Source organism: Phoca vitulina, unplaced genomic scaffold (assembly GCF_004348235.1).
Source record: "Phoca vitulina isolate PV1807 unplaced genomic scaffold, GSC_HSeal_1.0 scaffold72, whole genome shotgun sequence".
In the NCBI taxonomy this organism is placed as follows: domain Eukaryota; kingdom Metazoa; phylum Chordata; class Mammalia; order Carnivora; family Phocidae; genus Phoca; species Phoca vitulina.
This window is the reverse complement of record NW_022589775.1, coordinates 4,169,053-4,313,231: the sequence shown is the minus strand read 5'-3', so window position 1 is coordinate 4,313,231 and position 144,179 is coordinate 4,169,053. Positions and strand designations below refer to the sequence as shown.

The following is a 144,179-nucleotide window of genomic DNA, read 5'->3' as shown; positions in this document are numbered from 1 at the left end:
GCCCTAGAGAATCATAATCATAAGCCTCGAAGCCACGAAAGTTCACAAAAAGAGAATTCATAATCCATAATGCACAAGAAAGTGGCCTGAGAAATTCTGTCATTCTTACAATTCTGAAAATAACAGATTAGCCTCTAGAGAGTCCCGATTTTGTGAAAACCTAAATACAAATAGGCAACGGATCTCAACAAGAAGGTATTTAGGAACCGTGCATTCAAAGTAGTCTTCCTCTCCAACTTGTGCTTTCCAGTCCCAACTAAACCATGCTGATGAGCCATTCACTAGGTCTAGTGTGAGCCACTTAACAGCTTCCTAAGTATTTTCCTGACTTCGACTTCTTTCTTCACAAACGTATTTTTTCAGTTTAATAGTATCTAAAACGAATTTCTGTTCATATACTCAATTCAAAAATTATGAATTGCTTTCAAACTTCTAATTAACAAACCTGATACCATCTGAGCTCACCCTACTTTCCAGGGTTAGCTTTCATATTGTCCTATATCAAATCCCACTCAGTCTTCAAGGTCTAGCTCAAAGGCCACCTCCTCTCAGAAGCCTATGCTTATCCTTCCAGATGAGAAAACATTGTATTCTCGCTGTAAACAAACTCCTACAAAACATGGTGTAAAAAAAAAAAAAAGAACATGGTGTAAATTCCTGGTGGCACTCCTTATTTTCTACTTCATATTAAAGTTGTTAATGTTTATATCCTTCCTCCCCTGGATTATAAATCCTGAAGATACAAAAACAGAACTAATCTTCTATTACCAAAAAAAAATGTAGCAAATGGAAGGAGGTCAATAAGCATTAATTGAACAAGCAAATGGGAGATTTTCACCTACAAGATGTATGTATAGACTTATTCATAAAAGAACATGGCCAGATTTTCTGTCTTTCGCTGGTTAAATCACTGCTATGAAATATATCTTCATTGTGTATCCATCTGAAATCAGGCCACCCACTCCCTTGGATTGCACTACAGAAGAGGTCCTGTTTCTCTAAAGCTAAAAATACACCTCGAAGGGGAACTGTTTACCAATGGCTTCTAATCTTTTAATTATGATATCAACACTACTGATTTAATTTATCCCACTCAACATTCAATTATAAAATAAATGAGTATTAATTTTGAAATAACACCATTTGAGATCATTTGAAACGTAAGAAGAATGAGATGACCTGTCTTAAGACAGCAGTTGAGAATCACTTTCTAACAGTGCAAAAGGTAACTATAGTAGGACAAAAGTTAACAATTAATAGTGATATTGTCTTACCCTTAGGAACTAAATAGGTAGCAAAATAAAATTTATAATAGGAAATGTATTCTGGAAAATTTCAAGTAACAAAATATATTCATTCTCACCATATATATTTAAGAGCTTCAGTGAAAACCTTTCAAATACAAATAATAAATATGTTCTTTGCAGTCATTCAATTTTTTTTTTTTTTAAGTAGGCTCCATGCCCAGCGTGGAGCCCAATGTGGGGCTTGAACTCATGACCCTGAGATTAAGACCTGAGCTGAGATCAAGAGTTGGATGCTTAGCCAACTGAGCCCCAACATTCAAATACTTTTAAACTGTCTGACTGCAATGAGATAGCACTATTCCCCTATCAGAATGGTTAAAATAATAAACGGTGACAATACTAAATGCTAGCAAGAATGCAGAGAAAGCCGATCACTCATACACTGCAGGTAGGAATATAAAACATTATGGACACTCTGGAAAACAGTTTGGCAGTTTCTTTTTTTTTTTTTTTTTTAAGATTTTATTTATTTATTTGACAGAGACGTAGCGAGAGAGGGAACACAAGCAGGGGGAGTGGGAGAGGGAGAAGCAGGCTTCCCATGGAGAAAGGAGCCCGATGCAGGGCTCGATCCCAGGACCCTGGGATCATGACCTGAGCCAAAGGCAGACACCTAATGACTGAGCCACCCAGGCACCCCCAGTTTGGCAGTTTCTTAAAAACTAAACATTCAACTAATATATGATGTAGTAATTGCACTCTTGGACATTTTTCCAGAAAAATGAAATCATAAAAACTTGTATATAAATGTTCATAGCAGCTTTATTTGTAATCACCAAATTTGGAATGGGACAGCCCAGATGTCCTTCAACAGAAGAATAAACAAACTGTGGTACATCTACAGCATGGAATACTACTCAGTAATAAAAAAGAGCTATTGATATACACAATTTAGATGACTCTTCAGGCAATTATGCTAAGTGAAAAAAGCCAATCCAAAAATGTTGCATACTGTATGATTCCATTTATATAAAATTTTTGAAATGACAAAATTTTAGAAATAGGGAACAGATTAGTGGTTGCCAGGGGCTAGGGGGAGAGATGGCAGTAGGGATATGGGTATAATTAAAAAAGGGCAACACGTGGGGCACCTGCGTGGCTCAGCTGGTTGACCATCCGACTCTTCATCTCAGCTCAGGTCTTGGTCTCAGGGTCGTGGGTTCAAGCCTCGCATTAGCCTACTTAAAAAAAGTGGGCAGGGGGATGGACAACACTAGAGATCTGTGTAATTTAAAAGTACTCAGTATCTTGACTGTGGTAGTGGATACATGAATCTAGACAGGTGACAAAACTACACAGAACTTAATATACACAATCGCACATGCACAACATAACATACAAATGAAGAGAAGTAAAACTAGGAAGAACTGATTAAAATTGATGGATTGGGGGCGCCTGGGTGGCTCAGTTGGTGAAGCGTCTGCCTTCGGCTCAGGTCATGATCTCAGGGTCCTGGGATCAAGCCCCGCATCGGGCTCCCTGCTTGGCGGGAAGACTGCTTCTCCCTCTCCCACTCCCCCTGCTTGTGTTCCCTCTCTCACTGTGTCTCTCTCTGTCAAATAAATAAAGTCTTTTTAAATAAATAAATAAATAAATAAAATTGATGGATTGTATCAATATTAATATCCTGGTTGTGATATCATACTATAGTTTCGTAAAATGTTCCACTGGGGTGGGGCACCTGGGTGGCTCAGTTGGTTAAGCATCTGCCTCCGGCTCAGGGCATGATCCCAAGGTCCTGGGATTCAGCCCCCCCATCGGGCTCCCTGCAGAGTCTGTTTCTCCCTCTCCCACTGCTCCTCCCCACCCCCATCAGCTTGTGCTCTTTCTCTCTCACTTGCTCTCTCTCAAATAAATAAAATCTTCAAAAAAAAAAAAAAAGCTCCACTGGGGGAAATGGGGCAGTGTATATAGGGATATCTCTGTATTATTTCTTATACTGCATATGAATCTATAATTATCTCAATAAAAATTTCAATTAAAAAAAAAAAAAGTCCTCTGCCTCATCTTGAAGCTTCATGACAGGAATGCCTAGCAGCCCAGTTGCCTAACATATAAACTTGACTTGCCACCAATAACAGAGAAAGAGACCCTGACCGTTATTATCATGACAATACCTGTGAGCTGTTCTGCCCCCAGATACCATCCATGCCCCTAAACCCAGGTACTCATTCCCACAGCTGCCACGAATGTGGCCTACTGACAGCTCACAGCTCAGTCTATCCATCCCCAGGAATTATCCTCAGATTGTAATGGAGCTGCCTTGCCCAAGGTTAGTCCCCCTCCCCAGCAGCATCCCACATCCAATCTTAGTCTATGCACAAGAACAAAGGCCTGGCCCCTTGTCTCAGTTCAGGACATCTCTGAAGGCCAGAATTCATTGTGGGATCAGCTGAGGCCCCATAGCACTGCCTCTTACTTCAGCTTCTCCCTCTGCTTAATCTTGCCTCTCTAACTCTCTTCCTGGTTGTGGTACCTGAAAGCACTCCCCAGTAAACCACCTATACACAAACCTCAGTCCCCAAATCTGTTCCCCAGGGAATAGAGCCTATGCCCCCTGGCAGCCTACTCACCCAAACTGTGGTTTTATGTAATACCTTCTAAAATAAATTCAAAGAGTTTTACAAAATCCCATATTGATCAAAACCTAAGCATACCTGATGGCCACATTTAAGACATAGCCAAACTGAAGGGTTTTCTTCCGTTTCTTCTTCGGATTTATCTTTTACTTTATTGTCCGTCTTACAATCTTGGCAAATATTCCATTCCACATTCAATAAAGCCCTTTTCAAATTACCTTGTTCCAATCCTTTTCTAATGTGTCTGCACATAGGTTCTATTAAAACAAATAATAAAGGAGTATGTGAGGTAAAAATGGCTTTCTGCAGTTAAACTCAAAACTTACCCTTCATTTGAACTTCAAAAATGAATTTATAAACAAATTGTTAGATAATCTGAAAGCTTAAATTTCTGTTTCACATTTGAATATTATGATGATGGAAGAGATTTTATACAGATTTGAAATTTTGGCTTTTTGAAGTCCTAGGTATAAACATCACCATCCCAAATTCACTTCAATTTATTTATCTATTTCCTTTAAATTAAGGCCTTTATCATATTAATTATTCTCTTTATCCTAACAGGTTCATGAAGAAGGTCCTTCGTTAAGTCAACATTAGAACTATCGCAGGCCCAGCACTATGGTAGGGGCCAGGGAACCTAAAAAAGACCAAGCCACAGCTCTTCTCTTTGAGTAGTATTCTGGCAGAAGCAGATAAATAAATAAATGTATAAGAATCTCCAAAATGTTAAAACAAACAAAAAAATTATCTCCAAAATGTGCTGCAGCAGTACACAGAGGGCTAAAATCAATGAAGGTTACCTAGGGTAGGTAACATCTGCACAGTCTTATTAACAGTAAGAAGGTTTTCTGGTATTAAGCACTTACTATGAGCCTCACACTGTGCTAAATGTTTTGGCATACACGCTCTCATCAGAAAGACACTACTAGGGCGCCTGGGTGGCTCAGTCGGTTAAGCGACTGCCTTCAGCTCAGGTCATGATCCTGGAGTCCCGGGATCGAGTCCCGCATCGGGCTCCCTGCTCAGCGGGGAGTCTGCTTCTCCCTCTGATCCTCCTCCCTCTCACGCTCTCTGTCTCTCATTCTCTCTCTCGCAAATAAATAAATAAAATCTTAAAAAAAAAAAAAAAAAAAAGAAAAGAAAGACACTACTATCCCCAGTGACAGATGAGGAAACTAAGATTTAGTGCCCAAGATGACATAACTACAGAGTGGCTATGCCAGAATTTGGACTCAGGTCTTCCTGACCTCAAAGCTCACACTTTAAACTATGAACTCAGGGACTACAGAACAACTGAAAAGGCCATATCCCACGAACAAACGTATGTAGGTATAAAATGTCAAAGTTCATACTATCTCCTCAAACTGTTTCCTCACACGTGTAAAAACGAGCAGCTGGACCTGAAACTGAAAACCCTGTTGGGACCAGATCAGTAAAGGGTTTTGCAAGTCACTCTAAATCGCTTCAGTTGTTTCAGGGACCCAAGAGGTTCAGAAACCAGTCAAGTGGCACATTTAGCTTATGTACAATGAACTTGCACCCAGAGAAAATAAATACAAATGAGATCATACAAAAAACTACTAAATCCCAGTAGGTGGTCAAAGAAACACAAACTAAAAAAAGAAAATACTCTTTTTCAACTAGACAATCAGCAGATGTTTATAAATGATACTAGCAAGTATTGATATCATTAAGGGGAATGGGCACTTTATTTCACTGCTAGGGGGCCTTTAAGTTAGTAAAAAATTTTTGAAGGGCATTTAGCTATGGAACCAAGAGAGTCTTGAAAATATTTATGCCATTTAATTCAGCACTTCTACTTCTAAAATCTGTACTAAAAAGATAGCTGGATGTGCAAAGAGATTTAGCTACAAAAATGTTTACTATCACTCCATTCAATATCACTGAAAAGTTAAAAATTACCTAAATTTGTAACAGTGGGGAATTACCTAAGTAAATTATGAAATATGCACCCATGGTCCTTTACATCAATGGAGTATCATGCCATTAAGAATATTAAGACTATTAAATGACATGGAGATAAAAACATTAAGTTAAAATGCAAATTACAGAACAATAATGTACACTTTGATCCCATTTGTACATATTAAAATATATGTCCATTTAGGGATATAAACATAACTTTAAAGATTCAATTGGTGAAATATACCTAAAGATTCAGAAGAATCATCAATTGGAACAGTTTTTCCCTTTGTCCGTTTCTTTCCCATGTTGGCACTTTATGGATTACTTACTGACACAAAATAACAATCTAGAAAACAAGATAAAGTTAGCTTGACAAAAAAAAAAAAAAGAGTATGTTTTATATTTCTCTAGGCAATAGTAACTAAGCCACATATTTTACATGTCTATCACACTTTATAATTTACAGAGACCATTCACATGTATCATCCAGTTTTCAGTAAGAACTCTGAAGTAGATAGGATAGTATTACCCCTGTTTTTCATAGCTTAGAAAACTGATTCTTAGTAAGATTAAGAGTTTTGCAATGAGGGGCGCCTGGGTGGCTCAGTCATTGGGTGTCTGCCTTCGGCTCAGGTCATGATCCCAGTGTCCTGGGATCGAGCCCCGCATCAGGCTCCCTGCTCCGTGGGAGGCCTGCTTCTCCCTCTCCCACTCCCCCTGCTTGCATTCCCCCTCTCGCTGTGTCTCTCTCTGTCAAATAAATAAAATCTTTAAAAAAAAAAAAAAAAAAAAGAGTTTTGCAATGAATGTAAGAGTCAGGAAAGAACCTGTGTCTTCTTACACAGATCCTAAAAAGTCTCAGCACTTTACACTATCAGGAATTTAACTTCTCACTAAATAAATGTGGAGTGGTGGTGGCATTTTGAAACAGAATAATGTCCCTTCCTTCTAAGCTATCTTTCTTAGCTCTGCAGTCTATGCAAATGAAACTGATAATTTCTCCAAGAAAAATCTGAAATAATTCTGAAGATAATCTACTAAAGGGAGTTAGAAAATTTATAAACTTCAAAGCCAAATATAAAAAGTGATCCACTGTTCCACATTTTCCATACCAGGATTCCCTCTGGGTATTAGCTAACTGAGAATTTATTACAACTGCATTCTCAACTGTTTACGTTATTATATTACTGCCAAAATCAGCTTGGAAGACTATGACAAATCTAGCTGCACATCAAATCTTCACCTCCTTAGTCAACAATTCAAAATTAGAATACATGAAAAGTGCTGCAAGTACATATAGATCTACCTAACTTTAAATAATAATGATTTTGAAAACTTGTATTTCACATCGAATAACTTAGTGTCAAAATCACCTAAATGACTATAATAATTATTTTACCTGGGATTCTTATTAAAATTTTGATTACATAAGTGGAAAGTAGGACCTGGGAGACAGGTTTTGAAAACACTTCCCAATTAATTCTGATACTAGCTGTCATCCTGTCCTAACTAAAGTCTTAGAAGTATTCCTCTTTCAGCTCTTACTTGGTTAGTGTAAATAAAGTTAATTCAAAAAGGTTTATATGAAGTGCCACATCAAGTAATTGTTAAACTTTCCAAGGATCATCTAAAATGTAACAAGGCTCCATGTTTACAAAATAAATGAATTAACAACAAACAAAAGAATAAAAGTATACGGGTATATACAAAACTAGGGTACTTTTTATGTATTTTGTCACCCTAAAGTAACATATTACATAATTTATCTCTTCTATAATTATAGATTTTAAGGGGAAAAAAAATAGTACCCAAGTTCTTGCCTCCAATCCAACTACCTCTAATCTGTGCTGCATTCCAGTACCAGATAGATCTTCTTCTAATACCATTTTCATCATATCCATGCTCCTGAGCTGTGCACTCACGGTCCCTTATAAATTGGCCTCAATGCTCTGGTGGTAATCCTGATTCTCATTACTTCTCAGCAAAGAACCACTAAACTTTAATTATACAGTCCGTTTGATCTTCAAAGCCATTTCATAAACATCTTATTTGATTTTCACAACAACCCTTTAAATGGAGCATTTTGCTAAAGGAAGAAACTCAGAAACAAAATGATGGAAGATCATAGGGTGGCAGAGATGGAATTAAAACACAGATCTTTCAGTTCCAAGACCACCACTCTTTGCATTCCAATCAAGCCAGTCTCTCCAAAACACTGTGGCCCCACCTCTATGACTTTGATCTCTAGCTGGGATGTTCTCTCCATCTATCCAAATCTTACCAGTCCTCCAAGATGTCCATTTCAATGAAGTCTTAGGCAACCATTCTACTCTAAATAAACCTCTCAAATGAACTTCCCTAACCTTAATAACGTGCACTGTTCGTTTTGTCCCCTAATCCAATGGGTTGCTTCGTAAATCTTTGACCTGGACACGTGTTATTTGTCTATATGGAATCTAAAGTTCTAGGAGAAAGAAATGGTTTTGGGCATCACCTCTGAATTGCCTAAAGCATCTAATACAGTGTTAGTACATATAGAAATACTTCTCAAGAAATAGTGCTTGCTTTGAAACAGAAAAAGAACATAGTACCTGAGACATAAAAGATGATATGAGGTACAAAGGTACACCTAAGAATGAAGCAAAAAGGTTCCGGTGAAAAACAAAAAGGTAAAGAATGAAGAAGTCTCCTGTAGTGTAGACAGCACTAGCAAATGTGGTTTGAGGACTGCAGCAGCCCGGACTCCAAAGAAAAACTTGAAAGACTAATTGTAACTACTTCAGGGAGAGGACAGTAGGGTTCACTTCAAAGCTGTGGAAAGGGCTGCAATAAATCTTTAGCAGCTATAAAGGGCATCAAATAAGTCTAGAGAAAAGAGTGGCGAGTACCCTCGCTATAAAACATCAATAAATCTATTAAGCTTTTCAGGTGAGTCTTCAGATGAGAGTCAGCTTCTCAGCCAAATTACTCTTTGCAGGACTCCACACAAAATTTAAATCAAGGCTGGGTGTTGCCGGTTCGCATACTAATCCAGTTCCCTTTCCTTCCCAGTCTTCCCATGCCTGCTCGATTCCATTAAAAATGGAAGCGTTTGGAAAACTTTGTCAGCAGATCCTAAATATGGCTTTCAAGTTCGGCGTAGATCTGACCTACCCTAGGTTCACTGAATCGGTGAGATGACAGATCCTGCTTTTCCTACTAACCACCACATGGACGCGGCAGCAAACCCAACCCCAACCTGTAGGGTGCTCCCGGCCGCGCGGCACCCGCCACACCTCCCCTTCCCTTCCAACTGCTCCGAACCCAAGGGGGAACCTTCGGGTCCGGGGTCGATCAGGGCGCCAGCACCGACAACTCATTGGCCAGCTCCTGGTACTGACAGGACATGAAGCCAATGAGAACGCGGTACCGGGCCGAGGCCGGGTAACGTGCTTAAGGAAGAGGAGCCTTCGGGAAGAGACCTGCCTTCCAGGTCAAGGCAGGAAATTCGGGCTCTCGAAACGCAGGAAGTCATGCGAGCGGTGCCTGCGAGTCAGTGGGAACAGAACTCACCCACGGCGACAGCGCCCATAACTGCATCCCCTAATGAGCCTGTGGGCTGGGCAGCCAGCTCCGTCTTCCTCCCGGTGACGGATAGAGAGCGACAGAGCCGAAGCCAAACTGACCCCTAGAAAGCAACAACTTCCGGTACGCGGCATTATGGGAGGTGGCTTAGCCCCAGGGGCCTGCGGCGCTGACGCTATTGCATTGGGGCTTTTGCGTGGTTCCCTCCGGAAGTTCAGATACAGCCGCCTGGAAGAGCCTGGCTGTCAGTTTTCCCCACTCTGGTGTAATTATGGGGTTGTTTAAATGTTTCGGAAGCATGAGTACCTGGTGGTGGTCAGGGTATTGGAATCTCTTGGATGGGTTACCTTATTCACATTACATCTAAATTCTGGCTAGGAGGGTAAAATTTACATTTCACGCAGTTCCCCTAATTGTGCCCAATCGCCTTCTAAATGTTGAGTACGTAAATTGTCTTGAACTAACCTTGCCCACGGAAGGTAAAATTTTCAAACATTTACTGTGTGTCCGTTAAAAATATGTAAGGGCCGAGTCCCCTGTGAAGTGAATTAAATGAACATAGGCTCGCTACCCTAGGGTTTAGTCTTCTACAGAAGACACAATAATAGCTTGGGAAAAAAAAAGAAAAAGAAAAAGGATGCAAGCGCCAGTAGAAACATAGGCAAGGGATATGAACAGGTAATTCACAATAAAAAGACAATTGGTCATAAGAAATAGGAAGAAATGTTCCTCCCTTATTAGTAATCAGATAAAGGTAGATTAAGTGGCATCCTAACCCTTCAAACTGGCCAGAGTAACAAGGGTTACATTTAACTCTTTTGCTCTTTACTGCTGATAGAATTTTTTAAGCTTTCTTCACTCAGCACACAGGCATTTTTTTTTTTTTCTATTCTAAAACGCAGCCTTAGGGACATTGTACCACTTGCTTCCTCTGCCTAGAATGCTGCTCCCCATGATCTTCTGTGGTTGCTATTTTATTGTAATTCTGTTCACACCTTAAAAGTTACCCTCTCACAGAGAAATTGGCTGGGCAATCTAGCTTATATAGCCACCTGATCATTCACGTCACTTTATTTTTTGTCACTACCCAGCAATTATCACTATCTAATATTTTTCCTTCATATTTACCTATATATTTCTTCCCCCCCTCCAGCCCCCATACATACACAGAAACATGCAAATGTAAGCTCTTTGAGAGATGGGACATCTTTGTCTTGGTCGTGGCTATCTCTAGTACCCAGAAGTGTCTGGAACATAGTAAATGCTCAATACTTATTGAAGGATAGTCATTAGAAATGAAAAATTTTGCAAGAATGTTCATAGTAGCCTTACTCATTTTAGCCAGAAACTAGAAACAATCCACATTTTGAACAAAAGAATAGGAAAACTGTGGTTTAGTCATAAAATGGGATTCTAAGCAATAAAAAGAAACTGTAAGGCACAAGAACATGGATGAATCTTTAAAATATTATAATGAAAGAAGACATACAAAAGTACCTACTATGTAATTCTATGCATATGAACAGGCAAAACTAATTATGGCAGGAAAAAATCAGAACAGTGGTTGCCTCTTGGGGGTTCAGGTGGGGACTAACTGGAAAGGAGCATGAAGGAACTTTCTAAGATGCTAGTAATGTTCTATATCTTTTTTTTTTTTTAAAGGTTTTTTATTTATTTTTTTTTTTTTTAAGATTTTTTATTTATTTATTTGAGAGAGAGAGAATGAGAGAGAGCAAGCACATGAGAGGGGGAGGGTCAGAGGGAGAAGCAGACTCCCCGCCGAGCAGGGAGCCCGATGCGGGACTCGATCCAGGGACTCCAGGATCATGACCTGAGCCGAAGGCAGTCGCTTAACCAACTGAGCCACCCAGGCGCCCTTATTTATTTTTTTGAGAGAGGGAATGAGAGAGAGAGAGAGCACATGAGAGGGGGGAGGGTCAGAGGGAAAGCAGACTCCCTGCTGAGCAGAGAGCCCGATGTGGGACTCGATCCTGGGACTCCAGGATCATGACCTGAGCCAAAGGCAGTCGCTCAACCAACTGAGCCACCCAGGCGCCTGTATATCTTAATAGGATTTGAGCCTCACAGGTGTATACATTTGTCAAAACTCAGCAAATGTACATTTAAGATGTGCATTTCATTTTTACCTCAAAATAAAAAATCAAACATTTAATCTTAATGCTATGCATGCTGAAGTACTTAGGGAGAAGTATGCTAAGGTCTGCAATTGCTTTGAAATGCATCAAAACAGATGGATTGATGAATGGATTAGATATATGACAAAGTTGGTAGAATAAAATGTTACGATAGTGTCTAGAATCATGATAGCACCAGTTTCTTAACCTCAGCACTATGGACAGTTTAAACCAGCAAATTCTTTGTTGTAGATGGATGTCTTCAGCATTGTAGAAAGTTGAGCAGCATCCCTAGACCCTATCCATTAGATGCCAGAAGCACCCTTCCAGTTGTGATAACTCAAAATGTCTTCAGATATTACCAAATGTCCCCTGAGGAGCAAAATCACCCCCTTCTTTTTTTCTTCCCTGAGGGTCACTCCACTACTTCACTGTAAAATTTTCTCAACTTTACTGCATGCTTGAAATCTCTCATAAAAATTGGAAAAAAGGGGCACCTGGGTGGCTCAGTTGGTTAAGTGTCTGCCTTTGGCTAGGGTCATGATCCCAGGGTCCTGGGCTCCAGCCCCACATCGGGCTCCCTGCTCAGCGGGGAGCCTGCTTCTCCCTCTGCCTGCCGCTCCCCCAGCTTGTGCTCTCTTTCTCTCTCAAATAAATAAATAAAATCTTAAAAAAAAGTTGGAGAAAAAATAGATTAAAAACATTGAAAAATGCCCACAAAGCACCAAATCAAAGATGCAGCTATGAAAACGTATGTACTAATCTTATTTTCATTTAAAAAAAAGTTTCAAGTTATTGATACATTATACCAATGAATATGTTCACAAAAAAATCTTGAGATTTCTAAAATGAATATGTAACATAAAGAAAAAAAGGCATACCTATATTTAGATTGTGAAGAAAAAATCTAAATTACTCTCATGGTGGAGTCGCCTTCAAACTGTCCTTTTATTATCAGTGACAAATTTCTATGCAATAACACAGTATTTCCTAAAGTCGCCACGACCACCATCCAGGCTCACCTCTCCCTAATGCCTTGCTATTTAGGGGCCAGAAGCATCCCTCTTGTGTGGGAAGATAACAGAAACCCAGAATAGGGAACCCTACTCTGACCTATTGAATCCCAAGCTACACATAACCGAACGATTCCTACGCATGTTTGAATCTGAGGAGCGTTACTTTAATGGACCATTCCTTGGCCCAGGAAACAGTGCCGTCTAATGCTTCTCCGTGACCGTGGCAGCAGCTGGGAAATGCCAATAGGGTGGAATTTGTACTTTGCGACTGAGAAGCCCATAGCATTGCCAAGAATTCCAGCCGCTGAGCACCTGCCAGGACCAAACAGCCAGGACCAATGGGCTTCCGGGGCCTATGGCCCCGCGCGCGCGCATGCGCCAAACGGAGAGGGCGTTGTCTCACTTCCCCTAGGCCGCCTCGCTGGAGTGGTTTGTAGGCTTCGGATTGCCTAGCACTGGAACTCAGAGGCTCCCTCTGGATGAGACTTGAGCTGTCCGTGCAGCCAGAAAATCCAGGGTTTCAGCACCGAGGGGGTCCGTGGCTCCAGGTGAGTCTTCAGTCTACCGCCGCCCAAGCGAAACGGGAATTTCCCGTGTGGCAGAGGCCCGTTTCCGACTCCGGGAACTTGGCGACGTCGTGGCCCCGCCTTCCCGCGCGCTACACACTGCTCATTGGTTGGAGCCGGCTGTTCTGACCCCGCCCGCAGTCGGGACCCTCCCTTCCCACGTTCACCACCGTCCCCAGGCCCAGGCAGTTGTTAGGGGCGACGGCGCCTGCGCACAAGGTTTCGGTAGTGGCCTTCTGCAACTTGCCGGGTGTCAGGGCTTGTGCCGCCTGGACCCGCTCTCCTCTGTAAAATAAAAATCTGCAAGGAAAAAAGAATGGTTCCACTTAGGAAACTCAGTTTTCATTCTACGTTCGTACAGAATTCACTGAAATCTTGAGTCCAAAAATTCTTTTCAAGGGTTTGGGTTTTTTTGCATTGAAATCTTATCTACGAAAATAATTGGACAAGTAAATAATATACCTGTAACATCACTCCCATAGTTGTTCGCACACGGGTCGCTTGGCCCCAAACTTCTTTGCTGGCTCTATTTCATCTTCCAGACCTCCGAACTCAGTAGGACTTTCTCCCAACTTCACTCACTCAGTAAGTGACAAAACAAACATGCCTTTAAATATATGTTGGTTACTCCCAAAATTACATCTCCAGCCGGATACCTCATAAACTGCATAATTGTACATCCAGCTGTCTCCTGAACATCTCTATTGAGTAGGTGTCTTAATAGGCACTTCATTACATAGTATTTCTAAAACCAGGCTTCGAGTGTCCACCATCTTCCCTACCTAAATGCCAAATCCATCCTTCCTGTCTCTTAATGCCTTGGATTCATTCTTACATATCACATATAATTTGTCAGTAAATCCTGTTGGTTCTACTCTTTCTATATGTCCAGAACTCGAAAGTTGCTCACCACCTGGACTACACATCCTAGTCCAAGCCACTGTCATCTCTCCCCAAGTCATTGTAGTACCTCCCTGGTCTTTCACCTTTCATCCTCATTCCCCTGCACATTTCACAGCATCAGAATTTGGCCTCTCCATAAGTAAGTCAAACCCCTGCAATGGCCTTCCATATCAGACAGAATAAAATCCGAAGTCCTGGCCATGCCCTCTGAGTCCTAACGTAAACTGCCCCACATTTCCTCTCTAATCTTGTCTCCTAAAATCTTGCTCCAGGCTTAGGCAGCTCCAATACCTGGTCTAGCACTTCCCTTCCACAAGACCTTTGAATTTGCTGTTCTTCTTGCCTAGAAAACGCATTTTTTGTTGTGATTTTTGAGATTTTTTTGGTGATTTTTTTCATTGTTATAGTCTTAGTGCCAAGGACAATGCTTGACACACAATAGGTGCTCAAGACACATTTGTGGATGAATGACAAATAACAACAGCAACCACTTTTATAGTACTTACTCTGTTGCCAGCCACTGTTTGAAGCACCTTCCACACATCATTTAATCCTCACAGCAACCCTATCGTTCCCATTTTGGAGATGGGGAGACTGAGGCACAGAGAAAGTAAGCCACCTGCCTAAGGTCACACAGTTTTTAAGTGCATGTTGGCAGTCTAAGTAGCAGAGCACATATTTAAACCACTATGATAAAAATACAAAATAAATTCACTTCCTCTAATAACCATCTAATAATATCTAATAACCTCAACTTTAAAAAAAAGACTAGAAAAGATATTCATGGAATTCCAATGAGTTCAGGGATTTTGAATACTTACATGAATATGTTGTTTAATAACAGTAAATGCGTAAGTTAGGATGTCAAATGAAAATAGGATATAAAATTATATGAAGTGACTGGTTAGTAAAGAAAACATAGATATACACTCAACTTTGAAATTCTGAAGAGACTGCTTAATGAAGGGACTGTTTACAGAGGTGTGGCCAGGCATTACTGCCTCTAGGCCTAGGACGATTTCCTGGAGCTGAGGAAGAAGGGCTGCGCACAAAAGCTGTGGTCTTAGGGGGTCATGGCCATTGTCAGAATCCCACCAAAAACAGGAAGCCAGTGGTGAAGAAACACCCTGGCTTCTTTCTGCTCCCATTCTCCCCCTTCCTGCCAGAGCATTAGCTGAAACTAACCACAAGAAAGAAGAGTGGGGTGGTATAGGCTGCGGAGGTCAGTTTTTCAGTCTAGAGCAGGGAAAAGAAGGACCAAGAATGTGTTTAGGGGACAAAGAAGAAGTAACTAGCAGAAAATGGTCTAAATAATGAGCCCCTGAATTAGGCCTTTGTAGTCAAGGTTGTGAGGAAGGGACAGGTTCAGGTCTATACTGTTTTTCTTGTGCTTTCCTGCCTTACAGACCTTTCTTCTCTCCCCACTATGCTTCCTTCTCCACTTTTCTAAGTCTCAGCCTATCTTTAAGGCTCAAGTCAGGGTCACCTGGATGGCTCAGTCGGAAAAGCGTGCAACTCTTGATCTCAGGGTCGTGAGTTCGAGCCCCACATTGGGTGTAGAGATTACTTAAATAAATAAAACTTAAAAAAAAAAAATTGGAGAAAAGGTTTGACTCAGATCCTGTCTCCTTCCTTAAATCTTTCCTGATAGCCCATCTCATTGATCATGTACTCCTCTTAAACCCCACAATAATGCCTATACTAGTCATTTAACACTTAGCCTTTTTTATCTGCATTGTTCTATATCTTACTAGATAATATGTACTGATCCTCAAACTAAATAGAAAGCTCCGGAAAGGAATGAAGGATGAAGCTCTAAATATAGTATTTACTCAATAAACATTTACCCAAAGATGAGAAGGAATTCCATGAAGACGCCATTAACCAAGATAATGGTGTTTGATTTCACAGAGTAAATTCTCTTTGAGAAGGTAAGCCATATTTCCTTTGGAGCAATGGGACTGAGTTCTGTTTTTCTTTTCAGATGTGTAACTCCTTTTTTCTGAATTCAGAAGCACTATATACTAATCCTAAAACTTCAAACAATATAGAAGCATACAAATTAGTCCTTCCCTTCTTCCTTCTACCCACATTTAACAAACTAATTTGGTGAATTCTCTTTCTGACTTTTTTCATGTATGTATAATGATATAACAATGAATAATATGATCATACCTATTTATATTCTTCTACAGTCTACTTTTTTAGGTAACTGTTGTATTATGAATATCAGTGTTAATATATATATTTTGATCTTATAATATTCTGTTTAGATATATATTTATTTAACTAATCTATTGTTGAACATTTAGGTCATGTCTGATTTTTTTATTATAGATAATAAGCAGTGAACATCCTTATAAACACCTTTTTTATATACTGTCTGATTTTTTCCTTAGATCAGCTTCATAGAATTAGATCAGCTTTCCTTATACCAACTTTTTCTTCTATAACAATTACCAGATGTTAACCATCTTGTGTGTGTGTGTGTGTGTGTGTGTGTGTGTGTGTGTGTTTGCACATGCATACTAATTCAGTAAGTTAAAAATATTGTGTAGGGGGGACTTCCACTTTTGGAACAACAGAGTAGATGTGTTTTTCCTAATTTGTCCAGCTAAGTACAACTAAGGATCCTGGACACTATTTATAAAACAAACACAAAAGACTCTGAAAAGTGAAAGGGAATGCAGACCAACTAGGGACCTTGGGACCCAAGAAAGGACACAGTGGTGACTTCCTTGGTTATTCTTTTTTGCCTCAAATATCTGAGACTTGATTAAAGAAGCAGCAACCCAGAAATACCAAAGGTACAGACCAAACGAGTTGTAAAGCCTCAAAAAACCCTGCTCTCTAGCTAAAGTACCAAGAAATGTGCAGCTGAGCAAGATGGAAAACACTTAGATAATAAATGCTCTACACCAGGCAAATACTAAAGAAAACACTGTGGCCTCTCCCCAACCACACCAGCAAAGGGAGCCTAGATTCCAACTTTACTGAGCTGTAACAAGCACTTCAAGGCCCACACCTTGTCAGGATGTATCAAAAAATCTGATTAGGGATCTAGGACTTTCCTCTCTGCCTGGTGATAATGACCTTACCAGAGTTTAGTGTCAGACCCATGTCAGATCCATGTCAGATCACATGGGGAGCCTCTACTTCCACTCTGATGCAGCAATAACAAGGCATCCCTCCTTCACACTGCTGGAATGGTGTCCAAGAAGTCTAGTGGGGAGTCCAACTTTCACCAACACCTAGCATTAGCAAAGTGGCCCGTCAACATGGTGTTAGTGGAGGCCACATGGGTAACAATAAGGAGGCTTTCCCACCCTTCCTGGGCATAAGCCCCCCTTTTTTTCTCCCTTCTGAAGCAGGAAGTCAGAAAAAGTATGCTAAAATGGAAGATTTGAGTAATATTCAGAGTCTCAGAATACTTAAAATGTCCAGATTTCAATAAAAAAATCACTCATCATACCAAAAACAAGGAAAATCTCAAACTACATGAAAAAGATGATAAAATAGATGCTGATGCCAGGATGACAGAGATGGTAGAGTTATCTGACAAAGATTTTATTTTTTTAATTTTATTTTTAAGTAATCACTACACCCAGTGTGGGCCTTGAACTCATGACCCTGAGATCAGGAGTTGCATGCTTCCTACTGAGCCAGCCAGGTGCTTGATCTCAGGGTCATGGGTTCAAGCCCCACATTGGGTGTAGAGATTACTTAAATAAATAAAACTTAAAAAAAAAACCTATCTTAAAAAATTTTCAGTGAGCAATTATAAACACACTTCAAACAAATTTAAAAAAAGGGTCCCAGTAAAGAAATAGAAGATGTAACGAAGAATCAAATGGAAATGATAGAACTGAAAAATGCAATAACCAAAATTAAAAACACAGAAGATGGACTCAACAACAGAAGAAAGGGGACAGAGGAAAGGAGCAGTTAACTGGAAGATATAATAGAAATTATCCAGTCTGAACAGTGGAGAGAAATAGAGCAAAAATAAATGAACAGAGTTTTAAGAACATATGGGACTGTAACAAAAGATCTAACATGTCATTCCAGAAGGAGAAAGAGGGCGGAGGGCAGAGCTGAAAAAAGTACTTGAAGAAATGATGGTTGAAATTTTCCCAAATTTGTCAAAAGGCATAAACAGATTCAAGAAATTAAATGAATGTCAAGCACAAAAAAACTCAAAGAAATTCACATAGAGACACATCATAGTCAACCCTATGAAAACTACAGAGAAAGAAAAGATCTTGAAGGCAAGCAAGAAATGAACCTTTGCTATAAGGTTCAAATAAGAGAGTATTTCTCATCAGAAACTATGGGGGCCAAAATGAAGAGGAATGATATTTTTCAAGTGCTGAAAATAAAGAATTAACAACCTAGAATGTCATATCCAGTGAAAATATCCTCAGGAATGAAGGGGAAATCAAGACTTTCTAAAACTTTTTTTTTTTTAATTTTATTTATTTTTGAGAGAGAGAGAGCAAGCACAAGCAGGGAGGGGCAGAGGGAAAAGCGGACTCCCCACTGAGCAGAAGCCCAATGCAGTACTCAATCTAGGACCTTGGGATCATGACCTTATCCAAAGGCAGACGCTTAACTGACTGAGACACCCAGGTGCCCCAAGAAATTCTAACATGAAGGAAGATTAAGATAATTTGTCACCAGCAGACCTACCCTAAAAAAAATAGCTCAAGGAAGTTCTCTAAATGGAAAATTTAATAAAGAAATAATAATAAGAAATAATAATTAGGAAAATAATAAATTATTATGGAAGAAATACAGAAAAAGCAAAAGTATGGGCAAATAAAATGGACTTCTCTTCTGTCTTCTTAATTATATTTGATGGCTGAAGCAAAAATTATAACACTCTTGTGGTTCTAAATATATATAGAAGAAAATTTTAAGATCACTATTTTACAAATGCAGGAAGGTAAAGGTACATAAAGTTTCTATATGTCACTCAAGCTGTTTAAATAAGACACTGGTAGACTGTGATGTTTTATATACGTGTGTGTAGAGTAACCACTAAAAGAGCTATAAAAAGAAATACATGCAGAAACGTTCCAGATTAACCAAAATGGAATTCCAAAATATTTTCTACCTGCAAAAGGCAGGGAAAGGAAAACAAAGAAATGGAAAACATAGAAAAAAACAGAAAATGAAATAGGTACTTAAGTCCAAACATATCAATAATCGCATTAAATGTAAGTTGTCTAAATACAGTAATTAAAAGACAGAGTTTGCCCCCCTACATACACACACAGAATTATCTGTTCTGAAATATCAATAGTGCCAAGATTGAGAAATCCTAAACTGGAGTCTAGTTAAGTCTAGACTCTAGACTTTCAACAAATTCGTGTTTTCTACTGCACATTACACTGCTGCTTTCTAGGGAACCTGGTGCTGGTTCCTGAGCCTTCCTGAAGTTCTGCAGCTCCCCAGCCACCTGACCAAGCAGTTAATAGAGGGAAGGAAGCTGAAATATAAGTTAGTTATAATTCATTTACCCCTTTTCACCTTCCAAACTTTTGTTGATAGCTTTTGTTATTTCCTTTCCCTTTGTCTTTGAGAATTTATCCTTTTATTCTCATTTTAATGGGGTCACAGAGAAAGGGAAATATTTATACAAGTGCTCAGCCTCCATGTTTTATCAGAAGTCCCTACACTTTTTCTTGCAAATGAAATTAATTTATCTAAAAAAAAAAAATCCTATTTGATTGTCATCTTGGTGAACTTTATAACCCTGGAATGGTGAAGATTTTCTAACAAAGATTCAAAGTCCAGAAGCTATGAAAGCAGAAGTTGATGAATATGCCTACTTAAAAACTCATGAATGGTACACACAGACAAAAAACACCATAAAAAGACTCTGTATTAAGAATTTTTTTAAAGAGTTTGCAGGGGGTGGGGAACCTGGGTGGCTCAGTCCATTGGGTATCTGCCTTCAGCTCAGGTCATGGTCTCAGGGTCCTGGGATCAAGCTCCGAGTTGGGCTCCCTGCTCAGTGGGGAGTCTGCTTCTCCCTCTCCCTCTCCCCGCCCCCACCCAACTCATGTGCCCTCCCTCTCTCTCAAATAAATAAATAAATATATAAATAAAATCTTTTTAAAAATTAATAAAAATAAAAGGTGAGGGGACTATGTAAAAACTTACATTTCAATATGGCAACTTTTGGAAGGCAACCTGGCAATATCTACCAAAATCTAAAATGTTATACTTATTGACCCAACAAGCCACCTCTACAAACTTATCCTTGAGAATACAGTATTAACAGTTTGCCAAACTGTATATATAAAAAGAACTTCTATTAAAGAAATGTTCATAATAGCAAAAGTGTGGAAACAACCCAAGTGCCCATCAATAGGCAAAGAATGCAATAAATTATGACTTATCAACATGATTCAGTATGACAGTCAACCACAGAAAGAATGAGATAAATCACTATGTACTGACAGTGAATATATCTTTGACATATATTTGGAGGGGAAGAAGTGGGGGAAAAAGATATGTTTATATGATCCCTATAGATACATTTGATTATGTATCTCTTTACATATACTTAAACATTATACCACCATATATTTTCCATTTATGTATGTCTATATAATTCCTAAAATATTTTCTGTTTCTGTAACACCAAAACTCTTCACCTTGGATGGGAGACTTAGGCAGGTAGGGGAAGAGATCACCAGCTGAAGCCATATCTTCATTTTTTAACCTTCTACCACTTGAATTTTATAACCTAGTACTTTTTTTTTTAATGTTAACAGAGGGTACTTGAGCTGTGGGATTGTTAGCATATTTTCTCTTCTTCACATTCTTCTGCTTTTTAAAAACTAATAAACACTAATATTAAGAGAAAAATATTAACCATCCACAAAACTAACTCTGTTACTTATTCTGTTTATTCTAGGTTTCCAAAGTAACCAGTCATATAGCCTCTCTCCTGGCTATATCATTGATAAGGCTTTTGACTACATAATTAGTTTACTTAAGTGAAATTGTTCACTGTGGCAGCTCAAGATTCCAGGTCAACTATCCAGACACAGAGGAATTTGATGCCTGGTTATTATTAGAGTTTTATGGCTTTTACTGGATCAGCCCATAGTTTGGATCCTTAGTATATTACATCTGTTTAAATTTCCCATTTTATGAAGAAATCAAACACACTTTCATAAGGACCTATATTGATCTATTGAGTTCTCCCAAGATTGCATTTGTAAATTATCTATCTTATCTTATCCTTACCTCCTTAGAAATTTACGGATATCCAAAAATGATTGAGATTGAACAGGCAGAGGCCCAGCTCTCTGAGTTAGACCTGCTAGCCAGTATGTTCCCTGGTGAGAACGAGTTCATTGTGAATGACCAGCTGGCTTTAGCAGAACTGAAAGATTGTATTGAAAAGAGGACGATGGAGGGACGATCTTCTAAAGTTTACTTTACTATCAATGTGAACCTGGATGTATCTGAGGAAGCAATGGTAATTCAGTTTGCTTTTTGAAGAACTGAAAGCCTGTCAAGAATTAAAACACCACTTAGGGCATTTTCTTCTTCTTTTTTTTTAATCAGGTGATGTTTTCTCTGGCTTGTATTCTTCCCTTTAAATACCCTGACGTTCTGCCTGAAATTACTGTCAGGTATGTTACAGAAATTGGCCAACATCAAAGGTTAAAATTAACCTGAGAATAAAAGCAATGCTTAAGTTTGTTTTCTGTTCCAAAAAAATTGATTTAATTTTTATACTCCATAACTTTTTCATCAGATCAGTATCACTAAGTAGATCCCAGCAGACTCAGCTAAACACAGATCTGACCGGATACCTGCAAAAGAATTGTCTCGGAGATGTCTGTATATTGAATGCCACAGAGTGGGTTAGAGAACATGCTTCTGGCTATATCAGCAGAGACACCACACCTTCCCCTGCTCCAGGAAGTACATTCCAGCCAGTTGATCTCATTCTCACAAGACTGTGGATCTATAGCCATCACATCTACAACAAGTGTAAAAGAAAGAATATTCTAGAGTGGGCAAAGGAGCTTTCCCTATCTGGATTTAGCATGCCGGGGAAACCTGGTGTTGTTTGTGTGGAAGGCCCACAAAGTGCCTGTGAAGAATTCTGGTCAAGGTTTGCTTTCACAAATGTTGTATACTGTGTCAATAATTTTAGTAGTAAAGAAGATACTAGAGATGTGGAAATTAGTATGTCCCTGGGGTTGTACCTTATAGGGATTCAGTCTCGAGTCAGTGGATAAAACAGAACTCACATATGATCAGCATCACCCCCTTCCCTGACATGGTGCACATAGATGTTCTGTGTATAGCTGTTTAATTGAGCCCCTGTCCAAGATACTATGATCCCCTCCATTTCCATGGATCGGATTCTTAGTGATGTGATAAGCTGTGCATATCCTGTGAAACAAACAGGTTTCTAATCTTCTCGTTTCTGTACTGACATCCTGAATGAGTTCCTAAGAAGTCCCTTTGGGAGTTTGAGATACAGCAATGTCCACATTTCTAAAATGTTGATATGAAGCAGTAGCAATAAATGAGTTTGGGGATAGGATCATGACCACCATCATATTGAATTAAAATAAATCCCTGTGAGATAAAAGTAAATTTCTTTACTTCTGGGAAAAGGCGTTGAAAAGTCTGTTTTATAACTTCTATTTTCAATGCTCTAGAAACAAAACACATTTTGAATATGTCTACTTTGAAAATTTCTTTTCAGACTCAGAAAATTAAACTGGAAGAGAATTTTAATTCGCCATCGAGAAGACATTCCTTTTGATGGTACAAATGACAAAATAGAAAGACAAAGAAAATTTTCAGGTTTTGAAGAAAAAGTGTTCAATGTTAATGGAGCCAGAGGAAACCACATGGACTTTGGTCAGCTGTATCAGTTTTTAAACGCCAAAGGATGTGCGGATGTTTTCCAGATGTTCTTTGGTGTGGAAGGACAGTGACTGGGCAAAGGAGCATTGAAAGTATTTTGTCACTGTTGGCCTTTTGATTTTTCCCCCGATCTTTCTTGAAAGATGAAGTAATTTGGGGCACCTGGGCGCTTAGTCGGTTAAGCGTCTGACTTTGGCTCCGGTCATGATCTCCAGGTCCTGGGATGGGGCACTGCTGTCAGGCTTCCACTCTCTCTGCCCCTCCCCCAACTCATGTGCTCTCTTTCAATCTCTCTCTCTCAAATGAATAAATAAAATCTTTTAAAAATAAATAAATTTAAAAAATAAAAATGGATTTAAGATATCAAAAGAGAGAAGAACAAGTTAGATTGTCCTGCCTGCACTGTATAATGTAAAAGACAATAAAAGCTATAAGAGGGGGAGGGGCGCCTGGGTGGCTCAGTCATTAAGCATCTGCCTTCCTCTCAGGTCATGATCCCAGGGTCCTGGGATCGAGCCCCACATCGGCTCCCTGCTCCGTGGGAAGCCTGCTTCTCCCTCTCCCACTCCCCCTGCTTGTGTTCCCTCTCTCGCTATGTCTCTGTCTGTCAAATAAATAAAATCTTAAAAAAAAAAAAAAAAGCTATAAGAGGGGAGCCTGAGTGGCTCAGTCTTTTAAGCGTCCAACTCTTGATTATGGCTCAGGTCATGGTCTCACAGTGGTGGGATCTGGTCTCAGTTGGGCTCTGAGCTTGGCAGCGAGTCTGCTTGGGATTCCCTCTCTCCCTCTCCATCTGTCCCTCCTCTCTCTCTCAAATAAATAAATCTAAAAAAAAAAAAAAAAAACTATAAGAAACTGTAGTTAAGGGCAACTGGGTGGCTCAGTCCATTAAGCATCTGCCTTCAGCTCAGGTCATGATCCCAAGGTCCTGGGATCAAGCCCCACATCTCCCTCTGCCCACCCCCCCACCACCACCAGCTTGTGCTCTCTCTCGCTCACTCTCAAATAAATAAAATGTTTTAAAAAAGGAAAAGAAACCGTAGTTAAATGTTAGGAAACATAGCTTTCTTAGATTATTACCAATGATTACATATTTTATATATAAACATCCCTATTAGGTAAAATTGACCAGTATGATTGCACATACATTTATTCCACAATGACAATCTGTCAGTGTATTAATTTGATATATATCTTGAACTGGAATCATCTACAAAGAAATAATAATAAATTCTGAAAAGAAACTATGAGTCCCAAATCAAACTATGGTTAAAAATTAAGAGGATTATTAGAAAACAAAAGTGTGGGCAGGAAACAGTGGCCATATGTCCACTTTTATTTGTAAAAGTAATTCCTGTACAAACTTTTTTTTAAGATTTTATTTATTTGAGAGAGAGAGAGAGCGCGCACCAGGGGGGGGGGGGGGGGGCAGAGGGAGAGGAAGAGGCCGACTCCCTGCTGAACAGGCAGCCCAATGTAGGACTCCAGGATCATGACCTGAGTCAAAGGCAGATGCTTAACCGACTGAGCCACCCAGGTGCCCCAAACAATTCTTAAGTAAAATTTTTAAAAATATTGTAAATTGTAAAATTAATCCAATAAATCCAAATTAGTTGAACTTGGACTAACAAAGTCAAAAGCCACTGTTGTCATTTGCACATTAATTTGATAAACTGAATTTTAAAACAAAATTACATCTGCTGTGCAAAACTGATGATCACTTTGAGCACTAATATAAAAACTTAGCTTTTTTTTTTTTAGAAAGCTATATAATAAGATATTAGAGAAACCCAACAGAATATGTCGTTTGTGGACCTCCATAAAGACTGCAAGGCAGCTACGAGTTTATGGCATTTAAGGACTGATGCACTTGGTACTTCCAGTCACCTACCCCCTGCCACGATTACAACTATTTAGAACCATCTGAGCCCATAAAAATTCCGCAAAGGGGCACTGTGAGCCTTCCGGTTAAACACAATTTAGCAATCTGCTCCCATCAGGACGGGGGAGGGATGTGGGCCTTAATATCTTTTGCCATCTCCCCCCCCCCCAATATCAAAGGCAGAACTCTTCAAGGAGCAGAGCAGATTCCAGCTCAGCATGAAAGGGGGTGACTGGCTACCTGCTGACACCCGGCTCCCCAGAGGCTTTCAAGTGCTCCGGGGCTTTGACTGACACTTTGGCCTTCCCCAGCCCCCGCAGCTTGAGCGCACGCGAGGGCTCGCACCGGGCGCAGCTGGGAGGGACCTAACGAGGCTTAGCGCAGGTGCCGCACCTTCACCGACTTGCCCTGGAACTACTAGCCCGGGTTGGGGGCGTTGTGAATGTGGGAGCAGGTGGGCAGAGGCTTTTGACGCGGGGCTCTAGTCCTAGACTGCGGACTTGCCCTTCAAGTAGGGATCTCTCAGCTGGACGGTGGCGGCTTTGCTGCCAGATGGCCTTTTTCTTTTTTTTTTAACCGCTCATTATCTTTTGGGGAAAAGGCTTCGATATGCATTCTTTTGGGATTTCCCAGATGCTGCTATAGCGGGAGAATTGGTGGAATTCTGCTCCCTGAAATTCTGGTGGTGCAGTCCAGGACCGCCGTGTCTCCAGATTTTAACCAGGGAATTATCTAAGTGGAGGCTAATTTTTTCCTTCCAGGGGCGTTTGGCGTTTTGGATTTTGTGAATCTCTTCTTTCTCCAGCCCCCCGCCCCCATGTATGTAATACATTTTTTATTAGAAAAGATGATTATTATAGGAAATGTAGAACTAACTGGATTTAAAACCCACCCACAAATCCGCCCCCAAGAAGATAATACTAAATTTTGGTTTTACGTTTTATTTTCTAGTATATTATTTTTACTTATGGGTATATGTGATATTAAGTGATATGTGATATTCAGTTGAATGAATGCAGCATTTTAGTTAGTTCTGGAAATTCTTACCCACTTCAGTTTTGTTATTAAAGATATCAAGTACCTGTATTTGTCCTAAGAGTCCTTTTTATGAATCTCCTTGAAGATTAAACACGTTCACAAGAGGATAAGAACAAAACTATAAATGACAAAAGACTCAAAAATAGACATGGTTAAAGATCTGATGACAGTTCATTATAATGTACCTGACAAGGAAATCTGGTTATTTCTGTGACACATAACACCTCAATAATCAGAATATTGAGTGATGACCTTATACCAGAAGGTAACATACCAAATAAACATGCCTAATTGGTCAAAGAGACGTCATTTATGATTTAAATCTTGGGGAAGTTTGTTAAAACCTTAGAAAGTTTTAAAGCACTTGCCTAAATAGGATTACAGATCGTTAAAGACCTGATAAAGACAAAACATAGACACTGGTTTTCCAGGCAGACAAAAGAAAAAAACCCTTTGTTTACATTTTTCTTATCAAGAGCAGACCAACAATCTAAGAAAATTTAGTGTTTTTAAGAGAAAGAAAGCACAATTTCAATCTTATACGAGTGTACTTTTAAAATCCACTCATTTGGGGGCACCTGGGTGGCTCAGTTGGTTAAGCGGCTGCCTTTGGCTCAGGTCGTGATCCCAGGGGTCCTGGGATGGAGCCCTGCATCTGGCTCCTTGCTCAGTAGAGAGCCTGCTTCTCCCTTTCCCTCTGCCTGCCTGCCATTCCCACTGCTTGTGCTCCCTCTCACTCTCTCTCTCTCTCTGTGTCAAATAAATAAAATCTTTTAAATAAATAAATAATACATACATACATAAAATCCATTCACTTCAGCTTTAGTCCACCCTGATGGCATATAAAATTCCTTTACAAAGATTTCCTTTCACAAACCTTCTACAACTTTCTTTTGCATTCAGATTTTGTCTCAAGCCATTTTTCACCAAACAACCGGTATCATTTTAAGACAAAATTTCTTTCTTTTGCCTTCAACAAAAAATGTATTTCCATTCATTATATCTTTTATTAAGATTGATTTTATTTATTTATTTATTTACTAGAGAGAGAGAGAAAGAGAGAGCATGAGTGGGGAGAGAGGTAGAGGGGTAGGGAGAAGCAGACTCCCTGCTGAGCAGGGAGCCTGACATGGGGTTCAATCCCAAGACCCTGAGATCATGACCTAAGCTGAAAGCAGACACTTGACTGACCAAGCCACCCAGACACCCCCTTATATCTTTCTTATATATCTCCTACTTTCCTACATGTAGAGTTGCTTCCCTTATTTTCATCAGTTTTAATTACATTTAGCAGAATTTTAACTCTTAGAAAACTTAGTCTCTTAGTGAAAACTAAGTAGTAACCAATTGTGAACTGTTACACCAGAATTCTTTCAATGGCAAATTTATGAATCAATTAAGCACAAAGCATGCTTATCAACAAACTCAAATATCCTTAGTTTCTCCACAATAAGAAGCCAACAAACCTACATTCACTAATCAATGCTTTAGCACTCCTTTCTATTTGGAAAAAACCTAGATATCCGATGAATTCAATCCCAAACATCATCCAAGCAAAACTTTAAAGTTTTAGGCTGCCAAAGACTATCTTAACAATTACCCATGAAAACCTTGAGATGGACAAAATTAACCATCATATTAAGTCATCTTTTTGCTGACAAATTGCAACAGAGATAACACAAGCTTATTTGACCTTTAGTAAACCTTGGTAGAATAAAAAGTTTCATATTTAATGCTGAGAACTCTAAAGACATGTCTATCTTAATTAAACCAACAAACTTAAATTAGTTTAAATAACGAATTACGTTCCACGTGGATCCCCTTAAGAGTCAATCAATTTGTTTCCCATCGTTAATTTTTGCCTGGGGCACCAGTGCGGAAATCTGAAGTGGGCAGGGTTAGGTCCAATAGGGTGCTCTTTGCTCCTTGACAGCAAGGATAGGAGGAGGAGCCAATGGTGCCAGAGGCACTGAGGATGGTATAGGAAACAGTTACGCAGGCTGCACCAAAGGTGGTGCAGAAACAGGAGGGGGGGAGGGGAAGGCAGAAGAGATGAGGTGCTACCAGGAAGGCTGGAGGCAGATAAGAGTCCAGAGGGCAGAGAAAGAGGTCTCTTGGTCTTAAAGCTCATCCACTTGGACAGATGAAAAGACAGGTTGAAATGATGGCTGAAACCAAGTTTGCACTGCAGTTCAGAGTCTAGATGAGAAGATTCAGCCCCACATTGGACACCAAAATGATGTGGTTTGGAGTGGTGGGATTCAGAGCCCATGGTCAAGAAAGAATTCTTGAGACACCTTTGGTGCAAAATGGTGGCTTTATTAAAGCACAGGGACAGGACCTGTGGGCAGAAAGAGCTGCTGTCCTGGGGTTGTGAGGAGTGACGGATTATATAAGATTTTCTATCCTATGGAGGGGAGGGTGATGTTAGGGCTCCAGGAAATTGAGTCTATAGGTTCCTGGAGATTGCTTTTTTTCTTGTAAATCATTAAGACAGTTGCAAACTAATGGAGACTCACGTCCTACATGACTGTGATCTCTATCAGTTAACCACTTGTTTTTTCCTTTCCTTTGTTCTTAGGCAGCCAGGAGTGCCTGAGGAATGTCACACATATACCCCAGCGTGGGGGGAGGGGGTTGCAATTTTTGTGCTGCAGTCTTACGCTTTGCCCTCAACTTGCCTTTTGCTCCCTAATCAATGAGATTGTAACCTTTTTCGGTTTTTGTTTTGTTCTGTTTTCGGTTTTGTTTTCCAATCATCAAAGCTACTGTGAGCATCCATTATGTCTTCATGTTAGATTTCCAAAAGTGGAAATTCACTCTTAAGCCCTGGATTTCTCTTGTCAAATTGCACTTATGAAAGGTTAAGAAATAAAAATTGCAATTCTGAAAATTCCTTTTCTCTAGATTTTAATCACCATTATTATTATTTTGTCTTTTTTTTAGATGAAAAATCTACATTTTATGTTATCTTCATTTGACTTTTAGAGTGGGTCAATTATATTTCCTTTGTGGTAAATGCCTATTTATGCTTTACTTATTTTTACTTAAATGGGCAGCCTTAAAATATTTATTTGTAAGCATTTTTTTAACAACAAGCACATTGGCCCCTAGGTAATGTTGCAGATTTTCCCATTTGTCTATTTGTTTTTTCTGACATAGGGAAAAAAAGCATTTTAATTTAATGTATTTAAATCCATCAATAGTTTTCTTTATGGTTTTCTTTTTTTGGAGTATCAACTGGGAAGGCTTTCTGTTGGTTCAAAACCTTGGGAGCTTCCCAGGTGTAATCTGAGAGGCCACACCTCCCCCCTCCACTGGGAGGGCAGGGAGGGAAGGAAGAGGCATGCCACTCCAGAGTACTAGGTGGCATGTGGTTTTTGTTTGTTTTGCTTTGTTTTATTTTACAGGAGACTCATAGGGGAAAATAAAGACGCTTTTGAAACAAGGGGTTTTTAGCCTTAGCCTTAAGCTGTTTCCCCTTAGAGTTGAAATATGCCAGGAGTCTTTGTTATTCTGTAGTAAGAAAAGAAGAAATCCTTTCCTCCTAAAATCTTATAAAGGTCCTTCTGTTCAGTCCAATTTGCCAACCTAGGTCACTTACCCATCCATGGACCAAGTTGACTTCCCAACTTCTGTGTTTTGGACTGACTGGATGCTTTGTCCTGAAACTAAAAATGAGTTTCTCTCTTCTAGAATCATGAGTGTAGGTGTATACCTGAACAAAATTTGTCCATTAAGTGGCAAAACTAGAGGGAGTCATCTTTGGTGGAAATTTGTTTATTGTGCAACTTAAGAATACTCTAATCTTTTTGAATATTTGCCTTTTGATATCAAAAACTTGAATTTTTGTCGCTTCGGGGAGGTAGTCATATTTCTTTGTTGCCTTTTTAAGCCATATTATGGTAATTTGGAATACATTTTCAACAACTTTCTATTAAAGAATGATAATATATTTTAAGCAGAATAACAGAAAAAATAAGCTTTATTTTTTAAAGTGAGTCCAGAAAGAAGATGCCGGATCACCTGGGTGGCTCAGTCGGTTAGGCATCTGCCTTCAGCTTGAGTCATGATCTCAGGGTCCTGGGGTCGAGCCCCGAATCAGGCTCCTTGCTCAGCAGGGAACCTGCTTCTCCCTCTCCCTCTGGCTGCCGCTCCCCCTGATTGTGCTCTCTGTCTCTCTGTCAAATAAATAAATAAAACATTTTTAAAAAATTTACTTAGTATGAATTTTATTGTGTGTGTTGGCCATGAAGATAATGCAAGCAGAATAAATCCACTATTTCAGCGTTACAAAACATAAGATCAAAGACCAATAATCAAGAAAGTCTGCTATCTAAAATTCATTAATTGTCTGATCAGAATGTTTAATAAATCTGACCCAGATAAACAAATAATTGGGATATACACACCAAAATATCATATTCTTAACTTTTTAATGCATTTACTTAGGCTTAATAGAAATATACCCAGGGTTTTATCATCTTTCTAGATTTTAATAATTTTTTTTCAAATATTCATCCACTGTTAGGCCTTTTAGTATTATAAACAGTCTTAGAAGACATGCAGCTTTCTCCTATTAGCCCCATCTTACTTCCATACCAGGTATTGTGACCTACTAATTACCTTATAGCTTGAGATGTTGACCCCTGGGAGGTGACAGTTTTAATAAACAAAGGGAACTTACATAGGAGGCTTTCTTGGGTGGCAGCAAGATGAATGAATCCCCACACCAGCCCACCAAATCTTAAAAGTTTATATAAAGAGGTTTTAACTAGGTTCAGTCACATATACTGTGCCGGTGTTCTTAACACCATATCATTACCTCAAGGCTGAATCAGTCTCCGGGAGCAAGAAAGGCAAATGGAACACACATTTCAAGGGAGGGGGGGCAGAGGGGTAGAGAGGAGCCCCCCCACTACCTGGGTCCAGCTCATGGGTCAACCAGCAGTTCTTTTCCATGACCTTCCCCAACACTTTCTGAACTCCAGGATAATTGTAAAATATATCTCTTTATATAACCTTGTAATTTCGTTTGTTTTAAAAATCTTGTGAAAGGAGTGCCTGGCTGGCTCAGTCAGTAGAACATCCGGCTTGATCTTGGGGTTGTGAGTTCAAGCCGCATGTTGGGTGTAGAGATTACTTTAAAAAAATCTTGTGAAAATGATATGCAACATTCATCCTATTTATCTATGAATATTTACCTTGTACAAAAAGGTAAAAAGATAAAACAATAAACAGTCATAATCTTGCAACCCTGTTAAAGAAATAAAACTTTACCAGTATAGTTGAACTCCGCTTGAGTTCTTTTATTACAACAATCCCTGGCAGATTAACCCCTACCCTGAAAGTATTTATCATTCCCATAAATTTCTTTGTACTTTTATGACATATATGTCTATCTCTATGCAACATCTTATGGCTTCATTTTTAATGTTCAGTCCTTAGCAGTTCATTTTAGAGTGCTGCATGAAATAGGCATTTAAATTATTTTCTCAAAAAGTAACCAGTTGTTCCAATGATATTTGTTGGACAATCCATGTTCTTCAGACGTTTGAGATGCTACTCTTATCAGAGCCTGAAGGTGGGCTTCTGGATGTGCCTTTCTATTTCACTATTTATTCCTAAACAACACTGTTTGGATTGTTATGGCAATATCTCACGTTTTAAAGTTTGTTAGATGAATCATTTTTTTCTGTTTGCTTTTCAAAATATTTGTAGCTATTCTTCATGTGTATCCTTTCAAATGAGCTTTTGAGATAGTTTTGTGATACTTAAAAACAAAATCTTGGGGCACCTGGGTGGCTCAGTCAGTTAGTTAAGCCTCTGCCTTTGGCTCAGGGCATGGTCCTGGAGTCCTGGGATCAAGCCCTGCGTCTGGGGTCAGTCTGCTTCTCCCTCTCCCTCTGCCCCTCCCCACTCATGCTCTCTCATTCTTTCTCAAATAAATAAAATCTTTAGAAAAAATCTTACCAGGAATTTGATTGGGAATACATTAGATTTATACGCATATTTTTTGAGATTGACACCTTTTAACTTTTGTGATTTTTTTCATCATCTATTTATGACTCTGATTAAATTTTTGTAGCCTTTTTCCTCTTGGTACTGCTCTTATATACTATTCTTAAATTTTTAAGTATTTTGGATTTAATAATTATCTTCAATTAAGTCTTTTATTTTAGAACTCATTTATTATAACTTCAAAATTGATATTACTGCCTGATTGAACAAATTCCTCTCAGCATTATTTACTAAAAACATCCTTTGATTCTTCCTTTACTCTCTCAGACATACTTTCAAATCATATTTTTGAAGTTCATTAAGACTTTTGGTTGCATTAAATTATACATATTTTGATTAGAATGGACATAATACTAATAACTAATATGTATTAAATGCTTATCAGGTTTTGTGCAAAATCCTTTCCAAGGACAATCTCTTTACAGCAATCCTTTTGATAAATATACTTTACACACAATAAAACTGAGGATCAGAGCAGTTAAGTAAAACGTACAAATTTGCAGTTAGTAAGTTGAGGACCTGGACTAGAAAGTCAGCATGAACCCAGAACCTGCCTTCTGAAGAGCTAACATATAGTCCCTTGTCATTTCCCCATTATTTCACTTTTCTGTCCAGAAACAAAAGATATCTTTCCATAAAGCTTTTATGCTCCTCAGTACATTTTTTGTATTTTTTTTCATATAGGATATAAATTTTATTATTTTATTCTTGTTGATATATATTTTATTGCTACTTAGAATATCATCTTTTTTCATTATATTTTCTGTTATTGTTAGTCAAATCAATACCTTTATTATATTGGATATTTATTTAATATCTGACTATCTTTGTAAAGTATTTTATTCTTTTAAATATTTCTTTTATTAACACTCTTGTGTTTTTCAAGTAGACAATCACAATATGCCAATAATACTCCAGTGGCCTACTTTCCAATATTTACATTACTTATTTGTTTTTGATATATTTTTGTAGTACCTGGAACTACAGAACAACGATCAAGAATGCTGGTAATTGAAAAAAAAAAAAAAAAAAAAAGAATGCTGGTAATTGAATGCTGTTTTTTCCCCTAAATTTACTGCTAATACTTATTATTTATTCAATAACTATTTACCCACTCTGGAATGGATAAAACTGGACCCAGTCCTCATCAAATTTTAATTCTGGTTGGAGAGAAAGACATTTGACAACCATTGAGACTGCTATTTATTTTCAATTTTTGTAAGTAGAACAATCCATGAGAATGCATACAGCAGAATCTGACCCAGCTGAACATGGGAAGAGCATGGGGTTTGGAGAGAGGGAGTGGCAAAGAAATTTTCACCCCAAAAGAATAGCCTTAGTGAAGATCCTGAAGAGCCTGTGACACATTTGGGGTGCCTGGGTGGCTCAGTCAGTGGTTAAGCATCTGCATTCAGCTCAGGTCATGATCCCGGGGTCCTGGGATCAAGCCCCCCATTGAGCCCTGCATCAGGCTCCCTGCTCAGTGGGGAGCCTACTTGTCCCTCTCCCTCTGCTGTTGCCCCTGCTTGTGCTCTCTGTCTCTCTTTCAAATAAATAAATAAATAATAAATAAATAAATAAATAAAAATAAATAAATCTTTTTTTAAAAAGTAGCTCATGTTTGGCAAGTAATGAACAGAATGGCATGACAGCTTGGAGGGGTGGACTAGGGCCATGTAATATATGACTTTATAGGCCATTTTTAAATTAAATACTCCTCTGGCTGTAGCATGTATCCTAGATTGAAGGTGGAATGCATATTTGCAAATCAATGAGGAGGCTATTGCCAAAGAATGATTCTTGGCTTAGCCGGTGGAGATGGAGATGGAGATTGAAATGTGGATACATTTGGTGGTGCCTGGGTGGCTCAGTTGATTGGGTGTCCCACTCTTGGTTTCTACTCAGGTCATGATCTCATGGGTCGTGATCTCACGGATCTCATGATCTCTGGGCATCGGGTTCTGTGCTCAGCGGGGAGTCTGCTTGAGGATTCTCTCCCTCCATCCTTCTCTTACTCTCTCTCTCTCTCTCAGAAATGAATAAATAAATCTTTTTTTAAAAAAGAAATGTGGATACATTTGGAAGATATTTAGGAGGTTAAGTTGTTAGGATTTGAGAATTTATTGAATAGAGGTACAAGGGAGACAGTGATAGGAAGGTTTATTCTCACAAGTGTGGCTTGTGGAGGTGAATTTATTGTGGTGCATTTTACCAAGATACACAATATAAGACAACCAAGTTTGGGGGTAAAATAATTCCATTTTGATGAATTTGAATTTGAGTGCCCAAAATACATTCAAATTAAGCCTTCTTTTTTTTTTTTTTAAAGATTTTTTATTTATTCATTTGAGACACAGAGATACGGAGAGAGAGAGAGCATGAGGGGGGGGGGGGGGAGGGGGGGAGAGAGGGAGAGGGAGAAGCAGGCTCCCTGCTGAGCAGAAAGCCCGATGCGGGGCCTGATCCCAGGACCCTGGAATCATGACCTGAGCCGAAGGCAGATGCCTAACCATCTGAGCCACCCAGGCGTCCCTCAAATTAAGCTCTAATAGAAATTGTCTACATAGGTCTTTATTGTAAAAAGGTCTGGACTGCATATAAATTTAGGCAAAAAGCTGTGAATATGGATGAAATTGCATAGGCAGAAACTATGGATGAAGAGAGCAAATGGCCTGAACCGAATCCTGCCGAATAATGGACTCCAATATTCAATATTTGAAAACTCCATAGAAGCAAATGAGTCACCAAAGAAAACCAAAGAAAGGAAAATTAGGAGGAACAGTCTGAAAGTATGGTATCAGAGTAGTGTAGAGAGTATTTTATAGGTACATTCACATTTCTGCCCCTACCCCTTACTCCACTGGATTTTTTGAAGCAAATCTCAGACATTGTTATCTTTTTGTGTACAAGCTTCAATGTGTATCTTTAAAAGACAAAGACTCCTTTTTTTAACATAGCCAAAATACCTTTGTCACACCCCCAAAATTATTAACAACCATTCTTTAATGTCACCAAATATCCAATATATCTCAGAATTTTTTTTAACAGTTTGTTTGAATTATGATAAAAACAAGAGCCACACTTGCATTTGGTTGATATGTCTGTTTAGTCTCTTTCAATCGGTCCCCTTTCTCTTCCTTCTCTTCCCTCTCCTCCTGCTCGTCCTTCAGCATATTTATAAAACTGATTGCTTGTCTCGTAGACTTTCCCAAATTCTAGATTTTGTTGATTGTCACTGTTCTTTAATAGCACCCCTTGCTACGAGGTTTGCCATTGTTTCTAGACCTTTTCAGGAGACAAAGATGGAAAATACTATTAAAAAACATATGTATACACATGCACATAGGAGTTCATACTATTTTTTTTATTTCAAATTTATAAATTTTATTTTAAACCTTTTTTTTTTAAATTAAGCTCTACACCTAACATGGGGCTTGAGCTCACAACTCTAAGATCAAGAGTGTCATGCTCTACCAACTGAGCAAGCCAGGCACCCCTATCTTAAACCTTTTTGATTTTATATCTCTTTTCTTAGTTCCTAACGGCATTAACATAATTACATATTTGCTTTTTAAATCAAATATGAATTTAGGTAAAAACTCATCTTTTTTCATGTAGACTTCTATGAGTTTTGACAAATGCTTATAGTTGTGACCATTACCTCAATCAAGATACAGAATATTTTCATCACCCCCCCAAAATTCTGTGTACCTTTATAATAATTACATATTTGATTTGATTTCAGAATAATAGTACTGATATTATTATGATATTATAATTATTGAAAATAGCTTAAGAATTTTTTGCAGTTCGTTTGTAAGATATATTCCACACAGATATACAGTCTAAATGAATGTGCCCTAGAGTTCACTGAAATAATTCCTCTTTGTGTTACAAAGCCATCAACTTTACTGATGTACAAGTGTATTTGTTTCATTTTGCTTTTCTTTTTTAGGGAGAGTTTTAGGGAGAGAATTTATTTTTATTGCTAAAATCATGTGAAATATTTACTTGATTCTGAATTCCAGTCTACAGTATAAGCTATATTCAGAGAAGTCTAGAGCTCAGAGGAAGTGTCCCATGGAGCTAGGAATCAGCCCTCTGAGGGGGATGTTCCTGCCTGGCTGCTCAGTTACTGGTACCCCTGAGGTGCACAATAAGGGTGACTGATGATTGAAAAAAAGATGCAGAGTGAAACCGACTGCCACCTAAACGAACTGATGCTGCCAGGGCAAAGCACCACTGCTGGGATGATGCTAAGGGAATGGAGCAAGTCACTTCTCCTTCTTGTCTCACTCTCCTTCTAGTCCCCACTGTGGATGGAACCTAACAGGAAGCCAGTTGAATAAAGGAGAAAGAGTTTGCAGAGTCTCAGTATCATGGAGTTGAGTATAAAGGGGTGAGGATGTGGACATGAGAGACAGTAAGTAGCAATGTGTGCTTATGTTTCTCTAGTGTCATTGAGAATCAAAATCACTTAGTACAAGATCTGTACATTTCAAATTTTACTAGACTTTTCTAAAAACCACACTTAACAATTTTGATACAAAAAAGAGGGAGGGGATTTAGAGAATATTGCCTAGAGCACTACTTCTCAAATTTTAACAACACCTAGGAATCTTGTTAAAAATGCAGAATCTGGGGTGCCTGGGTGGCTCAGTCGGTTAAGCTTCTGACTCTTGATCTCAGCTCAGGTCTTGGTCCCTCCCCCCTTGGGCTCCACGCTGGGCATGGAGCCTACTTTTTTAAAAATGCAGACTCTGATTCAATAGTCCTAAGGTGGCCCCGACAGTCTGCATTTTTTTTTTTTTTTTTTTTAAGATTTATTTATCTATTTGAGAGAGAGAGCACAAGCAGGAGGGGTTGAGGGAGAGAGTGAGAGAATATGAAGTCCACTCCCGCTGAGCACAGAGCCAGAGGCGGGGCTCAATTCCATGACGCCCAGATCAGGACCTGAGCTGAAATCAAGAGTTGGTGGCTTAACCAACTGCGCCACCCAGGGGCCCCTCTGCATTTCTAATAAACGCCCAGGTGATGCGAATGATTGCATTGTAGGTCAACCATTTCCCTGTTTTCACAGCCACTATCATGTAATTCTTCTGCTACCTTTATGTGAAAATGCCCTTATTACGGATCATCCCAATTGCCTACCCGCTAAGAGGGGAACAAATCCCGCTCCCAGAAAGCGGGAAAAAGACAGGATTTGAAGTCTCGGGTCTCATGCTTGGCCTCTTATTGGGCATGGATGACGTCACTCAGACAGGCGGGGCTCTAGTTGTGACGTTTCCGGCGGTGGATGGTGAAGGACGCGGCGGGAGGCGGGAGCGGAAGTGGGGGGGCAGGAGGGCCGGGTGGGTGGCGGAAGGGGAGGGCCGGGAAAGTCGCTCTAGTCGGCCCTTTTCCGGCGCGAGGAGCCGGAAGTTGTGGCCCGGCCGTGTCAACTAGGGGGCTGCGGGCTGAGAGTGCGGCTGAGACCGCGACCATGGGCGGGAAGAACAAGCAGCGGACCAAGGGGAACCTGAGGGTGAGTGTGGAGGGGACTCGGCCGGCCGGGGAGTCCTCATCTCGCAGCGGCTGGTTCTACCACGCGCGCGTCCGGAGGGCGTGTGGAGCGCGGCTGTAGGGAGGCGTGTGTTTGCGTGTCGAGTGTGACCTCTCTGTTGTGTGTGCGTCCCCCCGAACCGGGTGGGTTGTCTCTGAGCAGATTGGGGATTTGTGAGAGAAAAGATGTTCCATGCCAGAGCTGTCTCCACCCGAGCACACCTCCTACAATTTCCATTAAGGAATGGTTCAGTAACCGTTTCACCTGGAAGGTTACCTCGCCGGGCTAGCGGGGGTGGGGGTGTGTGGTACTAGGAACAAGGGAATTGGGTAGAAAGCATTTAAAGTGAGCCTGGTGTGCAGGGCATCTCGGCTCATGTCGCTCTTTTGCTCAAAAACCTGCTGGGGCTCCCCAGATTCCTCGGGGTAAAGGCCAAATCCCTTACGATGGTATACATGGTATGTGGTCAGCCTCTGGCCCCTTCCTTTCTCTGGCACCATCTTCAGCTTCCTCCTCGCTCGCTCCATCCAGCCACACTGACCTCCTCACCGAGCCTTGACCTTGCCTGGAAGGCTCCCTAAGGCTCTTCTTTTAGGCGGCTACAAATTTGCTTGAGACACCCCAGTGAGGTCTGTCATGATCGCCCTATTTTGAATTGTAGCCTCCCACTCCCTGTGCTCCTTTCCTGCTTTATTTTACTCCTGTGCCCTTAGGACTTCTCACATACTATGTAATTTACTGTCTTTCTTCATTTACTGTCTTGCTTCATTGGGATGTATTATGAAGGCAGGTGTTTTTATGAAGGCTGTTGTCCTAGGAGCCTAGAACAAGGACTAGTATATAGTAGAAGCTCACTAAATATTTTTTTAAAAGATTTTATTTATTTATTTATTTATTTATTTATTTGCGAGAGAGGGTGGGGGCACAAGCAGGGGGAGCAGCAGAGGGAGAGGGAGAAGCAGGCTCACCACTGGGCAGGGAGCCCACCACTGGGGGCTCCATCCGGGACCCTGGGATCATGACCTGAGCGGGAGGCAGATGCTTAACGACTAAGCCACCCAGGTGCCCCTAAATACTTGTTTAAAGAAGACCCGAAAGTGGATTAAACTTATCATTAGGGATGTTATAATGATATATTTTTATGGTATTAGGCTTGTTATGGCACAGTCCAATATTATGAGAGTGCATTTTTCCTGCTTCTGATCAAATTCTAGTGATATCAGTACATTTTCTTAGATCTCTCACTTGATCTGTTTTTGGCAGATAGTAGCAACTGTAATAATAGTAACTTGCCTTGTGTTGGTACTGTGTTAAGCACTTTACTTGCATTCTCATTTAATTTTAATTTTTTATTTGGACAGTTTTTTTTTATTTTTTAAAATATTCCAAACAGGATAAGTTGCAAAAATATTAGACTGACAAGCCGTATGTTTTTTACCTAGATTCATCAATTGTTAATATTTGGTCACATTTGTTTTCTTTCTCTAAATATATGTATTTTGCTGAACCATATGAGAATTAGTTGCATATATCATGACACTTAACTCCTGAGTACTTCAACATGTATATTCGAAACAAATGCCATTCTTCTTCATAACCGTGAACAGTTACAACATGCAGAAAATTTAACTTCAGTATACTACTACTGTCTAATAATAGATAACATTGTATTCAGATTTCTATATAGATGTCAATAATGATCTCTATAACTTGTTTTTAGATACAGCATTTTTAAAAACATCTAAGATACAATCAAGGAGTGATTCCATTCATTTAACCATTTAGCTCTAGGTAGTTTTCCTTTGGGGTTTTTTTCTTTTCTTTTTCTTTTGAGGGCAGTTCTTTTATGACAGGGACAATTTAGAAAAGTCTAGGGCAGTTGTTTTGCTTAATTTAGAATTGTCCAATTGTTCCTTATGGTGAGATTCAGGTTAAACAGTTTTTGATAGGAATGCTTCATAGATGTTGTACCATCATCAGTGCCTCAGGGTGCACGTGTTTGTCCCACTATTGGTGTTATTTAATCACTTGGTTAAGGTGATGTCCATTGTAAAGGTATCTTTTTCTGTTGGCTATTAACAAATAATATGGGGAGTGGTATTTTGAGACTGGGAATAATCTGTTTTCTCACAAACTTTCACCTAATGGTTTTAGCATCCTTTGATGATTCTTGCTGGAATCAATTTTAATGGTTTAAAAATTTACATTTAATTTTGACAACCCAAGTAATGGCTTAGTAACTTACTATTTTCTCATTTTAAAGATGATGGTACTGAGGCTTAGAGAAAGGGGAAGTTGCATAGTTGAGATTTGAACTTAAGAATGGCATTCTAGGGGCGCCTGGGTGGCTCAGTCGTTAAGCGTCTGCCTTCGGCTCAGGTCATGATCCCAGGGTCCTGGGATCGAGTCCCACATTGGGCTCCCTGCTCAGCGGGAAGCCTGCTTCTCCCTCTCCCACTCCCCCTGCTTGTGTTCCTACTCTCGCTATCTCTGTCTCTGTCAAATAAATAAGTAAAATCTTAAAAAAAGAAAAACCTATTTAAAAAAAAAAGAATGGCATTCTTTCGTCCAACAGACTTTGAGTACTGAATGTCATGTACTCAAAGATCATAGACAGATGTTTCTTGTTCTTGAACTATTAATTTAATGATAAACATATAAGTAAGCAAATGATTATAATATATTAAAGAATTATGATATGGGTATGAGTAGAAAGAAAATGGGAGAACAGAAAAAGAATGATAATTGACCTGAGGGAGGCAAGCATTGAAAACAAGAGTGTGTTTTGAAGGATGAGTAGGAGTTTGTCAGGCAATGAAAAGGAAGAAGAGGTTTTCAGGTGGAGAGAAAAGATTACACAAAGATCAGATTGTGAAAGGCATAGCATATTCAGAGAACTGTGACTTCACTTTGGGACTGGAACATAAGTGGTGGTAGCAAAATTGGGAGAGGAGAGGAGGAACTGTGACAAGGGAAGAATAGAGTGTAAGGAGATAAGCCTGGGAAAAGCTAAGGCCAGATGGGGAAAGACCTTGTAAGTCTTCCTGAGTTTGGCCTTTAAACTGTGTACTCAGGATTGCCACCTCTACTACTTCTAGAAGACAGGCACAAAAGAATGAAGTAGGTGTAGTGTAAGAAAATTATTTTTCAGAAATAGAATCAAGGTTCTTATTTTTGAACTGTGGGTATAAGCATTTAACACGCAGTAGAGGAAGTAACAAGAAACAGTAACTATATTTTAAACTCAAAGTAGACATTGAATAAAAGATACAATTAGTATATTTTTGAAGTAATTTGTTACTTTAAAACTGGAAGTTGGAAATCTGATACCTTTTATTCTGTATGTAGTTATCACTATCAGCTTGGATATTTCCGGTCAGTTCAGAGTTCAGCCTTGAATTCTTTGGCTTTTTTTTTTTTTTTTTAGATTTATTTATTTATTTGACAGAGAGAGAGAGAGAGAGACCACAAGCAGGTAGAGTAGCAGGTAGAGAAGCAGGCTCCCTGATGAGCAAGGAGCCCGATGTGGGGCTCCATCCAGGCCCCTGGGATCATGACCTGAGCCGAAGGCAGTTGCTTAACTGACTGAGCCACCCAGGCACCCCCTTTTGTTTTTTTAAATTACACTCCATGCCCAGCATGGAGCACAATGTGGGGCTTGAACTCACGACCCTGAGATCAAGACCTGAGCTGAGATCAAGAGTGGGATGCTTGACCGACTGAGCCACCCAGGCACCCCTTGACTCTTTTAGCTTTTAGCATTAATTTTTATATGATTTCATTATTCTGTTTTATAATAAAACTGTTTGTAAGTGATGTTATAGATAAAATTCTGATGTCCTAATATTATCATATTTAGTTTTCAGAATTGTATTATAATTCACTAATTTCCATTGTAGCTGTTTATCCATGTACCAGTATTGAGAAAGGTGAATTGAATAATGTTAGTTCATTTTAAGACAGTTCTAAAATAAAGAACCTTTTTTGAAATCAGTCTTAAATGCTACTGTTTTGAAAAAAAAAAAAAAAAAGTAATTCAGGTTATCATTTTCATTTCTGGTCACTCATTTCAGTTTAGAAAGTAGTCCAGATTATTTCCTGACAAATGAGTTTCCCAAACACGATTTTGCTAGGTATGAGCAAATCAAATCATACATTTGGGTAGCCCTTTCAACCATTCTTAGAAAGAAGTCAGAAACAGATGAATTTATTTATTTATTTATTTATTTATTTATTTATTTATTTATTTATAAAGGAACAGGTGAATTTAAATGGATTCTAATGTCATCCTGGACATTGAACTGAGGCATTTTCTTTTTTTTAAAGATTTTACTTAAAATCTTAAATAAAGAGAGTGCACGTGAGCAGGGGGACGGATGGGGGAGAGAGAGAGAGAATCTCAAGCAGACTCAGCGCTGAGCATGGAGTCCAGCACAGGGCTCAGTCACACAACCCTGAGATCATGAGCTGAGCCAAAACCAGCAGTTGGAGGCTTAACGGACTGAGCTACCCAGGCATCCCAGAGGTATTTTTCTATTAGATGACAATGAATATGTTACATTCTTTCAACAGTTTAAATATTTTTTTTTTTGTCACAACCAATCCCCTTAACTTTTTGCATTAAGAAGCTACTATATTGAGTATCCATCTAACAAACTACTGACTATGGTTCAAAGGAGTGTATCTTATACCCTGACCATTGTATTGATTTTATGTCCATAGTAATGTAATTTGTATCCATTATAGCTCAAAGAAGTTAGGGTAACTTTGGGTATGTAGAAATGAGTGTGTCTGCCCTCAAGGAACTCCTAATCTTAGAAAGAGCTATCATTAGACTTGTCCCATGGTGGTTGTTGAGTGGATGAATGAAAAGATGTAATTCAAGTGTGAATTTAATTTTATATCATTACATAGTACACATATGTGTGTATATATACTCTTTATACTAATTTGGAAATTAAAATTTTTATAAAATAGTACTTATTCTTAACCATATGTGATGCATTCTGAGTTTTAAAGTTTTATTCTATTTTTTTGAAATGCTGTCATGACCCATTAAGTTGGTAATCATGAGCCACTAATAATTGTATCCAATTTAACCAACATTGTTCTGATGTTTAGCAGACCAGGAAATAGCACTAGGATCACTATTGATAGGTTCTTGGTGATGGGAACATTGCAGTAGATGAAATCTTAGGCTAGGAAATAAAAAGTTCTCAAATAAGAGTGCCTGGGTGGCTCAGTCAGTTAAGCATCTGCCTTTGGCTGGGGTCATGATCCCAGGGTCCTGGGATCAAGTCCTGTGTCAGGCTCCCTGCTCAGCGGGGAGTCTGCTTCTCCCTCTCCCTCTGCCTCTCCTTCTGCTTGTGCTCTCACTCTCTGAAATAAATAAAATCTTTAAAAAAAAACAGTTATCAAATAAAAGCTTGTTCCTCTCTGAGAATTGTCAAGGACAAGAACTCAAAGTTAAATTTTGAACACTTCCTGGACTCTGACTTTTTTTCTCTCAACTTTCTTATCAGCCTTCAAACAGTGGCCGAGCTGCAGAACTGCTTGCCAAAGAACAGGGAACGGTGCCTGGATTTATTGGTTTTGGAACATCTCAGAGTGACCTAGGCTATGTTCCTGCTATTCAAGGAGCTGAAGAGATTGACAGTCTTGTAGATTCTGATTTCCGAATGGTGCTGCGGAAACTTTCTAAGAAAGATGTCACGACAAAATTAAAAGCAAGTTTTATGTTTTTCATAAAAATGATCGAGAAAATCCTTTTGTTAGAATAAAATGTCATTGGTATATTTTATGTAAAGAAAAATGAGCAATCGTTTATCACTAATAAGTTCTTTTACAATTGTACTTTTTTCTGACACATAGACTTAAGCTTAGTTTTTACCTTTTATTTTCTGGGCTATAAATTAGTTTGTTGTTCTGCACTTACTTGAACCACTTTGGAATTCTGGGTGTATGGTTTTTCCCATTAGAGAATGTAATTTTGACCCTATAGTATTAAATGGAGTTTTTGTTTGTATACATTTTATTAAAAAAAAAAATGAGAAGTTTCTATTATAGTATGTTGTGAAGGAACTCTTCAAATTAGTCCCATATGGCATAAACAGAAGCAGTGTATTCTCCCATTATATAAAATAGACTAAGCTTCTAGAACAGAATAAATATAATCAATAGATAATATTGTGGCTGTTGATCCTTAGTAATGTTGCTAATTTATTTTTAGGCTATGCAGGAATTTGGAACCATGTGTACAGAGAGAGACACAGAAATTGTAAAAGGAGTCCTTCCATACTGGCCAAGAATTTTCTGCAAAATTTCACTTGTAAGTATTAAAAAACTTATACTAGTTTTTTGTTGTCGTTGTTATACAGTTTTTGATTGAAGTCATGGGGACTGTTACATTTATATGATTCATTTTTGGTGAGGATTATAAAATGTTACGTTAGTATTATGCAGATTGGATCATGTTAGTTGTATAAAGTGTATTGGGAGTCTGTTTTCAGAAATTAGGTAATTACTAGAGAATTACCTAGATACTTTCTAGTCATAGTAAAATTTGACAGTTTAATTTCTTTGCATGTTTGCTGCAAAAGAGTGAGTGTGAATTTGAGTCTATCTTGAATAGTTTTTATCTCATTGCAAGAAGGGGCAAAGGAAAAATTAATGAAATTTCTCACAATTTTTAAACTTAATAATTTTAGTTTAGCTCTGCCTATAGGTGAATTCTTATTAATGGGTCATCATAGCATATCCAGAAATGTCTGTATTTGTATTTTTATGGGCTGGAGCTATTTTAAACCATGTTATATTTTTACTAGGATCATGATCGCCGGGTTCGAGAAGCCACACAGCAGGCTTTTGAAAAACTTATCCTTAAAGTGAAGAAACACTTGGCTCCTTATTTAAAAAGTTTAATGGGCTATTGGCTAATGGCTCAGTGTGATACTTACACACCAGCTGCATGTGCAGCAAAAGATGCCTTTGAAGCAGCTTTCCCTCCAAGCAAGCAACCTGAAGCCATAGCATTTTGTAAGGATGAAATTACAAGTGTAAGTTCTTGGAACTGTTCTCTATTTTTTTCCTCAAGTATTTAAGGGATATAAGGCATATTATAATGATAGCTCTTTTACCTGGCCTTGTGAAGGAATAAGTAAGTGGTGTTTAACAAAATTGACCATTTTTGATTTTTAACATAAGTAACATTTTGGATTGAATCTTTCTAAGTTATTTAAATTTTTCATCTTTAATTTATAAATATTGTAGTACCTAAAAGATTTGGGTTTATGCTTTATGTTACAAAATCTGAAGAAAGAATACATCTAAAAAATAAATCTAAGTTTATTTTCCCCATATTTCCATATCAGTACATGTATACAGATCTACTTCATTCTTTTTGTTGACTTTCTGATATGGATGTACAACAGTTTATTTAACTCCTTTTATATTAATAAACATTTGGGGTTTTCCCTCAGTTTTTTATTATAACAAATACTGCTTCAGTGAACATTCTTGAATAGATCTCTTCATACCCTGTGGAGTGATAGTAAAATTTATAGTAACCATATGTTGAGTCAGAGGATAAGAACATTTAAAATTTTTATAGATGGTGATAAATTGCCCTTCAGAAGTCTATATAAATAAGCTTACCTATCTGATCTTTCCACCTAATACCTCTCCTACACACACACGTGCCCCCATTTAAGTTCTTGGTTCTTCCATTCTTTATTTTTCAGGTTTACCAAGTTTGTTTTTCTAGGGATGGGGTTTGTAGCTTTAATCATATTCTCAAAGGGAGTTGTCTAACCCAAGAATCATTGGTTTATTTAACATATCAAGTATTAAGTGTTGTGAGAGTGAAGTGTGATGAGTTGGAACACTAGGAATTTTAGAAAATGGATTTTGAGATAACTAATTTGGCTATTCAGGTTTTCATTTGGTTGGTTTTTTGTTCTTGGCTTTGTTATGGATGGGTAACTGATCATTGAATATGTGGATTATTTCCTTCATTATTCTCCCTTTACTTGGTTATGTCACAGTTCTTACAGGTACTGAGTTTGAACTTTCCCAAGTTCAAAACCAATTTTGTAGAGAGGAGTTAGGCAAATGAAGACCAAAATGTCAGATTTATAGTTATTACATTATACTGTCTGTAAGAACATAGGCTCCAGGTCATACACACAGTGGGTTCTAGTCCCACTGTGCCATTAGTTTTGCATGTGACCTTGGGCAAGTTTCTGTGCCTCTATTTCTTCATCTATTAAAGTGGAAATTGTACTTTGAGTAGTTGTGAGGATTAATTTAGTCAATGGATGAAATGTATTCAAAGCAATACCTAGCATGTGGAAAAGCTAAGTAAATGTTACCTATTGTTATTGCCGATAAAAGGGGTCCTAGAACAGTGGGTTCCCTAGTCTGCACCCTGGAAGTAGGCAGACTTACCCACTTTGAACGGAACCTTAGACATTTCTCCATGATGAAGCAGAGCACAACATGTGGTCTCCTCTATGAGCTGGGAGGCGCTCAAAAAGAGGGGAGAGGAAAACAACCTAATTTCTCTTCCAAACTTACTCATCGGGAATTCTACTTCACTGCTGTGTACAAGAGGAATGGAGGAGCAAGAGACCAGGAGTATTTAAGGGGAAATTCCTCTTGACAGGTATTGGAGATGTTCAGAAGAAGTACCCTCTCCTTTTTACCCCAAAAGCAGTCAACCTTGGGGATTGATAGGGAAAGAAAAATAGGTAAAATTCAAATCTTTTAGTTTTGCTGCTTTATTTGCTACTTTTTTGGGGAAGGGGTAAAAACTTTTAGGTCAGATAAGGTTTATGTTCTAACTGTTCACCATTGACAGTTCAATAAAATCTCAAGGTTATGGAATTTCCCCACCCCCCCCATAGGTGCTGCAGGATCATCTTATAAAAGAAACACCTGATACACTCAGTGACCCACAGTAAGTTATGTTCTATCTATATAACTCATGTTAAGAATTTGTTTCGCTCATAGGTAATAAGACGATCATTTCAAGGTCACATTTTTTAAAAAGGGATTGTAAAAGTAGAGATGAAAATACTTAATATAATACTATATGCCAGGTGCTGTTTTAAGTGTTTTTACTTGCAAGTTGTCCTGCTGTTTAATTTGAATTATCTGGGAGTTACGTGTTTTGTTCTTTTACAAAGAAATATTTTTATGTTTTTCCCACATTTACCTTTTGATAGTCCTAGCAGGAATCATTTTAAGGTCTGGTTGAAATAGTGAAGAACTATGAATAGTTCTGTTGAAAGAGTAGTAAAATGTCACATTTACTTTTATGTACAAATAAAACTATGAGAAGTTCATAATGGAAAGTAATCTTAGATGCACTGATACCCATTTCCTAGAATCATCTTGCTACTGAGAGCAATATATTTGCACACTTTTTTCAAGTCACAGCTTTTCATCTACTTTCACCTTGTATTAGTTGAAAAATATGTGATTAAAATTCTGTGTATGTTCATATTTTAAGGGAGGAGGGTTGGCACAGGGAGGTAGAATGTAGAAATAAAGCAACTTCAGTAGATATTTAATGATAAAACATTTAAAATAGAAGTGCCAAATATGCAGTTTGGCTTATTTTCAATCCTTATGTATATTTATTTTCTTTTCACATCAAGAACGGTTGCAGAGGAAGAAAGAGAAGCTAAATTCTATCGGGTTGTAACTTGTTCCTTATTGGCCTTAAAAAAATTGCTTTGCCTCTTACCTGATAATGAGCTTGATTCTCTGGAGGAGAAATTTAAGTCTCTTTTATCACAGAATAAGTTTTGGAAATATGGAAAACACAGTATACCTCAGGTATCTTAATCTTTTATTGTAAACATTTCTGTGATTCCTTTTTTTCCACTCTGATATTGTTAGTTTATATTTTTGCTTTATGCTTATTATTTATGTTTAAAACTCAGTGAACACATCTTTGTGGTTGGACTGAATTCCTCTTTTACTTCAATGTTATTGTATTTTCACTTTTTTATTTAGTTATTTAGACCTCAAGTTCAGAGTTATATTACACTCCTCTGTTCATTGTGCTTTAAAATTGTTGCTTTGTGTGAGGCTCTTCTAACTTAATGCATTTTTTCTCTTTTGTCTCTGCTTCCCTTTTCATCCTCCACTTCTACCACCTAACCATTCTAAATGTGCTTAGTGTATGTCCTTTTGTATGTAAAGTTGATACTTGTTATTCATGGTAATTAGGTTATATGAAGAACCCGCAAACATTGAATTAGTGAATACTGAAGCATTGCTCCTAGGCAAATACAAGATTAGGTGTCTGCGAGTCTTTGGTCACAACATTTTTCTCGGTCAATATATAACCTTGTTTTATGTATGTTTGTTTAAAGACATCTTAATATATGCTGATTAAAAGAACAAAGCTGGAGGGTTTCCAAATTTATTACAATATTAATATTTGCTGATTCATTAACATTGAACTCCTGGACAATAGCACTAGAAGTCATGCCTGAATGAAGCTTATCTAATATGCATTTTCTCTGTTAGGCACATCATAGCCCTTTTGCATGTATTTTTAATTCAAATAAATGATATTATACTATATTTCGTTCCATTTATTTTTTACTTAGTACTTTTTAAGTACTGGGTGGCTCAGTTGGTTAAGCGTCTTAACTCTTGATTTTGGCTCAGGTCATGATCTCAAGGTTGTGAGATTGAGCCTTCATTGGGCTCCACTCTAAGCATGGAGCCTGCTTAAGATTCTCTCTCTCTGAAAAGAAAGAAATCAAAAGTACTAAAATACTTTAAATCTATCATGTTCTTATATGTATATTTGGTCCGTGCCTTCTAACTGCTCTGTAGTACTCAGAATTGCATTCCTTCCATTTTACCGTCCCCCCCCCCCCCCCCCCCTTTCTCCCCTCTTAGCCCCCCCCTTTCCCCCCACCCCCCCCCCCTCCCCAAAAGCCGGCAGCAAACATTTTTTTTCCATATCCCTTCAAACCTCCAAGAATTTCTTTTTTTTTTTTTTTTAAGATTTTGTTTATCTGACAGAGAGAGACACAGCGAGAGAGGAAACACAAGCAGGGGGAGTGGGAGAGGGAGAAGCAGGCCTCCCGTGGAGCAGGGAGCCCAATGTGGGACTCGATCCCAGGACCCTGGGATCATGATCCAAGCCCGAAGACAGACGCTCAACCACTGAGCACCGAGGTGCCCCTGCAAGGATTTCTTTTTATTTATTTGAGGGAAAGAGAGAGCATGGGTGGGGGAAGAGAGGGAGAGGGAGAAACAAATTCCCTGCTGAGTAGGGAGCCTGATATAGGGCTCAATCCCATGACCCCGGGATCATGACCTGAGCCGAAGGCAGAGTCGCCAGCTGAGCCACACAGGTGCCCCAAATTAGTTTTTTTCATAGAAGTATCCTGAAAGTTGAAAGACTGTCTTATCCTTACTCTGGCACCTTTGTCAAAATTCAGTTGACCATATATCTTGGATTTTAATTTTAGACTCATTATTCCATTTATTTATATGTTTATCCTTACACCAATACCACACTCTCTTGATTATTATTGTTTTGTAATAAATTTGGAAACCCTCCAGCTTTGTTCTTTTTAAAAAATTTTTAGGCTGTGTTAGGCCCTTTTCATCCTAAAATAGTATTTTATAATGTGTTTCATCCTGATCATGTTTATAATTTTTGGTGCTGTTGTGAAATGGGTTTTGTTTTTTGTTACATTTTTTATTACATTTTTTATTTTGTTTGTACTGATATAGGTATCCTATACTTTTGTATGTTAATTTATATTCAGCAACTCTCTCAAACTCTTGTTAGTTCTAATAGCCAGTGTTTAGATCTTTTTGAATATTTTTTATAGCCTGTTATTTTGTTATGATTATAGCTACTTATTTGGGTTACTTTCCAATTCTTTTTTTTCCTTGTCTCTTAGTATTAATTAGGTCCTGCAGTTGAGTAGAAGTGGTGATAGCTGGCATCCTTTTCTTGTTCCTGACTTTAATGAAATAGTTATAGACTCTTAATATTTTGAGTATGGGGGTGCCTGGGTGGCTCAGTCATTAAGCGTCTGCCTTCGGCACAGGTCATGATCCCAGAGTCCTGGGATCAAGCCCCACATGGGGCTCCCTGCTCTGTGGAAAGCCTGCTTCTCCCTCTCCCACTTCCTCTGCTTGTGTTCCCTTTCTCGCTGTCTCTCTCTCTCTGCCAAATAAATAAATAAAATCTTAAAAAAAAAAATTCCTTATTTAAAAAAAATATTTTGAGTATGATGCTTTCTCTAGATTTTATAAGGTTTAAAGTTTCCTTTTTATTCTTAATTTGCTGAGTATTTGTCATAAATTAATGATAAAATTTTCTTGATTGCTTTTTCTGATATGTTTAAATGATCATATAATTTTCCAGCCTAGCATTTAAGAGATAAACTTAGTCATGCTGTGTATTTATCTTTTTAAGTACACTGCTAAAATCGATTTGGTAATATTTTATATAAAATACGCAGAAATAAAGTACTTTGTGAGGTTTAATATATGTGTATATGTATTTTTTTATCCCAGAAAATATTATTATGATACTCTTTGAATCTTCATTTGGATTTACCTGCATATTTATTGCTTTGTTTGCTCTTTATTCCTTTTTTCATCCTTCCATCTGGGATCATCTGCTTTGTATGTCGAACATGTCCTTTGGATTTCTTTTTGTGTTGGTCTGCCAATGATGAAGTCTTTTTCTTTCCTCTATCAGAAGATATTTTTTTTCACTTTGATTCTTTTTTTTTTTTTTTTTTTAAGGTTTTATTTTTTCAAGTAATCTCTACACCCAATGTGGGGCTCAAAGCTACAATCCTGAGATCAAGAGTCTCATGCTCTACCGACTGAACCAGCTAGGCACCCCTTCATTCTCATTGACCTAAATTTTAACTGGGTACAGGATTAAATATTGGCAGTTGTTTTCTTGTTGATTATATTGTTCCTATTGAAGTTAGATGTCAGTCTTACTGTCCTTACTTTGAAGGTAGTTTGTCTTTTTCCTCTGGCCACTTTTAAGGTTTACTCTTTGTTTTGGTTTTTTTTTTTTTGTAGTTGCACCATTTTGTGTCTTGGTGTAGATTCCTTTTTATGTGTCCTGCTTGGGATTTGTTGGATTTCTTGAGTTTGTAGATTGGTGTATTTCATTGGCTCTACAGAATGCGTAGCTATTAACCTCTTCAGATATTTCCATTACTTCATTCTCTCCTCTTCCTTTGGGATTCTGATTAAATATATATTAAACCTTCTTTATCCTCTGTGTTTTATGTTGACCTTGGTGTTTTTCATCTTTTTTGTCTTCCCATGCTACTTGGTGGATAATTTCTTTTACTCTTTATTTCTCATGATCTTTTCTTAAACTGTGAATTGAGTTCTAATCTATCATGTATCTATTTTTCTTTCTGCCTGTTTATTTTTAGTTTAGGAATTGTGCTTCATTCTTTTTCACATCTGCTGTGCTTTTTCTGAGATCCTTTTCCTTTCAGATTTCTTTAAACTTTTGCTTCTTTAAATATAATAAGAATTGTTGATAAGGAATTTGTAACTGATAATTCTAAGATTTAAAGTCTCAGATCTCTGTGTCATCTTTTGTTTCTGCTGATAGTGGCTGATGGTTTCTTAGTTTTTGTTTGTTTGGTTGTATTTAACTTTGTGCAGCCTAGTAGCCTAGTGCATCAATAGGAATAATTTGAGGCCCCAACTGAAGGCCTCAGCCACTAGAGAGGATCTGGCTTCAGCCAAAGAAATAGAAAGTTGAATTCTTTGTGCCTTCACTTTTATGTGGTAATTCCTAATGTCCTTTCAGCCCACATACTCTACGGAAGATTTTAAAATGTTTTTTCTAGGCTTTTTAGTTTTATTAATGGGAGGGTTAGTATGAATAAACTATTAAGCTATTAAATAAAAATTTCATTGTAGCTCTACTAGGCTTTAATTTAATCCAGCTTTTCCTTTTTTGTTTTAGATCCGCTCAGCTTATTTTGAGTTAGTTTCTGCTTTGTGCCAACGTATTCCACAGTTGATGAAAGAGGAAGCATCCAAAGTGAGCCCATCTGTTCTACTTAGCATTGATGACAGTGACCCCATTGTGTGCCCAGCTCTCTGGGAAGCTGTACTGTATACACTTACAACTATTGAGGTGTGTAAGAGAGGTACATTCAGTACATCGGGGAATATTTGTCTTCTTAGTTTGTATTTTAGAAGCCTTAGATATGATGTGAGAGAGAGCCTATCAGATTATACTATCTAAAACTTACTGGAAAAAAATATTTTCTTAGAAATAAAATACTTAATCCAAAACTTGGTATAAATCTTAAACTGACTATAAAATGGCATAGAGTTTTTATTGTACTTTTAGTTTAGCCAGTATCAATTATTCTTTAAACCTTATGTGGTCCAGTGAAGTCAGTATATCTGAATCTTTTATTTAAGATTGAATATTGCTGTCCCTTTTACAAAGCAGCTTTTATAGAAGTCTTTTAAGTTAATTATTTCTGATCAATTATGTGTTAAGCATGTGGGGTGTATGATTACTATATGTAATAAATTTATTAAAGTTTCTGAGTTTTAGTTTAAATTTAGTTTTAGTGATGAGAGATTTTAACCTCTCTAGGTAGAATGCATGATTATTACTTTTGAGAGCTTATATGTCTCTTAATTGGGAAAAGTATTTTATGATCTCTAATTGTTATTATAATCTTTCCTTTGTTAGGACTGTTGGCTTCATGTAAATGCAAAAAAAAGTGTGTTTCCGAAGCTGTCAGCTGTGATCCGTGAAGGTGGTCGGGGTCTGGCTACTGTCATATATCCTTATCTTTTGCCATTTATCAGCAAACTCCCTCAGACCATTACAGATCCAAAGTTGGATTTCTTCAAAAATTTCCTCACCTCTGTAGTTGCAGGGTAAGGAGTTTAAATTTCTTGATCGCAAGAGATTTTTCTTGTTTGCATATATGGGTAGGATGACATACTCGTTATTGTCTGATTTAAATTTCTCCAAATTGTTTTGCTGTTCATTAAGCACTTTTAGAGTTTTCAGAGAATTACAATTGGAATCCTTTTCTTGGGTACTTTCAAGGGTTCAGTTGTAGTACACAATAGAAAGTGCAATGGATATGGTAAGGCCTTAGATGGAAGTAGACCATTTTTCAAATGTCATTTTTTGTTATGTTGATAAATACAGATGCCCAAATGGAAAAAATGAACCACTGAAGAGTTTGTAACTTCCATAAACTTAAATATGATAGCTGTTTTTAAAGTCATAATTAAAAAAAATCATTTCTTAGTGTAATTGTTGAACTTAAAAAAGATACTCAGTTTTATTAATGATTACAAAATTATTTTTTACTACATTATTATCTTTATTTAAGTCCTCTTTTTAAAATTTCAGATGGATTTGTTCCTGAATAGAAAATAGATATGTATTCTCTTTTGTTGACATATTTGAAAATATGCTTTTTTCACACTTTTTCAAGTTCCTATTGTTCTTAGTTTTTAGTTTCAGAATTTTACTGTAAAAAGTTCTCTTCTTTTGGTATGATGCCTTATCCATGTCTTTATTTAGGTGTTTCTGAGTTGCTTATTTTCTTTTTTGTGAAAGAATAAGCCATAGTTATTTATTATTTCTTAGGCTGTCAACAGAAAGAATAAAAACCAGCTTTTCAGAGTGCTCAGCAGTAATATCAGCTTTTTTTGAATGCTTACGTTTTATAATGCAACAAAACTTAGGTGAGGAAGAAATTGAAGAGATGCTCGTCAATGACCAGGTACTTATAATGTAAAAATCATCAGTGCCTTTGCACATTGACTATAAAGAATCAAGCCCATTGTATCTTGTTGCCATTTTTATTAATTAGCCTTCATATAGATTTCATTTTTTATTATTTACAAATTGAGTAATGTGTATTGCTGACCAACTAAATAAAAATTCTATATTGTTTGTTGCCAGAATAATACCGTAATTCTTGAGTACTAATTAGTCTCTGGATGTGCAAACCCTGTTTATTGTAGAGTTGTAACACAAAACATAATTTCAAAGTTGCTATTTGTGGTCTTTTATATTAAGTGTAAATTATGCAATAATTTGTTACTTCTAAAATATTTAACAACATTTATTCTTTTGTGAACAGTTGTGCTTGGCTTTTAGAGCCAGTGATGAGAGCAAGTTCTGGAATATGGTTCCTTATGTTAGGAAATTAATGAAATTATATAAGCGTAAATCCTGGTTGATGTCTCAGTTAACTTCTCTTTGTAATTTAAGAAATAGAGTTCTGAACTCTATGGGTCCTGTATGTCTTTCATATTGATTTAGAAAAAAGTAAAAAACTTGAGTAAGTTCAGAAAATGCAAAGAAAACTATATTATTTGTTAATGACCAATAATCATGATTAATTATATCATAAAAAGTAATTTAGGGGGAATGCAGCGAAATCGTTAACCTCTTTGTATGATATGAAAATGATCTTCAAGTTAACTCTTCAGAGTTTTGAGGGGGAAAAAAATCAATGTTTTTCAGTTATTAAATATGGAATTTTATAATGTTTTACAAATACCTTGTTTATTTCTTTTTTTTTTTTTTTTAAATTTTGAGAGAGAGCAAGCAAGCAAGTGGGAGGAGGGGCAGAGGGAGAGGTATAGAGAGAATCTTAAGCTGGCTCCATGCCCAGCTCGGAGCCTGACTCGGGGCTTGATCTCAAGACCTTGAGATTCTGACCTGTGCCGAAATCAAGAGTCGGGGGCTGCTTAAGGACTGAGCCACCCAGGCGCCCCCCCGCCCTTGTTTATTTCATTTTACTTATTTTTTTACAAATACCTTGTTTAAATTTTATTGCTCCTGAAAACTGAACTTTTCTATTTCTACCTTCTCTTTTAGTTGATTCCTTTTATTGATGCCGTTCTCAAAGACCCAAGATTGCAAGATGGGCAGCTGTTTAACCATTTAGCAGAAACTTTAAGTTCCTGGGAAACCAAAGCAAATGTGGAAAAAGATGATAAAACAGCTCACAGTTTGGACAAAGTGCTACTGAATTTTTGGGAAAGACTCTCCGAGATCTGTGTGGAGAAAATCAATGAGCCAGAAGCTGATGTGAAATCCATGTCAGGTGTATCTGACCTGCTACAGGTCCTGCAGAAGCCAAAGAGCTCACTGAAGTCAAATAAAAAAAAAGTTGGCAAGGTTAGATTTACTGATGAGCTACCAGAAGGTAATAAAGAGAATGAAAAATGTGTCTCCTCAGAAGGCGAGAACAGTGAAGGCTCTGAATTAATGACTGAACCTTCTCTCACTCATAATTGTTCAGACCTTATATTGCCGCTAAGGAAGAAACCTTTGGAAGACTTGGTCTGTAAACTAGCAGTGATGAGTTTTAATTATGTCAATGAGCAAAAGTCGGAGCAACATCTAAGGTTCCTTTCTACTCTGCTTAGCTCTTTCTCTTCAACCCGGGTATTTAAAATGCTGTTAGGTGATGAAAAATGGAGTGTTGTCAAAGCTAAACCTCTTGAAATAGCCAGACTTGCACAAAAAAATCCTGCAGTGCGGTTTTTATACCAGAAACTGATTGGTTGGCTAAACGAAGATCCAAGGAAGGAAGCTGGTTTCTTGGTGGACATTTTGTACAGTGCTCTCCATTGCTGTGACAATAATATGGAAAGAAAATATGTCTTGGATGATCTCATCGAGGTATTGTTGTTGTGTATCACTTTAAACTATAATGGTTTACATTGCCACACTAATTATTGACAAGTAGAATGAGACCTGCATGGAGGTTATTCTTGGGTGGTTTCTTGGCTGTGAATATCTGTTTAAAGAAGAGCAATATATTCTTTCCAATTTTAGTATATGTGCTGCCAAAGCGAGCGCAAGCAATATATTCTTGATTGTGATGGGGAGGTGTATGAGACTTATGGGTATGTGTTCAGTAAGAATGGTAAGATGACAAATGCTTGGTAATAAAAGGCAAAGTTTTTTAGTCTGTACTTTTTAAAGTTGGAGTAGCTAAAAAAGTTTTAGTTTTGTAGTGATTACATAGTGACTTCATTCCTTCTAGCAGATTATTTCTAACTCTTTTTCCTCTTTCAGGGGGATCTGAAATGGAATTCTATTCTTCAGGTCATTGAAAAGGTATCTTAGTGACTTTTTTTTTTCTTTTTCTCCTTTTTTGTATTTATGGGTATAGAAAAATTAAAACCAATCCTATTCACATGCAGGTATGTGGTCAGGTGTCTATGTTAGAGAACTTCCTTCTTATCGTAACTTTCTTCCCATAATTGAGAAAGCTTTTGTTGTTTGCCTTTCTTTAGTATTATTTTTCTGGTTAGGAATATCAGCAAAGAGGGACTAGGCTCTGGAAAATCCAGTGTTTCTCCCCTAGCAGATAACAAAGGGAGAGTTAAACATTTGATTACCTTTAAATTAAGACTATAGGTTTCTACCCTTATCCTAGTTACCTTTTCTTCTATAGAAATGATTGAGTGGTTTTAGCTTTGGCTAGAACACTTCAAGAAATTAAGTTTGTCCTACTCTGGAATACTATACAGGCAAATTAAGATCTTCCAGGCTTTGTCTGATTGCCACTTAACTAAATAAAATTAGTGATAGAAATAATGAAAAGAAATCAAGGAACCTAAGCAATTTAGAAGTTTTAAAAATGGCTTAAGTGTTTTATCCTAATAAAGATGTAAATGATGCAATACTTTTCAACCTTAGAAATGTTTAGACTAGTTACCTAAAATTTTTTTTATTTTAGCATTTTTTATTATTTTTAAATTTTACACAGATAACTTTTTAATTTACAAGGTTTTTTTTTCGTATCTTTATTTTAAATTATGGTAAAAGCCCCATAACAAAATTTGCCATCTTAACTATTTCTGAGTTTACAGTTCAGTAGTGTTAAGGATATTCATAGTATTGTGAACCAGTCTCCAGAATTTATCTTGGAAAACTGAAACTCTATGCCCATTAAATAGTAACTCCCTATTTCCCCTAATAGTTTCTTTTTACAGAATAAATACAGAATATTAATTTACTGTTTTTCAATGAGAAATATAATTTATCAACATTTCATTAGTTTATCCAGTACCTTCTCTTTCTATAGGCAGGGTACATGAAAAGCCAAATTATCAGAAAGCTACTTGGTAAGTCTAGAATCAGAGCAAAAGGAGTTAATAATTTGATAAGAGAAGACTAATACCCATTTTTAACTTAGGAATGTACTTGCCAGGTAGCTCAAATACTCATATCCATTTGGAAGACTATCCTCTTCCTGGGTAGAGTTTAGAAGTTATGGGTGTGTTTGCCTCTTATACTTCCATGACTAACTGGTCTTTTCACCCCCCCCTTAAAGCTGGTCAGGTTCTTTCTGTAGATTGGTTAAAACATTAAGTATTGTACTTCATGTCTTGCTAACTTGAGAGACATTTAGAAGTTTATTTCCTGGATTCTTTAAAATAGATCAGTTTTATTTAGTAAACTGTATTAGGAAAGCCAATATTATAGCTATATAGACTCTAGTTTTTCTTGTTTTTATGCAACTTTATACTTTATGATCAGAGTTATAAGGTCAGCTTCTTTAAAAACAAACCTGAATTTTGTAACCAGAAAAGGACTTTTGAGATTTTCTAGGTTAATCTTCATTTCTAAAATGAGCAAAGAGGCTCAGGTTGGTTAAGAGATTTGTCCAAGGTCATAAAGCCAGAATAGTGGTAAAGCTTGGGCTAAAATAAAAGTCCTGGTTACCTACAGTTTCTTAAATAAGAGGATAAACAGTTTTTTAGGCACCACCCAATCCGCACTTGGATTTTTTTTTTTTTCCAGATTGCTTTGAAATGAACCAAGTTGCAAATTCCTTTCTTGTCAGCCCTAAAGCAAAAGAAGCTCTGGAAACATGGATCAGCATGCTTTTGGGGGTGGATTTACAGTTTTTTTTTTCCTTGCTTCCCCACTCCATGAAAATAAACCAGTTGCTGTTAGATATCTGGCCTCAGTTACTGTTGCAGAGAATTAAGGGAAATAATAAGGCCCATTGTTCATATTGAAGCAACTTACAACTATTAAATAATGGTTGTTCTTTAATTTTAGTAAAATTAATGAACAAAAATTTAAAATATAGAGCATTTTAAAATCTGTCTTCAAAGTTCATCCATTCATTATTCACTGAACGTATCTGCAGTGTTGATAGCAAAGAAGTTTAAGACAGTCTCTGCTCTCAAGGAACTTACAATCCCATTGGAAACAAGACATACACAGATGAAACATTATAAATAATAATACAATCCAGTAAGTGCTTTAGAAATTCAGAGAAAAGCAATGATGAGTATGGACTGGAGTGGATGGGGAAGATTTCGTAAAGCAGGTGGGCTTTGTAACGATTCTGAGAGAATGGATGGGATTTTGATAAGTAAAGAAGAGGGGAACTATTTGTGGTTGGGAAGATAGCATGAGTAAAGCATGAAAGTGTACATAAGCAAGGCTTAGTGGGGAACAGGGACAATACCAGCCTTCTTAGAACTTGAGGAAGAGTGGGGGTAGTGTTGGGGCCATGATGATGAAGGGAGGTAATATGGTACAAGTAATATTTTAGGTAGATATACTTTTTGATCTTGCTTCTAATCTTTGCTTTGATTTTATGGTTTTAGGCATGTTCTAGTTCAGATAAACATGCTTTAGTAACTCCTTGGCTAAAAGGAGAAATCATTGGAGAGAAATTGGTAACCTTGGCAGATCATCTTTGTAATAAGGACTTGGAATCCTCAGTATCTTCTGAATCTTACTTCTCAGAAAGATGGGCTCTTCTAAGCTTGGTATTATCCCAACACATTAAAAATGGTAGGCAAAAATATGGCTTTTGTTTTTTAGTAGGAAATAAATCTTTTGCTTTTGGGGGGGATTCCATATTGCAAAGTTTGCATGTAATTGATTAAGAATAACAAGAGTTCATTCAGATATTTTAATCTTATAAGCACTCTAAATGTTTATTAATCTTTTTAGCATGACTTGGAAGACATTGTAATATTTTTAGTTTTATATTCTAAAGGGTTTTGAATAGCAAAGCTGTTCACTAATTTTATAGAGCATTGCTTTTTTTTTACTTTAAAATTGTTTTTTTACATTAGGGCTTTTATGTGTGAGAGATCAGATTGATTTATTGATATAATTTTCTTTTGTCTACTGCATTTTTTTTTAATACACAGAAAGATTTAAGTGGTTGTTAACCCAAAGTAAGGTAATAAAAAACACACTGTTAATATTTTTAAAATTTTTTGTCTCTGTGAACTTTTTTTCTCTAGATTACTTGATTGGAGAAGTATATGTTGAAAGAATTATTGTTAAACTTCATGAAACTTTATCCAAAGCAAAGGAATTGTCAGAAGCTGAAAATAACGACTCGTCAGTGTCTTTTATCTGTGATGTGGCCTATAACTATTTCAGCTCAGCAAAAGGATGTTTGCTAATGCCATCATCTGAAGACTTATTATTAACTCTCTTTCAGTTATGTGCTCAGAGCAAAGAAAAAACACATTTGCCAGGTAATAGCTTACTGCTCAAATGTTTTGTTGGGAATCTCCAGCTCTGACCTTCATAGTATAAGTGCCCAGGCTTTATTAATTGAATCATAATGTACTTGAAAGTTGAAGGCATTTTGAGTAAAGGGCTACAAATCTTAAACACTTTGAGCTTTAGAAACCAAGTTAAAGATGTCTGTAGACATTATGTCTAAATTCTTTCTTGATACCAAAGACACAGTTTTAGAAGGGGCCATGATAGATGAGTTGGAATCTTAACCCCTTCACTCAGTGGCTGTGGTTTGGCAAGTTGCTTAATTTCTTGATGCCTCAATATCTCCACATTCATTAACGGGGCGGGGGGGCGGGGTGGTGGTAATTAATATCTCCTTCTCTTCCTCACTGTTGGTATGTATCGAAATGAAATTGAGATTGCCTTTTTAAGGACTATATTGCCTTATGTATTAATCGAGACTTAATTATGAAAGGAATGTTAAAAAATACTAGTATTGATACCCTTCCTCTCTTTTATACTAACTTCTCTATTTGGAAAAGGTATAATATTTTTCACATCTCCAAAAGGACAGTGCTCTTATAAATAAGTTCAGAGCAGAAGAAAGCTAACTTTAAAAATCTTAACATGTTTGTATTTACATGGCATGAGCTAGCTTGTATTATTGCACATTTATGACCATTATTTTGTTTTGGCAAAATTTTATGTTCTCCTTTTTTAGCAGTATCTTAAAAATCTTAAGTCTACATTGAGTTATTTCAGACATTTTGTACTGATTATAGTTGCTTCATAGGGATTACAAATTACTGTTGACATCTTGATTTTAGACTTTCTTGTCTGTAAACTGAAAAATACTTGGCTCTGTGGTGTGAATTTATTGATCCACCAAACTGGCAATACATATAAACAGAGTACCTTCCTATGTTTGTCTGCTCTGTGGCTGAAGAACCAAGTTCAGTCTTCATCTTTGGATATCAAAAGGTAACATTTTTTATGCTCATTTGCTCTCTTTAATACCTGATCACTGTCTTTAAATAAGAGCCCATGATTAGTGTGAATGACTGTGAAAAATGATTTGTTATATAAGAAATCTATAGGACTTGAAGAGAAGATCCAGACAAAAAGATTTTTCCAAAAGGAATTTGTTTTAATGATCATTCATTTAAATTCCATTAAATGAAGAGTGATTTGTCTTAGCATATCTGCTGGACTCCTAATTTATGCTCAGTGATGTGATGGTGGTGCCATCCTGTGTCTTGTGGGCTGGTGTGGATTATAACCATGACCCCTCATGGCCACCACACATAGTGATTATTCTTCATTGTTTATTTTGGGGGCCAGGTAGCCACTGTTTAAAGGTGTTGAATTGCAAATATATTTCACACCTCATGCCTAAATCCATATGTAAAAGTGAAAACCAAGAGAATGCATCCAGAGGCTGTTAGGGTTGGGTCATATATTTTGCTGAACGTCATGGTTTTTTTCATACAATAAGGTAGCTGTATTTCAGAAATATCTGATCTGAAATAGGTCAAGTTCCATTCATTCTGAGATAGAAGCAGCACTCAATTTCAGATCATAAATGTTGGATTAAATCCACAATTTGGCTGTGTGTATTTTGGATATAGGGTAGAGGAGTTGCTTAGCTTCATTTTTACTAGTCTTTTTGTTCAGGTAAACTGTTAACCTGCCACAGGGTATTTAATGTGTACCAGGGTGTTAAGTTAGTCACAGCATAACTGTAACAGTTACATTGTTTGCATTATTTTCAGTCTTCAACTCCTCTTGTCTGCTGTTGATGACTTGCTAAATATGCTTCTAGAAAGTGAAGATACTAATCTTCTGGGAGTGTATATTGGAAGTGTAATGCCAAGCAACAGTGAATGGGAAAAGATGAGACAGTCTCTTCCTATGCAGGTATGTTTGAGATTGGACAGTGCTTATCTTATTCTGAACTTTGGACTTTGTGCAAGCTTAAACATTTTTATTTTATTCTGGGGAAGAAAAAAGTAAACAAAATGACTATCTTCTGTTTTTTTTCTGGGGAGAAAAAAGGTAAATGAAATGAGTATATTGCTTTGCCTTTACGTCTCTGAATGCTCATATATTGTATGTTTGTTGTTTGTAAGACAGTGGCAGTTGCCATGGTACAAGGTGAATTAGACCTAGTTTTGTCCTGAAGGAGTCTTAAATACACATGTTGATAATTTCTTAAAGTAAAACCCAAACTTCTAGGCTTCTGTGATTTTACTAATAAACTAGTAATAACTTCATTTTTGAAGTTATTCTAATAACATTTTGAAGATACTCTAATAATTTCATTTTTGTACCCTGTCTTAACTGCATAGGTAGTAAATAATTTAGAATATCTAATGATTTTGTATATAATTTCATGTATTCTTTTTACAGTGGTTGCATAGACCTCTTTTAGAAGGAAGATTGAGTTTGAATTATGAGTGTTTCAAAACAGATTTTAAAGAACAAGATACAAAGAAACTTCCCAGCCATTTGTGTACTTCAGCATTATTGAGCAAAATGATATTAGTTGCACTGAAAAAGGAAATAGTCCTAGAAAATAATGAGCTTGAGAAAATAAGTAAGTATATATGAGCATTCAGATATAATAGAAATGTTTTGAAATAATTTTGAAAGAATTTTGATTAACCTGCAATTTAGATAAGAATCTTCCATTCCTATTAGCTGTTTTAGTGATGAGAAACTTGAGGTTACTTGAGTGGTGAATGGTAAATTGCAAATTGGATGGAAACATACTGAAATCTTGCTATAATCTTATTAGCAATAGAGCAGAATTTGGTATAAGATCAGTTACTTAAGCTGGCAAGACATTGATACAGGTAGATCCTATGGCATATATCCTTAAAGAAAATGGTTAAGTGAGTCTAACATTTCATCAAGGATCCTGAATTTTCAGTTTTTGAACCACTATACCTTTGTGTTCATAGGGATGTATGTATACACATACACACACACACGCACACACTTTTTTTCTTGGCAAGTAGAGGTTCAAACAAAAAATTCCCCCATTCCAGGAAATGGTGTAGAATTGTAGGAAGCAGAGTGACCTATACAAAATGGTATTAAAGGTACAGAGGATTTGCATAATTTCTCTGTCAGTCAGTTTGTAAGCCTTCAGCTGTAGCATAGTTAGTAGCAGAAGAGAACATATGCCCTGGGGAGGAAAGCTGGAACCCCTCTTCTGACTAGCAGCTCCACAGGCAGTTAAGGGCAAAGAGATCAGTCTGCAGTTTACATTGCCCATAGAGTGAATCTGTCCAAAAACAAAACTGGAAATTGGAGTAATGATCTTTGTAATATTTGTTTTTGTTAATTGTGTTACTAATTACAAACTGACAACATTATGTATTTAATCTTCTTATCAACCCTATCAGATATTATTGTTGTTTTCCTCACCTTGTTGTTTTCTTATCTTGACTTGATTAGAGTTACTTAGCTTGGAAGGGATAGGATTAGATTTTGAACCAGGTCTCAGGTCTTCTGACTCCAAAATCCATACATGGCTTTATAAGAGAGTGTTGTGACTAATTATGTATTAAAATCTACTATGATGTGCTAGGTTTTGTGATAGTACTGGTCATTGAATTCTCACAGCACTCTCTGAGGCAGATTTTCGTACTCTAATTGATAACTGTATGTACAGCTCATTTGAATCCAGACCAGTCTGTCACCGAGGTCCACGCCCTGTTTACTATATCATGGTATTTCCCATTCCTTAACATTGGCTTGAACTTCTCATTTCAGGTGTTGGGTCCATTAGTGGTTTGTCCTGTAAGTAACTTGTTACCACTTGAGGCAAAAATAGTAGGAAGATTCTTCCGGTATTTCTGGTAACTTAGGCTAGTTGCATTCTTAACTAATCAGAAAAGGAACCAAGTAAGATTTGGGAGAAGAGACTCATTTTGTATCGAATGTTTTCAGGTTTCATTATCATGGAACATCTCAAAGCAGATTTGAAAATCAGTTCATAGATACTTTGAGACTGGTGGGCATAGCAGTATTAGAAAATGGGACACAGAAGTGAAAGTGATAGAAGGCCTCTTCACAGAATACACTTGATGATGTGTCGTCCATTCTATAGTTGCAGAACTGCTCTATTCACTGCAGTGGTATGAGGAATTAGACAATCCACCTATTTTCCTAACTGGATTTTGTGAAATGCTTCAAAAGATGAATATTACGTATGATAACTTATGTGGACTTGGTAATACTTCTGGTCTTTTACAGCTGTTATTTAACAGGTAAGAATCCCTTTCAACATCCATTTTTATATGATTATTTTACTCATTTTTGGCTTTGTTTCTGTAAAATGTAAGCTCACATTGTACTAATCTTTCAGTCAGAGGATTGGTCTAAATTAAACCCAATTCTTTTTCTTTTTTTTTAATATGTATTATTTGAGACAGAGTGAGAAAGCACAAGCAGGGGGAGGGGCAGAGGGAGAGGGAGAAGCAGACTCCCCACTGAGCGGAGAGCCTGACTCCGGGATGGGTCCCAGGATCCCGGGATCATGACCAGAGCCCAACGAAGGCAAGTTCTTCACCGACTGAGCCACCTAGGTGCCCCTAAATTAAACCCAATTCTTAATGATAAATACTTTGTGGATTCTAAGTACTCAATTTACTCATCTGGGGAGATATTTGAACTTTGCTTACGTTCTTAAATCCATAAATACATTCAAGAATGGGACAGATGACAATGAAAGAAATAGAAACCTTATAGAAGTTGTTTTGTCATCTGTGATCCATCCTTCCACTACTCTCAAATCTAAGCTTTTACTTTGCATGTTGTTACAGATGTGTCTTAACAATATAACCACAGGGGCGCCTGGGTGGCTTAGTTGGTTAAGCATCTGCCTTTGGCTCAGGTCATGATCGCAGGGTCCTGGGATGGAGCCCCGCATCAGGCTTCCTGCTCAGTGGGGAGTCTGCTTCTCCCCCTCCTTCCTGCTCGTGCTCTCACTATCTCTGTCTCTCTCAAATAAATAAATAAAATATTTTTTTAAAAAAAGATTATAACCACAGAACCCTCTCGCCTAGTTGAGGAAGTAGGTATGACAGCAGTCATACAGGTTATAGCAGTTATGTATTTAGCCTGTTGAAATTACTGTGTTGAACTGCTTCTCTCTTTTTCTCACTAGCCAATAGTGTTTTGAGTATGCTCTGTGGTATCAGGGGCCCCAGGCTGAGTACATCTTTCGCTGTAAACTCAGTCCACATACTCGACACTCAGAACTTTCCCTGGCTGATATTAATACCTCCTTGGTTCTTCAGCATTAACCAGGCTTGGTGTCCTGTGGAATATGTCCTTTTCCCAGCTGCAGTCTCTGGTCCTCAAGGCTAATCTCCCCTATTGGGATTTGCAGGGTTTGGGGATGAGAGCTCAGTACCAGGAGTGTTGGAAGCCTAAGCCTCCCAGTCCATTCAGTAATGGCAGTTGTTTGGGGGCAAAAGCCCTATGTGAATTAATACCCTTACAAGGTGATTTATTTAATTCTGTAAAAGGAATCAGGCAAACAGTCGTTAAAAATCTTAAACATTTTGAAAATGGATTTTTTCTTTTTCTTTTTTTAGATCCATGGAAAATGGCACCCTTTGGTCTCTCATTATTGCTAAGTTGATCCTTTCCCGAAGTGTTTCATCTGATGAAGTAAAACGGCATTATAGGAGAAAAGAAGGGTATTCTGATTTAAAATGTTTGTACTTTGTAATTTGTTGTATTTGGTCACTTTGGCAACCCCAACTAATGAATAATCTCTAATCAATCAAGGAAACAAGATTTAAGAAATGAGGAAATGAGTATTAAAGACTTTTTTTTTAAGATTTTATTTATTTGGTGGGGGGAGAGAGAGAGAGAGCGAGCACACATAGAGGGAGAGGGAGAAGAAGACTCCTTGCTGAGCAGGGGGCCTGACGTGGGGCTTGATCCCAGGACCTGAGCCGAAAGCAGAGGCTTAACCAACTGAGCCACTCAGGCGCCCCTCAGCTGAGCCACTGAGGCACCCTGAGAGAATTAAAGACTTTAAAAGAATTTCAGTTGTTTTAGGGTTGGGACACACCTTATTTTATAAGTATTTTTAACTTTATAATATTTTGTTATGGAATTTTATACTTGGTTTAAAAAGCATTTTGTTAACCTGCTCTCTTTTCCCCAGAAATCTTTTTGGTAGAAATCTTTCTTTTTCCCCTCCCTAACATCCTTCTTCTATTACTTTATTTGCTATTTGGAAGTGATAGGAAAAGTTACTTACTCTTCTCTTTAATAAGGATCATCCTGTTGAAAAATACTATAGAAATGTGATAAATGTGTTCTTAAGACAAAGAAATAGATTATGGGTTTGGACATACTAGAGATCTAGAGTTGGTCATATTAGAGAAGCTGAACACTCAAACACTTAGTTGAAATTTACCAAGAGGCATTTCGAATTTTCTGATTTACCAAGAATTCTGAAACAATATGTATATGTTCTGGTACAGTAGAATTGTAAACTAAATTTCTATTTTTTAGTATTTAGAAATGTTTTATTATTTATTATTTTGAAGTAGTTATAGATTTACATGCAATTGTAAGAAATGATACAAAGAGATTCCATATACCCTTCATTCAGTTTCCCTCAGTGATACCATTTTGCATAACTTTAATACAATTTCACAACCAGGAAAATGGCATCGATACCATCCATTGACTAAGTTTACGTGTACTCATTTGTTTGTGTGTGTGTTCTATGTAATTCACATGTCTGACCACTACCACAGAACAAGAGACAGAACAGCTTTATTGTAAGGATCCCTTGTGTTACCCTTTTATAACCAGGGCCACCTCTCTTCCTCCCATTTTCATCTCCAGCAACAAGCAATCTGTTCTTCTCTTTATCATTTAGGAAAGTTATATAAATGAAATCATATAGCATATGATCTTTAGACATTGGCTTTTTTATTTAGCATAATTTAATTTTTTTCTGATTATAAAAGTAATAGGGAATTAACTAGAGGAGTATTAGAACTAATTACTAACGATGGATTTACACTTGACAGAAAGATTAAAAACTTTTTTATTCAGTAGTAATAATTAAAAATGGCATAGGACGCCTGGGTGGCTCAGTCATTAGGCGTCTGCCTTCAACTCAGGTCATGATCCCAGAGTCCTGGGATCGAGCCCCTCATCGGGCTCCCTGCTCGGTGGGAAGCCTGCTTCTCCTTCTCCCACTCCCCCTGCTTGTGTTTCTGCTCTCGCTCTCTCTCTCTCTCTCTGTCAAATAAATAAATAATAGAAGACTGCTTCTCCTTCTCCCACTCCCCTGGCTTGTGTTTCTGTTCTCGCTTTCTCTGTCTCTCTGCCAAATAAACAAACAAACAGTATTAAAAATGGCATAGGAAAAAAGAGATTCTATTCAAAATGACAACAAAACTATACCTATAATTTAACAACAAAAAAATACAGTATAAAACTTTAGTAAAGATTACAAAAGAAGGTGGGAAGATAAATTGTAAAAATGGTTGTGTCAATCTAATTGCAGTGTAATCTCAATCAAAATTCCAGCAATGTTTTTTGAAAAACTTGACAAACTGCCTTTCAAGGAAGAATGCTCAAGAGTTGGGGGGGGGGGGGGGGGAAGAATCAGTAGGAAATCTCTGAAAGAGAAAAGTGAAAAGGACTTGCCTTGTCAATATAATAATTAAGCAGTATTAAATTGGTGAATAGACAAATCAGTGGATCAAGATACAGAATCCAGAAACTAATCCATGCAGATATGAGGATTTAGTGTTTGATGCGGGTGGCCTGTCAAATTAGAGGCATGAGTCAGTAATACATGTTAGGAAAACTGGGTATGTTTGAAAAAAATAGCAAGGTGCCCCTCTCTTACATTATACACCAGAGTGAAGTCCAGATGAAAGCTAAATGTAAATGTAAAATGTAAAACAGATCTGTATAAAAGTATCAAGGGAAAATAAGAGTCTCTATATAATCTTGTTACGAGGAAGATCTTAAGCAAAGCACAAAAACTCAGAATCTATAAAAGAAATGATAGATATTTCATTTTGTGAAAATGAAAACTTCTAGCAACGTAAGGGCTCATCAATAAATGAATGGATAATCAAAAAATGTGGTATACACATACAGTGGAATATTATTCAGCTTTTAAAAGGAAGGAAATTCTGACACAAGTTATAACATGGATAAGCCTTGAGGACATTATGCTAAGTGGAATAAACCAGGCATAAATGACAAATATTATATGATTCCGCTTATATGAGATACTTGGAGTAGTCAAATTCATAGAGACAGAAGGTGGAATGGTGGTTGCGAAGACCCGAGGAGAGAGGAAATGGGGAGTTCTTGTTTAATGGGTAGAGTTCCAGTTTTGTGAAATGAAAAGACTTCCAGAGATTGGTTTACACAGCAGTGTGAATGTACTTAATACTGCTGAACTGTACACTTAAAATAGTTAATTTGCTAAATTGATGTGTATTTTACCCATAATTAAAAATTTTTAGAAAAAGAAAACTTCTGTATGACAAAAATGCAGTAAATAATGGTTAAAAGACAAGTGACGAAATGGGAGAAAACTTTTACAAATTAACAAAAACTTAGTATCCATAATAGCTTCTATTAATCAGTAAAACCATCCAAATTAAAAAATGTGTCAAGGACTTTAACAGGTAATTCATAGACGAAATGTTCAGTAGTCATTTCATTTATAAAATGAAAAATGAAAGAATTTGTCATAGTAATAATGATAGAAATACAAATTAAAAGAAGCACATTTTATCTGCCATCTTTCTAGAAATTAAGAAGATTCATTAAGTGTGCAGTCACACTTGTCCATTTTTGGTGAAAGTGTAAATTGATTGTGCTTTTTAGGAAAGCAATTTGAAATTATCAAAATGTAATACATTCATATCCTTTGCTCTTGTAATTCTACTTCTAGGAATCTAGCTTAAATAGTATTATATTTGCACATATGCAGAATAATACCTTGCTCACAGACATTTATTGCAACTTTATTTGTAAGAGCAAAATTTGGGAAAAAACTTCAATGCCCACTGATAGGGGAATAGTTAAATTATGATAGTATGGAATATTTTTCTTTTTTTTCTTAATTTAGTTATGGAGCTTTAAAATAGAAAGTAATTTATATCTATATGTTCTGATGTAGAAAGGTCTAAAATGTAAGTGGCAAGTAATACAGTAGTATATTTAGAGTGATCTCATTATGTAAATACATAAACACATAAACTAATAATAAATAAAAACATAAATACATAAACATAAAATTCAAGTATATATATATGACATCTATGAATATCAATTCGTAGAAAGGACACTACTGGTACTGTTTAAATGAATCAGTTGACTCTTAAAGAGAACATAATCATCATATATTGTTGTATAATTTTTAAAAATTATACATGGGGGTGAAGTTATATATGCTTATGTTAAAAACTAGAAGCCTTTCATCATCCAGAACCAGCAACTCTCAATCTCTTGTTTCCTTTTTTTTCTATAGGTACTTTATATAGTGGCATTATTAGTCTTTTTGAATATTCTGAAGGAATTTTCTGAAACCACTGCATGTTTAGGATAAATATAATTCATACTTTTCCTTTTCTTTAAACAGTTTTTTCCCACTAACGGAAGGTAATATGCATACCATTCAAAGTCTGTGTCCGTTTTTGTCAAAAGAAGACAAGAAAGAATTCATTGCTCAATGTATACCTCCCCTTTTGGCCTGGACTAAGGAAGATCTTTGCAGTACTAATGGTTAGTGCTTGATAATAAATATTTCTTTACTTTAATTATTGCTTGAGATAAAAGAAGTGGTTCTTAATATCTAAATCCAAATGTAGCAGAGATAAGTTGAATTGCAGCCGATTTATTCCTAGTTTATACTTTTGCTACATTAACAAGTTGGCAGTCAATAGGATGAGTGTCATTGGAGAGTGACTGTTACCATTTTGTAGTACAGAAATGCTACAGCCTTAAGGGGAGATTAAAACCTCAACTGTCCTTTCATTATTTATTTCCATCCATAGCATTTTTAGCTATGCTTAATTTCTCCCTAGTCAACCAATGACTGAACATCTAGAGGTAACAGAGAGAATAATTTTTGTTGTATTTTAAACCTTTTTGGACACTCTGTACTCTTATTAGTTCATTTGTTTATTAATAAACACTTACTGAACATGGCTCTTTGGCAGTTCCTTTGGTAGAGAGGACAGGCATAGAGTTATATCATGATAACCGATGTATCAGAAACATGTCCTGTGTGTCAGAGTAGCAGAAAAGGAGTTTCCCTACTCTGCTTTAGGCATCAATGGTTATTTCACAAAGAAAAATTTAACTGGGTGATGAAGGATATTTTTCCATATGGCTATAGTTGGGGATGGGCATATGGATATAGTTGGGGACGGACAACATGAAAGAGTGTAGAGAGTTCAGTTTGGCTGGCATTTAAAGTAGAAGGTTGGGGACAAAGGGTGTAAGATGCACAGGTAGCTGGATTTTGAGAAAGGGTAGGGGAAAGGCCTTATGTGGTTTAAGGAATTTGGACTTTAAGAGGTAGGCAGTAAGGAGCTATTGGCTCAAATTAGGTAGGAGAGTTGTAAGACTGTCTCATTAGAAAGATATTTTGATAACTGTGAAGGGTGGATATGAGGGAAGAGAGATTGGGGATAGAAGACAGATAGGAAGCTATTGGAATGTCTTTATTTTTTAAAATTTTTACTTTATTTATTTTTGGGGGGGAGGGGCAGAGGGAGAGAGAATCTTAAGCAGGCTCCATGATGGCGGTACTCAGTCTCCCAACCCTGAGATCATGACCTGAGCTGAAATCAAAGAGTTGGACGCTTAATTGACTGAGCCACCCAAATGCCCCTGGAATAATCTTAATGAGAGATAAACAGAGCTTAAATCAAGGCATAGATGGAAGAGAGAAGTAGGAAATGAAAGAGATTACGGAAATAGAGTTGGTGTGGTCTGTGATTCTATTTCTGAATTGGGTAGAAGAAAATACCAATAGGCTTTATAGAGAACCTTTAAAGGAGACTTGAAGGTTAGGAGGAAGTAGGCAAGGGGTATACAGGGAGCCAATGTTAAATTAAGGTGGCTATGGGTTATTACTCAAATGGAGATTGTCTATCGACTGGATGGAAATACTACTTTCCAAGCCCATGTCAGGTAGGTAGTAGTATAATCTGTAAATGAGCATAAGCTTGTCCAGGCAGAGTGAAGAGTGAGAAGAATATCAAGGGAACGCCAGTACGTAGATACAAGGGGTATGTGGGTGGGGGAGAGTTGAGAATAAGGACTAAAGATAAAAGCAGAGGAGTTTTAGGTAGTATTCATCCCCTGTATTAAATACCACAGAAGGTCAAATAAATTTCAGGACTGAAAAGTGTCCATTAACTTTAGCATTATTGGAATGAAGAGTGGTGAGAAAATGGAGGCAGATAGTTTGTTCTAAGTGTTCGGTGAAAAGGGATGTAGAAAAGTGAGAGCCAGAGATGAATTTAAGGTCAGAGGGAAAATTGGTGTTGCAGGGGAGAAAGAGGAGGAGTAGAAGATAGAGAAACTGATGATAGCTCCCACTGAGGAGATGAGAGGGATGGAATCTACTTAGAAGATACTAACCTCGTGTAGGTGGAGTGACTTTCTTCTGAGAGGAGTTAGGAGAGATGTAGGATGGATGCAGATGTGAATAAAGAGGGTAGGGAACTTGATGTGTTCCTTACTAATAAGCTTTGCATCTCTTTGAGCTAGATCATTTAATGAGTAGAAACTGGATTGCAGATTTTAAGAAAGATAGTGAAAGTTTGAAGTAGTGGAAGAAGAATACGCCTATCAACAAACATTTGTCAAGAAGAATTACCCTATGGCACCCAAAGCCAGCCGATGTCAAAAATAAATTATTGTGGCATTAAGCTTTATGGTTTTGTTCACTGACAGAGTTAGACTATAGGATCAGGCAGGGATTTGCAGTTCTGGAATGGGGATGCAGTTGAACTGGCTGTGCATAGAAGAGAGGAGGACCTAGTGGGAGTGCAGGTGGTTTCTCCAGGACACGTTAAAACTGAAGGATGGCCAAGGGAAAGAAGGGGCAGGAGACAAGGCTGCAGTGTCGCACAGCTGTGTGCAGTCACACAGACCACGGGTTCCTAGCTGTGTGGAGGCTCTACAGGAGGAGGAATGTTTTTGAGATTTGACAGGTAATTTTGCTCTTTCAACCAAAGTAATGAAATAGAATTAGCTAACAAATAGTTTTTAGTATATAGTTGTTAGAAAATCTATTGTTTCTGATTACACTTGAGCTCAGCCTATTCTATTTTGCCAGGAAGATTAAAAAAAAATTATTCCTCTGCCTTTAAAGGACGTTAAATACATTATACATTTTTTTTCTTTATTCCTCAGTTTCCTTTTACCTAAGGATGAAAACCCAAGTCCTTAGTTTGGCCTGTTGGACATTTTACAATCTTATTGCAACTGATCTCTCCAGTTTTACTTTTTGCTTCCATCCTGGACCAGGCAATGCTAAATCTTCATGATTTTTGAACATTATATACTTTTTTTTCAGTTTTATTGAAAAATTATTGACATACATCACTGTATAAGTTTCAGGTGTACAATACGATGGTTTGATTTATATATATATTGTGAGGTGATTACCACGATAGGTTCAGCTCACATCCATATTCTCATGTAGATGCAATAAAAAGAAAAGCAAAAGGAAAAAAAATTCCTCCTGATGAGGGCGCCTGGGTGGCTCAGTTGGTTAAGTGACTGCCTTCGGCTCAGGTCATGATCCTGGAGTCCCTGGATCGAGTCCCGCATCGGGCTCCCTGCTCGGCAGGGAGCCTGCTTCACCCTCTGACCCTCCCCCCTCTCATGTGCTCTCTCTCTCTCTCTCATTCTCTCTGTCTTAAATAAATAAATAAAATCTTTAAAAAAAAAAAAAAAAAAAATTCCTCCTGATGAGAACTCAGGATTAACTTTTACCAGCTTTCCTATATATTATATAGTAGTGTTAGCGTAGTCATCATGTTGTACATTACATCCTTAGTACTTATTTATCTTATAACTGGAAGCTTGTGACTGTAATCCTTCCTCCAAGCCCCACCCTCCCCCATCCTCCCTTCTGGTAACCACAGTCTAATCTCTTTTTCTGTGAGTTTGGGTTTGATTTGGTATGGTTTGGTTTGGTTCCACGTGTGAGTGAGATTATACAGTATTTGTCTTTGACTTATTTCCCTTTAGCATAATGTCTTCAAGGTCCATCCATGTTGTCACAAATGGTAGGATATCTTTTCTTTTATGGCTGTGAATAGTATTCCATTCTATGTATATACCACAACTTCTTTTCCATTTCATTCATTGATGGACACTTGGGTTGTTTCCATGTCTTGGCTATTATAAATAATATTGCTATGAACATGGGGGTGCAGATACCTTTTGGAGTTAATGTTTTTGTTTCCTTTGGCTATACATTGACCTTTGAACAACATGGGTTTGAATTGTGTGGGTCCCCTTATATGCAGATTTTTTTCAATAAATACAGTACTATAAATGTATTTTCCTTATGATTTTCTTTTAAATTTTTTTTTTTAAGATTTTATTTATTTATCAGAGAGAGCGAGACAGAGGCAGGCAGAGGGAGAAGCAGTCCCCCTGCTGAGCAAGGAGCCCGATGCGGGACTCAATCCCAGGACCCTGGGATCATGACCTGAGCCGAAGGCAGACGCTTAACCGACTGAGCCACCCAGGCATCCCCCTTATGATTTTCTTGACATTTTCTTTTTTCTAGCTTACTTTATTATAAGACTATAGTTAATACATATGTGTTAACTGTCAGTGTAATTGGTAAGGCTTCCAGTCAACAGTAGGCTGTTAGTAGTGAAGTTTTTGGGGAGTCAGAAGTTATATGCAGATTTTCAAGTGCATGGGTTGGGGGGGTTGGTGCCCCTAACCTCCACATTATTTGAGGTTTAACTGTATTCTCAGAAATGGAATTACTGGATCATAGAGTAGTTCTATTTTTAATTTTTTGAGGACATCCATACTGTTTCCCGTAGTGGCTGTGCCATTTTACAGTCCCACCAACAGGGTGCGAGGGTTCCATTTTCTTCACAGCCATGCCAGAATTTGTTACATCTTATCTTTTTTGATGGCCCTTCTGATAAGTGTGAGATAATACCTCATTATAGTTTTAATTTTCATTTCCCTAATGACTAGTGATGTTGAGCATCATTTTATATATCTGTTGGCCTTAGGAATATTTTCTTTGGAAAAATGTGTATTCAGGCCCTTTGCCCTTTTTTAAATTGGGCTATTTGGTTTTTTGCTATTAAGTTGTGTGAGTTCTTTATATATTTTGGATATTAATCCCTTATTGGATATATGGTTTGCAAATATTTTTCCCATTCTGTAGGTTGTCTTTTCACTTTGTTGATGATTTATTTTGCTGTGCAGAAACTTTTTAGTCTGATGTAGTCCCACTTGTTTATTTTTTATTTTACTTGTACTGTAGGAGTCATATCCAAAAATTAATTACCAAGGTGCATGTCAAGAGCTTCATTCCTGTGTTTTCCTCTAGGAATTTCATAGTTTTATATATTTAAATCTTTAATTGCTTTTGAGTTAATTTTTGCAAGTGATGTAAGATATGGGGCCAGTTTTATTATTTTACATGTGAATAGCCAGTTATCCCAGCATCATTTATTGAAGAGACTGTCTTTCTCTATTTAGTATTCTTGAATACCTTGTCAAATATTAGTTGATCATATTTTGGGCTCTCAATTCTGTTTCATTGGTCTGTTTGTTTTTATGACCTATTATACTATCTTGATGACTATAATAGCTTTACTGTATAGCATGACATCCGGAAGTGTGATGCCTCCTGCTTTGTTCTTCTTTCGCAGGATTTCTTCAGCTATTCAGGGTCTTTTGTGGTTCTATATACGTTTTAAGAGTGTTTTTTCTACTTCTGTAAAAAATGCCAGTGGAATCTTGAATAGGGATTGCATTGAATCTATGGATGGCTTTTGGTAGTATTGATATTTTAACAATATTAATTCTTCCAGTCCACGAACATGGAATACCTTTCTATTTATTTGTGTCTTTGATGTCTTTCATTAATGTCTTGTAGTTTTCAATGTAGAGATCTTTCATTTTCTTAAATTTATTCCTAAGTATTTTGTTTTTGATGCTATTGTAAATGGGATGGATTTTTTTTTTCAGAAAATTTGTTGCTATTGTATAGAAATGTTACTGATTTTTGTATGTTTTGTATGTTAATTTTGTATCTTGCAACTTGACTGAATTCACTGATCTAATACTTTTTTTGTGTGAGTCTTTAGGATTTTCTATATATTATATCATGTCATTTTCTTAAGTTTATTCCTAAGTATTTTGTCTTTGATGCTATTGTAAATGGGATAGAGAATTTTTTTTTTTCCAGAAAATGTGGTGCTGTTGTATAAAAATGTTACTGATTTTTGTATGTTAATTTTGTATCCTGCAACTTGACTGAATTCACTGATCTAATACTTTTTTTGTTTGAGTCTTTAGGATTTTCTATATATTATATCATGTCATCTGTAAAGAGACAATTTTACTTCCTCCTTTCCAGTTCTGGTACCTTTTATTTCTCTTTCTTGCTTGGTTGTTTTAGCTAGGACTTCTAGTACTATGTTGAACAGGAGTGATGAGAGCAGGCATTGTTGTCTTGTTCCTAATCTTAGAGGAGAAGCTTTCAGCCTTTCAGCATTGAGTATGATGTTAGCTGTGGGCTTGTCATTTATGGCCTTTATTATAGTGCAGTATGTTATTTCTACACCTAATCTGTTAAAAGTTTTCATTATGAATGGACGTTGAATTTTGTCAAATGCTTTTCTCTGTGTGTACTGAGATGATCATATGATTCTTTTCTTTCATTTTATTAATGTGATGTATCACATTGATTAGCGTTTATTGAGCCATCTTTGCATTCCAGGGATAAATCCCACCACTCATTGTGAATGATCCTTTTAATGTACTGCTGTATGCAGTTTGCTAGTATTTTATCGAGAATTTTTCATCTATATTCTTCAGGGCATTTGCCTATAGTTTTCTTTTCTAGTAGTGTCTTTTTGTCTTTTTCTGGTTTTGGTATCAGGATAATGCTGGCCTCGTAAAAACAGTTTGGGAGTGTTCCCTCCTCTTCAGTTTTTTGGAAGAGTTTAAGAAAGATTAGTGTTGATTCTTTTTTAAATATTTGGTGAAATTCACCAGTCAAGCCATCTGGCCCTGGGCTTTTCTTCATTAGGAGATTTTTCATTAGTGATTCAGTTTCCTTGTTAGTAATTGGTCTATTCAGATTTTGTTTCTTCCTGATTCAGTATTGGTAAGTTGTATGTTTCTAAGAGTTTTTCTGCTTCTTCTAGGTTGTCCAGTTTGTTGGCATATAGTTTTTCAACAGTAGCCTCTTATGATCCTTTGAATTACTGTGATACCAGTTGTAATGTCTCCTTTTTCATTTTCAATTTTGTTGATATGAGTCCTCTTTTTTTATTCCCTTGGTTAGTCTAGCTAAGGGTTTGTCGGTTTTGTTTCTTCAAAAACCAGCTCTTAGTTTGTTTAATCTTTTTTATTATTTTTCTGTTCACTGTTTCATTTATTTCTGCTCTAATCTTTATTTTTTTCTTTCTTCTGCTGACTTTGGGCTCATTTTGTTCTTTTGCTAGTTCCTTAAGGCAAAGAGGTAGGTAGTTTATTTGGAGATCTTTTTTGCTTCTTAATGTAGGCATTTATTGCTATGAACTTCCCTGTTAGAACTACATTTGCTGCATCCCACAAGTTCTGGTATGTTGTGTTTCCATTTTTGTTTATCTCAAAAAAGTTTTAGTTCCCCTTTAATTTCTTCTTTGATCCATTGGTTGTTTAGGAGAGTGTTAATATCCATATGAATTTTTAAGTTTTCCTCTTGTTATTGATTTCCAGTTTCATGCCATTGTGGTCAGAGAAAGTATTTGATATGATTTCAGTTTTTTTGAATTTGCTAAGATTGTTTTGTGGTCCAATCTATGGTTTATCTTAGAAAGTGGTCCTTATGCACTTGAGAAGAATGTGTATTGTGCTGTTGTTGGTTAGAATGGAAGCATAAATATTCTAAATATTATCAACGTAGAAATATAAGCTGTAATTTTGTTATAAGTAAATACATATATATTAGTTAGGATATAGGAGTATGTTTTCTTCTGTTTATATCTGTTAGGTCCATTTGATCTATAGTATGTTTAAGTCCACTGGTTACTTACTGATTCTTTGAATAATCTATCTTCATTGTTAAAAGTGCAGTTAAAAGTCTCCAACTATTACTGTATTACTATTTCTCCTTTTAACTGTTAGTTTTTGCTTTATATATATATATATATATTTAAATATATATTTGCTCCAATGTTGGATGTATAAATATTTACAATTGTAATATGTTTTTGATATATTGAACTTTTATCATTATATTATAACCACCTTTGTCTCTTTTTACCATTTTTAAAGTCTATTTTGTCTACGTAAAGACACATCTCATTTTATTGCATTTTGCAGATACTATGTTTTTTTCTTTTTAATAAATTGAAAATTTATGGCAATTCTGTATCAAGCAAGTTTGTCAGCGCCATTTTTCCAACAGCACTTGTTTACTTCATGTTTTTATATTTTGGTAATTCTTGCAAACTTTTTCAGTATTGTATTTTTTTCTGGTGATATGTGAGCAGTGGTCTTTGATATTACTGTTGTAATTGTTTTGGGGTGCCATAGGCTATGCCCATGTAAGTTAGCTAACTTAATTGATAAGTTGTGGTGTGTTCTGACGTTCTACCAACTGGCCGTCCCCCCGTCTGTCTCCCTTTCCTTGGGCTTGCCTAGTGCAGGCCAGTTAATAATCCTACAATGACCTCTGTGTTTTCAAGTGAAAGGAAGAGTCACATGTCTCACATTTTAAATCAAAGGCTAGAAATGATTAAGCTTAGTGAGAAAGTCATGTTGAAAATGAAGATAGTTCTGAAAGCTAGGCCTGTCACACCAGACAGCTAAGTTGTGAATGCAAAGGAAAAGTTCTTGAGGAAATGAAAAGTGTTCTCCATTGAACACATAAATGATAAGAAAGAAAAACAGCCAAGCTACTGATGTGGAGAAGTTTTAGTGGTTTGGATAGAAGATCAAACCAGCTACAACATTCCCTTTAGGTCCTAACTATTTTCAGTTCTAAGAAGTCTAAACGAGGTAAAGAAGCTTCAGAAGAAAAGTTTGAAGCTAGGAGAGGTTGACTCATGAGGTTTAAGGAAAGAAGCCATCTCTGTAACATAACAGTGCAAGGTGAAGCAGTCAATGCTGCACAGAAGCTATAGCAAGTTATCCAGAAGATCTGGCTAAGGTAATTAATGAAAGTGGCTACACTAATGGCAAGTTTTCAGTGTAGATGAAACAGCCTTCTACTGAAAGATGCCATTTAAGATTTTCGTAGCTAGAGGAAGAAGTCAATGGCTGGCTTCAAAGACAAACTGATTCTCTTGTTAGGGGCTAATGCAGCCGGTGACTTTAAATTGGAGTCACTGCTCATTTACCATTGTTGTTGCAGTTTACATTTTTTTAACATTATATAACCAATAGCAGATTTTTGTAGTTATGGTTATTTTTACTAATTTTTTTTTAGATTTTTAAATTTTATTTTAGAGTAAGCATACATGTGGGAGGAGGGGCAGAGGGAGAGAATCCTAAGCAGACTCCCTGCTGAGCTCAGAGTTTGATGCAGGGCTCAGTCCCACTCCCCATGAGACCATGACTCAAGCCGAAACCAAAAGTCAGACGCCCAACCGACTGAGTCACCCAGGCACCCTGTATTTTTACCATATTAAGAAAAAATATTTTTTATTTATTTATTTTTAGAAAGAGAGAAAGTGAATGCACACATGCCCATGAGCGGCAGGGTAGGGGCAGAGAGAAAGGGAGAGAGAGAATCTTAAAGGAGGCACCATGCTCAGCACAGAGCCCAGTGTGGGGCTTGATCTCATGACCCTGAGGTCATGACCTGAGCCAAAATCAAGAGTCGGAGGCTTAACTGACTGAGCCTCCCAGGTGCCCCTAATTTTACTATATTTTTTAAAAACTTTAAACTAGTTGTAAGTGAATTATGTACCACTATTATCATATTCCAGAATCCAACTATGACTATATATTTACCATTACCAATGAGATTTACTATATCTTTTTATGTTTTTATGTAGCTAACTAGTATTCTTTTATTTCCACTCAAAGAACTCCCTTTAGCATTTTCTGTAAGGCAGGTCTGGTGGTAATGAACTCCTTTAGCTTTTGTTTTGCGCAGGATAGTTTTTGTCCCATTCTCTCCTGGCCTGAAAAGTTTCTGTTGAGAAATTTGCTGATACTCTTATGGAGGTTCCCATGTATATAACTTACCGCTTGTACTGCTCTTAAAATTCTTTGTCTTTGACTTTTGACAATTTAATTATGACTCAGTGTAGCCTTATTCACATTCACTTTATTCACAAATAATTATCCTTATGGATCTGGATGTCCATTTCTCTCTACAGGTTCGGGAAGTTTTCAGCCATTATTGTTTTAAATATACTTTCTGTTAGTTTCTCTTTCTGGAATTACCGTAATGTGAATTTTTTTTTTATTGTGTTCCATAATTCCCATAGGCTTTCTTCTTTTTTCTTTTTGCTCCAGTGTCCTATCCTCAAGGCCTCTGATTCTTCTGCATCGTTGAGTCTACTTTTGAAACGGTTGAATTCAGTTGTTACTGTATTTTTCAACTCCAGAATTTCTGTTTGTTTTTTTTGATGGTCGCAGTTTTCTTATCAAACTTTGCATTTTGTTCATGCATTGTTCCTAATTTTGTTTAGCTTCTTTTCTTCGAGTTTGCTAAACTTCTTTTAAGAGAATTATTCTGAATTCTTTGACAGTTTATAGGTTTTCATGTTTTTAGGATCAATTATTAGAGCTTTACTAGTTTCCTTTGGGTGTCATATTTATCTGATTATTTGTGATCCTTTATTCCTTACGTTGGTATCTGCACATTCGATTATGCTCCTCTTCCAAACACTAATAATTTATAGGTTTGTTTTGCAGAGATAGTTCTTTACCAGTCAGCTCAGTTTGGGTTTTTAGGTGTGTCTGCTGGTAATGTCCTTGTGCAAGTAGGGCCTGCTATTACAGTCTGTTTTTGGGCAAAGCTGAGCTCTGAGGAAGCAGGGCTGGTGGGGTCAGGGGGAGGCTAACATTTGGAGAAGACTGCTAGCTTGGTGCTGCAGTTGCCTGGATTCTCTGGTCAGACTCACTAGATAGTTAGGACTGGGTACTATATTCATCAGTGGATTGGGCTATGAATTAGCTTCTCTGCCTTGCCAGGGCAACAGGATAGATTCCAGAATCTATACAGCTCATTGTTTGGGGACCTGAATTGACAAGAGTGTGCACAGAATTCCCTTGTCAGGTGATGCTCTGCAGATGGGGGAAGCCACGGGTTGTGCTCACCATTCAAGTGCCGCTGGACACAGGGCTGTTGGATGGGCTGTGGAGCTTCCTGTGTGCTCTGGTTATTTAGGTTCCCTGGTCAGACTAGCTAAAGGTTGTATTTGATGATGAGTGGGGCTACAAATTAGATTTCCTGCCTGGGCACAGTGGCAGAAAGAGGTCTAAAGCCAGTAAAGCTCTATATTGTCTAAACTCAAGCAGAACTGCATCCCAAGTTCCTTGACTGAACAGGGCTTTGGTCTGCAGACTATCAGCTGTGCCCGCCCACCTCGGTTGTAGTGCCGCTGTGCTGTAGAGCTTTCAGGAATTTTTGCGAGCCCTTTTGGTTGGATGGGCTGGAAGACTCTCCACAATGTGTGGGGCTATGTCTCAGCTCCCTTGCCTGGGTGGGAGGAGGAGGGGCCAGGAGTGACCCTCAGCTTTATCTGTGAATTAATCACTCTGCCCGTGTGGAGCAGGGGAAGCCCCAATGCATGGCTTTGCTCTGGGGTGATCAGTCCCACTCAGCCACCTCTTGGCTTGAGTGCCATGGGGCCACACAGCTTTCAGGGATTGTCTCCAGCCCTTCTGGTCTGATGGGGTGGAAGATGCTCCACAGTGTGTGTTGGGGGGGTTGTGGAGGGGGGGCTCTGGCTCAGCTCCTTACCTGGGAGTGGATAGTACCACTGGGCTTTAGGGCTGTCAGAACTCCTCCTTTAAGAATCAGAATCAGGCAGATCTGCACCCTGCTATGTTCACTGGTCAATGTGCCCCTGGCTTGGTTCTGCAGATAAGCAAAGCCACTGGTTGGGATTATGCTGGGCACTGCAGGTATGAACTTGGTCTGCCACGATCTATGTGCTGGTTGTTACAAGTGCTTCATCCATTCTTTGTCAAAGTCAGAGTCCCAGTGGCTGAGCCCTGCAAATTTCCCAGCAATCCTAGTGCTGTGAGATCAGGGTAGGAGCTACCACAAAGGGACTCACAATAATGGGTGTGTGTGTGCTGGTTTCCCTCCTGGGTTCTCTTTTCCTACTGAATGAACCAGAGTCTCAGGGGAGACCTCTCCACATGGTGCTGCACTGTCCTGGGGAGGGACAGTGCAGTCAGTGGATAGCTGCTTCTCTTACCTTCCTAATGCATCTGTCTTGATCTCAGTGATGTAGGGGGTATTTCAGCCTGACCCCTGTAGGAGTCTCAGTGATGTCTTGTTCTTGAATAATTGTTAGTTGTTTTTCTTGTGAGGGGGAGCAAAGCTAAGAACAACCTATGTCACCATCTTGGTGATGTCTCTCCTATTCTACACTTTTTTACCACTTTGTGCCTTAGCTAGAGTGCCCCTTTGCTACTCTCGCAGACTTGTTTATCTTTTGATAAATCCCAGTTCAAATGCCAGCTTTGAGAAGCCCTTCCTTCCTTCCTTCCTTCAGATTGATTCATTTATTTCAGAGAGCAAGTGAGTGGGGGAAGGGACAGAGGGAGAGAATATCCAAGCAGACTCCTGCTGAATGTGGAGCCCAACTCAGGGCTTGATCGCACGAGCCATGAGTTCAGGGCCTGAGCCAAAACCAAGAGTCACATGCCCAACCGACTGAGCCACCCAGGCGCCCCTGAGAAGCCTCTTCTTTTTTTTTTTTAAAGATTTTATTTATTTATTTGAGATAGAAAGAATGAGAGATAGAGAGCATCAGAGGGAGGAGGATCAGAGGGAGAAGCAGACTCCCCGCTGAGCAGGGAGCCCCATGCGGGACTCGATCCTGGGACTCCAGGATCATGACCTGAGCCGAAGGCAGTCGCTTAACCAACTGAGCCACCCAGGCGCCCCGAGAAGCCTCTTCTGACACAACCTAGATGGAGATAGTTGTTTCCTTTTCTAGGCTCCCATTCTTTGTCCACATTATATTGTAATTTGTTTTTAAGTCTGCTAGTACTGCTGGATGAGTCCCTTCAGGGACTGGATTTTGTTCATCTTTCCCCAGCATCTAACAAGGTACCTGGTATTCATTATTTATTCATCTTCATTTAGTCAGTCAAAATAAATGTCTGTATCTCAGGCATTGTACTAGGAGGAAGTATACAGTGATAAGTAAAACGGACGAGATTCCTTCATGGAGCTTACTTTCTGTTGAGGAGATAACAATAAATAAGTAACAAACATTAGTGCTGTAAAGGCAACAAACACATGATAATTAAGAACAGAGAAATGCAGAGGGCTGTATTTCATGTATGTGGGAATTACATAGAGTGGAGGCAATATTGAAGCTGAGTGTTGAAGGATAAGAAGGAGCCAGGGATTCTAAAGAGGGGTGAGCCTATGAGAGCTTTCCAGACATAGTACATGCCTATTGAGTGAATGTATGAATTATGGAACGACATATTCTGTTTCCCATCTTTATTTAACTTTACCCTCTAGCTATGTTTTTTGTATGTTTGTTTTTATTTGAGAGGTGGGTATACTGAGTGAATCCTATACTTAAGAAACCCAGAATAAAAAACAAAACAAAAAAAACCCAGCACTAACCCAGGTTAGTGTAAAGCACAATATCATGTACTCATCCCAACTGTACCTCCATCCCCACCCCCACTCACTGTTCTGTGTTAGGTGCTTGGTATGGAGAAAGGGTTTCTGCCCTGTGGAGCTTACACACTTATTTGTTGACTCTTTCATGTAAGCCCTTTTTAGAATTCTTAACCAGGACATTTTTGGAGAAGGTTTTTGACCTATCTCAAAATAGACTTTCTTTTTTTTATAGTAGCAATACAATTTTTTTTTCTGAGTTTTCATTTTCTTTCTTTTTTTTTTTGTCTGTTGCACACAATTTAACGATATAAGAATGAGCTGGTAGTTTACCATTCTAAAGAGTGATTGATTTTTCTTGCATTTTCTCTTTATAGTAATTATAGTGCTTACATGATTTGCACTAGAATTGCTTTTCCTCATTTCAAGTTTCATATCGAAGAAAGAAAAGAATGCTTTTTCTCTCGTTAACATTAGAATGGTCTAAGAGAATGATCATCCGTATTTTTTATCAAAAACCAGTTTTTTCAGAGAAACAAAGCAATAATTTCTGCATCTGTAAGACAAGACTTTGGTTTAAGGCAGTATGTATAGATAGATGGGGGTGTGTATGTGTGCATTTTAATTTTCATTTTGAATTTTACTTTAGGAGGTTTTGGACATCTTGCCATTTTCAATTCTTGCCTGCAAACCAGAAGCATAGATGATGGGGAGCTATTACATGGTATATTAAAAATTCTAATATCCTGGAAGAAAGATCATGAAGATATTTTTCTTTTCAGTTGGTAGGTGATATTTTATACTGTGTCTCCTTCCCCCATTACAATGTGTATCCAGATTGTGTATCTTATAGTCACAATTTTGTACAGTAATAGGATAGTAAACATTTAAGCCAACCTTTCATAAGTATATCAGATTTAAAATAAAATAGTTTAATTGAATGTCCTTATCATTCTTCCATGTTTTTTTGTTTTTTTGTCTTTATCACAGTAATCTATCAGAAGTAAGTCCAGAGATACTAGGTGTAAATATAGAAATAATCCGGTTCCTTTCCCTGTTTCTGAAATACTGCTCATCTCCTCTGGCAGAGAGTGAATGGGACTTCATCATGTGCTCCATGTTGGCTTGGTTGGAGGTAAATTAACCCGATGTGTCATCACCGCTGTTAAGTCTTCATGCATATCTGTATACTAGAACCAACTACTAATCTTATTCTTTAAGTAATGATTATAATTAGCTCTTTTGCAAACATTTAAACACTTTATAGATGTATTCCTCACCAGTTACTGTTTGATAGAACAGTGAAGTGATAGAGGTTTAATGTCTGCCAGTATCATTCAGTGACCAAATCTCCTGCTCTTAAAGTGTTCTCTCCATTAGCTCATTTTAATACAATATTTGTAGCACAGCCCTTGGAGATTTTATCTTTCATGATCAGTTTTTTCATCTTTTTGGCTCTTAATTAAATTATTATTAAAATGTACTGTGCCAGTAATACATTAAAGATTAAGCAAATTCAGAGGGAATTAATGCTCTTTTTATGACACAAAGCAAGTATAGTATTTGTGGGCTCTGATGGCAGCAAATCATTAGGGTTGAATTGGTCTGAATCTCTGCTTTGTTTGCTGTTAGCTGTGTGGCTTAGGGTGTTCAAACTTGACTTACTTGAGCCTTGGTGTCCTTATTTTATTTATTTATTTATTTATTTAAAGATTTTATTTATTTTAGAGAGAGAGATTATGAGCTGGGGAGAGGGGCAAAGGGAGAAGGAGGGTGAGGATCTCAGGCAAGCTCCCTGCTAAGCACAGAGCCTGACTCAGGGCTCAATCTCACGACCTGAGCCCAAGTTAAGAGTTGGACATTCAACCGACTGAGCCACCCCAGCGCCCCCAGTGTCCTTATTTTAAAAATAACTTAATAATGCCCAATTAGTAAGGCTCCTGAGAAGATTATAAATATGTTTTTATAATTTCACTTGGTAAATGGTAATTGATATTTTCTTTCATAGTTTTAGAAATAGAGAGCATTTCAGAATAAATGGATTGATTCTAATTCTTAGTATTTAATTTTTTAAAAAGTTATTTTGATGTAAAATGTATAAATGTCTCTGAGACTCTACACTTCAACTGCTTTTTATTTTAAAATTTAGAGAACTGAGAGAGTTTTCTTTAATCCCTTGATTTGTGGTGTTCTGGTAGATGTCTGCTAACCTATTTCGTTTTTGTTTCTTCAGACAACAAGTGAGAATCATGCATTGTATTCTGTTCCACTTATACAACTGTTTGCCTGTGTCAGCTGTGACTTGGCCTGTGAGCTCAGTGCTTTTTTCGATTCTGCAACTCTGGATACCATTGGCAGTCTCCCTGTAAATCTAATCAGTGAATGGAAGGAATTTTTTTCCCAAGGCATCCACAGTTTGCTTTTACCTCTTTTGGTGACCGTTACAGGCAAGTGAAAGGGGAATCATAGTGGGATTCATTGCAGATGACTAGTTGAAAAATTCAAAACAAAAACTTTGGCTGCTTAAGTCAAACGGTACAGAAGAGTGAAGAAAAGAACCTGAGAGAAAGCTTGGCATCTCAGAAGCATCACATATGCTTCTGCTTTACAGACAAGAATTGAAAACTGGCAAAGTATCCAAAGACTATTACAAGTTAAAATAATAGTAATTCACATAACCTGAATAGATTATTTATAACTCAAACTTCTCTCTTTTTTAAGGATGAGATAATAGAAGTTATGATTACTGTTTAAGATTACATTAAACGGTTTCTAGTGAGGACTGCTCTACTTTTGTCAATTTTTTACTTCATTTTCTTAAATGACGTTTAACCGTGAATCAGTCAAGTTCTGTTGCTCACTTTATTTTGGGATGTGCATGTTTCTTTCCTTTTTGTCATCAGAAGAAAGTGAAGATACATCTGAAACATCCTTTCAGAATGCAGTGCTGAAGCCCATGTGTGAAACATTAACATATATCCCGAAAGACCAGCTGTTGAGTCAGAAACTCCCTTCAAGATTGGTTGCTGGCCAAAAAGCAAACTTACCAGAGTATCTCCAGACTTTGTTAAATACATTGGCCCCATTACTCCTCTACAGAGCTCGGCCTGTGCAAATTGCTGTTTACCATATGCTATACAAGTAAGAATTCTTCCAATTGAATCAATGTTGTGGTGGTTCAAAAAAAAAAAAAAAAAAAATATATATATATATATATATATATGTATTTAGTTTTAACCCTTGGTCATTAAAAAAAAAAGTCAAAGTAAAAAAAAATAAATAAAGTCGACCATGCATTTTAATAACAGGGATGCCAGATTTTGGATCATTTAGGTCACTGTTCTCTATACATAGTTTACATTTAGATAGTCCTGGCCATAGGTGATTATTTCAGAAAACAATCATTTAAAAATATACTCATTACAAAGTAAGTATTGGTCTTTCTGCTCTTGAGCATGATTTAACAACGAACAGTTTAATGTAGTATAATATATATTCTGACTTGTAGATTGATGCCTGAATTACCACAATATGATCAGGATAATCTAAAGTCATATGGAGATGAAGAAGAAGAACCAGCTTTGTAAGTTTTTTTAATAATTTATTTTATTTAATTCTCATAATCCACCTCACTTATAATAACTTCAGAAGATGGATAAACACAAAAGCTCTGAATTTAGAGTATATATTCATTCAATAGATCTTTTAAAATCATCTGTAAAATAAAAATGAAAGTTAGAGTCCAGCCAAAAAAGATAGTTTCTCTCCTTAATTGTTCCTAAATCATATTTTCAGTTTGCTACTATTTGGCAGAACTTTCTTTGACCACACGGTAGCTGTGGAAAGAGTATATCAATTTAAATACCTGTTGAGCACCCATTTTGTGCAAAGTATTAAATGTCTAGGGGAGAATATGGTGTTTAGTAATTGTTCTTATTCATAAGGAGCTTATAATCTACTATAGATGATATTACTCTATAATAGAAAACAGTGTGTGGCAGGTGCTCTGGAAGAGGATAGATAGCATGCTGGGGGAACACAGCTGCTTGCACCAGAAGGGAAGACTTTTTCTTGAGAAAAAGACATTTATTCTGGATCTGTCAAGTTAGGTAGCACTTCAGCAGGGCAGGGAAGACCATATAAATTAAGGGAGTACCGTGTGCGAAGGCATGAATGTTCAGGATGTGCTGGGGAGTGTTGAGTAGTTGCCACTTAACATATTTTTTATTGTCTGTATCTTCCTCCACTGGAATAGAAACTCTGTAAAGTCAGGAAGTTTTGTCTCTTGTTCCCGACTATATTCATAGCATTCAGAATGGTCCCTGGCCTAACGCAGACTCATGAATACTGCTCATTTGTTTAATAAAAGGATAAATATTCAATGAATATATGTAGAGTAGGTAGGGAAGGTATAGATAATGAAGGGCCTTAAAAATTACATTTTCTGCGATTTAGGGCATTATTTGGTAGAAGATGGGAAAAGTACCAGCTGATTCTGGCTATAGTATGAATCATAAATTATACAAAGAAGCACACAGAGATGGAGACCATTCTAGAAACAGTAATAGTGCATGGAGGGCAGCATGGAAATGGAGAGATACCTGAGCTGGTATTTGTAAAATCCAGTGACATGGATTTTATGGAATAGAGAAGGAATGTGGTATGGAATAGAGAAGGGTTGGTAGATGGGATAGTGGTGTTGAAGGTAAAAATCCAAGGGCGGAAGCTTGAAGACCTGTGTTTATGGGCTGGGAAAAGGAAGCCACAAGGGAAGAAATGTTGCACAGGTGAAAGGAAAGAACTGAGCTACAATGTCAGAGAGAGTTTGACAGGATATATACACACGTATTTCACTTTTTGAGAATCTCCTAAGTTCATCTGAAAGTATTAATGAGTGTAGTAGTTCAGTAAAGAAGAAAATTAATTTACATTGTCATAAATTAATATGAATATTGAATTTACTTTCCTGAAAAGACATACAGTCTTATGTTTTTTACTCTTCATAGGGATCTGGTAGGACCTGGTATCGCTAACTACTAGAGCTTATATTTTATAGTATTTATCATATATATTTTAAATAATATAAATATGAAAAATATTTTACATATTTATGAATATAAAATGTGTTTTGTTTACATATGTTAGTGTATTTGTAATTAAATATATTTAATTTAGCAGAATTAGCAGTTAAGATTAGCAGTTAAAGCTGAATCTGTAAAGGGAGACTTTTAAAATGGTTTTTGAAAAATAGAGAAAGATTTTTCTGAAATGCTTAAAGTGTATACATGCTGTCAGTTTTTTAAGGGATAAGTTATGAAGAAAATTGTGGTGTTTAATCATTGATTCATAGGTCACCACCGGCAGCATTGATGTCTCTTCTTAGAACTCAGGAGGACTTGCTAGAAAATGTTTTGGGGTGTATTCCTGTTGGACAGATAGTAACTATTAAGCCACTGAGTGAAGACTTCTGCTATGTTCTGGGATACCTCCTCACCTGGAAATTAATACTTACTTTCTTCAAAGCTGCTTCATCTCAGGTAAATAGGTGATAACTTTTGACAGTTCTGTCATCTGTGTGTTTCTGTTCTGTTCTAAACCCTTTGTTTCCCCTCTTTTTGAAAAAAGGGGAAATGCCTCACATTTTAATCTTTCCTGGCTAACTTCAGACATTCTGCTAAATTTATATCTGTCCCTTAACTTCCTTATCCTCCCCCCGCCACACACACACACACACACACACACACACACACACAGTTTTTTTGCAAAAGTAATCTCTGGAATGTGCTTGAATCAATTTTTTTCTTACTGAATGTAGCCACCAAGTCCTTTTACTGCAGGAAACAAGATTTACATAATTTAATTTTGTGTTACTGCAGTAATAATTCCAAAGGACTTAGATCTTGCTGTTTTTGTTTTTTTTTTCCCCTTTGGTCAATTTCTGACCCTTTTGGAAATTTTATTAATACATCATTGGGAATTTACCTTATTTGAAAATCAGTTTTTAGAGCAAGATCTATGGAATGTTACTGTGTAATTCAAACTGTTATCTCAAAATTTTGGTAAAAAATATCTTAAGATAATTATTTTGCCCAAATTATTCTAGCAGCCACTAGATGTCTCTGTTGTCTCATGTTTAGGAAGAAAGACCTCATTGTCTAGGAAGAAAGCTGGAAAAATTTCCAGGTTTTCTTTCTTTCTTTCTTTTTCTTTTTCTTTTTATTCTTTAGGCTGATCCCCACTTAAAAAGTTCCAATTAAATGTTGATTGAATCAGTTTAATAAACTGATGGCTTTTTAAATATAAACAGTGGCTTTTTTGACAGGTCAGTACAATAACACTTAGTTTATTACCTCATATTTGAGGTGTGATTAAATATGGCATTCATTTCCAATGTGATTTTTCCGAATTCCTAAGTTATAATTTATGTCGTTGCTAATAACTCATACCTTGGTACAAATATATGAACATATGCATCTTTGCATTTGTATATCTAAGGGGAAGATCAAATTACAGAGGCAACGATGACCTAGATGTTTAAATTGTTTTATTTTTCTGTAGGCTGGCCACTTATGTTTGTGACTTGAGCTAGTTTTATTTGCTGGTGATGTATTTCAAGAACTCCTTGTTGGGCTTTTATATTTGTTTCTTAAAATATTGTTGATCTCTTAAAAATTGCAGCAAAGTGAGTCTTCCATGTGTAAGAATTTTGTTCTTATCATCTTATATTCAGAAATTTTCAAAATGGCCATGCATCACTTTTTTCATTAAACCAGAATTGGGGTGGGGCACAAAGAATTGTACAGCAGCATTAATGAGCCTGGAACTTGAACCGAATGGTGACAGTTAAACCAGAATAACTCAGTTAATAGCCTAATTAGATAAATCCTAAAGCAAACAGAATTTTTTAAAAAAGCACTGTAATTGGTCCTAAATCTAGGCTTTTAAAAAACTTTTTTCTTAAGAAAAACAACTCCCAGTGAATCAGATTGAACTGGAACAAAGCCATGAGCTTATGTGTGTTTCATAGCTTTACTAATATGTTTTTCACATACTATCAAATTTACTTAAAGTATACAGTTTGGTGTTTCTGCTGTATTCACGGAATTGTGTAAATATCACCACTTTCTAATTTTAGAACATTTTCAACACCTGAAAAAAGAAACCTTTACCCATTTGCAGTCAGTTCCCATTTCCTCTTAAGCCTTCCAGCTCTCAGCAGCCACTGTTCTGTGTTCTGACTCTGTGGATTTGCCTCTTCCTGGACATTTCACATATGTAGTCTTTTGTGTCTGGCTTATTTCACTTAGCATAATGTTTTCAGATTCATGCATGTTATGCCATATATCTGTACTACATTCCATTTTATGCCAGAATAATATTTCATCGTGTGACGAGTATACTACATTTGTTTATTCATTTATCGATTGGTGGATGTTTAGGTTGTTTCCACTTTTTGGTTATTGTGAATAAAGCTACTGGGAACATTGTAATGAATTTTTGGGTGGACATATATTTTCATTTCTCTTGTGTTGTACAGCTAGGAGTGGGATTTCTGGGTAATATACATGTGTTTTTAAAAGTCCATTGATTTTTTTTTTCAAGTTTTTATTTAAATTCCAGTTAGTTAACATACAGTGTAATATTAGTTTCAGGAGTAGAATTTAGTGATTAATCATTTATTAATCAACACCCAGTGCTCATCACAAGTACCCTCCTTAATACTTACCACCCATTTAGCCCATCATCCTGCCCACCTCCCCTCTAACAACCCTCGGTTTGTACATTATAGTTAAGAGTGTCTTGGGGTGCCTGGGTGGCTCAGTCAGTTAAGCATCTGCCTTCTGCTCAGGTCATGATCCTGGAGTCCTGGGATCAAGCCCTGGGATGTAGTCCTGGGATCGAGCCCTCTGCTCAGCCGGGAGTCTTCTCGTCCATTTCCCTCTGCCCTGCTCGTGCGCTCTCTCTCAAATAAATAAATAAAAAATCTTAAAAACAACAACAAAAAATAAAATAATTCTGCAGTTTCCCATTTAAAAAAAGTTTCTTATGGTTTGCCTCTCTTTCTTTTTCCCCTATGTTCATCAGTTTTCTTTCTTAAAGTCCACATTTGAGGGAGATCATATGGTATTTGTCTTTCTCTGACTTACTTTGCTTAGCATTATACTCTGTAGCTTAATCTGTGTTGTTGCAAATGGCAAGATTTCATTCTTGATGGCTGAGTAATATTCCATTGTATATATACCACATCTTCTTTATCCGTTCATCAGTTGATGGACATTGGGGCTCTTTCCATAATTTGGCTATTGTTGATAATGCTGCTATAAGCATCACGGTGTATACCCCTTCGAATCTGTATTTTTGTATCTTTAGAGTAAATACCAGTAGTGCTGGATCGTGGGATAGTTCTATTTTTTTTTTTTTTTAATGAAATGCAACAGTACTTTAATTATTTCAGTGCTACAGGTCAGTTGATCTGTGCCACCCACACCAGATCTATTTTTCTGTAAAGATTACCTGACATTTGTTGTTGTTATTACTGTTTTTTAGTAGGCTCTGTGCCCAACGTGGGGGCTTGAACTCACAACCCTTAGATCAAGGATTGTGGGTTCTACTGACTGAGCCAGCCAGTCATCCCAGGGTAGTTCTATAACTTTTTTGAGGAACCTCCATACTGTTTTCCAGAGTGGCTGCACCAGTTGCATTCACACCAGCAGTGCAAGAGGGTTCCTTTTTTTGCACAGCCTCGCCAACACTTGTTTCTTGTGTTTTTGATTTTTGCCATTCTGACAGGTGTGAGATGGTATGTCATTAGTTTTGATTTGCATTTCCCTGAGGATGAGTGATGTTGGTAATCTTTTTTTGTGTCTGTTGGCCATCTGAATGTCTTTGGAAAAATGTCTATTCATGTCTTCTGCCTATTTTTTAACTGGATTATTTTTGGTTTTTGGGTGTTCTTATAAGTTCTTTATATATTTTGGATACTAACCTTTATCAAAAAAATCCATTGATATGTATCATTAGCTTTTTAAAATTCTACTTCCAACTTTTTTTTTAATTCAGATTTACAGAGGAGGTAGAAGAGTAATTCAATGAAAAGTCATGTACCCTTTTCCTAGAGTCACAAATTTTTAAATGTTGCTACCTTTGAAGATTTATTTATTTTTGGAGAGAGAGAGAGCGCAGCAGGGAGAGGGAGAGGAAGAGAGAATCTCATGCAGACTCCCCACTGAGCATGGAGCCTTACGTGGGACTCAGTCTCATGACCCTGAGATCATGACTTGAGCCAAAACCAAGTCGGACGCCCAACCAACTGAGCAACCCAGGCACCCTAATGTTGGTACCTTTGTACGTGTTTTCTCTATATTTACTTTCTTTGTATTTCCTTTTTCTCTGCTCATCTATTTGAAAGTTGCAGATTCATGAATACTTTTACGAAAAGTATTTAAACATGTATCTCCTAAGAACAAGGACATGTATTGATATAGTTATTATACTCAAATTTAATTTTAATGCAATAATCTAATTTGTGTTCAAATAATTTTGGTTGTCCCTGTAATGTCCTTTATAGTTTTATTCCTTCTCTATTGAGGATTTGATCAAGGATCATGTTTGCATCATGTTTGTCATATTTCTTTAACCCATAATTTCCCTACCTGTCTTTTCTTTATTGTCATTCAGGTTGGTTATTTTGTAGACTCTGTTAGGATTTGAATTTGTCTGATTGTTTCCTCATGATGAGTTTCTGGTTAATTTTCAGCAAGAGTACTTACTGCACTTGGTGATGTGTCCTCAGTGTGTCACCTCAGGAAGCACAGAATGTCAATGTGTCCTTTATTGGTGATACAAAGTTTGGTTACTTGGAAAAGTAGTGTCCTCCAGATTTCTCCATTGTTAGGTACTTTGATCAACATATTTTAAAAATAAATTCCATATCCTATGGCTTGATACTTGTATGTGAGCATTTGTAGTGTTCAGAAAATGGTGTCTTGCACCAAGAGGAGATACATGCTTTAGTGGGAAGAATAATTTTAAAACCGGTACACATACCAAAGAGTTGCAAAGTAAATGTGAACATATGAAAACTGGGTTATTGAGGAATGAGTTCTGAAGCACACAGATGCCTTTAGTGCACCGAGTGATGCCAGATTTTCCTATTTCTTAAAATTTTAATCCCCGTATGGTTAACATACAGTGTTGTATTAGTTCCAGGTGTACAGTATAGTGATTATATAATTCTGTACATCACCCAGTGCTCATCACAAGTGCCCTCCTTAATCCCCATCACCTATTTCACACACCCCCCACCCACCTCCCCTCTGGGAACCATCAGTTTGTTCTCTATAGTTAAGAGTCTGTTTTTTGGTTGTTTGTGGCTTTTTTTTTCTTTTGTTTCTTAAATTCCACATATGAGTGAAATCATATGGTATTTGTCTTTCTCTGACTGACTTATTTTACAAGATTTTCCTATTTTTAAAAAAGGAACCAGAAATCCATATATTTTTTGAAGATTTATTTATTTTGAGAGAGAGAGCATACTCATGGGAATGGGGAGAGGGGCAAAGGGAGACAATCTTCAGACAGACTCCCCACTGAGTGCGAGCCTGACACAGGGCTTAATCCTATGACCCATGAGATCATGACCTGAGCCAAAACCAAGAGTCGGACACTTACCCGACTGAGCTGCCCAGGCGCAGCCAGAAATCCATATTTTTGAGTGAAATCCTGTTTTACAAAACAAGACCCCAAGACATTTTGGACTACTAGTTTGTTGCTCTCTTTTTCTAAAGGGATGCTGGAGTGTTTGCTGTGGTGTGAGGTCAGCCATAAAAATGGGATTAGTTTTAAGTAGGACTTTTGTAAGATTAAGAACTATGGTGCGGGAGGGGTATGTGGAAGACTTGGGAGGAGAGGGAGCAAATCATCTGGGGAGTGGGGAGCAGATTTTCTTAGAGAAAGCAGAGGTGAACTTACTAACAAGGAGATAGTTTGAGAAAGACGTTAGAATCCGTCTCATAATGAGGGGATAGTGAAAACTGCTTGTTTATGAAGAAAGGGAGCAGCGCCGTCAGTGACACATTTGGGAAGTAAGAATGTGGCATGTATTTTGTAGGACTCTTCCATGTAGTTCTAAGTCTTCAAATTAACGCCTTTTTCACTGTGTTCTTGTACAGTCTATTCTACTTTGATTTGTTCTTCTCACTGACTTGGTTTAATTGGGTTTACTAACAAAAATTCTTTACTCTCCACCAGCTTCGGGCACTGTACTCAATGTACCTTCGAAAAACAAAAAGTTTGAATAAATTGCTCTATCACCTGTTCAGACTTATGCCGGAAAATCCGACCTATGCAGAGACAGCTATTGAGCTCTCAAATAAGGACCCTAAAACATTCTTTACAGAAGAGCTCCAGTTGAGTATTAGAGGTCAGTACGATGTGTGTTTGTGTTCTTTCTTGGAGACTAGGTCCAGATTAGGCTGTATTTATTATGCTGTACTCTTCAGAGTTTGGATAATAACCCCAAATGTGTGTCCTGGCTATCAGAAGATTGAAGTGCATGTTAAAATGTCTTGGAGATGTGAGGAGGGTACTATGTCTTGTGAGTACTGAGGTGGATATTCTATGATTTTTGTATAACCTCACAGTGAGCTCTGGGGAAAGTATAGGGACCAGACTCCTTTTCATAATTTATAAGAAGACAATCTTTAAATTTTTTAAAAAGTTTATTTATTTATAATCTCTATACCCAATGTGGGTCTCAAACTCATGACCTGGAGATCGTGCTCCACCGACCGAGCAGCTAGGCACCCCTAAATTTTTCCTCCTTTTTATTTAACTTTTTTTTCCCCACTCCCTGGGCGTAGGGGCTTGGGTTGTCCTTTTTAAAATATGTATGTTCCCTTTTTTTGTGATCTGTCATGTGAAATATAGAATGCTATGTCTAGGCAGATTTTTCAGTGTCATTTGGGATCTTCATTCTTTTTACTTCTTTTTGCCATTCCAATGATTCATTTTGAATGTGTGAGAGAAAGTTAATACTCTAGAGTTCTGGCTTCTTCAGTATGTTTGTTTTTTGAGCTCTAGCTCTAGTTTTAAAGAATTGAAAATGATTTTCTAGTCTTTTATTCTATGTAAGAAATACATGTTATTAACTAAGAATTTGTTTTTTCTTCAGAAACAGCAACTCTTCCCTACCATATCCCACACTTGGCTTGTTCAGTCTATCATATGACATTAAAAGACTTGCCTGCCATGGTTAGGCTGTGGTGGAATAGTAGTGAGAAGCGTGTTTTCAATATTGTAGATAGATTTACAAGCAAGTATGTCAGCAATGTTCTTTCCTTTCAAGAAATTTCTTCTGTGCAAACAAGTACACAACTATTTAATGGCATGACGGTTAGTATTATCTTGAATTTTTTCCGGAAAAGTTGTTTAAATATTGGTTATGTCTCTCATTTGTAGTGAGTATCATCACAATATTAACCATTGGTTCAGAATTTACAGAAATTGTCTACTATATTTTCTACTTCATTCTTGGGTATCAAGTCTCAGTATTAATGTATAGATTGAAACAATGTTATAATTTCATTTACTCCTGTCAGAGGTTTTTGAACATTCATTAGTTCATTCAAAATATATATTGGAACACCTGTAGATTCCAGGCACTGTGTATCAATCACTTGGGAAATGAATGGTTTGGTAGGGTCAGTTTCCTATTGTGTAATATCATACAATCTAATAAAGGGAAAAGAGTGATACCGATATGTTTTTTGCATTGGAAACTGGAAAGTGGCACATTAAGAGGAAGCGTGCTCTGCGATCAGCATGGGAAAGGTTCATCTGACTGAGGGGTTTAGGTGCACCTTTATGGAGGAAGGTTACTTTGAAGTGGGCAGGATTGTGTTTTAGGGGCAGTGAGGAGAAAAGTGTTGAATATAGAGGAAGCAGTATGGCAAAAGCAAAAAGCTTGGAGATGAGAATGTAATTTCTGTGATTGCCCTAAGAAATGATGAATAAGCCAGCATTCATACAGAGCAGGATTCCTGAAGGTAAATAGAGAACCAGTTGCTTCCATGATGAATTACAGCCATACTGGGGAAGGCCTCAAATGATGGTTTAAAATATTTGGTCCTGGGGCGCCTGGGTGGCTCAGTCGGTTAAGCGTCTGCCTTCGGCTCAGGTCATGATCCCGGGGTCCTGGGATCGAGCCCCGCATCAGGCTCCTTGCTCTGCAGGAAGCCTGCTTCTCTTTCTCCCTCTCCCTCTGCTGCTCCCCCTGCTTGTGTTCCCTCTCTCTCTCTGTCAAATAAATAAATAAATAAATAAAATCTTAAAAAAAAAAAAAAAAAAAATATTTGGTCCTATTTGGCCACTGAAAATTTTCCTTTGAAGCAAGTGACACTGTCAGTGTTATAATGCGTAAAATTGCTCTGACTGTAATGTATAGTATAGGCTGTTGGCATGGAGCTTGGGTGCAAATGCATAGTCAGGGAGACCCACTGGTGTAAACATTATAATAACAAGGAGGGCCTGAGTGAGGCAGTATCAGTGGGAATGTTCCATTAAAGGAGAGGAATGTTAAAAATTTTGTGGTGATTTATCCAAACTTGTAGCTAGTTAATATCTGGGAGGAGGTAGAAGGAAAAATTTAAGATGATGCTATGGTTTTTAGCTTGGAAATAGGACAGTCAGAAGACTACACTGGTCAAGCATGGTAATTTGTGTTTTATGTTGTTTGCAATGCTAGTATGAAAACTAAAACCAGGTGGAAATAATTCTAATGGTTGATGGTTGGCTTTAAAGCTCAAGAGAATTCTGTGTCAGAGAAAGACTTAGGGGACTTCTAAATATAGATGATATTTGATACCCTGGGTGTGGAAGAAGAGCAATAATTAAGAATTCATTCTGTCACTGGTCTGTTCAAAACTTATGCAGCAACCCTAATATCATAAAACATACTTTTTTATGAGAAGGATTTCTTTTGAAACTAACTTTGAATTTCATAAAAATCACTATAAAATATGTCAGGTATATAAATGTATGTATTAAATATCTCTTGTCCAGTAAACCAACATGTTTACCTGTGTTGTCTTTGAATGAAGACTGACTGCCAATAGTCAACCTATCAAGATGTTTTTTGAATGAAAGGAAAGAAATTTGCAAAAAGGTATCACCTTTCCTGTGTTGCAGGTTAAAGCTCGAGCTACTACCCGAGAAGTGATGGCTACTTACACTATTGAGGACATAGTTATTGAACTTATAATACAGCTGCCTTCCAATTACCCCCTGGGTTCAATAACTGTGGAGAGTGGGAAAAGAGTAGGTGTGGCTGTTCAGCAGTGGCGGAACTGGATGCTGCAGTTAAGCACTTACCTCACCCATCAGGTAAGTTTCTCTGTGCACATTCAGCTTTCCAGATAGTACTACTGACCTCCTCTTTGAAAGGTAAGTAAGACTTAAAATATATCACTTCTGCTTGAGGTTGACAGAGATACTGTATTTCCTTGGGTCAACACAGATGTATACCTAAATGACCTGAACCTACCTACTGAGCTGTTTTCCTTTTTAAGGTTCTGCAATTTTTTTTTCTGGTGTTTGAGAGGAATTGACTTTACTCCACTGACATTGTGGATGACACAGAACAATGCGTGGTATTAAAGAAACTGTTTGAGAGGGAATCTTTGTAAGATACTGGATCAATGAATATCTTTGGAGCTACTTTTAGTCTAACATTTCAACTCTCCTTCTGTGACTAGAGAAATCACAGTACTCTCAAAGATCTTTGACTTTTAAACAAATGTTAGTTGTTTGCACGTTGAGACTATAAAACTTGATGTATTGATGCAAAACCTCTCTTTCAGGTCTGTCTTTAATGGAGAAAAAATTGTATCTGGTTTCTAAAACTTGGGAGGTCATTTTAAAACCAACGTTCAGAAAACTTAGGAGATGTGAATATAGCCAAGCAGATTCTGTTCTTTCTAAATTAAAATTCAGGGGTGCCTGAGTGGCTCAGTCGGTTAAGCGTCTGCCTTCAGCTCAGTTCGTGATCTCAGGCTCCCTGCTCAGCGGGGAGTCTGCCTCTCCTGCCGCTGGTGCGCTCTCTCTCTCTCTCTCTCTGTCTCTCGTGCTCACTCTCGCTCTCTCTCTCTAAAATCTTTTTTTAAAAAATTAATTAAAGTTCAACTTTAAAATTTATGAAATTGAATAAAAATAACTTCGGTGGTCTTCAGAGTATATTTACTCTATTTTTTTTCTTTTTGTTAACAGAATGGAAGTATTATGGAAGGCCTAGCCTTATGGAAAAATAATGTAGACAAACGTTTTGAGGGTGTTGAAGATTGCATGATATGTTTCTCAGTCATTCATGGTTTCAACTATTCTCTTCCCAAAAAAGCCTGTAGAACATGCAAGAAAAAGTTCCATTCAGCCTGCTTGGTAAGTCCAAAGAGAAATTAACTTACTTATATTTTATGTATATTTATATGTGTGATATCTAATTTTAGAAAATGATGTTAAACTCTTAATGGTAGTTAATGAGAGGCATATTAAAATGATTTTTCAAAATCTGTAAAAGATAATTAGTAATTCACGGATACTGGTAGCATCAAAGCACTTTAATAAATGAGTGTTTTTATTATAGCTCTCACTCAGACAGTACATGTCCTATAAGATCTAGACCATAAAGGAGACTGAAAAAATTGGAACCAGGGGCCATCTGGCGTTAGAGCTCTTTACTGTTTTTAAACATCATATTGAAAAGAAAGCTGCCCAAGATACAGTTGCTTCGTAAGGAGGTCTTCCTGACATGTCTTAGTGGTTGGGTGCAGGAACATAGGGAGAAAGAGTCATACTGTAGCCTTTGGAAGTAACGTGAGTTGTGTTGATTTTGGAGATGAATGGAGAAAGCTAAAATTTTGGTATTCTCCCTTTTCCACTTAATCATTGTTAAGCTTACCTTGGATGTATATGTAAAATGACAGCTTTAAAAGGTTCTTTTAACATTTAAAACCTTTTCTTTTTCAGTACAAATGGTTTACGTCTAGCAACAAATCCACTTGTCCACTCTGTCGTGAGACCTTTTTCTGAATTTTTTCCTTCCATTGGAAGTGATCCCTGAAGTAAATCAAGCAAAGACTGTGGATCTGGATCCATCTTAAAGTGTTGATGGGAGGAGGCCAGTGAGCATTACTTTTAAATAGGACCTTCTCTGGAAAATTATTTTGGTTAAAGTAATGATCCTAAAATCAGGTTTACTTACCTTTAGATTGCTTTGTAAATGTTTGGAAACCTTTTCTTTTACATAAGAATATTACATATTTGAGAGAAAATATTTATATTAATAGTTTAATCTTTTTGTATATTTAAAAATAAATATGGAAAAACTCTAAATTACAGAATTGGAATTTGTGAAAGCACTGTACAACTGTATTATGCTAAAAAGCCCATTCAGTTTGTTGATCTATGTTCTAGAAGAGTCCAAGTGAGGCAAATGAATTGAGAGGGTTGATTTATATCTACAGATATTTTAGGACTTATTTATTAGTTATGACAACAAAATTAATTAGTATTCTGCTATTTGTAGATTATTTTAATGATAAAAATGAGGCTAAGCTATTAATATAGCTTATCATAAGCTATTTGAAGCATGCTCTGAAATCCTATATAAAAGAGTGTAAACTGAACTTTAAGGTGTCTCCATTAATCAAAGGTTATGAAATTCAGAAAATTAAATTCACAGCACTGACCTTTTGCTGTGGAAAAATTTCCATGTATTAGTGAAATTTGAATTGCAGACTTGTCAGTGAACTTGTTACTCCATTTGAGTGAGTCTCTAGAGGGTATGAATTTGAGAGAAACAGAATTAGATTATTTCATTCATGAAGCAGAGTGGTAGTTACCCCTCTATCTAGAGGGAAGAAATAAATAAGTATTTCTGAAACTTAAAATTGGTGGAAAAAACAAAAATTTTAAAATGTCATAGGAGGCTTTCAATTTTGTAAGCAAATTTTGCTATTCTTACTGGCCAGAGTTACACTACATTAGAGATTTGGGGGAGCTTATTTTTTCCAGCCTTTAGAAGTACAAGTTAATAATTTTAGCACTAAGTAAAATTCAGTATAATGGGCTGAAGTGGAATAGGTGAATACCTGCCGTTTGCCACATCACTGTTACCCTTAAAAAAATTGTGCCCAAGTTATAAAAGTATGGAAGTTTAGAACTTGGAATAATTTTATTGCAGTCTTCCATTACATGGGAAATATTAGCATATCTAATAGCAAGTTTACTTGAAAGATCAGCTAATCATCTCTGTTGCAAATGTTTAATTGGCAAAAAGCAAGTCATGTTAAATAAAATCACTGCTTACCATCAACTGGGTAAAATGGTTATTATTGAAATAGAATGAATGTGGTCAGAGTATTGTAGTCAAGAGTGAAGTATTATGCATGAATTACAGATCTCTTGAGTTGAATTTGTAGATCCAGTATCCTACCCAGTTTTGTCTGTCTCTTGGATTTTTCTCCCTAGTGTTTATTATCTTATAGCCTTGAGACTCAAGGAGTCAGTCAGTGAAGAACAGATAGCAAAATTCTACCTCTTCTTAACCCCTTTCTTAAAATATTCTCTTTCTATGTCTCTCTCTGACATAGTAATCCCAAAGGATTGTGTTACTCTGTGAAAGTTACACACTTTTCCTTTAAAAATGGTTTTATAATAAGACCTTGTTTATAACTTTTCCAGTATTGGTACTTCTTGGCTTCTGACCCAAACCTCAAGTAGAACAGAAAAGGGAATAATGGAGCATTGTTTTTCCACGTTAGTATCTAGGGCATCAGATTCTTGGTGAAACACTATAATTAAATGGAATACCTACTCTTCATACTTAGGACTCTTAACACATTTCTTTGAGACTTGTAAATATAAATGTAAAGCTTGTTACTGTTTATATGCTAAAGAAAAGCTTTCCAAAATAAGACTGAAATTCAGAATATCATTGATTAAAGTTTTATTTATATAGCTTTAACACTGCAGAGCATCCCTTAAAATTCTAGCATAAGGACATTAAAAATTGCATGAGATTCAAAGCCCATTAGCAAAATTATTAATTTAAAACCCTAATGTAAATTGCAAATTTTAGAATTTATTTTTAACTCTTATTTATCACATGCTCTAATGTATTGTACATAAGTTTCTGTGGCTTAAATAATTAATGTTATTATTTGATAAGTTTTGGTGGTGTGAATGATTAATGTTCTTATTTGATTGTTATACCATATGTGCCCATTAGGATTCTTTTTAATTATAAAATATTTCAAGTATACAGAGTAATAATATAAATGCCCTTGTACTCTTCACAAACTATTTTGCCATATTTGCTTCTGATTTTTAAAGAAATAAAATATTCCTCTTTTGTACTCCTCCCTGATGCCATCTCCTCTTTCCCTCCCTAGAGCTAACCTACTGTTCTGAAGTTGGTGTGACTCCTTCCTATTTAAGATTTTATACTTTATCATGTGTTTGTATCCATAAATAATATATAGCAGTTTAAAAAATATTTTTATTTGCGATAGCCTATTGTATGTAATCTTTTGTAACTTGCTTTTTCACTCAACATAACTGCTGTTTATAGTATATTAGTTTACTTGCCAATTCCCCCAATAATGGTCATTTCAATTATTATTTTTTGCTATTTTGAACAGTGCTGCAGGTGTACATCCTTGATAACATTTTCTCACACAGATGTCCTAGATATTCTCTCATATGTCCCCAAATGTATATGTATACTGTGTGATATGTATACTCTGTGACTTTAGATCTTGTCAAGACAGTTGCTCTCCAAAGTGGCGTGCAAGTTTGCACTGCCAACAGTAAGGGAAGAGAGTTCTGGTTTTCTTGCCTCATCACCAATACTTAGTCTTCTCAGATTTTTAAATTTTTCTAGTCAGAGCTGTGAGATAGTAGCTTTTTGTTTTAATTCATATTTCCCTGGCCACCAAGAACCTTAGCTTCATTTCATATACTTATTGGTCATTGTGAATTTATTATCTATATGCCTACTTTTCTCTATTACATGGCAGCTTTTAGTGTGTGGGTTGACTTTAATGTGGTCTGTGGCCGTCTTAATTATATAGAATTTTGCAGTTAAGTTTAGTCACATTTATCATCCTTTTCCTTTATGATTGAGCCCTTTCTGTGTTAGTTTTTAAAAATTTATTCCTTCCCTGAAGTCTGAAAAATTCTATTTTGCTTCAAAAGCTATAAATTTCAAAATATGCCTAATTCACCTCAAATTAAATTTTGTGATTGTTGTAAGGTAGAAATCCTACCCCATATTGATAGCCAGTTCTCATAACGTCTCTTATTAAATAATATGCCCATTCCCCCATTAACTTTGTAGTGGCTCCTCTCTTATATTACCAAATCTCTTTGCATGTGCAAATTGGTTTCTGGACTCTGTATTCTATTCCATTAGCCTACTTATCTGTGTTAATTCTACACAAATTTATTTATTTAAAAAATAGCTTTATAATTAATTTGAAGAGGAGGTAAGTAGTCCTCTACTCTTATTGTTCCAGGACTTTCCTTGGATAGCCGTATCCTCTGCTATCCAAGTACTCCCCTTCCCTTGCTTGTTTATTATCATGGCTAGTTTGTCCTCACTGTACTAAGTTGTTTTAGGAAAGAATTTGATAAATGCCCGTGTTAGGTTTTATCTGGTGCAACTGGGTGGCTCTTCTGGCTTAAGGTCTTCCAACCCAGTTATTCTGTTTGTTTATTTGTGATGGAATGCTTGAACTTCTCCATGATTTTGTCTTTTTGTTTTATAAAAGTTCCTTGCAAAAAGACTTTGGGCTCAGCAAGGTATTTAGCATGGGGGTCTGCTAATCTAACAACTTTGATAATATCTTTTTTTTTTTTTTAACTCTGGATTTCTTTTTAAGGATAGTAACTTCTTTAGGTGGCACCAAAGCACCAAATAACTTGTATATTTCATATCGGATTTTATTAGGTTAAGGAACCTCTGCTTCTGTAGCATTCCAAATTGGTATGTTATTTCAAAAATATACTGGCTATCTATTTACTCTTCTTAGCAATGTGATATGTCCTATAAAAGACTCTTAAAAAGGAACCTATAAAAGACTACAAGTTTGTCCACTTGAGTCTATTTTTCTAAAAGACTTTGGTGTGTTGTATATCCAGATAATAGTCTTCCTTTTCATTTTTTAAAAATAAAACCCATTAACAAACAGTATTTGTAAGAATTTAGTAGTACAGTGTTCAAAATGTCTGTTCTGGGCATAGACACTTCTTGAACTGCAGAACCATAATCATGGGATTCTTCATCAGCTAAAGATAATAAAGTTAATGGACTTGAGAAGGCTATAGCACTGGATGGTAAAATGAGAAAGAGAAAGTGATAATATACTTTATGTGGTACCATTAGATTTAATTTGCATATTGATCTTGTACCTTCCAACCTTGCTGAACTACTTTATTCTAATAGGGGTGTGTGTGTGCGTGTGTGCGCACATATGTGTGTGTAAATTCCTTAAGATGTTCTATTATATACAAGATATGGCAAATAAGGAGTTTTACTTCTTTTCCAGTCTGGATTCCTTTTGTTTCTTTTTCTTGCTTAATTGACTTGGCTGGAACCTCCAGTGTTGAACAGAAGTGTTGAGAGTAGATATGCTTGTCTTGTTCTTGATCTTAAGGGGTAAACTTTCAGTCTTCCAGCATTGTGATATTAGCTGTGGTTGATAATAATCAGACTTAAAGGTGAACTTAGTACATATGTGAAGATGCTTCAACTAATTATAATTAGTCTAGTTAGCAGTTTCTCTGATGCAAGAGAAAATAAGCTATTGGATCAAAGGATAAGCTTGTAAGAGACAATGGAGTTTTTATGTGTGCCATGCTGCAGAAAAACTATTAGAGCAGAGTTTCTCAACCTCAGTACTTTTGGCATTTTAAGGTGCATAATTCTTTGTTTAGGGAACTGCCCTGTGTATTATAGGATGTTTAGCAGCATTCCTGGCCTCCATCTACTAGATGCCAGTGCAGCATCCCATTTGTGACAACCAAAAATTTCCAGACATTGCCAGATGTCCCTTGGGTGGTAAAATTGGCCCTAGAGAACCATTGCCTTAGAGCAGGACTAATAAGCCCTATTGAATAAAAATATAATGTGAGCCACATGTAATTTTAAATTTTGCTAAGTAGCCACATTAAAAAATGTAAGAAGAAATAGGTGAAATTAATTTTAATAACACATTTTAACTTGGTATCCAAAATACTATTTTGATATGTAATTGATATAAAAATTAGATATTTTACATTTTCTGTATTATTTTTGAGATCCAGTGTGTTATTTTAAATTTACAACACATTTCAATTCAGATAGGAAATTTTCATCAGAATTACTTGATCTTTATTTAGATTTCAGAAAATTTACAGTTAAGAAAGTAAATTCATATACCTAAATTTTCCCAAACATACTTAAAAGTTTTCCAATAACTGGATCACATGTCCATTTTGGAATTTAAATTAATTAAAATTAAATAAATTTTAAATTTAGTTCCTCAGTCACACTTGGCATATTTCAAGTGCCTACTTAGCCACCTGTGGCTAGTGACTGTTGCATTGGACAGTTGCAGTCCAGGCCTAACTTTACATGTACAGACAGAAAGAAAGGTTTATTAGAATCTAGGAAGATTCAGTCTGGACTGTTGTTAAATTCAGATCCAAATACTTTACCTATGTCTTGAGAGTCTTTGCCTGTAAGAATTCTGGGATTATGGGTGCGTGGGAGGCCCAGTTGGTTAGGCATCTGCCTTCAGCTCAGGTCATGATCTCGGGGTCCTGGGATCAAGCCTTGCAGCCTCTCATTGGGCTCTCTGCTCAGCGGGGAGTCTGCTTCTCCCTCTCCCTCTCCTTCTGTGCTCTCTCTCTCAAATAAGTAAAATCTTAAAAAAAGAATTCTGGGATCATAGCTTACCACTTGATTATTTTTGAAATTGCATACACAGTGTAGTTATATGTCCAAATCAGCTATGCTTTAATCATATATAGAATTTTCCAGAGCTTTAAAAAAAAATCTTGCAGTGTTACCTGGCAGTTTCATATATTAAGTAGAACCTTACTTATTAAATGGTTGTGTCATAAAGAAAGTACTATATCTTAATATTGGTCCCAGAATAACAGTTAAAGATTTAGACATTTCCACTATTTGGTTTCAGTACTCTGAGGGATCTGGTATTCTGTGGTAGTGGAATTATTAGTTTATAAAGTGACCCATATCTGTATTTTGTTGTCCATCTTTATTTATAAACCTGTCTCCCTAGTTTAGAAGAAGGTCAGGGAATTTTTAAGTGCTGATGTCTCCTGGAATGGCATTAGTAGAGAGACTTTGGATAGTTGTCCTGTTTTTATCCATTATAGGGCATTCATTTTTCCTAAGGCCCCTTCTGCTTATGGTATCCTTGTCCAGAGCTGCCTAATTCTTACAGAACATAAAACCTTTTGGTCTTATTTTTGATACCAGTTGTTTTATCTTGAGGGTCAGAAATTTGTTTTGATTTCTAGCTTTTTGAAATGTTAAGTGACATCTTCTAAATTGTCATTTTTAAGTCCTATTTTCATTAAAAAAAAGAAAAAGGACAAGCCCATCTGCCTTTACAAATTAGCTCTTGAGGGTACCCCAGAATATTGTTTCAATTTTCAGAGTCTGCTACTTACTCATCTTATTTATTTATAATTTTGAATTTTCGTCCAATCTGTCTATGAGGGAAAGGCTTCTGGAATGGCCTTATGTAGTACATTTCCTGTTTGCTTCCCCTTTCAGGGTCATACATTGAATTATGAGGAAACTGGGTTATTTAAACCATCTCCTAGTTTTGGGATCTTTGTTGTTATTGATTTTGCTGCTTTTAACTATTTTGTTCCCATCTGAGGGGCTAATAATTAAGTGAACTTGTTGGTACAGACTCCAGGACAACAAATATCTAACAAAATTCTGAATTCTACAGCAAATTTGTTTTCCGAAGGTTAAGAAAATCCTTGATTATATAATGCTCTCTACTTGACTCCAGACCAAGATTAAATATCAGTTTCTTTAGATCTGCATTCTGCTCTAATAGTTTTGAAGGGATATGATATGATGTAATTGTTCTATCCTAAGAAAAACTTTGAGCAAAGGATCACTTTTTTTTCGAGGTAAAAGAAGGTGCAGAAAGACAGAAGGAATTTGGTAAAGATCAAGAGGGAAAGGTGTGAGGAGGTGGATTTCAGAAGGCTTGAATGGCAGTGAGTTTTCGGTATTTCAGTTTGAGATCTCAGCATACCAATCAAAAGTTGACTGTTGAATACTTCAGGCTTTTCCCTCCTGATTTTTCTAGAGCTCCTTTGAATGTATTAATTTTGGCATATCAGAAGTTCCTTAAAATGGCTATAAGTAATTGTAAGTCATTTTTTAGCAAAATTTTGCCACTTACCAAGTTAAGCACAAGGGTTAGGATTGTAGTGAAAACTGTTAGGAGGAGGTTGTGCCTTTGATGTAGACAAATCAACGACAAGAAAAAGGCACTGCATTTGTCCAAAGTGTATTTGTTAGCAGTAGACGAGGGTCCCCAACCAAGCAGAGGAGAGGAAAGAGCTGCTGATCAATGACCCCAGCCACTGATGATCCTGAAATAAAGACTAAACAAAGTGAACTTCTTTTACAAATTGCCAGGCCTTGAGGAGTACTCATGAAGATGACCCAAAGCAAAATTCGACCAATCATTCTAGCAGCCAATTGTCATCAGTCTAATGGGCCATTAGTCTTTAGGGCCAATTTATACTGATTTGGAGCCTATTGCGTCTGTCTGTTCCCTATGAAGTATTTCCTTATACATTCAACACACGCAAGACAATAACGGACAAAACAGGAATACTTAAAACAAGATTTTGTATAAATAGATGAACAAAAATGTGCAAACAAACCAAGCAGTGGGAAAATAGGTAGGATAATGGCAAAAATATTTACCAAATAGTTCACCTCTAAATCAGAAGGTAGGTTATCATATAGACAAGACAAAGTCTAATAAATAAACTTATATGGAGATCTATTTGTTTAGAAGTCTTAGATAAATTCAGCAATAAGAACTCAATGAAACTGGTCTAAGTTCAGATTGTTTTTGAGAAACTCACCTGGCAACAGGTCTGAGACCTGCTGGAATGTGGGGCTCAAGAAGCCACTGATCTTTCCTGTTGGTCCAAGGATCCACTGGAATACGGTCAAATGAGGTATTCTAAATAATCTTCTTGTGGGAATTGTCCAAGGAAGAGATGAAGATTACCACTTGATAACTGAAACAATAGCTGGGAAAGGGAGAGTTATGCTGGTTAGGCCCATCATTTTGAATAAACCCAACTGCTAATTTTATATAAGGTTTTTGAGTGAGGGATTGTTATGGTGTTCAGTTGGTTGCAGAGGTCGAGTGGATTGAATGGTCAGTCTTACAGACATGGTTATTCTGGCAAGACCTGGGGCCAGCTGGCTTTCAGCAGATTTACTGATAAGTTTATTGTTGATTGGTTGGCCTTTGAAGTATGAGACTGTCACTGAATGATTGGCTTCCAGAGGCAAGTTGTCATTGATCAATTAAGATAAACTGAGGCAAGTTTGGATTGATCAAATAGGTTTAAAACTGATTCAGATTTACTTGTTACTGGCTATAGAACAATCTTTTATTAGGACTTTCACTAGGCTCTTTTTTTTTTTTTTAATTTTTTTATTGTTATGTTAATCCCCATACATTACATCATTAGTTTTAGATATAGTGTTCCATGATTCATTGTTTGTGCATAACACCCAGTGCTCCATGCAGAATGTGCCCTCCTCAATACCCATCACCAGGCTAACCCATCCTCCCAACCCCCTCCCCTCTAGAACCCTCAGTTTGTTTTTCAGAGTCCATCGTCTCTCATGGTTCTTCTCCCCCTCCGATTTCCCCCCCTTGATTCTTCCCCTCCTGCTACATTCTTCTTCTTCTTTTTTTCTTTCTTAACATATATTGCATTATTTGTTTCAGAGGTACAGATCTGAGATTCAACAGTCTTGCACAATTCACAGCGCTTACCAGAGCACATACCCTCCCCAGTGTCCATCACCCAGTCACCCCATCCCTCCCACCCCACCCCCCACTCCAGCAACACTCAGTTTGTTTCCTGAGATTAAGAATTCCTCATATCAGTGAGGTCATATGATACATGTCTTTCTCTGTTTGACTTATTTCGCTCAGCATAATACCCTCCAGTTCCATCCACGTCGTTGCAAATGCCAAGATCTTATTCCTTTTGATGGCTGCATAATATTCCATTGTATATATATACCACATCTTCTTTATCCATTCATCTGTTGATGGACATCTTGGCTCTTTCCACAGTTTGGCTATTGTGGACATTGCTGCTATAAACATCGGGGTGCATGTAGCCTTTCGGGTCCCTACTTTTGTATCTTTGGGGTAAATACCCAGTTCACTAGGCTCTTTTAATAAAAACCTATTCCTAATAGGGTTTCTTGGTTCATAATTTTTGCTAGATTTACTTTTTAAAAAATGAAGTGAAATTCACATAACAGCCATTTTTAAATGGACAGCTGAGTGGCATTTAGTACAATTTAACAGTTACTCCTTAATCTCCCACCCTACCCCTGGTAACCACCAATCTACTTTCTGTCTCTGTGGATTTACCTATATAACATGTGACCTTTTATATCTGCTTTCTTTTACTTGGCATGTTTTCAAGGCTCATGCACATGGTGGCATGTATCAGTATGTCATTACTTTTTATGGCTGAATAATATTCCACAGGATGTGTATACCACAGTTTGTTTATCCATTCATCTCTTGATGGACATGTGAATTGTGTTTTTTGTTTTTGTTTTTGTTTTTTTTGCTGCTGTGAACAATGTGTCTATGAACATTCATGTACAAGTATTTTTATGAGTACATGTTTTCAATTCTTTGGAGTATATACATAGGAGCAGAATTGCTGGTAGTTCTGTTTTTAACTTTTTGAGGAAACACCAAACTGTTTGCCATAGTAGCTGCCACATTTATATTCTCAGCAGTGTACAAGGGCTCCAAAATCTTCCCATCCATGCCAACACTTACTATTTTGTTTTTTTCCCAGTTGTTGCCATCCTAGTGGATGTGAAGTGGTATTTCATTGTGGGTCTGATTTGAATTTCTCTAATGATTAATGATGTTGTGCATCTTTTCATGTGTTCATTGACCATTTTGTGTATCGTCTTTGGAGAATAGCTATATAAATCCTCTGCTCATTTTAAAATTTTTGTTGTTGAGTTGTAAGACTTTAAAATATATATTTAATATATATTAATATATTAATAATTATAGTACATATTGATTAATATATATTTATATATATATTTCGGATATGAGACCAAGATCTACTTTTTATTTTTATTTATTTTTTTTTAAAAGATTTTATTTATTTGATAGAGACAGACACAGCGAGAGAGGGAACACAAGCAGGGGGAGTGGGAGAGGGAGAAGCAGACTTCCTGCTGAGCAGGAAGCCGGATGCAGGGCTTGATCCCAGGACCTTGGGATCATGACCTGAGCCGAAGGCAGCTGCTTAACCGACTGAGCCACCCAGGCGCCCCCAAGATCTACATGTTAATGCTCTTTAATTTGGGGGGGAGTTCTTGAGACTTCAGTATTAATTAGGTTTGGCTCTGAATGACAAACAGTCCAAAGCAAATTTCTTAAACAAGAAATTTCTCTCTTTTGTAAATGAAGTCCAGATGTAAGCAGTTGAGGGCTGTACTCCATAGACAGACCGAGGTTTCTTACGTATGTACATGGACCTAGGTTTCTTAGTTGTTGCTTCACTATTCTCAAATTGTGATTCCACTTCATGGCCCAAGCTGACAGCCCAAGCAAGCCCCAGCTGTTGTGCACTTTACAGTCAGCACAAAGGAAGAAAGAGGAACATGCTCGCTTGCTGTGAGGATGCTCTTCACAAGTCACACACAACACACACATCCTTCAGGAAGAATTTTTTCTCCTGTCAATCTCGAGCTTCAAGAGCAGCTGGACAATATCTTTATTCCTAGTAGCCATATGTCCAGCTCAAAGTCAGGAGTTCTGTTGCTGAGGAAGGTGGGGAGAATAGATATATGGAAGGACAACCAGCAGAGTCTCTTACAACTGTTTTGATACTTGTGTGAGTGCTCGTCTTTCCCAGTATTAGTCAATATTTGCAAACCTGGATGACCACAATTTTCTAGAGTTGCATATGCCTTTAAAATGTCAGTGTTCTTTATCCAGTCTAACAACCTTTGTTTTTTAATAGTAATATTTAGCTCATTTACATAATATAATCATAGATAAGTTTTATATTTTTCTAATTGTCTCATTGCTTGTGTGTTCTTTTTTCGCTTCTTTTGGACTCATGAGGTTGTTTGTTTTCCAGGCACCCGTAGTCTTCATGAGTATCTTTTATTCTTATATCCTTCTATTATCTTAACTTTACATTGTAAATGTGTATGGTTTATTATTCAAGGTTATCCTGGAGTTTATTACAATACACATTTGGCTTAATATCTCATATGAATTAATACTTTAACCACTTCCTGGAGGACAATTCAAGGACCTTAGAATAATTTCAACACTATTGTTTTTTTGTACTATTGTTTTCAAGCATTTCTTTATATTTTAAAACCCACAAGACATTACTGCTTTATTAGCCTGTATGTTAGTTTGTATTTGTCATATGTCCTCTTTGTATTGACCTCCACTCTTCCCTGCATCTTTGGCAATTCCTGTCTTTCATCACAGCACAGTGTCTTGCATCTTTGGGATTCCACTGTGTCTGTTGCAAAGAATCGGAGTTTTATTATTCCTTGTAAGGAATGTATCCCTCACCCCACCCTCCCCCGGCTGCTTTGATTTTCTCTTTGTTTTTGGTTTTAAACAGTTTTACTGTGGTGTCTCTAGGTGTGGATTTTTGTTGTTGTTGTTTGTTTGGGATTGTAAAACTACTTGAATCAGGGATTAGATGTCTTCAGTCATTTTTTGGAAAATTCTGAGGCATGAACTCTACAAATAGCACTTTTGCTCCATTCCTTCTCTCCTGTTCTACTCAATTTTCACCATAAACCATATGTGTCTTAGATTTTCTGTGTTGTTGTTTTATTCTTTCTTCTCTTTATGTTTTTATCATTTGTGTTCTAGTAGTTATTTAATAACTTAGAAAAATGTATTTTTAATACCTATAGTCTGGTCACAGGAAATTAATTTTTTAAAATTTCAACTTATATTTTGTTACAGAACAGTATTATGGGGGTAAATAAAAATATTTTAAGCACTAAAATATGCTATAATTCTGTGAGGTAAGTGGAATAAAAATACTGACCCAATGAATGATGTTAAATGTCTGACTGTTGAAGAGTTTGTTCTTGTATTATTATATTGATGATGGTACACGACGAGATCAGTCGTGCCGAGGGTGGTATGACCACAGACGATACGGTGATGGTGGGAATCAAATTGCTATAGTATTTAGATTCTGTTAGATACATTTAAAAGAATGATATAACAGTTTTTAAAAATGTAAGTATAATATGCCACTGGAGATCTTAAACTTATTTAAATTTATGATGGTAAATGTTAGTTATCAATTTAAAAAATAATGTGAAGTGGTACGTATTTTCCCAAAATGTGTTTAGAGGTATGCAAGCAATAAAGTTTGAAGATACTGTCCTGGCAGATGCTAAGTGTAAGGTGGGCTATCAGGTTCTAATACCAGACCCACACAGATCTTTATTGATAGTTTTATAGAGATTTAAAAATATTTCTTGAGATTTGGTGCTAGAGAATCTGACATGAATAGCATGTCACGCTCTCTCTATTCTAGGTGAGCTAGTCAAGTTATGGTGCTAGAAATGTTGAAGAAACTGCTTTACTGCTTGAGTCCCATCTTCCAAAGGCTCTGTGGTTAGGATTCTAGCCGTTGCTGGAAAAGAGAGAGAAATCAAACATATCTGTTGTCAGAGCTTCCCTAATAGCAAAACCAACAGCCTTTAGGAAATGAAAAGGTTACATTTTCTATCAACAAAAGAATATACATTTTGACATGTCTTACTAGAAATGGTTTTGTAGTTAATTGTCACAAAATTACAATTAATTACATTTTTGGGAAAGCACTTTCCTTAATTCAACACCTCCTCATGCCTACATAATGTGGAGCTTTGTCATGGTCAGCTTGGCAGTAGTTCTGAGGACAGTGCCTATGGAATGTCACATCTTTTTTTCTCATCTTACTGTGCTGGCAAGACTTCTTAGTAAACAGTCTTCCTTGTTTCTTGATTAGCTTTAAGATGGACTATTTTAAGTACTAAATGTGATACACATGTATAGGTTTGGGGTACATAATACTCTGTATTAGGAAGTATCTTTCTATTCTTTGCTTATATTTTAAAGTCCTGAATGGATGATGAGTTTTATCAAATGCTTTTTCTACATCTATTTAGATGACAAGTTGTTGTTTTTCCTTCCTCTGTCCTTGAGGTGGATTACATAAATAGATTTTCTAATGTTGAACCATTCTTGCATTCTTAGGATAAACACTACTTGGTCATGATCAGTGCTATTATTACTAGTAATATATTTGTGAGTTTAAAAAATATTTTTTTCAAATTTTGCGTCTTTGTTCACAAATAAAATCAACCTATGATCTTTCTTGTATTTATTTATATTCATAAGAGAAATTAACCTAAATTTTCTTATATTGTTTCCATTTGGTTTTGCTATCAATGATACACTAGTATCATAAAATGAGTTAGGATTCTTGAATGTTTGGTAAAACTCACCCATAAAATCACCTGGTGCTTTTATTTTATGGGGTGAGGGTAGAATGGGCAGATACTCAACTAATTCAATGGCTTTAAATGTCATAGACTCTTTAAAGTGTTCTACTTTTCACGAGTTAGTAAGTTTTATTTTTTTAGGAGATTATCCATTTCATCTGTTTTCAAATTTATTGCTATAAAGTTATTCATGTTATTTTCTTATGATTTTAACATTTATACTCTATTTGCAAATCGGTCTTTTCATCCCTAATATTTATTTGTGTCTCATTTCTCTTTTTCTTGGTCTACTTTATTAGACGTTTATCTTGTTAATCTTTCCAGAGAACATGTTTTTGTTTTTAACTCCTCAGATTCTTTTATGTTTTATTAATTTCTTTTTTTCTTTTTTCTTTTTTTCCTTGTCTTTTGGGATAAATTCTTCTGTCTTGGCTTATTACTTTCTTCTATTTCTTTATACTTTCTGATAGTTTATTCTTATCCTTTTTGTAGCTTGTTGAGTTGAATGTTTCCTTATTTTGTCTATTTTTGTTTGTTTGTTTTCTGATAGATGCATTTGAGGGGTGTATTTCTCTCTACATCTTGAACTGTATTTCACAAGAGTTGACATGTGATGCTTTTTCATCTCATGATTTTCAATATGATTGTTAATTTGACCCAGTTATCTAAAAGTGAGCAGTTTTTTTTATTGTTTGTTAATATAGGAAGCATTTTGGCTATCCCTTTTATTTTCACTTTTTTGAAATAAATTTCTACATATACTTCATTGTGGTTATGATTTCTATTTCATCGTGGTTACTGTTTTCCCTCTGGCATGCGGTCATCCTTAGACGGGAATCACTAAGCCCACTCAGGGTGCAGAAGTAGGCTCCACCTTTTGAAGGGGTGAGTGTCAGAGAATTTGTGGACATAATTTTAAAATCCCCACAATGGAGATAATGCACATGCAGATCTTGATGGAGCAATGTTACACCAAAAACAATGTTCTTTTTAATTTAAGAAAGCTATAAAAGACAAATGAATTTCAAATTGGTTGAGGTAACTATATAATTTAGGATTACATCCAAATTGTGTTATGCTATCAAATAGCCTCGGTTTAATTTATATATACACACACACTTTATACTAACTGAACACTATAAACAAACACACAAGCTGATATTAAACAGTATACTTCAGCAGAACAATGCATTCTTTTTCTCTGTGCAGCCTATCATAAATTGGGTTTTAGATATATTGGAGGTTTCGAGCTCATGCTGTAATTCACTGTAAGTGTCCTACAACGGCATCAGAGCTTTTCTAAGTCCTCTAAATTTTGATTACATTTGTTTAAGCTCAGAAAACTAATGAAAGAAAATGGCATTTACAATATACCATAGGAGCCAGGGAGACACCAGCACTTAGCAAATCCACTAAATAAGCAACCCCATCTACTTCAAAAATTCCTAATTATTTTAATATGACTGCTCAAAGACAATTGTTTCAGCACATGGCTACTGCGGGAAGCACGTTGATATATCACTTTGCGAAGCATGACTTTTCATTTAAGTAATTCAAGTGATTATTCTAAAATAATTTCATTTTCCGTTCCAGTTTTTCTTATTTCACATATGAGAAGCAAGGCTATTATTATTGATGTGTTTCATTAGCAGAACTTTGGAGTTAAATGATGCCAGTTTTATATTAATGTCATCAGATACATCAAAAGAAATAAGTTTAAGTCAATGCCAAATTGGCTCAAAACTTTAAAAGTTCAGTTCGAGGAACTGAATAAACTTTTTGGAAATTTGTTCTGTTGATTCAACGTCTGACAATATTGTGCATGTTATGAATGAAGTTGAAAAGCTCAACACTGAATATAAACCTGTTTGTTTTGATGGTTTTATTAGTTCTCCAAACCACCCCTAACATAGAAGTTTAAAACAACAAACATGTATTACCTCACACAGTTTCTGTAGGTCAAGAATTTGAGGTTGGCTTATGTGGGTGGTTCTAGCATGAAATTGAGGTCAGGACGTTGGCTGTATCTGCAGTCATCATGTGAAGGCTTGACTGGGGATGGAGGGCCCTCTTCCCAATGATTCAATCACATGGCTGTGGGCAGAAGACTGCTCCCTCACTGCATGAATGTCTCCATGGGCCACTTGAGTGTCCTCACAAACATGGTGTCCGGATTCCTCCAGAGTGAGTGATCCAAGACAGTAAGACAGACGCTGTAATGTTTTTTATGACCAGCTCTCAAAGTCTATGTCCTCACTTTTGGATTCTTTATTACCAGCACCTGGAGTGGTGGCACACTTCATTAATGATTATTTGCACCTGAAATAGGATAGGTCCACCAGGTGCTTAGGGACTGAGCCCATCAACACAGTTAGGCCTCCCTCCCGGGACTAGAGACTGGCACCAACTGTCAGTTCTCTGACTCCTGTGTGAATTATTATGGTAAGATGCTCAGCAACTACCAAAGCAAGGGATTTAATGGCCATTGGTTCAGGCTCTCATCTTGGGTCCAAGGTAGGTATCCTTGGTAGAGTCAGGGCTAGGCCAATCCTCAACACTGTAAGTGTCCCCTTTTCCTTTACTCTAAGACAGGGGAGTTGCCCAGATTTCTGCCTTCGTCACTGTGCCTGTGAAGGATATGGGCATCCCTTCCCAAAGCCTGTATTCCTGTGGTTATCAATCCTGGCTGCATATTAGAGTCCTGTGGGGAGTTTTGAAAAGATAGCAATTGTCAGCTCTCATTCTCCATGATACTTACTCAGTGGTCTATGATGGGGCCCCTGGCATCACTGTATTTTGAAATATATTCAGGCAATTATAGTGTGCAGCAAGAGTTGAGAAACATTGCTCTATTTTCTTCCTGAGTACCAAAAACGGGTTGGCCAACTTTTTATAAAAGGCCAAACAAAATATTTTAGGCTTTCAGCTAACTGTTCAACTCTGCCAGCATATCACAAAAGCAAATGAGTGAGCATGGCTATGGTCCAATAAAATTTCATTTACAAAAACAGGTTGTGGGCCAGATTTGGCTTGTGAGCTGCGGCTTGCCAGCCCTTGAGCTAGATCAACAGAACATGAATAGCACCCTGAAGCTCCAACCGAGGGCTCTAGTAGGGCCACCAAGCTGCAGGAGTCTCACTGTGTGTCCTGAATTCTGGCAACGGTAAAATTTTAGTTTCCCTAATCTCTACACATTTGAACTAGCTGCTTGGTGTAGGCCTAGTTGTGGTGTCATTTGTCTTGAATAGGATTGGACCTATCCTTCGACCAGAATCCCTACCACTACCCTGTTGTGGCAGGGTCATGCAGGGGGAAATAACCTCAGAGCCACGAAGACCCTGTCTCTGGGACTCTCGCCCCACGGCTGTGGTACTCACCGCTATGTGTCACCAGGCACGTACAGCCGCTGCTCCCAGTCCCTGGTCTCTTTTCCCCTACTGGGCTGAAGATGCAGGTTGGAAGACAAGTCTTCATAATTCTCTTGTAAACGTTTCTTCATGTCTTGCAAGCAAGGCACAAACTGCCCTTTGCTCTAGGTTATATTTTCAAGACTATGTGTCTAGTGAACATCCTTGGAAGCTAGGGATAGTGTCTCCAAAGAGAAGACACTTCTAGAGCAAAGAGCAGGCATTCTTACGCTTCAGTCTCATAAACAGTGTCTCTCCACAACAAAGGGAAGGCATGCTTAATGCCCATAATAAAAAATCAGGATTCCCTGAGTTCAGGGTTTCTCTCTGAGGATGCAACCCCCTGTGTGTGCAGGGTTTTGTCAGGGCCCATCCGTATTGCTCCCGTAGGACTCGGGGGCCAGGGGAAACGGATGAACATATGCTGATCCTCATACGAATCGCTATGCTGAGTGATAAAATTCTTTGTCTCTGACCCAGAAGCTTTCTTGGGTGAAACTGTCAGACTGACCCGTTAGCTTCAAGTAGTTTAAAAGCTCCACAGTGCAGTGTCCTGCAGTTTTCCCTCCTTAGTGCTGGCTGACCGGAGCCAGTGGGCCTTCATGGGATAGTCCACTCCCAGAATGTTGTCCTGGCACGTTTGCACACACGCCCAGAAACAAGCAAGCCTCCCTGGTGACCGCAGAGAGCTCTCACCTCTATCTCACTCCTTCCCCATTCTTTACTTCACGCATGAGGTTTTCTTGCCAATCCCACTGCCTCTGCCAGTGAGCTAGGCCAATGTGGTTGGAGTCTGGAGATTCCTGAGGATGATGGTGAGGCTCAGCCCAAGTTGTTTTCACTGTGCCATTTCGAAGAAAAATCAAATTCGGGGCATGCTCAGGAAACCATGGCCTGAAGATGAAGCTAAAGGTATGACTATGAAATTCTTCTGTACGCCCTCAGAAGCAAGGTGCTGCCTCAGGGCAGGTTCGGTCAGAATAAAGGCCCTCTAAAGATTTTATGGATGCACCTCACAGACTCAAATAATAGGGCCTCCAGGAAGTTTAAAGCCATCTCAGCACAAGCCAAGGTAATGAAGTTATCTTGAAGAAAATTTATGTGTGTCACATACTAATGGAGTTAACCCCAAAAGATTGTTGGGAGACTTTAACATTTTAAAGAGGCCTATATCAGTGTTAATAGTTTGGACTGAAAAGGACAGAACATACAAAATGAAAAAGAGGTTTTGGGCTTCTAGACATCTAGAAAGCAGGACCCAGCCTGTGAAAACTACTTAGATGCAATTAGGTGCTACTTTAGTGATGAAATAAATCAGAGGACAAACCAAGAGCTTAGATGAGGGGACCGAGAGCCATGGTGAGTCAGTTCTGGGCTGCAGTAGGACCGAGTCCAACATTTGCCTGGCTGCATTTCAGAATCCTTTTGAACAGTGGTACCCACAGCACTTACTGTATGCTTGGCCCAACATTGTAGGCTGGGTGTGGGGAGGAGGACAGCGTACCCCTTCAGCACACGGCATACAGATAAGGAGTTGCTGCACTTGCTGTAGTTCAGGAACAACACCTGAGGGGTCTCATCCACTTCTAGACCTGAGTTTTTAGCCCCACTCTACACTGGTGCCTTATTAATGTGCTAGTCACTACATCTTGGGTTCTCCACTTGAGCATGTTTATGATTTGCACCTCAGCTCTCTGCTACCTCACATAGAATAGGGCCGTTAGGTAGAGCGCCTGGCTGGCTCAGACCATGGAGCATGCGACTCTTGATCTTGGGACCACGGGTTCAAGCTTCATATTGTGTGGAGATTACTTAGGAATAAAATCTTAAAAAAAAAAAAAAAAAGAGCAGAGTCATTAGGTGCTGTAGGTTAGAAACAAGATGATGAGTTCCAGATGCTAAGCTGGTGTTGTATTGGGGTGAGACTTTGGGGGGCTTCACATGGCCAACAGAATGCAGCAGAGGTAATGTTATGTTACTTCTGAGATCAAGTTATAGGAGATAGCAGCTTCCATCTTGGTCTCTGGCTCTCAGATCCTTTCTCTGGGAGAATCCATGCTGTGAGCAGCCTTATGGAGAGGCCCATATGCCAAGGAAATAAATTCTGCTAACAGCCATATGAGTGATCTTAGAAGTGGATCATTAATCCCCATTTGAGTCTTGACATAACTATGGCCTTAGCTGACCACTTTATCGTAACCTCAGAGACCCTGAGCATGCACCACCCAGATTCACCTATGTATTTTCTAAAACTTAAAAAATTCAGTCTTGGGTGCCTGGGTGGCTCAGTCGGTAAGCATCTGCCTTTGGCTCAGGTCATGATCCCAGGGTCCTGGGATCGAGTCCCACATTGGGCTCCTTGCTCAGCAAGGAGTCCGGTTCTCCCTCTCCCTCTGCCCCTGCTTGCGTCCCCTCTCTCGCTGTGTCTCTCTCTGTCAAATAAATAAATAAAATCTTTAAAAAAAATAAAAATTAAAAAATTAAAAATTCAGTCTTTCATATTTACTCCTTAATCTACTTTAGTGATGAGAGAGAAAGACTGTTGGAGAAGGTCATCAAGAGGATATGACTGCCACCGGGGCACCTGGGTAGGTGAGTTAGTTAAGTGTCTGACTCTTGATTTTGGCTCAGGTCATGATCTCAGCATCCTGAGATCAGGCCCTGTGCTCAGGAGGGAGTCTGCTTGAGATTCTCTCTGTCCCTCTCCCTCTGTCCCTCCCCCCAGCATGCATGTTGCTCTCTCTCTCTAATAAATACATAAATCTGGGAAAAAAAAAAAAAAGATGTGACTGCCGGTTGACCCACTAGCAGGACCCAGGCAATGGGGGGCTCCTTACCCCCTCTCCTTTCCCTGGAATGTATGTTCTGCCCACTGTTCCCACAGCTGGAGTCATTTTCAAAGACACAGCTTTGAGAGAGCAATGTGTGGTTGAGACTCTCTGGATGGTGTATGTGACTGAACCCTGTTAAGGCCTCTATGCAAACTTTTAAGATTCTGGTGGGTGGGTGCTGAGATCTATTCATCTTGCTTCATTTTCCTTATAGGGTGTCTTGTCTGTCAGCTTCCCTGCTCATTAAAACTGCCACCCACCTATCTGGAACGGATGGCCTCTTTCTTTGGTCTCTCTCAGCCCTCCGTGTATGGGGGCCAGTTTCACATTTTACCGGGGGAACTCCTGAGGTTGTGAACTGACAGTCATTTGTACCAGTACTAGTTACAGAATATTCCATTTCATTTGCAGTGTCATCTCCATCATACATGAGTTTCTATATGTATGTGCATTTCTTTTTCTTTTTTAAAGATTTTATTTATTTATCTGACACAGAGAGACACAGCAAGAGAGGGAACACAAGCAGGGGGAGTGGGAGAGGGAGAAGCAGGCTTTCCGCGGAGCAGGGAGCCCGATGTGGGGCTCGATCCCAGGACCCTGGGATCATGACCCCAGCAGAAGGCAACTTAACCAACTGAGCCACACCAGTGCCCCTGTATGTGCATTTCTTTATGAGTTTTCTATTCTGTTTCAATTTATCTTTGGGCCAATAAAAAAAATTGTCTTAATTATTGTTGAATACTCTTTGACCACTGGGTAGTTCAAGCTTCTCCATGCTCTTATTTGAGAGTGTATTGGTAGTTCTTGGCTTTTTGTTCTAGGTCCATGAAAAACCCTCTTGGGATTTCTTTTTTTTAAGATTTTATTTATTTATTTGAGAGAGAGAAGGAGCAGAGGGAGAGGGAGAAGCAGACTCCCTGCCAAGCGGGGAGCCCAACGTGGGGCTTGATCCTGGAACTCCGGGATCATGACCTGAGCTGGAGGCAGACACTTAACTGACTGAGCTACCCAGGCGCCCCACCCTCTTGGGATTTTGACTGGAATATTACTGTATCTACACGAAGAATTGGTATCTTTAAGATACCAAGTCTTCCTATTCTTGAACATTCTTGAGTAACTCTCCATTTGTCTAGGTCTTTAAATCAAATTTTAAAAATGTATGCATGCTAGTCTTGTGCAGATGTTAGATTCACTTCACAGTGACTAATTGTGTTTTCATTGTAAATGGTTTTATTAAAACACATTTTTCTTCTTTTGGGGGCCAAGTGCATAGAAATACAAATGATTTTTGAATATTGATCCTATAGGCAACCACTTTCCTAAGCTCTTTATTATTGCTAATATTTTCTCTGTAGCTTCTTTGGAGTTTTCTTGGTAAATGATCATATCATCTGCTAATAATCTCAATTTTGTTCAACCTTTCCTATCCTTTTTCATTTATTTTTCTTATTTTGCTGGCTAGAACTTCCAGTGGAAATGTTGAATAGGAGTGGTGATAGGTGGCATCTTTGTCTTGTTCTTGATTTTTAAAGGAGATGGTGGATGTTTCCAGAGTTTTTCCTTAAGAATATTTGCCATAGATTTTGGTATACAGGTCATATCAGGTTAAGGAAGTTCTTACTCATCCTAGTTTTCTAAGTGTATTAAATCTTAAAAATGTTTTTCCACATCTGTTGAGGTGATAATATGGGTTTTTCCCCCCCTTTAATCTATTAGAATGATAAATGGAATTTATAGATTTTTCTATTAAACCATGCTTACACTCCTGGGATAAACTCAACTTGGTCATGGTGTATCATCTGTTTTATATATACTGCTAGACTTAGTTTGTTGAAGTTTTATCATTTTTTTCCTCTACGTTGATGTGACTGGTGGTAATTTTCCTTTTTTATACAATCCTTGTCTGGTTTTGTTATTAAGGTTAAACTTGCCTCATACAATTAGTTGGGGAAAGAATTGTCTCTTCTTCTTGGGCATACGGTTAAACTATATTGGTAACATCTGACTGAAAATTGGCCAATGGAATGTGAAGTGACTTAAGCTATTTCCAGGACTGGTTCGTAAAAATCTCCCATGCATAATCCACCATTCTTTTTTTCCCTAACCATGTTGACTTAAAAGCTGAACGTGATGGTGGTACAAAATAGAAGAACCCCGAGTCTCTGAATGATTGAATGGAACAGAGCACTCTCCACCCCCTTGACAAACACATTACACTATAAATGAATAGGCAACCAAAAACTTCTATTTTGTGTCACTAATAAAGAACTTGGCACATTGAAGTGTACTGCAATTTTGATAAAATCCCAAGATATGTCATATTGGCTTAGTTATTTATGTGGTATGGAAAGGTGAAGAAACTGATAACAGAAACTGATTAGATGGTAGCCCATGTTATACCTTGGCAAAACAATTGGTAAAACTGTGACTGACAATATTTAAGTACTAGCTGAGCTTTAGGAAGAGAGGTTGGAAAACTGTGACCGTGATGTATGTTGATTGTTACTATGTTCAGCAAAGTGTGATAGGGAAAAACAGACCCGTTTAGAGGAAACAATGGAAAGTCACAGAGAGTCTAAAAATGCAAGGTACCAAATGATTGCAAACCTGACAGCCTCTAGATCCCAAATAGTAAGAATAATTCAGTCTTATTAAGATCAGATCAAGAATGCTATCTTCCCACCCAGTTCTACCATTTAATTGAGAGAAAAGCACAGGTTTAAAGCTATAAAGCAGGTTTAAGAACTATTCCTAGGAACAAATTAGTTGGATGTAGTGATTGGCAAATGGGACTGTCAGCAAATGTATCAGAAACCTACTAAGTTTTTGAAGAAATCTATTGTCAAAGAAACCCAGTGCCTACCCTCCCCCACCCCCCCAAAAAAAACCCCCACTGTGTGACTCTTGAACGTGCCTTAGAGCAGCGCTTGGTTGGGCAGGAAGCTGACGGCAAAATTTCTCACCCCCAAGATGTTGTAGCTATTGGAATGTGAACAGAAGTCATAGATGTTACTTCCAGAACTGGCCCATAAAGTCTCCCACGGTGACCCTCCATGCTCTTTTCCTTCTTCGTGGTGACTTAGAGGTAATGTGATGTATGTCGCAGTGGCACCAGGTAACACCTATGTCAAATGTGGCCCCGGGGAAGAACAGCCAAGGCAGAACTGAGTCACGGAGAACACGACTGACAACTCTCCCCAGCGAGCAACAGCTGCTAGTGCTCTGCATTATCCTTCCATCTCCTCTCTTCCCTGAGATGGCTGAATTAATTTTGCAGACCTTGGCAATTAGGTTGGGGTCGTGTGTCAGCGTTCTGGCCAATGTAATTAAGGAGGAAGTGAGGGAGGTCACTTATAAAACCAGCCCATAAAAACCTCCCACGGGTCATCCTCCATCCTTGGAAGTTCGTGTTGGAGATGGTGGCGTCACAGGATGGGGAATTCTGGGTTTCTGCATAACTGCCCGCAACAATAAACCTCCGCTGCGCTCCTTCCCACAACCATTCCGGCCTGTGACCTGAGCAAGTGATCGCTTTTATCTTGTTTTAGTTAAGCCACACAGATGTGGAGATTGCTACAGCAGTCATCTTACCCTCACTACTACGGGAAGTAGGCTCTCTTTCTTGATTCTCTGGAAGAACTTGTATAAAACTGAAATAATCTGGTCTTTGAAAATTTTGTAAAATTCACCTTTTGTAAAACCATCTGAACCTGAACTTTGAAACTTTTCTGAGGGGGAGTTCATAATAAGCATATAAGTACTCAGGCTTATTATTTCTCATTAGTTTTTTTCTTTTTTTAAAATTTTATTTTATTTAAATTCAATTTATTAACATATAGTGTATTATTAGTTTCAGAGGTAGAGTTCAGTGATTCATCAGTTGCATACAACACCCAGTGCTCATTACATTCCATCATCCAGTTACCCCATTCCCCCATCCACCTCCCCTCCAACAACCCTGTGTTTTTCCTATAGTTAAGAGTCTCTTATGCTTTGTCTCCCTCTCTGATTTTGTCTTATTTTATTTTTCCCTCCCTTCTCCTATGATCCTCTGTTTTGTTAAGTTCCACATAAGAGTGAAATCATACGATAATTGTCTTTCTCTGACTGACTTATTTTGCTTAGCATAATACCCTCTAGTTCCATCCATGTCGTTGCAAATGGTAAGATTTAATTTTTTTTTGACGGCTAATATTCCATTGTACATATGTATAAATGCCACATCTTCTTTATCCATTCATCTGTCGACAGAGATCTGGGCTCTTTCCATATTTTGTCTATTGTGGACATTGCCGCTATAAACATTAGGGTGCAGGTGCCCCTTCAGATCACTATGTTTGTATACTTTGGGTAAATACCTAGTAGTGCAACTGCTGGGTCATAGGGTAGCTCTATTTTTAACTTCTTGAGGAACCTCCATACTGTTTTCCAGAGTGGCTGCACCAGCTTGCCTTCCCACTAGCAGTGTAAGAGTGTTCCCCTTTCTCCACATCCTCGCCAACATCTGTTATTTTCTGACTTAATTTTAGTCATTCTGACCGCTGTGAGGTGATACCTCATTGTGCTTTTGATTTGTATTTCCCTGATGCCGAGTGATGTTGAGCATTTTTTCATGTGTTTGTTGGCCATTTGTATGTCTTCTTTGGAGAAATGTCTGTTCATGTCCTCTGCCCATTTCTTGACTGGATTATTTGTTTTTTGGGTATTGAGTTTGATAAGTTCTTTATCTATATCTTTATCTAGTATCTATATCTTGGATACTAGCCCTTTATCTGACCACTGTTGTTCAACATAATACTAGAAATCCTAGCCTCAGCAATAAAAGGCATCCAAATCGGCAAAGAAGAAGTCAAACTCTCACTCTTCATAGATGACATGATACTCTATCTAGAAAACCCGAAAGACTCCACCCCAAAATTGCTAGATTTCATACAGGAATTCAGCAAAGTGGCAGGATATAAAATCAATGCACAGAAATCAATTGCATTTCTATACACTGAGAAAGAAAGAGAAATTAAGGAATCGATCCCATTTACAATTGCACCAAAAACCGTAAGATGCCTAGGAATAAACCTAACCAAAGAGATAAAGGATCTGTACTCTGAAAACTACAGAACACTCATGAAGAAATTGAGGAAGACACAAAGAAATGGTAAAACATTCCATGCTCATGGATTGGAAGAACAAACATTGTTAAAATGTCTATGCTACCCAGAGCATCTACACGTTCAATGCAATCCCTCAAAATACCATCAACATTTTGCACAGAGCTGGAACAAATAATCCTAAAATTTGTATGGAACCAGAAAAGACCCCAAAGAGCTAGAAGAATGTTTCAAAAGAAAAGCAAAGCTGGGGGCATCACAATTCCGGACTTCAAGCTCTATTACAAAGCTGTCATCATCAAGACAGTATGGTACTGGCACAAAAACAGACACACAGATCAATGGGACAGACTAGAGAGCCCAGAAATGGACCCTCAACTCCATGGTCAAATCTTCGACAAAGCAGGAAAGAATGTCCAATGGAAAAAAGACAGTCTCTTCAACAAATGGTGTTGGGAAAATTGGACAGCCACATGCAGAAGAATGAAACTGGACCATTTCCTTACACCACACACAAAAATAGACTCAAAATGGATGAAAGACCTAAACGTGAGACAGGAAACCATCAGAATCCTAGAGGAGAACACAGGCAGCAAACTCTGTGACCTGGGCTGTAGCAACTTCTTGCTAGACGCATCTCCAAAGGCAAGGGACACAAAGGCAAAAATGAACTATTGGGACTTCATGAAGATAAAAGCTGTCGCACAGCAAAGGAAACAGTCGACAAAACCAAAAGGCAACCGACAGAATGGGAGAAGATATTTGCAAATATCTTGCAAATAGCCCCTTAACTACATCTTTTGTCTTAAAAAGTGATATTCTTCTTTTCCAGATAGGTAATATTTACAGGCTCCAGGGATTAGGACCTGATAACTTTGGGGACAATTATTTAAACCTATCACATCTGGGAACTTGTTAGAATGCAAATTCTCAAGTCCTGCTGAATAAGGAACACCAGGGGTGTCTTAACAGCAATCTTGTGGTTTAACAAGTCCCCCAGAGGATTCTGGGAGAATGCCGAAGTTTGAGTTACCACTGCTTTAGAATGTTGGCCAGTTCATCTCCGTTTAAAAATTACTGGCATCGGGGTGCCTGGGTGGCTCAGTCGTTAAGCGTCTGCCTTTGGCTCGGGTCATGATCCCAGGGTCCTGGGATCGAGCCCCGCATCAGGCTCCCCGCTCAGCGGGAAGCCTGCTTCTCCCTCTCCCACTTCCCCTGCTTGTGTTCCCTCTCTATGTCTTTCCCTGTCAAATAAATAAATAAAAAATCTTTTTAAAAAAAGGAAAAAAAAATTACTGGCATCAAAGTATTCACAGTATCATCTTTCTATTTGTGCCTTTTCTTTTTATCAATGTAAAGAGAATTTTTTTTTTCAAATTTCACCCTTTGACATTGTCTCTTAAAATTGATTTTTGCTCTTATGTTTATTATAGTCCCTATTTTCTACTTGAATGTATTCTAACTTCTCAAATTGGACACTTAGTATATTAATTCTGAGCCTTTTTTTTTTTAAATAAGCACTTAAGGCTGTAAGTTTCATTCTCAGTTTTACTTCCACTGCATTCCCTAAATTCTGATACTGAAATTATCATTCAGGAATTTTAAAAATGCCAATTATTATTCTTTGAACTATGAATTATTCAGAAGCATGTTTTGAATTTTGCAAATGTATGAAGTTTAAAAATTTAACTTTTTCTTAGTGATTTATAACCTAATTGTATTATAGTCAGAGAATATAGGCTATATGATACTGATTCTTTGAATTTTATAGGGACTTGCTCTTGGCCTAATATGTAATTAGGTTTGTAAACATCCCATGTACTTAACGTATTCTCTAACTGTTGGTTCCAGAATTCTATATTATAAATCCACCTTACATCTATTGTTCAAATCTTCTACACTTATCATTTTCATGTATCTCCTTGATGCAGTAGTGATTGAGAGGTGATGTGAAATCTTCCTATATGATAGATTTGTCAATTTTATGCTTGTGTTTCTATTTTTATTTTATACAGCATGAGGCTAGTTTACTAGTTGCACTCAAGTTTAGAACTGTGACTATCTGCCTGGTGAAGTGTAAATCTTTATCATTCTTTAGTGCCCATTTCTAACAATGCATTGGGACTGTCTGTATGAGCTTCCCAGAGCTGCTGGAACAAAGTATCACAGAGTAGATAGCCTAAAGCACCAGAAATGTATTCTCTCAGAGTCCTGGAGGCCAGAAGTCTGAAGTCAAGGTGCCATGCTCTCTATGAAGGCTCTAGGGAAGAATCCTTTCTAGCCTCTCCTAGCTTCTGCTAGTTGCCAGCAATCCTTGGCATTGCTTGGTTTGTAGACTCATCATTCCAGTTTCTTCCTCATCTTCACATGGCATTTTCTCTATCTGCATCTCTACATCCAAATTTCCCTCGTCTTACAAGCACACCAGTCATACTGGATTTAGGGCCCACTCTAACCCAGTATGATGTCATCTTAACTTGATTTCATCTGCAGAGACCCTCTTTCCAAATAAGGTCACATTGGCAGGTTCTGGTTGGACATGAATCTGGGGGAGGCACTATTCAACCTAGTACAGTGAGCTATTAAGGGGGCTATCCCACCTTGTTGATTTGTCTGATATATCTTCATCACTTTATTTCCAGTCTTTTTCTTTTTTAAAGATTTATTTGAGAGAGAGAAAGAGAGAGAGAAAGACAGTACGTGTGTGCAAGTGGGGGGAGGGGCAGAGAGAGACTCTTAAGCAGACTCCCCACCAAGCATGGAACTCAACACAGGGCTTGATCTCATGACCCTGAGATCATGACCTGAGCCAAAATCAAGAGTCAGATGCTTAACCGACTGAGCCACCCAGGCGCCCCCCATTTGAGACTTTTGTGATGTTTTTCCTTTTCCCTGAAACACACCTTTCATTTATTTATTTATTTGTTTGTTTGACAGAGAGAGTGAGAGTACAGGCAGGGGGAATGGCAGAGGGAGCGGGAGAAGCAGACTCCCCTGATAAGCAAGGAGCCCGATGTGGGGCTCGATCCCAGGACCCTGGGATCATGACCTGAGCTGAAGGCAGATGCTTAAATGAGCCACCCAGGCGCCCCTGAAATACACCTTTTAGAAGTTCATTTACTGTAGATCTCTTGTTGGTAAACATTTTTTTTTTTTTTAAGATTTTATTTATTTATTTGACAGAAACACAGCGAGAGAGGGAACACAAGCAGGGGGAGTGGGAGAGGGAGAAGCAGGCTTCCCGCAGAGCAGGGAGCCCAATGTGAGGGCTCGATCCCAGGACCCTGAGATCACTAGTCTAAATGGATGCTGACTTCATAAAAATCCATCAAGCTAGACACCTAAGACATATACAATCTATAAAGTATGTTCCACCTCAATACAAAGTTTACATAAAAAGAAAAATGAAAACAGAATGGAGATAGGCATTGGTATGTATTGTATTATTTTATATGCAAAGTAATTTTAGTGTATGTATGAATCACATCCTACATCTACACATAAAATGATTTACATTTAGTCATAAAGGTTCCTAACATGGCTATATTTCTCTTAATCTCTTCCTGAGTCTTTTCAGTCCTGTCTAAATTTTTCTCTTTTTTCAGTCCTATCTTAATTTGTATTCCTTTTTCTTCCCAGTATGAGGAAAAAAGAAAAAAAAAAAAGTAAAAGAACTACATCTAAATTTTGGAATGGAATATTATCACTCCTTTGTTTTAAAATACTCTGTTGTTTTGTTTGTTTGTTTTTTTGGTAAGCACAAATTAACACTAATGCATTTCCATGTCTGTATTTCTCATTTTTAAAAGTCGACTTCATGGGGCGCCTGGGTGGCTCAGTCGTTGAGCGTCTGCCTTCAGCTCAGGTCATGGTCCCAGGGTCCTGGGATTGAGCCCCACATCGGGCTCCCTGCACCGCGGGGAGGCCTGCTTCTCCCTCTCCCACCTCCCCTGCTTGTGTCCCCTCTCTCGCTGTGTCTCTGTCAAATAAATAAATAAAATCTTTAAAAAAAAAATAAAATAAAATAAAAGTCGACTTCAATTTGTTCTTTCCAGTTTCTTCTTGTATGAGCTTTTCTTTATGTTAATTCTTTAAACATGTCAAACATTCCACAATCTGAATATAACAATTCCACTGTTTATACACCTTAAGTGTCTGGTTTTTTTTTTTCCTGCTCTCATTGATTGTAGCTTCTTGGTGAGCAACGGTTTAGATAATTTTAATGTTAACTTTTTCATGTTAATGTTCCTACCTCACATACATAGGATGAATTAAATCCTACAACAGAGGTTAGCGTAATCTATAATAGTAATAGATTATTATTATTTTTCTTTTCATTCAAGGTATGACAGTTTTTTTTTGCTGCTTCCCTTGGGCCAAATGATGTGGTTTTACAGGTCCTCTTTCTTCCTGTATTTAACAGCTCTTTCTTAACACGAAGAGAGCTGGATCTGCACCTCTCCTCCTGAAGGCTCCGGGCCACAGTTCTGACCACCAGGACACAGCGTCCACTTTTCACGCTAGCACTGCTTTCTCTTGTTTGCAGAATGCAGGTATTTCCCTGTCTTTAATTACTATATTAGTCTGCTAGGGCCACTATGACAAATACCACAGGCTGGGTGGCTTCAACAACAGGAATTTATTTGCTCACAGTTCTGGAGGCTGAAGTCCAAGAGCAAGGCGTCAGCAGGCTGGGTTTCTTCTGCAGTCTCCTGCCTTGGCTTGCAGATGGCTCCTCTCACTGAGTTTCATGTGGTTTGTTTCTGTGTGTGTAAGCATCCCTGGTGTCTCCGTATGTCCTAATCTCTTGTAAGGAGACCAGTCAGATTGGATCAGGGCCCACCCTGATGGCCTCCTTTAACCTTAATTACCTCTTTGAGGCCCATCTTCAAATATACTCACCTTCTGAGGTTCTGGGGATTAGGACCTCAACATATGAATTTGGGGGGACACAATTTAGTCCATTAACAGTTATCCTGAAGTTTTGGGGTCATCTATGTAGCATTTCTATGTTTTTAATCTCCTATGTTGACAGTCGTCTTCTATGCGAATTTTAAAGTGTTTCAAATGTTATCTGAAAATATTCAAGACCCCATTCTCCAAAATTATAACTAAAGACCCACAATAAAGTTCTAAGTTTTTTTAGCCTTTTTTTTTTAACTGTAACATTTCAGATGACTATTTCTGGGAAGGGGAATATATTTACAGATATTAGACTCAAGTAAATACTAATTTTGACATCTTTACTGCTGCATTATAAGCAAATTGAAAGAAAGCGTTTGGGAGTCAGATGTGTCTGAGTGCTGCCATACTGGCTTTACCCTTTAACTACTGTGCTTCTTTGGACAAGTTATTTGACCTTTCTGAACATCAAAGGAGGGTAATTCCACTCTTTCTGTGCATTGTCCTAAGCATTAAATAAGAATGTGATTTAAAACAATAGTTCTAGGGGCACCTGGGTGGCTCAGTCAGTTAAGTGTCTACCTTCAGCCTAGGTCATGATCTCGGGGTCCTGGGATCAAAGCCCATGTCAGGCTCCCTGCTCCATGGGGAGTCTGCTTCTCCCTCTCCCTCTGCTGCTCCCGCTGCTTGTGCTCTCTGTCAAATAAATAAATAGATCTTTAAAAACAAAAAAAACAAAACAAAACAAAAAACAATTGTTCTAAAATTTGGTGCACTACCTTAATGAACACTGGGAAGCACGTTTTAAAAGATGCCATTTTTAGGTCTGTTCAGCAGAGGAGTCCAGGGGTCTATGGTCAGGCTCAGGAATTTATAATCTTAAAAAGCTTCTCCAGTTGATTCTGAATATAGCCCAATTAAAAATAAATTCTAGATTCCACTCACTCTGATCCTACACATATAGGCAAGAAGAAAACAGAAATATATGACAAAGGATAAAAGGTAGGAAAAATCTGACCGGGGAGAAACATGGAGGCAGAAGGCATTCTAAGTAATAGAAATAGAATGGAGACAGTGAACAAGTGAAAGTAAATTAAAAAATTTTTTAAATGAAAACCTTTTTAAAATTATACAAGTCATATGTTATCATTGTGCAAATGCTACCATAAGAGAGCAAAAGTCCCCCGTTCCCTCCTGCCATGTACCTTCTGAGATGTTCCGATGTTCACATACACACATACCCTCTCTGCTGGGTTTCAAAATTATACATACAGGATCATACTGTTTTGTAACTTGCTTTTTTCCCTCAATAGTACATTAGGAACACCTTCAGACCTGACTCATGTTTAGTGACTGGATACATCACTCATGTTCAGGTTTTATACGTAAAATGCAAATAATATATGTTCTAAATGCATTTACTAGCACTTACTCAACTATTTCTGTAGGCTTGATTACCTGGGGAAAAGGGAATGCAATGCCCTTCCCACCTTTTTCTATATAACCTGACAATTTCACTTGTTAATGAAGAAATGACTTCAGTTTCAAAATATGCCAAATACATTCAGCTTCTCTCTCTATATATATTCACATATATATTCAATATAATATATATTATCAATATATACAATCCAGCATAATACACAGCACACACAGTAAGTTAGGACTTGGTAAACTTCAGGACTGAGAGGAGTTCTTGGCCTGCTTGCCTGGAAAGTGCAATAGTCCCTTGTAGACCTCTTGTCATCATTGTTTTCAAAATTTCTTCTAGAATAAAAATTAAAACAAAAGGTAAAATCCAATTAAAATCATCTAGTGAAGAGTGTATGATCACTAAACAGTTTAATAAGATGATAAACGCAGACTATTTGCAAATTCTACTTATCTGAGAAAACAATGTATACCAAGTAAATTTCTATTAAAATGGACTTTAGTCAAATGGGAGCACCTGCATTTTCAAGGTGTCGTGGAGAACTCTAATCATACTGAATGGCCTTGCTTTGCAGTGGTGGCCTACTCTGGACTCAACAGAAACATTAATTAAACTTGTCGTTATAGCAAGTAATTAGTTTAGTTGCTTGGCTCCAATCCTGGCCTTTCCTTTGGGATGAAAAAAGTCAATGAAAGTAGGGCAAACTGTACAGTGACATTAAACAGTGGAAGTAAATGAAATAGCTTATTTCTTTCAGGTATACTGAAAAAAGCAACACCTTCCCTTTTGTAAATAAGTGATACTAAAAAGACTGAATTAAGAAAATGGACTTACAAACAAAGCAAAACTTAGTAATCATTATGTGATTTGAGGGGCTAAGGACATAAGATATAAGATGAAAATCAAACTTGTGTACTGAAAGAGAAGAAAGATTATGGTCAATTTAGTACGGAGTCATCTGAAAACCAAGATCTAAAACTCCATACCATGAGCTAGCTTTAGTTCACATGAACTAAAGAGTACATAGCAGAATTGTCAAGGGCATGTAGACTACAATGTGGAGAGAAAATTCATAATATTCAGGGTGAGGTGTTAAAAGAAGAAATTACAGATTTTGTGTTTGAATATTATTTTATCAATTAGGGGAAAAACTGTCCTCTCCCTTTAAAAAAATACTACTTTCTAAAACCAGAAAAAACTGTATCTTAAAAATCTCTCTTCTTTCAATATGAATGTTATGTTTGTGTGAGCTGTTGTCAGTGATTATATTTACAGTATTTCAGGTTACTTTATAGTCTTTAACATTATTAACTTTTGATTTCAGCAAAGTAAGTGGTTAGAAGATAAAGTAGTCTGGATTACCTGGATTGTTTTCTTTAATGGTAACCAGATAGAATAATCCTCTTGGTGACAGAAGGTCTGGAGCCAGTGGGAAGAATCGGTCCATGACTTCCCGACCATTTCTGCCACCAGCCCAAATGGCTTCTACTCCATGACTTCCTACCTGTGACCATTTAAAAAAGACCGTTTTGTTTTGATTCAAGTTACATTTAGAATCACACACAAAATCTTTTTGACAAGTAACATTCACCAAACAAGTATATACTTTGTATTTTACTGCTGTCCAGGAGGCAGAAAAGTTGAATCTGAGCCCCACCATTTCCTAGCCCTGTGACATTATGGAAGTTTGTCATTTTTGTGAATTAGCTTCCTCCCTTATCAGTGAAACCAGAAAAACAATAGTTTTAACTGTTAAAGTAGAAAAATAGTAACAAATTAATTTTTTCCATTGCTAGGAATAACAGAGGAAATATATTTGAAGTTTGAAAACAGTGCTCTGCAAATATCAAGTGCTTACTAATAGTTGTTACTATTTATGCAATGTTTATATTGATAGACATAGGTGATTCTTATACTTAATACATAACAATCAGGAAGAAACTAAAAGGGAGATCTTACATTATAAGAGATCTACTCTGCAGGAAGTTTGTTGAAACTACATGTCCTGCTTCATCTGGCTCTCTTCTAGATTTAAAGTATGAATTGTACAGACCTTTTTAAGGAACCTATTTAATATATAAAGGTTCACCAAAGCCTTTTTCCCCATAACGATCTAATTCTATCGTAGAAACAAAACACATGAGAGTTCATACGGTATTAAAAATCTTTAGATTCTTATCACTGTATATCATTTTCAAAACTAAAGAATATTTTGAAAAAAACATTCAAAAACTGTTTTAACCCTAATAATTATTTTCTTTCTTATCCTTCAATGGTTTTGTCCATATTTTAAACTAATTGTATACAATCATGCCTACTGCTTTTATTCATTTAAATGGTATATACTTCTCCATTAAAGTAAATTTATTTATACCTGTAACTATATACATATATTATTTTACAGATAAGGGAAATACATTCATATACCTGCTTTTTTAAAAAATTGCACTTCCCCCTTTTACTGTTTTGCTTGTCTGCTCCTTCCCCATCTTATACACACACACGTTTTTTTCTTTTTTGTCCATGTTTTACAAAGACAGGATTATATTCTATATTTTTACCCCATATCTTGCTTTTCTCACTCAACAATATCTTAAGATGAGCTCTTCATGTGATCAGGTATGGTTCTGATTTACTCTCTTAATGGCTGCCTAGTATTTTATAATGGAAAAGTATAATATCTTATGTAGCTATTGATGAGCATCCAATGCATTCATTTACTTAAATTTTTTTGTATCTAATTTTTTAAAAACATTTATTTGTTTCAGACAGAGAGAGCGAGAGAGAGAGCAAGGGAGCAGAGAAGGGGCAGAGGGAGAGAATATCCAAGCAGCCTCATGCTGAGCGCAGAGTCCCATGTGGGGCTCGATCGCACAACACAGAACATCAGGACCTGAGCCAAAACCAAGAGTCGGATGCTTAACCAGCTGAGCCACCCAGGAGCCCCCTTTTGTATCTAATTTAAATTATTCTGATATCTATCATAAACTTTTCAATACAATTTTCCACAAAGTAAATTATATTAGGAAATTTATCAGTTCCTCTGTTTTCTGTCAAGACTTTCCTCCTAGAGACTTCCCTTTCCTGGCATTCCTAGAATTACTTCTTTTTCTGGGGCTCCTGTCTTCCTCTTCCTTGGTATACCCCCTTATTTTGGTGGAGCCCATTCTATGGATGTTTCATCAGATAAAGTAGTCTGTGGACAGAGTGCATGGTGATAAGCCTGTCTTTCGTTATCCTCTTCCAGAATGGACTAGTATCCCTCTGTGCTAGACCCTGTTTATATGCCTCCCCAGGGATGCTCAGCCAGGTTTATCTGCTTCCCCCTAAGGGAAGATCTCCTGGCACCAAGCACATTCTTATAGACCACAGAGGGAGGGTTTCCATCTTCACAGGGAGGAGTCATGTTTGGTCATCTGCTATTTGCCTGCTACCTGAGCCTTGCTGTACCTGCTCTTGATCCTTCATAGCTCACAGGCACAAGCCAGAAGTGCCTAACCTCATGTTTCTACATATACTAGTAAGTAGAGCCACAATTTTTTATATGCACAGACTCCCATTTTTATATTATGTATCCTGGATCTAACCTCTAAGTCTCTTATCTTTTGCCTGCATGATTTCCTTTTTTATCTTCAGGCTCTGTGCACTGAAATCTTTCATTTGGTTTCCAGAACACCGATTCAGGTCTTGACAGAGACCAGATTCTCTTTTAATTCATTTCCTAGTGTTTTATTTTGTAAAACATGTTTTTAAGCTCAAGGAAATCTTTGTTGTCCTACACTTTGATTCTGCCGTCCAGCTAACTGCTCAGCTCATGGGAATTATGACACTAGCTCTGGCTGTTGGGACTGTGAAAGAGCCGAGGTCCTGCCTCCTCTCAATCATCTCCATGTTCCAGCAGCTGTAAGGCTCAGGAGAAGCAACTATGTAGCTTAGTAGTGGGAATGTGGGAGAAAGGAAGCCCATTCATGTCCCCATGTTCCCAGAATCTCCTCTTCATTCACTAGTCTTGCCAGAAGTTTGTAGACCTGATGGACCATGATTTACTTAACTACCTCTCCTCTGTTACATATATAGGTTCATATTATTTGTCATAAATAAACATGCAATAAACATATTTTTGTGAATGTCAACTTTTATTCTACTGTTGAATGATTTTTTTTTTTTTTTTAAAGATTTTTATTTATTTACTTGAGAGAGAGAGAGAACATGAGGAGGGGGTGGGCAGAGGGAGAGGGAGAAGCAGGCTCCCCACCGAGCAGGGAGCCTGACGCGGGGCCCGATCCCAGGACCCCGGGACCACGACCCGAGCCGAAGGCAGACGCTCAACGACTGAGCCACCCAGGTGCCCCAATGATTTTTTTTGTTTTAAGATTTATTTATTTATTTATTTGTCAGAGAGAGACAGCGAGAGAGAGAGCGAGCGCACAAGCAGGGGGAGCGGCAGGCAGAGGGAGAAGCAGGCTCCCCGCCGAGCAAGAAGCCTGACTTGGGACTCGATCTCAGAACCCTGGGATCATGACTCTAGCTGGAGGCAGAGGCTCAAACGACTGAGCCATCCAGGCGTCCCTTGAATGATTTTCTTAAATTATATCTCAAGGACTGAAATTACTGGACTGAAACATTTTTATCACTCTTGATATTTATTCACATAGTCCTTTCCTAAAGAGTTGTATTAAGTTGCATTGCCCTCAATCTCTGTTCACCTTATGACTTTCCTTCTCAAATGGGTTCCTGTGTCAGAGGAGCAACAAGTTCTTAGTTGCTTAGCTGCCCTTAGTAGTAATAGCAGCTACAGAGACTTCTGCCATCTTCGTAGAGGAGAATGTAATGTTTATCAGCCTTGCCAGAGAACGATTCATCAATGAATAAAACAGGATCATGAATAATTCAAGGAAAGCTAGCCTTAGTTTGTTATTAAACTTTGTCTGCCTTGACCATTCTCTCTTTAAATTGGGATATGATTTACCGCTTCATTATTGAGATTTTCCAAATCATATATTTCAAGATGTTTCTTTTCCCTACCTGAAATAAGAGTCACCCCCCCAACACCTGTGAAAGGAGGAAATTGTTGACTTTCAGAAAGAATTCCTATAATGAATTTAAGGATGATTTAAAATATTGTTTTGCAAATTTGCCATTCATGGTAAAGGACACACACATGCAAATTTAAATATATGGCCTGATTTCGATGGGAATTTTAAGGATGAATATGGGTCACTGTATTTCCATGTCTACCAACATACTTAATTATGAGATTTGAGATTCCTTTCCTATGTCTACCAACATACTTAATTATTGACAATTAGGAATAATATCAGACCAGTCTGTGTTAATCAGCAGCTGACTAATGTCATATAATGAAGTTCATTTGATTTTAAAGAAAATAGCTGAAAATATTAATAATTAAATCTTGTTACATGTCTTACCTCTTCAGGTGGAGTCACTACATAGGGGGGATTAAACACCAGAAGATCAACTTTTTCCTTCAATCTTGGTAGTAAGCCTTTGACCTAAAGGTTTCAATAGTCAGAATTTTAAGCTGGATTCAGAATTAAAATAGATAAATAAATAAATCTTTTTACAGAACAATGTGTTAGAGGGCTAAAATTGTAGACCGAGATGGAGATAAATATTTTTACATTTTCATTCAGATACAGATTATATGCATTTACCTAAAAATAGGAAATTAAACTATTTAACAGAATGAACATAAAATGTCCAAAAAGCCTCTGCTTTTTGACAGCTCAGATGTTTACACTCTGGGTTCACTTTTAGAATATTAAATAAGGAAGCAAGCTCTCCTATGTTCTATATCGATATACATATACTTTAAAGCTATTGCTCTAACTTAAACATTTATTTTCTGTAACCAAGAGAAATGTTTTATGAGATGACAAAAAACAACAGAAAACACATATATATAAAAATATATATACATATATGTGTATATGTATTTATATTTACTTTCTACTTTAATCACTCATAAATATACTGGCTGGAACAATTAGATATCAAAGAAAGGGCTAAAAAAAGTGGAAAAGACACTGAAAATCTCAGTTGTTTGGCATTTTGTAAACCTTTAAACAACTGGGTACAATTTTCTATGGAACCACAACAAAAATGTCTTTTTAAACAAAGTGCTTTTAGGGCACAATGCCATTTAAAGTATTCCCTGGATCCCTCTGATGACTGAATTACACACATACTCACAAAATCACATCTGGTCATGTCACCCCGCACTGTCACAGGTACAGTAAAGTAAAAACACTGTATCTGGATAGGTTTTCACCCCTAAAGCCATTTCCTTCAATTACCACTTTGTACAGACTCTTGCCCATGAATTCTGAGGCTGTTTCTTTTTTTTTTTTTAAAGATTTATTTATTTGAGAGAGAGAGCAAGCGCACGTGCGCACATGCAGGAACGGGGTAGAGGGAGAGGAAGCAGACTCCCCACTGAGCTCGGAGCCTGATGCGGGGCTCGATCCCACAAACCCTGAGATCATGACCTGAGTTGAAATCAAGAGTCGGACACCTAACCGACTGCGCTTAACCGACTGCACTTAACCGACTGCGCCACCTAGGTGTCCCCTGAGGCTGTTTCTTGAGATGGAATAGCTGAAGTACTTCAAGGCAGGGTCCAAGTGTTAGGTATTTTATTAACATTCTTATAATTCTCCCATATATGCACAGGGACCTACCATTATTTACTAAATATTTTTCATTAAATGAACCTTTTTCTGTTAAGTAAGTTTGTTCTAAAGGGAAATCAGTATTACTTCCTGGAAATAGAAATGACTACAAGGATAAATGTGATATAAATAAAAAACTGTTATGGTTATAGTTACTGCTGCCAGTCTGAGAGTGACCCAGGTCATCTGTCTCTTTGTTAAAGAGACATCTGCAGGGAAGCCTGGGTGGCTCAGTCGGTTAAGCATCTGCCTTCAGCTCAGGTCATGATCCCAGAGTCCTGGGATCAAGCCCCGCATCAAGCCCCTCATTGAGCCCCACATGGAGCCCCGCATCGAGCCCCTCATTGAGCCCCACATGGAGCCCCGCATCGAGCCCTGCATCAAGCCCCGCATCGGGGTCCCTGCTCAGCGGGGAGCCTGCTTGTCCCTCTCCCTCTCCTGCTCGTGCTCTCTCACAGCCTGTCTCTCAAATAAATAAATAAATAAATAAATAAAAAAAATCTTTAAGAGAAAAAAAAAAGCGAGACATTTGCAAGTGTTTAAAAGGTGTTAAAACTGAGACCTTCTCCCAGATGTAATCAAAATGGCTGAAGGAGAATTAGAGAGGAAAGAGCTTTTACATTATGTGATTCAAAGTTATTTAATACTCAGTCATACCATCTCAGTACTGGGCACATCACTGGGCTATTTACACACAGCATGAAACACTGCCTCACAACTTCCATTTTATCCAGGTTTCTAAAAGCAATTCTATGTTTGTCATCATAAGAAGCCTGTTAACCATACAGTTCAAAGAAAACACGCGAATAGCATCTTTGAGGAGATGTTACAGGTAACTTTTCTTTCCCTATTCATTTAAAAAGTGAAGAATAACATTTTTGAGGGAAGTGATTCAGGTATACCCTTGTCTGCAAGTAGGAAGATGACTGGTGAATCTGCTGTTCCTTTCAGTAGCGATACTGCAGTGAGGAAATACATCTGAAATAACCAAAAGCTTTACTTTCAATTACATAAAGAAATTAAGTTTCTCACATTGTAAAGAAAAAGCTCAGAAGGTAATTTTCCAGAAATGTTGAGTAAGGAAACTAGAAAAGAATTTGCTTTGTAATTGTTTATGGCTCTGAGGTACTATATACTAATAATCATTGCAGTACTGGATTTTAAATAAAGGAAAAAATGGATATTAAAACATGGAAAATGAGGTAGTTTACAAAGAAAATGGATTTAAATAAGAAAGTCACGGTAGGCTGGATATAAGGTCTAATCACACACATCTCTCACCCATCCACATTCAGCTTTTGGGTGGTCTCAGAGCATTAGAACAGATCCAAGAATTGGGAAGTAAGCAAAAAAGCCCTCTGACAAGAAGTTTTAAATCCATATAGCAAAATGTACTTTATTCATATGAGAGGCTCTTTTTCAGAGCCCCTGAACTCTTAGTTTAATTTTTTTTTTTTTAAAGGAGCACAAGCAGGGGGAGTGGGAGAGGGAGAAGCAGGCTTCCCGCGGAGCAGGGAGCCCGATGTGGGGCTCGATCCCAGGACTCTGGGATCATGACCTGAGCCGAAGGCAGACACTTAACAACTGAGCCACCCAGTCGCCCCGAACTCTTAGTTTAAATACAAGTTTAACTAAATCACTTGTTCGGTATTCTAGCACAGAGCACACGGAAAGAGAGAGCGAAAATGCCACCAACAGGTAATAGTAAAATAAGACAACATAAAGCAAGTGAAGAGAGAGACAAAGAGGAGAGGAAATAAAAACTCAAAATCACTGCAGGCTCTAGCTACTCAGTGTAAAGACAGAAAGCCCTGAATAAGCCTCATTATCACAGCTAGCACGGAATAGTAACTAAGGTTCATATTAATGACCCTGAATCAATCAAAGGTAAAGTTATGTTTAGTTTGTTTTAGGAATATAAGGAAAGGCATATGACATGTCTGAAAAAAGTCTTTTTTCTAAAACGAAAAAAGAAGCAAAATGAAAGTACTACTTTGTAAACAGGTAAGCTTAGTTATCCAAAACAATGACTTTGTATCATGGCTGTGATAATCTATGCTCAGTGTTCTGAATATAAACAAACGTAGAGTTTTGTAAGTGGATCATAATACCTATGCTAATGCCTACTTCCTTCTTTCTTTGTCGGTACTCAGTGTCACCATCACCTTGAACCACTGAAAGAGCTGACTCTGGCATGGACTACCACGAGCCATGTCCTGAAACAGCTGTGAGACCCCTAGATTTAAATTAGCATGGTCTGGGCTTAAATTCTGTATTTATCACTTTATTAGTTATGTGACTTTAAAAAAAAATGAACCTCACCTCAGTTTCTACCTCTGTTAAAAAAAAAGATATTCTGAATTTCTTATATCTCTAAAGTTTTATTATATCAAAAACATATATTTAACACTAATCATGGACACATTAAAGAAACAAGTTAAAATTTTAAAGGGCAAAACCACCACAGTGATCCCATGTAAATCACCTGAGTACCTTTCTTGATAATCTAGTTTTTAATAGCAGTAACAAGTTCTAATAGGTAAGAATTTCTTACATATTTGGCTTAATTCCTTCCAAGCTGAAAAGTCATTTGTGAGTTTAAAAAAGCAGAAAAGCTAAATACTCTTACCACTGTAAGAATAATACAGGTCAAGAAGCACAGAAAGCATTTTTCTTATCCCTACCTGGTACATGCTGTTATGATTTTTTGCTTGCAAAAAAGGACTTATAACAACAACAAAAGTCCAAAATTATCCAAGTCTTACTAATTAAAATATTAAAGGAAAACTGCAACTGGAAAATATATGTGTAACTTAAAATAAAATGATGGTTCTGTAATTGTGATGTGTCGTTTTTACCTGCCCAGGCCTCATTCCCCTCTTTCTTCTGATTTTATCTCCTTGATCTCTATTGGGTAAGCTCTATCTCCTCTCATTCTCAATCCATGTGGCTTGGGTAGGGCTTATGCCAATGCAGCTGCCGGGGTGGGACTATGACTCAGGCCTAAACCAGTCATCTCCATATTTCGATCCCTTTTGGCCATAGTGAGAGATTGAGAGATGGTATATGATCTAAGATGATCGAAGCAATACTCATTCTGGGGCTTGTTAGACTAACTGAATAGAAAGAGTTTCTTTCCATGGAGGGGTGAGGGAGGTGTTTGCTGAGAAATAAGATACAGACATGCAAGTATCTTCTTACCATGAAGGGAAAGACTACCTAGAAATAGAGCCAATAGAGAAGTTCAGAGCTAAGAAAAAGATGCCTATCATATCATTTGAGTTCCTGGAGCCAGCTGTGCCTGAAGCCACACACTCTCTTTACTTAAGCCAGTGTGAACTGGATTCTCTGTCACTTCTGACCAAAAGATGACTGATCCTTCCAAGACAGTAGAAATTCCCTTTGAATTTTGGACAAGATGAATTACAACAGTCAAGAATTTACTTTGTAAATTATGGGGTATACTATTTAGTGGATTAAAAGTTAATTAATTAATCACCCAAGCTTCTTTGACCTAACCATCTTAACCTTAACTTATTTGAAAAGGAAATCAACTATCATTGGACGAACAGCTCACCAAGTCTGTAATTACTGGTTGAATGTGGACTTTGTTACAGTGTGCCGTCTCCAGAGTGCAAGCTGCTGCCTCAGGATGGATGTCAGTGCACCTAGAAACAGAAGAGAAAGAACACTATCTTACGACCATGAGGCAAACCTATTACTGAAAAATTAAAAAATGTTCCACTGCTTTTATACAAAGCAGATTTAGAAAAAAATTAAAATGCTTTAATAATGGTGAAGGAAAAAAAACAAAGATTTGTTATATTAATGAAAAAGAATGTTATATTGATAAAATGTGCAAGAGTAGAAAATATACATACATGCATACACATCTGAAGGCATTTACTAAATTATGAATCCAATGAATACTATGCTATCACAAAAATGAAATTTAAAAGGAATTTTTGAAAAATAGTCATGATACAATATTAAAGATTTTTTTTTAAAGATTTTCATGATACAATATTAAATGAAAAACATAGGAAATGGGGAAAAAAAAGAAACATACTTGGACCACGTGTGGTAGAATTGGAAGTGACTTTTATTTTCTTCTTTACACTTTCCATATTCTCAAATTTTCTTAAAAAATTTAAGTAACTTCCAATTTTTTCTGGTAATCAGACTATTTACCTAAAAAATTTCAAATTTAGAAATACCCTAAAATTATTTTGTTGCTTCTATAATTACGTAGTATGATGGAACAGTTTTGGACATGCAGTTATAATTTTTAGGGAAGAATAATTTACAATCTGAGTCCTTACTACACTTAAGTAGACCCTTTCAGATATATATTATTTATTTACAAAAATGATTTCATTTGAGCGTTATACCCCTAGTGAATTTCTTAGTGGAAGATATGGATGAATTTGATATACTTACACTTACATGTACAAAGCTTGAGGACCTATCATAGAGGCTAGGAATGCAGATACCACTCCAGACCCTGAACCTACTTCAAGGCATATTTCCACTCTAAAAAAAGCAAAATAAAATAAATATGAGTATAGTAGGATAAAAATATACATCCCAGAAAATGACTCTCAATCTACTTTTAATATGTATTTCTCCAGCATCCCTTGTCCACAAATATATGGAAATATAAAAGAAATTTATAAACACACTAATTTCTGACAACCACTTCGTGCTCATTTAATTCTGTTTAACTCAAAATTGTTTGGAGTTTGTAATTTAAGTCCATAAAATAGATGGCTTTCAATTAATTTCTACAAAACATCACGTAAAAATTATGGAATAAGGTTGAGGGTTGAAAATATTAATATGAAAAACATCAACCCTTCTCACAAGGAGCTCCTAGTTTAGTATTTCCCCAAAATGATAGGGTTAGTAGTATTACATTATTTATTTATGAAAGATGTTTTCTCTCTCATTTAAAAGTACAGAACATTCACAAATGCATTAGCATATCCTAGGGAAAAAAAATTCCTTTCTCTTAATAGATTTAGAGCAGCAAAGAAATTCCTTATTCGTACAACTGTACATTGAACTGGAAAAATATCAGAGTATCTGATCTTAGAATATTAGTAGTAACTTTAACATGCTTTTGAATAAATTCATTATACTGTATTTTATCCTTCAATTAAATTTATTTCCCTGCCTATAATCTACATATGCATCAAAAGCACCAATTATTTCTATCACAGAAATGGGTTTGATGGGATTTAGGAGGTCTCTCCAGCAACTAACTCCTCAAACAACTATCCAACTACAAACTCTAGCAGCTTCTAACTTCTGGAACCAGTCCACATTATCTGACAAAACTTTATTATTCTGTGGGAAGGTCTGTTGAATCTTACCAGGCAGCTTTTATTTGAAAATAACTATCATGCTTTCATAAACAGAATTCCAAGACCAGAAATAATCTGACTTCACAACAAAATCAGCTCCTTTCACAGCAATTGCAATGCAATTTGTGTTTCTAAATCTTTCGGGGGTATCTTGAGACTAAAAGACAAATTATAAAAATCAGTACTGTACCATTCTATATTCCAGTAAATCCCAAAGTTCCATCGTTTACAATGGAAAGCTAGTTTAGTAAGAGTTGGGGCATTTTATATATGGAAAAATCTGACCAGGTTTAAGAGAGAGAAATAAAATATAGAAATATAGATCTATGAAGCCTGACAGCTGTTTCATCTTGAGAAAACCAATTTCAAGTCCTGATCTTTAAATAAATCTAATTACTCAAATTCCTTTCATTAAAAAAATTACAATGTAGGTATTCATTCTTTTAATGTCATTTAAAATTTATGGGGGCACTTGAACAAGTCAATTTTATTATTTATAAAGTGCTCGGGAAAATTCCATAGGCTGCTAGCTATGTAGCTATTTACATTTTTAAGTTAAATGAAAAACTACGTTCTGCGTCGCACTAGCCACATTTCAAGGGTTCGGTAGCCACACACGGCTAACTGGCTATCGCTACAGGGCACAGAACGCTGTTCAGTGGGTTTAAAAATGCTTCTCCACGCCTGGATCTCCAGCCTCATTTCATTTTTGTGCCCTTCCGTTGCTACAGGGTGCTTTTGTGTACTGAGTAAATTAAATACGACGCAGCTTTTAATATTTACTAAAAAAATTAGTATTAATAAGCAATATTTTCGGAATATTTGGTTTTTGAACGTGTTATAATATCGCTGCTCTCGGGAGCTTGTGTTCTTCAGACTAACAGCTGAAAGGAAAAGATGTACATATGCCGGCGTGAAAAGAGCTATGGAGCTCCTGCGACCAAAACAACACCTTCGCAAAAGTAGGTAGCTCCCTGGCCCGCTCATTACAGGTAACTACAGGAAAGTCGTCTGTAACTGCGTTCTAGTGTCAGTGTTCGCCAAGTATGCGGACACCGCCTCCTCGGGGCAGACAGCACCCCTCCTTTCCTTGGCTCTCCTTCAACACCATCTCTCCAGGACGCCCGAGCCCTCTCCCGCGGGGACCCTTGCCCCCCTCGCACCCCTTCAGCTCGGCCGCTGCTGCCTCGAGCGCGTCCAGCAGCAGGAACGTATCCTCCGCGGGCTCGTACACATTGCTGAAGGCGCCGCGGCCCACGTGCCCATGCAGCGGCGTGGGGAAGCTCGGAGACGCCATCTTCCTTCTCTCCGTCCCACGCGCATGCGCCAAAATTGCGCGTGCGCAAGCCCGGCAGTGGGGGGCGGGGCGCCAGAGGCGGAGAGAAGAATCCGGGCTTGTTACTTCTAACGGTTTGTCAGTAAATGCTCTTGGAATTTCTAAGTAACCAGTTATATGATCTGCAACTGCTGACATTTGCTTTCTTATTTCGAATATTTAAATTTATTTCATTTTGTAGATTAGCACTTGATGCAGGGCATCCTCGATTGTTTTTGACTAAGGGGAGTGTTTTTATTTCTTTATTCTCCATTTAAAAGTTTTCTTCTATTTCTTGTTTGCAAAGAATTGAAAAAAATACATAATGGTTACTAAATTTTACTTTTTTTTTTTTTACATCAGCTGAACTTTAAGCTTTGAGCTTTTAAGATTAAGATTTTTTCTCATTTAATTTTTTTCTGTAGTATATTATAAAAATTACCTTCCTGATGTTAAATCATGAAGGCATTCTTTTTAACTCAAGCAAGATGATTTTTCTTTTAATACCCTGCTGAATTTGGAATGCTAATAATCTAGCTCTGTTTGATTATGCTATCCTCACAGGATGAGTTAGGACATTGTTTCTGGAACATTTGGTAGAACTCACCCATAAAATTGGATGGATTTAGTGCTTTTTTTTTAGTGGATGGTTCTCTGAGTTTTGGGGCATCTTCTATAGGTTATTAGACTATTCAGGCATTTGCATTCTTTTTGAGTCAATTTTTGAAATTTCCCAATGAAACATTTTTACATCTAGTATTTAAAATTTGAGTAATAAAAATACAGAAAAGTACTCAGATTCCATTTTTTAAAACCCTGAGTACTTACCACCCAGAATTGACAATTAATAGTACTTTCTCATATTTCCTTAAGAGTTTTTATTTTATTTTTAAAATACATATTATACTATATATTATTATTTTAAATGTATGTTAAATATAATATTTATTATAGGGAATTAGCTCACATGATCATGGAGACTCACAAACCCAAAATCTGCAGAGCCAATTTCCCATCCTTAGAAGAGTTTTTAAATATATGAACTAACATATTACAGATGAAGTGGATGTTCTTTCTGCATTCGCCTTCAGTTCCATTTTGTAAACCTCTTTCCAACCTGACTTCTGTCATGAATTTAGCATGTATCCCTCCAATCGATGTTTTTATGCTTTTACATTCAGATATTCATGAGCAGTGTATGGTTAGTGTGTTTTCAAATTTGTTTCAGTGGTAATAGGTTGGACAAACTGTTC

The 144,179-nt window shown here is 37.3% G+C and overlaps 4 protein-coding genes across 13 annotated transcripts in view; 2 read left to right on the top strand and 2 right to left on the bottom strand.

Annotated features, from left to right (window-relative positions):
- USP16 (ubiquitin specific peptidase 16) overlaps positions 1-9,496 on the bottom strand; it is a 29,180-nt gene extending 19,684 nt beyond the window's left edge. For 2 of the 8 annotated variants that reach the window (XM_032393326.1, XM_032393330.1), the window contains exons 1-4: positions 9,368-9,496; positions 6,060-6,161; positions 3,965-4,143; positions 1-3 (exon numbers count right to left, since the gene is read on the bottom strand). The exon at positions 1-3 is cut by the window's left edge and continues 101 nt beyond it. In XM_032393326.1, the coding sequence (XP_032249217.1) occupies positions 1-3; positions 3,965-4,143; positions 6,060-6,120 (243 nt within the window). In that variant the 5' untranslated portion in view covers positions 6,121-6,161; positions 9,368-9,496. Of the gene's footprint in view, positions 4-3,964; positions 4,144-6,059; positions 6,162-8,406; positions 8,445-8,968; positions 9,121-9,367 lie in introns of those variants that run through there. The other 6 variants (XM_032393331.1, XM_032393332.1, XM_032393328.1 and 3 more) reach the window with 5 other exon arrangements.
- Positions 9,497-12,445: 2,949 nt separating this feature from the next.
- On the top strand, positions 12,446-23,118 carry RWDD2B (RWD domain containing 2B). 2 transcript variants are annotated; one of them, XM_032393307.1, is made up of 6 exons: positions 12,446-13,078; positions 15,754-15,930; positions 21,271-21,497; positions 21,587-21,654; positions 21,780-22,142; positions 22,746-23,118. In XM_032393307.1, exons 3-6 carry the CDS (start codon positions 21,291-21,293, stop codon positions 22,978-22,980), a joined length of 873 nt encoding a protein of 290 aa, XP_032249198.1. In that variant the 5' UTR covers positions 12,446-13,078; positions 15,754-15,930; positions 21,271-21,290; the 3' UTR covers positions 22,981-23,118. The 2 variants fall into 2 exon arrangements, with proteins under 2 accessions (XP_032249198.1, XP_032249199.1); XM_032393308.1 differs by lacking the exons at positions 15,754-15,930; positions 21,271-21,497.
- Positions 23,119-37,215: 14,097 nt separating this feature from the next.
- On the top strand, positions 37,216-103,242 carry LTN1 (listerin E3 ubiquitin protein ligase 1). 2 transcript variants are annotated; one of them, XM_032393274.1, is made up of 30 exons: positions 37,216-37,374; positions 42,915-43,118; positions 43,622-43,720; positions 44,217-44,447; positions 46,296-46,348; positions 47,052-47,232; positions 51,389-51,562; positions 52,136-52,326; positions 53,054-53,189; positions 54,296-55,105; positions 55,505-55,546; positions 58,060-58,249; positions 58,711-58,950; positions 59,767-59,920; positions 60,712-60,856; positions 61,349-61,535; positions 63,057-63,216; positions 64,549-64,653; positions 68,595-68,737; positions 82,651-82,786; positions 82,992-83,136; positions 84,235-84,448; positions 84,905-85,142; positions 85,510-85,584; positions 87,352-87,538; positions 93,252-93,423; positions 94,174-94,394; positions 96,189-96,383; positions 97,266-97,433; positions 98,022-103,242. In XM_032393274.1, the coding sequence occupies exons 1-30, from the start codon at positions 37,333-37,335 to the stop codon at positions 98,082-98,084; spliced, it is 5,301 nt and encodes a 1,766-aa protein (XP_032249165.1). In that variant the 5' UTR covers positions 37,216-37,332; the 3' UTR covers positions 98,085-103,242. The 2 variants fall into 2 exon arrangements, with proteins under 2 accessions (XP_032249165.1, XP_032249166.1); XM_032393275.1 differs by having other exon boundaries at positions 37,232-37,374; positions 84,908-85,142; positions 98,022-100,412.
- Positions 103,243-128,807: 25,565 nt separating this feature from the next.
- On the bottom strand, positions 128,808-142,916 carry N6AMT1 (N-6 adenine-specific DNA methyltransferase 1). Its single transcript, XM_032393346.1, has 6 exons — positions 142,775-142,916; positions 140,692-140,778; positions 139,823-139,913; positions 134,983-135,066; positions 130,916-131,057; positions 128,808-129,888 (listed from the first exon to the last, which is right to left on the bottom strand). Exons 1-6 carry the CDS (start codon positions 142,906-142,908, stop codon positions 129,782-129,784), a joined length of 645 nt encoding a protein of 214 aa, XP_032249237.1. The 5' UTR covers positions 142,909-142,916; the 3' UTR covers positions 128,808-129,781.
- Between the last annotated feature and the right edge of the window lie 1,263 nt (positions 142,917-144,179).

Excerpts from the sequence above, each read along its gene's own strand:
- RWDD2B (XM_032393307.1), top strand. The coding sequence starts at position 21,291 with ATGATTGAGATTGAACAGGCAGAGGCCCAGCTCTCTGAGTTAGACCTG. Across the intron at positions 21,655-21,779 it reads CTGCCTGAAATTACTGTCAG|ATCAGTATCACTAAGTAGAT; the intron begins GTATGTTACAGA and ends CTTTTTCATCAG. Across the intron at positions 22,143-22,745 it reads TGTGAAGAATTCTGGTCAAG|ACTCAGAAAATTAAACTGGA; the intron begins GTTTGCTTTCAC and ends ATTTCTTTTCAG.
- LTN1 (XM_032393274.1), top strand. The coding sequence starts at position 37,333 with ATGGGCGGGAAGAACAAGCAGCGGACCAAGGGGAACCTGAGG. Across the intron at positions 53,190-54,295 it reads AGATGCTCGTCAATGACCAG|TTGATTCCTTTTATTGATGC; the intron begins GTACTTATAATG and ends CTTCTCTTTTAG. Across the intron at positions 85,585-87,351 it reads GAAGAAGAAGAACCAGCTTT|GTCACCACCGGCAGCATTGA; the intron begins GTAAGTTTTTTT and ends ATTGATTCATAG.
- N6AMT1 (XM_032393346.1), bottom strand. The coding sequence starts at position 142,908 with ATGGCGTCTCCGAGCTTCCCCACGCCGCTGCATGGGCACGTGGGCCGC. Across the intron at positions 131,058-134,982 it reads TAGTGACTCCACCTGAAGAG|GTAGGAAGTCATGGAGTAGA; the intron begins GTAAGACATGTA and ends AAATGGTCACAG. Across the intron at positions 129,889-130,915 it reads CATTAAAGAAAACAATCCAG|AAGAAATTTTGAAAACAATG; the intron begins GTAATCCAGACT and ends TTTTTATTCTAG.